General features: G+C 35.9%; 6 protein-coding genes, 1 long non-coding RNA gene and 1 pseudogene across 19 annotated transcripts; 4 read left to right on the top strand and 4 right to left on the bottom strand.

The window, feature by feature from the left end:
- Positions 1 to 29,160: 29,160 nt before the first annotated feature.
- LOC122032812 (30S ribosomal protein S1 homolog) lies at positions 29,161 to 53,770 on the top strand. Its single transcript, XM_042592126.1, has 10 exons — positions 29,161 to 29,477; positions 30,094 to 30,253; positions 30,345 to 30,406; positions 34,473 to 34,632; positions 34,720 to 34,840; positions 51,918 to 51,999; positions 52,080 to 52,183; positions 52,811 to 52,889; positions 52,955 to 53,005; positions 53,537 to 53,770. The coding sequence occupies exons 1-10, from the start codon at positions 29,235 to 29,237 to the stop codon at positions 53,618 to 53,620; spliced, it is 1,146 nt and encodes a 381-aa protein (XP_042448060.1). The 5' UTR covers positions 29,161 to 29,234; the 3' UTR covers positions 53,621 to 53,770.
- LOC122032811 lies at positions 46,248 to 49,199 on the top strand. 2 transcript variants are annotated; one of them, XM_042592125.1, is made up of 4 exons: positions 46,248 to 46,444; positions 46,545 to 48,169; positions 48,256 to 48,652; positions 48,736 to 49,199. In XM_042592125.1, exons 2-4 carry the CDS (start codon positions 46,653 to 46,655, stop codon positions 49,075 to 49,077), a joined length of 2,256 nt encoding a protein of 751 aa, XP_042448059.1. In that variant the 5' UTR covers positions 46,248 to 46,444; positions 46,545 to 46,652; the 3' UTR covers positions 49,078 to 49,199. The 2 variants fall into 2 exon arrangements, with proteins under 2 accessions (XP_042448059.1, XP_042448058.1); XM_042592124.1 differs by having other exon boundaries at positions 46,248 to 48,169.
- Positions 53,771 to 70,417: 16,647 nt separating the features above from the next.
- On the top strand, positions 70,418 to 78,561 carry LOC122031767 (annotated as a pseudogene).
- Positions 78,202 to 112,957, bottom strand: LOC122031766. Of its 5 annotated transcripts, XR_006125855.1 has the most exons (16): positions 112,838 to 112,957; positions 112,690 to 112,766; positions 112,514 to 112,625; positions 103,533 to 103,615; positions 102,511 to 102,576; positions 95,548 to 95,648; positions 93,559 to 93,677; positions 92,610 to 92,650; positions 84,687 to 84,771; positions 83,846 to 84,030; positions 83,622 to 83,738; positions 82,181 to 82,225; positions 80,822 to 80,953; positions 79,692 to 80,018; positions 78,414 to 78,486; positions 78,202 to 78,330 (listed from the first exon to the last, which is right to left on the bottom strand). XR_006125855.1 is itself a non-coding variant. In XM_042590896.1 (14 exons), the coding sequence occupies exons 1-14, from the start codon at positions 112,866 to 112,868 to the stop codon at positions 79,884 to 79,886; spliced, it is 1,329 nt and encodes a 442-aa protein (XP_042446830.1). In that variant the 5' UTR covers positions 112,869 to 112,957; the 3' UTR covers positions 79,613 to 79,883. The 5 variants fall into 5 exon arrangements, 4 of the variants coding, with proteins under 4 accessions (XP_042446830.1, XP_042446832.1, XP_042446831.1 ...); XM_042590896.1 differs by lacking the exons at positions 78,202 to 78,330; positions 78,414 to 78,486 and having other exon boundaries at positions 79,613 to 80,018; positions 83,846 to 84,026; positions 84,683 to 84,771; XM_042590898.1 differs by lacking the exons at positions 78,202 to 78,330; positions 78,414 to 78,486 and having other exon boundaries at positions 79,613 to 80,018; positions 83,846 to 83,924; positions 84,683 to 84,771.
- A 106-nt stretch (positions 112,958 to 113,063) lies between these two features.
- On the top strand, positions 113,064 to 114,955 carry LOC122032672 (succinate dehydrogenase [ubiquinone] iron-sulfur subunit 2, mitochondrial-like). Its single transcript, XM_042591989.1, has 2 exons — positions 113,064 to 113,860; positions 114,865 to 114,955. The coding sequence occupies exons 1-2, from the start codon at positions 113,091 to 113,093 to the stop codon at positions 114,953 to 114,955; spliced, it is 861 nt and encodes a 286-aa protein (XP_042447923.1). The 5' UTR covers positions 113,064 to 113,090.
- A 1,366-nt stretch (positions 114,956 to 116,321) lies between these two features.
- Positions 116,322 to 124,287, bottom strand: LOC122031079. Of its 7 annotated transcripts, none has more exons than XM_042590139.1 (10): positions 124,164 to 124,287; positions 123,535 to 124,008; positions 121,300 to 121,471; positions 121,060 to 121,189; positions 120,844 to 120,920; positions 120,682 to 120,733; positions 119,461 to 120,515; positions 119,063 to 119,100; positions 118,770 to 118,980; positions 116,322 to 116,833 (listed from the first exon to the last, which is right to left on the bottom strand). In XM_042590139.1, the coding sequence occupies exons 3-10, from the start codon at positions 121,432 to 121,434 to the stop codon at positions 116,831 to 116,833; spliced, it is 1,701 nt and encodes a 566-aa protein (XP_042446073.1). In that variant the 5' UTR covers positions 121,435 to 121,471; positions 123,535 to 124,008; positions 124,164 to 124,287; the 3' UTR covers positions 116,322 to 116,830. The 7 variants fall into 7 exon arrangements, 5 of the variants coding, with proteins under 5 accessions (XP_042446073.1, XP_042446072.1, XP_042446074.1 ...); XM_042590138.1 differs by having other exon boundaries at positions 116,322 to 116,788; XM_042590135.1 differs by lacking the exon at positions 116,322 to 116,833 and having other exon boundaries at positions 118,565 to 118,980.
- A 776-nt stretch (positions 124,288 to 125,063) lies between these two features.
- Positions 125,064 to 126,752, bottom strand: LOC122032401 (polygalacturonase-like). The gene is made up of 4 exons (XM_042591691.1): positions 126,258 to 126,752; positions 125,860 to 126,149; positions 125,560 to 125,788; positions 125,064 to 125,473 (listed from the first exon to the last, which is right to left on the bottom strand). Exons 1-4 carry the CDS (start codon positions 126,681 to 126,683, stop codon positions 125,255 to 125,257), a joined length of 1,164 nt encoding a protein of 387 aa, XP_042447625.1. The 5' UTR covers positions 126,684 to 126,752; the 3' UTR covers positions 125,064 to 125,254.
- A 5,290-nt stretch (positions 126,753 to 132,042) lies between these two features.
- On the bottom strand, positions 132,043 to 135,730 carry LOC122032737. 2 transcript variants are annotated; one of them, XR_006126207.1, is made up of 5 exons: positions 135,154 to 135,730; positions 134,899 to 135,069; positions 134,599 to 134,796; positions 133,655 to 133,702; positions 132,043 to 132,360 (listed from the first exon to the last, which is right to left on the bottom strand). It is a non-coding gene; the product is annotated as an uncharacterized LOC122032737 (long non-coding RNA). The 2 variants fall into 2 exon arrangements; XR_006126206.1 differs by having other exon boundaries at positions 133,655 to 134,796.
- Between the last annotated feature and the right edge of the window lie 8,449 nt (positions 135,731 to 144,179).

Raw genomic sequence — 144,179 nt, 5'->3', positions numbered from 1 at the left:
CCATTCGGGATTGACCTCGTTTTTGTTCAGCTCCTTTATTTACTATAAAAGCTGGGCTTCTATGTCTAGAGGTAGATCGTTGAATGGCTCCTAAGTGTAGAAATTGTTGAATATGTGTTTTGCATTCTTCAGTTTCCCAATTTGTGTATCTTAAGTCTTGGGCCTTAATAGTTAGGTCAGGGTTAATGATTGCTAATTTACAATAAATTTTATCTCTTTCCCAGTATTTGGTTGGGTTGTCACCAATAATCTCTAGTTTTTCTAGCTGAGATATAAGAGAGTCTATATCTAGCTGATGGGTGTTAATAGTTTGAAGCAATTATTTAGGGAGAAGTAGATCATTAGGAATATCCCAGGAGGAAAGATCATTTAGAGGGCTTGTCCAGCCAAGTAAGTCTAGTTTTCTTGATATTCAAAAAAGGCAAGGTCACAGGATGACATCTGTTTACATGTCCCTTTTATAGTACACTGGCAAGTATTGTCCTTAGACTGGGTTCAGGTTTCTGTTGAAGCTGTTAAAGGCTTAACTACCGAGGGGTAGTCTGACACAATAGGTGCAACTATTGGATTAGAGAAAAATAGAGCATAATCTTTTGTAAGTAAAAAGACCCTGTCTGGTGATATAAGAAAATTTAGTCTTAGGATAAGGTGGATATTCTGATGTAGTAATGGTTTAACCCGTAATTTGGAGAGAGTTTGGGGAGTACTATAGGTGCCACAGTTATTATAAAATTTTATATGTATGTTTGTGACAAATTGGGCACTAGTAAGTTGATGGCCATCAAATTGTGTACTAATTAAAGGTTGTGATGAAGTTTTAATCAAATTTTTAGGTAAAATAGACAGAAGTGTAGCCTCATCTATAGTTGAATTAGTGGCTCCACTATCTAAGAAAGCTTGTAATGTAAATTCATGGACATGTATATTTACTAAGCATTTTACCCTAACATCAAGAGTTATATTTGTATTACAAATACTAGGGGTTTTTTTAAAAATCATATCAGTGTTTGGTGACTCTGTTATTTGTAAACTTTTACCCTTGTTAGATGGTAACGACTCCTGTGATATTAGTTGTTCTATTTGGTTTGTTATTATATCCACATGAGTTTCTAGTTGGTTTATTCTAGTTTCTAATATTGATACTCTTGTTTCTAAAAGGATATTTCTAGTACTACTTTTAGTGGGTTGTGTTATTGGGATTAGAACATTAAAATAACTCTGAAGACACAAATTACAGGCCTGTTTCTTGCAGGTTATACAGGTACCTCTTTTATCAATAGCTGGATAATAACTACACAAATAGCAGGTATATTATCTGTTCCTGTTTTTAATTTCCAATCATGTGTACAATTAGAGTCACCTAAGTTTGTATTTAGTTGTGTGAGCATTAAGTTGGTATCCATGAAAGGAAAGTCATTCCATAATTTTGGTTCTAAGTTTATTGAATTGTAATCAAAGTCTGTATAGTATGGGTGTTGTAGAAAGGAATTTACTAAGCTATAGTCGGAAGAGGGGGGAATTTCTTCCATATCATCTACAGAAATAATAGAATAGATAGAAGATGTGTCTGAGACATCTGATTGAATTTCTACTAAATCTAAATTTGTGCAGGTAACTAATTTAGTTTCTCTAGTGTATAAGTTTTTCTTATTTGGGCAAGCAGACGACAAATATCCTGGTTCATTACAAGCAAAACAAGTAATAGTATTAGCATATGTTTTCTTTGGTTTATATTTTCTGACATGTTTTTCTTTATTTAAATATGATTTCTTTTCTCTACTTTTCCTAACATAATATGTTTTTCTTGGCCTGACATTTTTAGTTTTAGCAGGTTGTGTAGTTGCTTTAGTATTTCGATAATGCTTTTGTTTTTGTTTAGATGTCATTGAACCATACTGTTGGGGGGTATATATTTGACTACAAAACCCATATTGTTGGTTTTTAAGTTGTTTTTGAATATGGATATAAGTACATTTTTCTTTTAATACAGAAATTATGTGTTGTATACGTATTCCTATATTGTCATATTATGGTGCTACTTTCATGTCTGTCCAGGCCTTGTGTATTTCCTTTCCTAATTCCCCTGGAAGTTTACTAAATAGTCGTTCTCCTAATTCCGGGTTACAGTAATTTCCTGATACTACTGTTAAGGCAAGAAAGTCATTACAAAAAGGTTTAATCCAATTCCAATTAAAAAGTTGTAATTGTTCTAAATCTCTCATAGCCTCTTTTTGTCTAATATCTAATCCTGTATTAACGTCTCTTGCTGTAAAAAGTCTGTGGATAGTATAACAAAAATTAAGTATATTATTACCTTGTGAAGCAATCCTAGCTATTTTTTCAGGGTGAGTAGTTTTATAAGATTCCCATGCTGCTCTAGCTACATCACCTAAATAATTTTCTCCTACTCTTATCATGGCTTCACCAGATTCTATATGTAATTCATGTTTTCCCTGATAGTCTCTTTTAACAGAGACAGTAAAACTGAATTCTTTCCAAAGTATGTAATTTCTGGTGGTCTTCTTTTCCCTATAGTTCTTAACAAAGGATTATTGTTGGTATAAGGGTGAATTTGTGTTCTTGGAGGATGCCCTTCTCCATAATCCATAGTTCTCATAGAACTTTCTGGGTATCTTACCTGTAAAGGTTGTGGTGTATTGGTAGCACTAGATTTTGCAGGATTCATTAAAGTAACGTTGGAAAAGTAGTCTTTCTTTTTAGCTATAATATTATAGTCCTCATCAAAATATAACATCCAATCTTCGTCTAGCTTATGATGTAGTATGTCAAAAGTTTCTAATTCTGTAAGATCTTCTTGTGTAAAATAATTAGCTATTTCAAATGGAAGGTAGACATATTCATTTAAATCATCATAAAATAGGAAGTTATCTTTTTCTTTTTGTGAGTGTGTATTAATCTCTATGTTCATTAGATTTAAAGTAGGTTGGTTATTTTCCTAACTGTCTTCTTGGGAAGTTGAGGTTTTATAATTATGAAATCTTACTATAGATTTACCATGTCTATCTTTATACATTATGGATTCTCTTGGTTGTAGTGTTTATGGGGTAATATTTAGATCTAAGTTAAGATTCCAGTCTAATCCAGCAAGTAAGTCAGATGAAAAGTCTTTGGGGTTTATGAAATAAATTCTCCTTGTCGTGAGAGTTTCTATTATATTATTAATTTGTACTTTAAAACTGTTATTTATGCTAGTCATTGTTTTTCCGAGAAAGATTATGTCTATTTGAATATTATGTTTCTGAAAATCACCATATCCCCTGGCTTGAATAGAAATTTTAATATGGTCAATAAAGTCTGGAATAGTCATATTAAAATTAGGACAAAAATACATAATTCCTAGATTACTATTCATATCTACTTCTATAAGTCCAATAACCGCTTTGTCATTGTCAGAGAACCTTGAGTCATATAGTACTAAGAAAACTTTAGCTCCTATGCTTTTTCGAGTAAGTCCTCTGAGGCCAAACACAATAAGTCCTAGGTGAGTATAGTTATGTTTTCTTTGTAAGAGTAGTCTAGCAGATTCTTCATTCATAAGGTTAAATCTTTCTTCTCCCCCATCGGGTAGGTGTAATGGTTGGGTTCTATGATGTCTATAAAGTGAAGTGGAAAAAGATAACAATCCCTGATGATATAATCGTTTTGGGTTTAGTGTATTTAATTGTTCATTAGAGAAGGTGTCTAAGTTTTGGTCAATATCTATAAGTTCTTCTAATTGATAGGTAGCCTGAGTGTTTGTAGATTTTCTAGATATCATGGAGAGATTCATTTGAGGTCTTAGTGTATGTGAGGTGCCAGAAAAATTTTCAACTTGTGTTTTTGTTTGTAAAGCCATTAGTAGGTGAATCTTGTATTTTTAAGAATTTATATGTGGTAGGTGGGTGTTTAGTAATAGTTTTTCCTAGGGAAAGTTTACTAAGATCTTTATTTATATTTTCTAATGTTTGCTTTAGATCCTGTGTATGAGTGTTTTTATGTATGTGATTTTCTAAAGTAAGAATTTGATTTTCTAAGACTGTAAGTCTGTAATGCAAAGAAGTAAGTAAGGCTAGGATCGTGTTATTCTGTTGTACTAGAATTTGATCTCCTTGGCTTACTAAAGCAGAATTGCTATAGCCTATGTCTTTGGATTTAACAAATTGTTAGGAATAGTCTAAAGCTTCCTCGTAATGAGAATTAGAAAATTGGAGCTTGTTCATAAACTGGTCCGAAGAGGATCTTAAGGCTCTAATACCAAAATTTTTTTTTTTGGATAGTAAACAGTAACAAAAGTAAACAGACAATAGATAGTAAACAGTAACAAAAGTAAACAGTAGATAGTAAACAGTTAATAACAGTAAAAAGTAAACAGTAAACAGTAAATAGTAGATAGTAAACAGTAAATAGTAAAAAGAAAATACAGTAGTAGTGAATTACAGAAATTAAGTAGATCACCACAGTAATGTAATGTTGCAGGTAAATATAATGATGTTGTAATTTTTGTCTGTTTACTTTTGTTACTGTTTACTATCCGAAAAAAAAAATGGTATCAGAGCCTTAAGATTCTCTTCGGACCAGTTTATGAACAAGCTCCAATTTTCTAATTCTCATTACGAGGAAGCTTTAGACTATTCCCAACAATTTGCTAAATCCAAAGACATAGGCTATAGCAATTCTGCTTTAGTAAGCCAAGGAGACCAAATTCTAGTACAACATAATAACACGATCCTAGCCTTACTTACTTCTTTGCATTACAGACTTACAGTCTTAGAAAATCAAATTCTTACTTTGGAAAATCACATACATAAAAACACTCATACACAGGATCTAAAGCAAACATTAGAAAATATAAATAAAGATCTTAGTAAACTTTCCCTAGGAAAAACTATTACTAAACACCCACCTACCACATATAAATTCTTAAAAATACAAGATTCACCTACTAATGGCTTTACAAACAAAAACACAAGTTGAAAATTTTTCTGCCACCTCACATACACTAAGACCTCAAACGAATCTCTCCATGATATCTAGAAAATCTACAAACACTCAGGCTACCTATCAATTAGAAGAACTTATAGATATTGACCAAAACTTAGACACCTTCTCTAATGAACAATTAAATACACTAAACCCAAAACGATTATATCATCAGGGATTGTTATCTTTTTTCACTTCATTTTATAGACATCATAGAACCCAACCATTACACCTACCCGATGGGGGAGAAGAAAGATTTAACCTTATGAATGAAGAATCTGCTAAACTACTCTTACAAAGAAAACATAACTATACTCACCTAGGACTTATTGTGTTTGGCCTCAGAGGACTTACTCGAAAAAGCATAGGAGCTAAAGTTTTCTTAGTACTATATGACTCAAGGTTCTCTGACAATGACAAAGCTGATCAATTGGGCAAGATCCAATCGATCGGCTGATCGATCCAGATCTGCTGGATCGATCGGCTGATCGATCCAGATCTGCTGGATCAATCCGCTGATCAATCCAGATCTGCTGGATCAATTCGCTGATCAATCCAGATCTTGGATTTTGCCCAAAAGCAAGTCCAAAGCCCCCTAAACCAATATCCAGTCAACCATGACTTGTTGGTACATAAAACCTAGCATCCGGACACCCTTGACCAGATAGGACTCTCTCACCAAATGTCTGGTCAATCCCTTTGACCCACTTAGACTTTTCTCCATCGTGCCAAGTATCTGGTCACTCCCTTGACCTACTTGGACTTTTCCTCATCGTGCCAAGTATCGGGTCAATCCCTTTGACCTACTTAGACTTTCACCAGATGTCTGGTCAACCTTGACCCATCTGGATTTCCCCGTGTCTGGCTTCACTCACCAAGACTTCCCTTCTGCCTAGCTTCACTCACTAGGACTTCTCTTCTGCCTGGCTTCACTCACCAGGTCTTTCACCTAGCTTCACTCACTAGGATTTTCACTTCTGCCTGGCTTCACTCACTAGGTCTTTCACCTGGCTTCACTCACCAGGATTTTCCTTCTGCCTAACATCCCAGTTAGGACTTCTCAGTCAAGTATCTAGTCAACCTTGACCTACTTGACTCTTCTTCAATCAACCTGATCAGACCCTGATCAGAGGAAAATTGTACCAAACAATCTCCCCAAATGAACAACTGCACCTGCACTTGTCTATATCATCGAAGTCTTGTATTGTCAAACATTGAAACCCAAACCAAGACTCAAGCTTGGTCAACTAAGTCAACTTTGACCTGAGGGATATTGCACCAACAGACTCTAATTGTACACATGATTGGAAATTAAAAACAAGAACAAATAATATACCCTGCTATTTGTGTAGTTATTATCCAGCTATTGATAAAAGAGGTACCTGTATAACCTGCAAGAAACAGGCCTGTAATTTGTGTCTTTAGAGTTATTTTAATGTTCTAATCTCAATAACACAACCCACTAAAAGTAGTACTAGAAATATCCTTTTAGAAACAAGAGTATCAACATTAGAAACTAGAATAAACCAACTAGAAACTCATGTAGATATAATAACAAACCAAATAGAAGAACTAATATCACAGGAGTCGTTATCATCTAACAAGGGTAAAAGTTTACAAATAACAGAGTCACCAAACACTGATATGGTTTTTATAAAAACCCCTAGTATTTGTAATAGAAATAAAACTCTTGATGTTAGGGTAAAATGCTTAGTAAATATACATGGCCATGAATTTACATTACAAGCTTTCTTAGATAGTGGAGCCACTAATTCAACTATAGATGAGGCTACACTTCTGTCTATTTTACCAAAAAATTTGATTAAAACTTCATCACAACCTTTAATTAGTACACAATTTGATGGTCATCAACTTACTAGTACCCAATTTGTCACAAACATACATATAAAATTTTATAATAACTGTGGCACCTATAGTACTCCCCAAACTCTCTCCAAATTATGGGTTAAACCGTTACTACATCAGAATATCCACCTTATCCTAAGACTAAATTTTCTTATATCACCAGACAGGGCCTTTTTACTTACAAAAGATTATGCTCTATTCTTCTCTAATCCAATAGTTGCACCTATTGTGTCAGACTACCCCTCGGTAGTTAAGCCTTTAACAGCTTCAACAGAAACCTGAACCCAGTCTAAGGACAATACTTGACAGTGTACTATAAAAGGGACATGTAAACAGATGTCATCCTGTGACCTTGCCTTTTCTGAATATCAGGAAAACTAGACTTACTTGGCTGGACAAGCCCTCTAAATGATCTTTCCTCCTGGGATATTCCTAATGATCTACTTCTCCCTAAACAATTGCTTCAAACTATTAACACCCATCAGCCAGATATAGACTCTCTTATATCTCGACTAGAAAAACTAGAGATTATTGGCGACAACCCAATCAAATACTGGGAAAGAGATAAAATTTATTGTAAATTAGCAATCATTAACCCTGACCTAACTATTAAGGTCCAAGACTTAAGATACACAAATTGGGAAACTAAAGAATGCAAAACACATATTCAACAATTACTACACTTATGAGTCATTCAACGATCTACCTCTAGACATAGAAGCCCAGCTTTTATAGTAAATAAAGAAGCTGAAGAAAAACGAGGTCAATCCCGAATGGTATTTAATTACAAAAGGCTAAATGATAACTATTAGGAAGATGGCTACAAAATACCAGATAAAGACCAACTTCTGAATAAAATACAACATTCTAAATGGTACTCAAAGTTCGATATGAAATCAGGTTTCTAGCAGGTACGGATGCACCTAGACTCAATAGAATGGACAGCTTTTTCCTGTCCTGAAGGCCACTTTGAGTGGCTTGTTATGCCTTTTGGTCTTAAAACAGTTCCTCAAATATTTCAACGAAAAATGGATGATATTTTTAGAAATGTTGCTCACTTCACCTGTGTCTACATAGACGATATTTTAGTTTTTTCCAAAACTAAACAAGAATACTATGCTCATTTACACACAATCTTCAATCTATTTGAAAAACATGGTTTGATTATTTCACGAAAAAAAATGAAACTAGCTGTTACACATGTTGAATTCTTAGGGGTTGAAATAGGACAAGGACAAATCACTTTACAACCTCATATTTCAGCTAAGAATCTGGCTTTTCCAAACAAAATGGAAGATACTAAAACTTTAAGAGCTTTTCTAGGTCTTCTAAATTATGCAAGACCCTATCTAAAAGATATAAGAAAAATTAGTGGACCATTATACAATAAGACATCTTTGACAGGACAAAAACATTTTAACCAACAAGATATTGCTTTAGTTCAACAAATCAAACAACTGGTTAAAACTATCCCTAAGTTAACTTTATCTCTTGACTCAGATTATTTAATTATTGAAACAGATGGTTGTGAGACTGGTTGGGGTGGTATCTTATATCGCAAAACTTCCAAATATGAACCTAAATCAACAGAAGCTTTATGTCGTTATGCCTCTGGAAAATACCATGAAAAAGGACACTTAACATCATTAGATTATGAAATTTTAGCTGTTATTTACTGCTTAGAAGCTTTTAGACTATTTATTTGTAACAAACCAAAAATCCTTATTAGAACAGACTGTGAAGCCATAGTCAAATATGGTCAACAAACTAAAACAATCATAAAAGGCCTCAATACAAAGCGTTGGTTAAAATTTACAGATATCATAATTAATAAAGGACTTAAGATACAATGGGAACATATTAAAGGGGTTAATAATTCTTTAGCAGATACATTATCAAGATTGTTACATTAACATTTTTAATCCTTACAGGATGGACAGACCAAGAAAAGTTCGTACTTTTTCCACCAAAACCATGCGTTTTGGCACTCAAGATTTACAACTTTTCACACAACCAGAAGATCATTTTCGCTTTGTTGGCAGAGACAGATTTGACCACATCCAAAATTGTCTTATTGACAATATTTGGCATATCCCTACACTTCCAGGAAGCTTTGGACATAAAATCGCAGTAATAAATGCTCTTTCCAACTACTTTCTTACCACTATCCAGAAACCAGCAGGAAAGAAATTTTCCTATTACGTGGTCTTTTAAGGACCCCAGGCAGGGGTATACTCTACATGAGAAAAAACCAATTTAGCCATTCAAAACCTAGAACATCCATACTTTAAAGGCTACTATTCACTTGATGAGGCTTTTGCAACAGCCAGAGCCCATCTAGGACCACATTTCTTTGTGAGTACAACTCTGCAAACAACACCATACAAGCTACTAGCCCTGATACAAATACTTTTACTTATGCTCAAGTTGTGCAACATACTCCTGAGAATAGCCTGGCAGAACCTTCAACAGAACACACCAATACTCCTATCAGACCAGAGTACCTAACTTTGGCTCAACTTAAAGAACAAAATAAGACTACAGCTTTACAAAGAGCATTTGAGATGCGCCTGGCAGGTTTCCCAAATACTATTTCTGAGGACATTCATACTTATGTTCGTAGTCTGGCTGAAAAATCTACTTTACAAATGTTTATAGAATTATGTGAAGCCCTAAAAGATTTTCACAAAACACCTCCTGAAGGAATGACTATTGTATATGAAGCTGAGTTCAGCCCAAAACTTAAATGCCAGAAGAAAGGACCACCTTGCATAGAATCAGATAAATATGGATGTCAATGCCAGCTTCTCTATGCTTTCAGAAGAGCTAACATGGATTGTGAATCCTACATTACTACGACTTACAAAGGGAGACAAATTACCCCTTTTACTCTTCTTGATTACGACCTCTTACATAAATTATGGATTCATGACCCAGATTCAGTTAAAGATTTCCCAAAGAAACTTGGTACTGTTATTTCTACTGCTTTGGAAGAAGAAGAACCGTTTGTAGTATGCACATTTGACAGTACTCCAGAATGGCTGGATCTCAAGATAGAGCCAGCCTGACATTTAGTAAAAATTGACGTAAATGAAGTTGGCGGTTACCAAGCCGAGTTACATGACTATCCTACAGACCCAGACTGTGATTGGGAAGCTCCTCCCTCCTTTTCAGACCAACTCAAACACTGGAGAGCTTTAGTCCAAGGGACGCATTGGGGCTGGGACAGACTTGAAGATCCTGATACCTATCTCCTGGTTGGCGAATCATTCACTGAAAAAATTTATTGGCCAAAAGATATGGGTACCAGATTTTTCCCTTTTCACTTTACTACACAGCATACCACCCTGTTTCAACATTACCAGAAGAAGACAGAGAGAATGAGTAACAAGAGGTTAGCAAGTTCTGCCCTTTCAGCTAGAGCCTATCGAGCTGCCTTAGCCAGACACAGAGCACCAAATCAAGCTTCCAGCTCACAAGCACCATCTTTAGACTCAACCGGAGAAGACAACATTGATAATATAATGGACAGCTAAGAATGACAACCACCGTACTCAACAGCGCCACCACTACTCAACAGCTATATAATGGACAGCTAAGAATGACAACCACCGTACTCAACAGTGCCACCACTACTCAATAGTGCCACCACTCACCAATGTCTCCACTAAAATCAATACTACTTTCCACCTGTCTCTTTTGCATATGCCTTCCTTTCACCCTAAACAACACCTTCCTTCCACCTGTCTTACTTTCCAAGATGCTTTCCTTCCCTCCTAAGCAAATGTTTCCTTCCTCCCGAAGACATCTCTCTACTCTTGCCTATAAAAGGCCATCTTCCTCTACCTCCCAAGGCATTCCCCCAAGCACAACCTTCTCTCACTCTTTACCTCCTCAAGCTCTTGCAACTCCCTTTCCAGCTCTCTTTTAAAACCCTTCCTTTCTCCCTGTAAGTATGTAAAATATGTCAATTTCAGTATGTAATGTCTTTTAAAAATTTCGGTCTCAGTATGTAAAAACTATATAATTATTAGTTTGCTGAGTGTAATCCCCTGTAAAATTTCTCCACTACATAAATCTATGCTTGTTTTATAATGAATTGAGTTCTGTCTTGGTTCTTTTCCTCAGTCCTTATCTTAGTAACCAACAGGTGAACAGTAACTGTATCAGGAATAACCAAAATCATATAAGACTTGTGCTGGCTAAGTAAGAAGGGTATAATCCCAAAGTCTTACGCATAAGTCGGGGCACTGATTGAAGGTGTGATCCTGAACAGGTGAGACTCACTGGAAAACAAACAAGAAAAAAAAGCAGAGTAAAAATAAATAAATAAAAATTACAACATTATTATATTTACCTGCAACATTATATATATATATATATATATATATATACAGAGTTGTTCCCCTGCTGAACAACTCGTGCGAAACGGTGCGGACCTGCCCCCGTGGCAGGTCCGTGTCAACGTTATTTTTTTCCCGCGTCAGTTTTTATCCTTGCAGCCCTAATTTCTAGCCCACGCACCCGCCGACCCCTTCCTCCTTCCCCCTCCTTCGTCGCGACGTAGCCGCCGACCCCTTCCTCCCCTTCCTCCTTCCTCCTTCCTCCTCCTTCGTCGCGACAGCCGCCGACCCCTTCCTCCTCCCTCCTCCTTCGTTGCGATAGCACCCGCCGACCCGCAGAAGAGGGGAAACATACAGGCGCCTTCCTCCTTCATCATGCCAAAGCTAGGGTTTCCTATCTATTGTTACTTGATCGGCAAGCTGAAGCTTGGGTTTTTCCGCACCACACCACACTTCCCTTCATTTGTTCTCCTCGACGGTACACTCTATTGCTTGGTTTTCTTTTCAAAAATAGCTTTGTGTGTATAATTGCTTTTTTACACAAAGCGTGCAATTCATTTCTTTGAAGTTGAACTATGCTACTGAGCAATGATAGTGGTGCTGCAAGATGCATCCAAGATTATCATAATCAAGATGACTTGTGAACCATTAATATTAGTAAGACATTTACAGAATTGTGATAAGACACTTAATTGAAATTAGTTGTATCATATTAAACATTAAAATGATATATAATTATTGTGTTGTATTTTTGTGCTGTAAGGAGTGACTATAAATGACTATCACATGAACTAAAGATGATTATTTCATTTTCAAATAAGTCCTCTTTAACATAAACAAAAAGTATGTTGTCTTAAAAATGTTTCACTTTTTTGTGAATTGAAGGAAATTTTAGGCCAGATGTGATGTATGAATTGCTTACTTCAATCATGGTGATTTTGTTGGGAATTTATGGCTCATGCATTAACTACTTAATGATGCTACTGTTTAAAAGCTACCACACCATGATTGCCGTGACCTAGATTTTCACTTGATAAAACATCATATAGTTCTTATAGTGGCAACCGTGTGTTTCCAAACCTGCTACTTTTTTGATGACCGTAACATTTATTTTTTAGTTGGATAACATCAGTTGCCTGATTGCTACTTTTTTGATGACCGTAACATTTATTTTTTAGTTGGATAACATCAGTTGCCTGATTGCTACTTTTTTGATGACCGTAACATTTATTTTTTAGTTGGATAACATCAGTTGCCTGATTATTATATAGCATCTATTCATTATCATTTCTTAATCTTCCTGATTGCATTCTTGAAAATGACACTGGTTCATTAATTTTGTCTCACTATAAACACTGATATTTACTTATTACAAAATATGATGTCATAAAATTTAGGTATTTTAATGTAAATTGTGGCTACTTTTAATGCAAATTGGTCGAATTTATCATAAAATTGTGTGATTTCCCATTACTTTAGTAAATTGCTATTGTTTAGCTTAATTTGGTCAAATTTTACTTTTTAGGTTGTGCTTGAATGGCATCATCAAGTAACAGCAGCATCAACCATACTAAATATGAAACTGTGCAATGCAGGGACTGCGGACTGAGAGCATTGGTGCTAGTCTCTAGATCGATCAAGAACCCAAGAAGACTATATTATGGATGTAAGCATCATGGATGGTTAAAGTGGGTGAGGTCTGATACTGGAAATGAAGACACTAATGATATGCATTTTAGGATGTTGCCAAGAGCGGAGTAAAGGGTGGGGAGTGAACACATTGCTTATCCTGGACATAATATGGGAAATTGGAATGTACCATTTATGGTCTAGATATTAGTGATAGTGAACTTAATTCTTTTAGCTATATACTTGTTTTGTTTGTTGGTTGGCCTAGTTAAGTAGTACTAGTGTTGTAATGTGATAAAGAAATGTAATTATGGATGATGTTGACATTTGATTTTTTTTTTTTATTTATGGATGATGTTGACATTTATTTGCCAAAATTTATGTTGTAAACATATCTCTTGAACTTGCATGATTAACAAAACTCGCTTCTGACTGGTGTACCCGCAAGTCGTCTTCCAATGGATGAAATTATCATGATTTAATGATAATGCCGATGATTGATACAGGGGAGGGCAAAAACGACATCATCACCACATTCTGCATCTCTGCTCAACTATATCAGAAGTCTGTCAATGGCTTCTGTTACACCATTGGCTAGTGCATAAGCCTCATTGTCTCTTCCATCTTAGTTTTGGATTGTTTACTAGGCTAAATCTATTCTTTTCTCCTTGGTGAGAACTAGGTCATGTCTATTCTCTAATAACCAATATCTATTGATCATGTACCGTGTAAACTGAAATTAGGATTTTGGTTACTGCCAGCTTGCTGTGTGGGTTTTCTTCAATGTTCGGAATTTTTTAGGTAAAAACTTCCTATTCCTTCTATTCTTTTCTTTTTTTCATAAGGATATATATGTAACTTTGTGAGTGTTGATACAGTCTGACCTGGCTGCTGTTTTGATGTTGACACTGATTTAAGTTTGTATCAGATATTAATTAAACTCAGACTGATTAATGATCAAGGTTGATCATGTGGAGAGGAAAAGTCCAAGTACGGATACTTGGTCGGAGAGGGTCTTAGCTCGCTCTCCGACTAGGTCGACTTCCTACAATCGGCTCGGTAGCTCGGCCGACAAAGGCCGAGGGCTCGGACTAGCCTGCTCGGACTAGTCGGAGAGGGCTCTCGCTCTCTGGGACCGAGAGGGCTTGGTAGCTCGCTCTCTGGACCAGGAAGACGTTAGGGTTTAGGGTCGGGAGGCTCTAAAACTAACACAGGACATTGGATCGATCGGTCGCTGACCGATCGGATATGCGGATCGGCCCGTCGATCATGTTAGTCACCGATCGGTCTCGTGACGATCGCTGACCATGTAAAGTCTCCGGGTTATCTCGATCGGTCGGGCCGATCGAACACCGGGGTTATCTGATCGGTCCTACGATCGATCAAAAAGCGATCGAAAGACGCTAGACTCAAAGCGATAGGGGCCCGGACCGATCCACCCATAGATTGGTTCACAGATCGATTCCGATCATGAGTCCGATCGGTCCAGAGCTATGGATCGATGCTGACCGATCCACAACATGTCGTTTGTTTCTGCGATTTCTGATTCCGATATTTCTGATTCCTTCTGATTCACTTGATCAAATCATCTGCTATCGTGCCATTGGTTAATTTCAAATGAAGCTCCATGAACAAGTGCCCTTTATGCTGTATTTCACTGCAAGTGATACAATTCGAGCTTCAACGTTCACTGGCCGCGATCAGTTGGACCCTTTATGCTTTTGAAGGGTCGTCTTTGGTCTAAGTAATTTGGAAAATAAGTAGACAAGTTGATTAAGTTCTGGAAGTGTAATGTAATTTGTAATGAGAAGTGTTGCAAGTCTCATTGCTTTATCTGCACTTAGACCTGGAACTTGCTGCATAAACGAAATTGATGGCATATTTCTGCTGTTGTTTATACGGTAAATGCAAGGTTCAGAGGAGCATCGGTCAGAAAAAAAAAACAACCATTTCACAAATGATACTCATTTCAGTTACATGGGAAGTAAATGATTCTCATACAGCAAATGCAAGGTTCCAGAGGGAAGTAAAGACAAGGTTCCAGAGGGAAGAAAAAACAATTGCTGAAGCTCAACACTTCAGGGAAGGAAATGAACACCATGGAAGAGCAATGCTCCTGTGCTCAAACCATTTCAGCGTTCCCCAGCTTGCTTTGTTTTTTTTTCTGCTTGCGAAGTATCAGCACTCTTGATTTTTCCTCTCCAATTTTATATCTTCATAGGATATCATAATTTCTTTAAATTTTGCTTCGGCCATCACTGCAATAAGAAGAATGATATGCTTCCCATCATCAAATATATTGTAACCAACAAATTCCAGACACGATATAGATAAGGCAAATTGTGCGGAAAGCAGACTGTAATGCATATACAAGTTCTAACCTGAGACAAGCAAGCACTCCGAGACGCTTAGACCCATGGTTTAAAATTTCATTGTATTCTTTCAGGAGTAATAATTATATTATCCACATAAATAAAAAAAATAACACTCAGCATACTAAGAGATAAAGTGGTTTGAAGCACTTCAAATAACCTAAGATAAAGAAGACTATAGTTGAATTTACAAAATTTCACACCAAAAAATTGTTTCGACCCATACAGAAATTTGGTTTAAACACGAGACCATTTCCCTTTCAACACCACAAGGAGGTTGTACTATGTATGCCTTTATTAAGTCACCTCATGATACCTAGCTAGTAATGGATACCAGTACCTGACAATCAATCAAAAAAAAAAAAAACTAAATTTACACAACTTATTCACTAGAGAAGTGCCACTATAGTCGGGACCATGAACATGAGTGTATCCACTGGCCACCAATTGGGCCTTTAGCCCCTAAACACCCACTTACAATTAACTCTAGATTTATCATAAGAAAGGGCTAGCAGATCTCAAGTATCATAAAAATAGTGATAATTTACTAATCTAACAGCTATCAACAAACAAAATAACATACAACAAGACACTGATGATAGTGTACCATCTGAACAAACAAAATAACTCAATTGCATCTACTAAATCCAAATAAAATACATACTATCAACTAATGCATTATGAAACAGTATGATTTAGAAGTATACATTCTATACTAGACTCTTTAGAAGTATGCATTCAATACAAAAAAAATGCAGTACAGGAAATAGATGAATACATACTAGCCATAGATAATTACGACATCCTAGCGCATGTTACTAGAACCTGTAACAATAAAGATAATTTATTAATCTCATTTTCTCAATAAACAATAAACCACTATAATTTAATAAATTAAATTTTTCATAGTACCCGCGATAGATCCCAAATCAAGTTCATATGTGTCGTCAAGACTGATATGATTATTATCTTCAATCGATCTGATAAGTGACACATTGTCATATAATAAATATAATAAAATAAATTTATTTGTAAGAAACATATAATAAAAATGAAAAAATTAATCGACACAAACCCTTGTTGCAAATTGGGACAGTTACGCTTGTCATGTGATACTCCTCGTTGTCCGCATCCACGACAAAGCCTAGAATTTGATGTAGATTTCTCCTTTGATGATTTTAATCTCTTCCCACATCCCTTTGTTCTTACTGTAGAAGGATCAATAATACCAAGACCCTCATCAATGGATTTTTTTCTTTGACTTCTTTCACTGCATGTTGTACTAATGGACATCTCTTGAATTTTATTGTAGATACAATCGAATTGTTCATCCAAGAAGGTTGTCCTTTCATTACTCAAAGATGCATCATCAACTAACATGGAAGCTTTATAGGATAACCTCGAATGCCTCGACATCAAATACCTTTTTGAATCTAGATCATCAATGACATTTTGCTCCCCTAAAGCATATATTGCTCCAACTTTTGCAAGTCGTGTCCATCGTTTGAGTATATATGTATCAGGCAAATGAAACACTTGGTTGATACGAAAAAAAGCTAACATATGTCTGCATGGAATGCCCTCGAACTCAAATTTTGTGCAGCTATACGATATGTAATCTCTTTGTTTGTCATGCGTGAGCACTCTTAATTTTGAGGAAGAAGAACTTTGAAATTTCATCACGTGGTAAACCGCTGAGGCAACTCCTGTAAATGACTGTTGCACATAATAACTATGACTCTCGGTCATTTCACTTTGAAACTCCAGCCATTTTTTTTTGTGTACAGCTTAACCATTTGAGTTTCCATTGGCCAGGTTGTATTAACCCTAAGTTGCTCATTCATATCAATATGGTCCGCAACTAACTCATTGTGTCTTTGATGCCTCAATGCTCTATTAAAACGTGTGATAAAAAATCTATTAATGAGTTTTTATTTGAGACATATTTCTTGAAAAATGCATGTGAGCCTTCAGATCTTTGGCTACTTGACATTCCTGCAGAAAATACATGACTAAAATATGTTGGCACCCATCTGTGTCTCAATTCATACATCAAGGACAACCAATCATTTTTCTCTAAGTTAGCATCCTTGATAGTCTCTTCCCATGACTTCTCAAAATCATCAGGTGTTGTAGAATTTACAATGACGTTCTTTATGCTGTGATAGTGGTTTCGAAAAGTTAAAGGGTCTAATTTATCTGGGAATTTATTCAATATATGTCACAAACAATATCGATGCACCATTTGAGGGAAAACTTGTGCAATTGCTTTTGTCATAGCAGGATCTTGATCAGTGATGATAATATTTGGTGAACCTTTAGGCATGGCTTTTGAGAACTTTGTAAGCAACCAAATAAAAGACTTAGTTTTCTCATCACTAAGAAACCCACAACCAAAAAAAATTGTCTGATGATGATGATTAACCCCTACAAAGGGTGCCAAAATCAAGCCATATTTGTTGGTGTTATATGTCGTATCAAATACAACTACATCACCAAATACACTGTATGCCCTCCTTGATACATGATCAGCCCAAAAACATGTAACACCCCTAGAAAGCCTAGATAAGAAAGTAAGGATAATGAGAGTTTGAAGGTAGTGAAAAGAAGGTGTAAATATTCTAAGTTGGATATTAAGATGGGAAGGATTTAGATGATTAAAACTTTATGAAAGAAAATAAAGTTGAGAATATAAATCATCTATATTTATAATACATGGAATTAATGTAAACAAAAGGAAGGAATATGAGATAATATATATGTGTATGAAATATTTATGCATAATGCATAATATGGTGATATATGAATTATTATGTACAAAAGAAAATCAATAATATGTTAGAAGAGAAATAGGATTGAACCTTGGACCTCTTGTAAGGAACATGTATAGGATATCAAAGGGGATAGGAGGATTATTGATAAGGAGAGAAAGGACTTTTTACTTAAAAGGAAAAGGAAGTAAAAAGAAGTAAAAATATACATAACCAAGTTTTGATCCTTGGTTCTCTTGTGGATGCATGCATATGTTAACCAAGTGTGATAGGAGAGGATATTGTAAGAGGAGAGATAGGAATTTTAATTAAAGGAAAGAAAAGAGAGAAATTAAAGGAAAGAAAAGAGAGAACTCAAGAAGCATTTCTCTAGAATATTCTTATCATTAAAGAGGAGAAATAAATAAGGAGGATGAATCAAGTCAAGTTTTCCTCCCCTCATTTTAGTATAAATAGGCATGGAGGGGTGACTTCATCCTCAACTCACTCTCCTCCTCTTCCCCTAGAGGTGCCGAGACACTCCCTCTTTTCTTTCTTTCTTTTTGTTGCCGAGCAACACAAGAGGAAGAAGCCTCCTCTTCTTCCTCCTCCTCTCCACCAAAAGACCTAGCCACTTCTTCCTCCATTGGTGCCGAGCAAAGCAAGCAAGGAAGAAAGGTCCACAAGCAAGTTCTCAACTCTAGGAAACTTAAGCAAAGAAGGTAAGCTTCCCCTCACCTGTGGTACAAGGCTTTTATGTGATTTTCGGATTTATAAGGATTAGAAAACCTAGGAAAGAATTTAAGAAAATTGGGCTAAAGAAAAGGTTTTTAAATCTAAGATGATTTAAATAAGACCTCATTTCATGATAAGATTTTCTATGCTATGTAGAAGGATTCTTTTCCATGATTTTATACTGATATGATGTATGATCAGAGGAGTATCTAACCCTAGGATTTAACCAAAAATATTTTAAAGAGGCTAGGAAGATTATTGTCTAACCAAACTAGTGCAAGGTTCCTTCTATGAAATGCTAAGGACCTTTCTATAGTTTTCTTGCTTGGAAATTAATTGGAACCAAAAGAAAACTCACTTGTATGCTTCGGACCAGAAAGGTTAAGGGTTAGAAAGACCTTCAAAAAAAAAAATTTAAATAAACATGCTCCTATGATAGGATATAAAGTTTCTTAAAGGGTGTTCACATTGCTAGAAACTCATGAACTCTTTTTAGGGTTTTTCGGCCATGATAAAAGAGATAGCTTAGATTAGCCTAAACAAAAATATTAATATGCTCAAGACCTCTGCGATATTATGATATGAAAGTTGATTAATGCTCTCATGTTTAATTGGAATGTAGAAAATTAGTTACATGATATAAGACATGTAAGATCACAAGAGTCCTAGCTTGTTTATGATCCAATTGTAACACCCCTAGAAAGCCTAGATAAAGTAAGGGCAATGAGAGTACGAATGTAATGAAAAGAATGTGTAGATAGTCTACGTTGAATGTTACGATGGGAAGGATTTAGATGAAAAAAAACTTTATGAAAGAAAATAAAGTTGAGAATATAAAGTTCTATACATGATTTATAATGCAAGGAATTAATGTAAACAAAAGAGATATGAGATATTATATATGCATGTATGAAATATTTATGCATAATGCATATACATGAATTATTTTGTACAAAAATATGTTAGGAGAAGGATTTGATCCTTGGTTCTCTTGTGGATGCATGCATGTGTTAACCAAGTGTGATAGGAGTGAATATTGTAAAAGGAGAGATGGGAATTATAATTAAAGGAAAGAAAGGAGAGAAATTAAGAGAAAGAAAAGAGAGAAACTCAAGAAGCATTTCTCTAGCATATTCTTTCTCATTAAGAGGAGAAGTAAATGAGGAGGATGAATCAAGTCAAGTTTTCCTCCCCTCACTTTAGTATAAATAGGCATGGAAGGGGGGGGGCTTCATCCTCAACTCACTCTCCTCCTCTCCTCCATTTGTGCCGAGCACTCTTCCTCCTCTTTCCTCTTGTTGCCGAGAGCAACAACTCTCCCCTTCTTTCTTTCTTTTTGTTGCCGAGCAACACAAGAGGAAGAAGCCTCCTCTTCTTCCTCCTCCTCTCCACCAAAAGACCTAGCCACTTCTTCCTCCATTGGTGCCGAGCAAAGCAAGCAAGGAAGAAAGGTCCACAAGCAAGTTCTCAACTCTAGGAAACTTAAGCAAAGAAGGTAAGCTTCCCTCACCTGCGGTACAAGGCTTTCATGTGATTTTCGGATTCTTTTCTATGCCTTGAAAGAAAGTTTTCCCTATGTTTGTATACATATATGATGCATGATCAGAGGTGTATGTAACCCTAGAATTTCAATCAAAATATTGTAAATAGGTTAGGAAAATTATTGTCTAACCAAACTAGTGCAAGTTTTCCCCTATGAAATGCTAAGGACCTTCCTATGGTTTTCTTGCTTGGAAGTTGATTGGAACCAAAAGAACCCCACTCTCATGTTTCGGCCAAGAAAGAATTTAGGGTTAGGAGGACCTTGAATTTAAAATAACTATGCTTATATGACATGATATAAAGTTCTTAAGAGTTGTATACTTGTATGTTGAAAGAAACTCATGAACCTTACTCTTAATATTTCGGCCATGGTAAGGTGATAGTTTAGAGAAGCTTAAACAAAATTCTAATATGCTCAATGACCTCTATGATATTATGTTATGAAAGATGATTAATGCTCTCATGTTTAATTGGAATGTAGAAAATTAGTTACATGATTTATGACATGTAAGATCACAAGAGTCCTAGCTTGTTTATGATCCAACCTTGTGTATGATGTTCTTAGTAAATCTTGCTATGAAATTACTTAGGTTTCCCATGCTTTAGGCCACTTAAAGGAAGTTTATATTCTATGAATTTCGGCCAAGTAAGGTTTAAAGGACCTAGAGGCCTTGGAAATGAAACCTAAGGGGTTAAAAGTACTTCTTATGAAAACTTGATAATGTGTGAATGTGATACATGTTTGTATGACCTAAATGAATCATTATGTGTTCGGCCATGAAGGGATAGATGCCCTAGAAACCCTAGAACAAAAATTAAATATGTCTATGTCATGCTGTATGAAAATGATATGATAATAAGTTAGAATGCATGATTGCTTTAGTTACGAAATGATATGCATAATGAAGTTATATTATGAAATATGCCATGATGTGTTATAGCATAGAAAATGCTATACATAATGAAAAGAAATGAAGTTATGTTATGATATGTGATAGCATAGAAAATGCTATACATAATGAAAAGAAATGAAGTTATGTTATGATATGTGATAGCATAGAAGATGCTATATATAATGAAAAGAAATGAAAAGAATAAATGCATGAAAGATTGTTAAGGACATGATATGATAGTTATGCATGATAAGTTATTTTATGGTTTGTACCAAGGGTGGGCTCCGTAAACGCCCCGGGGTCGATGGAGTAAGACTCGGGCCTCGTCAGTAATGGGCCTTTGAGTGCCCTAGGTCGATGGAGTAAGACTCGGGCCTAGTATGTATGCATGGTAGGGCTCAAGACTTGCTACCTTGGACCTACGCATTATGTATGTGGTACAAACCGGGATCCCAAATGATGATGATATTAATTTCAAGTACTATTAAGTATAAGTTTTCAAATTCACGATGCATTGCCTACATTCATATGTGCTTGAATTATATGATGATATGATATAATGTCATGTGATATTATGATATGAATATGATGCCCTTGTATGTCTCATGCTTGTGATTTATTTGTTTTATGATATGATATTCATGCTTCTATGAAATGATATGTGAATAAGAAATATGCATGATATGTTTGAATAGAATGATATGTTATGTTATGATTAGTTGAGACGATGATATGTTGATCCATTCTTGATATACGATGATTCTCGGTTTTAGTGAGTAGGAAAGGAACTTACTGAGCCATGAGTGCTCATAGCTTACTTTCCTTGTACAACGGAGCAGCAGGAGGAGCAGATAGTGATGTGTGTGGTGGTGGCTCGGCAAGAACGATTCGGACAAATTAATATTTTTTTCAATATATGCACATTTGAACAAATCAGAATATGTGATATTATGCTTAATAAATTAAATTCTTTAAAGTTTTTATTCTTCCGCTGTTATAACTAAAGCATGTACGTAAGTAGTATAAGAACGTAGCGTCGCCTTTGGTTGGGTAAGAAGGGTGGGCGTTGCCAGCTCACTACACACACATCAAGCTCCTTCCTGTTGCTCCAAGTAAGTACAGTTGCTTAATTTATTTATATGCAAAAATTAGTATGATACTCTAGGATACATGAATAATAGCCTAGGAAGGATACCTTAAGCTATACCTTAGAGAAGGGTGCATGATGACAAGTATGTGTTAAAAATAGTATGATACTCTAGGATGCATGAATGGTAGCCTAGGAAGGATACCTTAAGTTATACCCTAGAAAATGGTGCATGATGATAAGTAGGTGATATTCTAGGATGCATGAATGGTAGCCTAGATACAAGAACCTTAGGCTATAACATAAGAAGGAATCTGAGCAGAAATTGTCATTCTAAGTTCGGGGACGAACTTTCAATAAGTAGGGGAGTTTGTAACACCCCTAGAAAGCCTAGATAAAGTAAGGGCAATGAGAGTATGAATGTAATGAAAAGAATGTGTAGATAGTCTACGTTGAATGTTACGATGGGAAGGATTTAGATGAAAAAAAATTTTATGAAAGAAAATAAAGTTGAGAATATAAAGTTCTATACATGATTTATAATGCAAGGAATTAATGTAAACAAAAGAGATATGAGATATTATATATGCATGTATGAAATATTTATGCATAATGCATATACATGAATTATTTTGTACAAAAATATGTTAGGAGAAGGATTTGATCCTTGGTTCTCTTGTGGATGCATGTATGTGTTAACCAAGTGTGATAGGAGTGAATATTGTAAAAGGAGAGATGGGAATTATAATTAAAGGAAAGAAAGGAGAGAAATTAAGAGAAAGAAAAGAGAGAAACTCAAGAAGCATTTCTCTAGCATATTCTTTCTCATTAAGAGGAGAAGTAAATGAGGAGGATGAATCAAGTCAAGTTTTCCTCCCCTCACTTTAGTATAAATAGGCATGGAGGGGGGGGCTTCATCCTCAACTCACTCTCCTCCTCTCCTCCATTTGTGCCGAGCACTCTTCCTCCCTCTTTCCTCTTGTTGCCGAGAGCAACAACTCTCCCCCTTCTTTCTTTCTTTTTGTTGCCGAGCAACACAAGAGGAAGAAGCCTCCTCTTCTTCCTCCTCCTCTCCACCAAAAGACCTAGCCACTTCTTCCTCCATTGGTGCCGAGCAAAGCAAGCAAGGAAGAAAGGTCCACAAGCAAGTTCTCAACTCTAGGAAACTTAAGCAAAGAAGGTAAGCTTCCCTCACCTGGTACAAGGCTTTCATGTGATTTTCGGATTCTTTTTCTATGCCTTGAAAGAAAGTTTTCCCCTATGTTTGTATACATATATGATGCATGATCAGAGGTGTATGTAACCCTAGAATTTCAATCAAAAATATTGTAAATAGGTTAGGAAAATTATTGTCTAACCAAACTAGTGCAAGTTTTCCCCTATGAAATGCTAAGGACCTTCCTATGGTTTTCTTGCTTGGAAGTTGATTGGAACCAAAAGAACTCCACTCTCATGTTTCGGCCAAGAAAGAATTTAGGGTTAGGAGGACCTTGAATTTAAAATAACTATGCTTATATGACATGATATAAAGTTCTTAAGAGTTGTATACTTGTATGTTGAAAGAAACTCATGAACCTTACTCTTAATATTTCGGCCATGGTAAGGTGATAGTTTAGAGAAGCTTAAACAAAATTCTAATATGCTCAATGACCTCTATGATATTATGTTATGAAAGATGATTAATGCTCTCATGTTTAATTGGAATGTAGAAAATTAGTTACATGATTTATGACATGTAAGATCACAAGAGTCCTAGCTTGTTTATGATCCAACCTTGTGTATGATGTTCTTAGTAAATCTTGCTATGAAATTACTTAGGTTTCCCATGCTTTAGGCCACTTAAAGGAAGTTTATATTCTATGAATTTCGGCCAAGTAAGGTTTAAAGGACCTAGAGGCCTTGGAAATGAAACCTAAGGGGTTAAAAGTACTTCTTATGAAAACTTGATAATGTGTGAATGTGATACATGTTTGTATGACCTAAATGAATCATTATGTGTTCGGCCATGAAGGGATAGATGCCCTAGAAACCCTAGCACAAAAATTAAATATGTCTATGCTATACTGTATGAAAATGATATGATAATAAGTTAGAATGCATGATTGCTTTAGTTACGAAATGATATGCATAATGAAGTTATATTATGAAATATGTCATGATGTGTTATAGCATAGAAAATGTTATACATAATGAAAAGAAATGAAGTTATGTTATGATATGTGATAGCATAGAAAATGCTATACATAATGAAAAGAAATGAAGTTATGTTATGATATGTGATAGCATAGAAAATGCTATACATAATGAAAAGAAATGAAGTTATGTTATGATATGTGATAGCATAGAAGATGCTATACATAATGAAAAGAAATGAAAAGAATAAATGCATGAAAGATTGTTAAGGACATGATATGATAGTTATGCATGATAAGTTATTTTATGGTTTGTACCAAGGGTGGGCTCCGTAAACGCCCCGATGGACTCGGGCCTCGTCAAGAATGGGCCTTTGAGTGCCCTAGGTCGATGGAGTAAGACTCGGGCCTAGTATGTATGCATGATAGGGCTCAAGACTTGCTACCTTGGACCTACGCATTATGTATGTGGTACAAACCGGGATCCCAAATGATGATGATATTAATTTCAAGTACTATTAAGTATAAGTTTTCAAATTCACGATGCATTGCCTACATTCATATGTGTTTGAATTATATGATGATATGATATAATGTCATGTGATATTATGATATGAATATGATGCCCTTGTATGTCTCATGCTTGTGATTTATTTGTTTTATGATATGATATTCATGCTTCTATGAAATGATATGTGAATAAGAAATATGCATGATATGTTTGAATAGAATGATATGTTATGTTATGATTAGTTGAGACGATGATATGTTGATCCATTCTTGATATACGATGATTCTCGGTTTTAGTGAGTAGGAAAGGAACTTACTGAGCCATGAGTGCTCATAGCTTACTTTCCTTGTACCGCAGATAAAAGAGAAAGCTGGATGTACAACGGAGCAGCAGGAGGAGCAGATAGTGATGTGTGTGGTGGTGGCTCGGCAAGAACGATTCGGACAAATTAATATTTTTTCAATATATGCACATTTGAACAAATCAGAATATATGATATTATGCTTAATAAATTAAATTCTTTAAAGTTTTTATTCTTCCGCTGTTATAACTAAAGCATGTACGTAAGTAGTATAAGAACATAGCGCCGCCTTTGGTTGGGTAAGAAGGGTGGGCGTTACACCAATTTTGTGTATGATGTTCTTAGTAACTTTTGCCATGATATTTACTTAGGCTTTCCATGCTTTAGGCCACTTAAGAAACCTAGCTTAAGGACTGGTAGGTTTCGGCCATGAAGGAAAATAAAAGAAAAAGGGAAAGAAACCTAGGAAATGCTATACATAATGAGAAGAAATGAAATTATGTTATGTAATATGTCATGATATGTTATAGCATAGGAAATGCTATACATAATGAGAAGAAATGAAATTATGTTATGTAATATGCTATGATATGTTATAGCATAGGAAATGCTATACATAATGAGAAGAAATGAAATTATGTTATGTAATATGCCATGATATGTTATAGCATAGGAAATGCTATACATAATGAAAAGAAATGAAATTATGTTACGTAATATGCCATGATATGTTATAGCATAGGAAATGCTATACATAATGAGAAGAAATGAAATTATGTTACGTAATGATATGTTATAGCATAGGAAATGCTATACATAATGAAAAGAAATGAAAAAGGAAATGCATGAAAGATTGTTAGGGACATGATATGATAGTTATGCATGATAAGTTATTTTTGTATGGTTTGTACCAAGGGTGGGCTCCGTAAACGCCCCGGGGTCGATGGAGTAAGACTCGGGCCTCGTCAGTAATGTGCCTCTGAATGCCCTAGGTCGATGGAGTAAGACTCGGGCCTAGTATGTATGCATGGTAGGGTTCAAGACTTGCTACCTTGGACCTACGCATTATGTATGTGGTACAAACCGGATCCCCCTAATGATGATATTAATTTCAAGTACTTATAAGTATAAGTTTTCAAATTCATGATGCATTGCCTACATATGTGCTTGAATTATCTGATGATTAGATATAATGTCATGTGATATTATGATATGAATATGAATATGATACCCTTGTATGTCGTATGCTTATGATACCTCGCATGATATTGATATGCAATGATATGAATTCGGTTTTAGTGAGTAGGAAAGGAACTTACTGAGCCATGAGTGCTCATAGCTTACTTTCCTTGTACCGCAGATATGGGGGACTGGATGAACGACGGAGCAGCAGGAGGAGCAGATAGTGATGTGTGTGGTGGTGGCTCGGCAAGAACGATTCGGACAAATTAATATTTTTAGTTATATGATCAATATATGCACATTCGAACTAATTAGAATATGTGATATCATGCTTATTTAAATAAAAGGAATGATTTAAAATTTTCCACTGTTATAGTATAACTAAAGCATGTACGTAAGTAGTATAAGATCGTAGCGTCGCCCTTGGGTAAGAAGGGTGGGCGTTTTTACAAAACACCTACTAAATCTGTTATCTGAATCTGTCTCATAATCAAAGAAAAAAGCTGAATTTTTATCTTGCTCAGATGTAAAAAAACTCTATCGGTGATTCAGCATCAATACCCTTTTGTTCATCTCTTAGATTTTTCTCCAAATTTCTAATATCTCTTTCTGTGCAATCGACTCCCTCAGGCCCTCCATACTCTATCTCCAATATTCGCATTTGTTGACAAGTTGGTACATTGGCCTCTGAAAACTGTTTTGTCAATGTTTTCTTTACTGCTGAAATATTACGATGTGAGCGTAGCAAATGCACCTTTGATGGAGTCGAGAGTGGATGATTATGGGCTTCTATGAAGTTACTGACAACCCAATTAGATCCGGCCTGTTTCTTGAGAAATGCAATATTCGACTTACAACCCGTTCTAACTGCGCCACGTGCTCTTTCCCTTAATACATGATCAACTTTTGATTGTTTATTCGACCGCATTAGATCTGTATGACCCTCTTTAAAGCAAACAAATTGTTTCCATGTCACTTTATTTGTTATCTTATTTTTCTTACTTGTGTTTATCATTGAACTAAATCCAGCTTCTCGTGCATATTGATTATAGAATGAATATGCCTCCTCTAGTGATGAGAATTCCATTCCAATTTTTGGCTTTCTATCATCTGCAACTTGGGGAATGAATTCTTGATCATCAACTGTATTTTCTTCCATTTCTGAAGCTCCTCGCATTACATTTGACAATATATAAGTAGATAAATAAATAAAAAATATAAATTATTTTTTATAAAGTCAAATTTGCAAATAATTTAATAGAGAAAACGCCAGATAACAAATCACAGATTATAAGTTATTTGACTTGATGATACAGTGTCAAATAAAAAAAATTAAGTGATGTCGGATAACAAATCACAGATTCATCTACACTGATATTCTTAATTGATGTAACATTGATCATGCACTTATTATAAAATCAAAACTGCAAGTTTCATTCAATTAAATTCTCTTACTTGCGAGGGATGGGAACCCTACAGTCTAAATAATCAGTCTGCAAAACTTTGGAACTTCATCTGAGAGGTCTGTGCATTGCTGAAACTATATGAACCTCATGCATTAATAATGATCTGCTCTAAACATAATGACACTCCTTTTTCCTTCCTAAAATTTAAACCATTTTTTCACAAACTATTTATGGTTTTTATAGCATAGCTAAGAATCCAACGCATTGGTTTTTCACTAGCAACAAATACTTCTAATATGTCATCTGTGGAAATATGTAATCAATTTATGGAGCTAAAATGTTCAAAACTTATAAGCTAAAAAAAAGATAACCTGTTGAGGGACAATCTGAAATCTTCGAAAATAGTTCAAGAACTCTTCCTTTCTCAACTCTTCCTTTCAAGATAACCTGATGGCACCGGTCGCGAGCGGAGTTCTGCTCATGGCGAAAGCGAGAAGATGGAAGCGGAGGGCGCAGGTGCGACGGCGACGAAGGAGGAAGGGGACGAAACCCTAGCTTTGGGCGCGACGAGGTTTCCGCGTCTGTGGAGTTTCCTCGCGGCGGGTGCTGTCGCGACGAAGGAGGAGGGAGGAGGAAGGGGAGTAAGGGGTCGGCGGGTGCTGTCGCAACGAAGGAGGAGGAAGGAGGAAGGGGTCGGCGGCTACGTCGCGACGAAGGAGGGGGAAGGAGGAAGGGGTCGGCGGGTGCGTGGGCTAGAAATTAGGGCTGCAAGGATAAAAACTGACGCGGAAAAAAAATAACGTTGACACGGACCTGCCACGGGGGCAGGTCAGCACCGTTCCGCACGAGTTGTTCCGCAGGGCAACAACTCTGTATATATATATATATATAGAGAGAGAGAGAGAGAGAGTTTTGATCTCCTGCGCGCCTACACTGTGCGCGCGCAGCATATCAATCGGCATTTTTTTATTTTTTTTATTAATTTTTAAATTAAAAAATAATTAAAAAATTTCACATTTCCTTATATAAATTTCTAATACCTTAATATATCCCTTAACATATTACAATACTCAATAAATGCTTAAATTAATTTTTTTTTAATATTTTTAAACCCAAACACTATAATCTAATTGGAAAGCCTAAACCCCAGAGGTAAAATCTAAAAAAAAATAACTTTAACACTATAACCAAAGCCTGAACCCTAAAAATAAAAAAAAATAAAAATCAGTTGTTATCTCGCGCGGCGCGCACAGTCGCATACTGTGGCGTCGCGCAGGATAACAAATCCTTTTATATATATATATATATATATATATATATATATATATATGAGATGGAGGTTCGCAGATGGCGTGCGGGCTTGAGCAGTGCCACGTGGAGCTATCCCGACTCGTTCTTCTCTCGCACACCATCCAAATCCGCTTCGATTTTTTTCAATTTATGGGAACCCTTCTTCCCTCTCGATTCTTCTCCGCACAACTCCGCCTGCCTCCTTGTCCGATAAGATGTACGCCGCGGTCGGCGGCCTCCCGCTTGTTCGCCAGCCCTTCGACGGGCCTTCCCTCTCAGCTGCCGCCCCCAAGACTGTACCTTCGTCCTGCCAGTTGCTACCGCTCCGAATCAAGGCCCGCTCCTTCTTACGAATCGCTTGCGTGGCGAAGCCCGCTGCCTCCGGAGGGAGCGGAGTCGAGAAAGAGGAGGCGCCTCGTGAGGAGAAGTTCGGGGATGTTGACTCTCGCCAAGTCCGGGTACCGTGTTCCTCCCGGTTTATCCGCAGGATTTCTTCTTTTCGTAAAATGTGCCATGGAAGAAGAAAGTTCATATTCCGTAGAGGATAAAATTTTGATGTTTTCTTGATGGCTTGTAAGATAAAAGGACTGTCCTTGATTAGTCACTAAAGGTCGTCCTCGATAAACTAGTTCATCTCTGGATGAGGAATAGCAGGAAAAGAAATTATTGCTGTTTGACGTTATCATATAATCTAGTTATATGTACTGATTGAATGATTAGAAGTATACATTTCATTCTAAATGTTTCTTCAAGTTAAGTTTTTGCATTAGTTTACCAATGTTGCCCTGTTGGTAAAATTCATAAGCATAATAGAAATATGTAGTTACTAGAGTCATTCTGAAATTGAGAATCATTCTTAAGCTAAGTTTAATTTCTGTGTTTTCCCTCACATTCTGAACCCCATCTAAATTCAATCTTTATTATGAGACTGTCAAAACTGCTGTTTTATTGTTCACTAAGTTCGTTGTCCACTATTTTTCTAGTTCACATCATTGCTTGGCACTGGGTATATTTGCATTATGCTACTTGTATGTTTGACTGTTCATCTGATACTGAGTTTATGTGAAGAAATAGAGGTCTGCTGACTGGAGGGCAGCAAGGGCTTATAAAGATAGTGGTGTTCTTTTTGATGGAAAGATTGAAGCCTTCAATAATGGGGGTCTGATTATTCGATTTTATTCACTTACTGGATTTCTTCCATTCCCTCTTCTGTCTCCATACCATTCATGTAAAGGTATAATCCTGTTTCTTGTTTTTTTATAAATTATCTGCTTTTGCTACCCAAAATTTGGAAAACACATTTGGTGATTCTTTTTTCCTTACAGATCCATCAAGAGCCATTCAAGATGTAGCAAAAGATCTAGTAGGCTCAACGATTTATGTGAAGGTAATTAGTTTGACTTTGCATAGTATGCTTCTGAAGCAACTAAGAAAAATGTGGCCGGAACTATGGAAGAATGGCTAGCATGATATGAAAAGTATTCTTCTATTGTAGAATTACAAATTGTGAATTTAGTATCATTTTTCGTATTAGGATCTCTATAATGGTGGTGCATTATAGATTGGAAAATTAAAGTTAGGTGGCGCATCCATATTATGGATGCATTGACAAAGAAATAAATGAGAATTCCTCAAAATGTTTTCAATCTCATTTCAATAAGAGGATTACAATATATAGACATCAAGAATTATCAAATCCCTTAATCCTAGGGTCTAATATAGGAAGAGATACAACCATAATTATAACTTATCAAATGCCTTAATCCTAGAGTCTAATATAGGAAGAAATACAACAATAATTGCAAGGGATATATACAACAATAATGGAAATCTTAGAGAGTTAATCAAGGAATATACAACTATAACAAAGGAAAGAAGAAATATTGACACCCCCTCTCAAATTGATGCGGGTAAGTCTATCAGCATTAATTTTCTACTGAGAAACTTGTGTCATTGCCTTTTCAAAGCTTTTGTAAAAACATTAGTTATTTGAAGATCAGTAGTAAGATGAGGAAGACTGATAACACCTCGAATAAAGACCTCCCTAATGTAATGACAATCCACCTCTATGTGCGTTGTGCATTCATGATATACTAGATTTGCAGCTATTTGAATGACACTAGCATTATCACCATGAAGTGGAGTAGGATTAGGTGGAGGAAATCCAAGTTTGGAAAGAAGACCATGTAACCATACAATTTCAAAACAAGCTACAAACATGGCTTTATACCCAACCTCCATGGAAGATTTAGAGACACAATCCTGCGTCTTACACTTCCAAGAAATCAACGTGCCTCCAATAAAAATGCACCAGTCTGTTGTAGACTTCCTAATATTCGGGCAACCAACCCAATCTACATCACTATGCGTAGTCAAATGAAGAGTAGATTTTGTAGGAAAAAACAATCCACGAGTAGATGACCCAATTATGTATCGAATAATGCAACAAACTATAATAAGATGAAGATGTTGAGGTGATTGCATAAATTTGCTAACTATATGGACAACATATGGATATCGAGCCTTGTGATAGTTAGGTAGATAAGACTACCAACAAATTGCCTATATAAAAAGGGATCATGCAAAAGCTCGCCTTCATCTTTTCGATATTTCACATTTACCTCCATTGACATCCTTTAAACTAGCTAACTCAATGAGATCTTGGATATATTTATGTTGATTTAAGAACCGACCCCAAAAAATACATGAGATACCCAAGATCTTTCATTTTAAATATACTATGCAACATTTTTGAAGGTTAGTGATCAACCTAGTGATGATAATATCATCACCATAGACTAAGAGAAAGACCATACCAGTGGTTGTCTTGTGAAAGAAAAGTGACGAATCGTATTGATTTTGTGTGAAAGAGAAGGTAAGAAGAGTGTTGCGAAACTTCTCAAATCAGGCTCTAGGTGCCTGCTTCAACCTATATAAAGAGCGTCTTAGCTTGTACACTTCATGAGAAGCTAACATACTCGTGGAAGTTTCACGTAAATCCCTTCCTTAAGATCCCTATTCAAGAAGATATTTTTTATATCTATCTGATTTAAAGGCCAAGATATAGAGGATGCAATAGCAAGAATGGTTCTCACCGTGGTCATCTTAGCAACTAGTGCAAATGTTTCTTCATAATTGAGGCCATATTCTTGTTTATTTCCAAGAGCAGCCAATCGACCTTTGTATCTATATGAAGACCCATCAGACTTGAGTTTCGCAATATAGACCCACTTACTACCAATGTGCCTAACATTTGAAAGACAAGAAACAACGTCCTAAGTATGATTTTCCTTAAATGCTTGAAGTTCTATTTCCATTGCTTGTTGCCAACATTCATGTTTGATAGCCTGTTTATAATAAGTGGGAATGGAAATAGAAGACAAAGTAGTAGACATAGCCACAAGGGTTGAAAAACCATACCTTTTTTTTTTGAGGTTTGTGAGATCTAGAACTTCTTCAAAGAGGAGGTGGATCATTGGAAACAAATCAAATGCTACAGGAAGATGTGGAGGAACCTCAATGAGACCTGCACGAGGATCAGATGCGGGAGGAGTGTGTCTATGATAAACTTAACCAAGTTTAAACCTTGGAACTAGTGTTGGTGACTTAGGAAAATGTGGTAAAGGAGATAGAGAAGGGAATTCTGAGGTCTGTTGTGTGCTAAAGAAGGACTGATTTTCAAAAATAATAACATTCCTAGAAACACGAGTTCGACAAGCATGAGGATCATAGTAAAGAAATCCTTTTGGGTTCCAACATATCCTAAGAAGGCACACTTGACAAATTGAGCAGTAAGTTTATCATATGAAGGTGAACAAAATAAACACATCCAAAAATATGAAGATTGGAATAATTTGGTGCATGCCCAAGCAAATAAAAGTAAGGAGAATCATTGTTCAAATTGGGAGATGGTAATCTATTTATCAAATAAACAACAGTAGACAACTTCACATCAAAAATGAGAAGGAATACAAGACTCAAAAATTAGAAGAGTACGAACAACATTAAGAAGATGATGATGCTTTCTTTTAGCCAGACCATTTTGTTGTGGAGTGAAAGGATAATAATGTTGTGATATGATCCCATAACTTTGAATAAAAAATTGAAATTCATTCGACATATATTCACCACCTGAGTCTGATTGCGAGGTTTTGATTTTGGCAGAAAATTGTGTTTTGACTAAAGCATGAAAGACTTTAAACCCAGATAAAACCTCACTTTTAGACCGAAGAAAGTATATCCAAGTAAAGTGAGTGAAATCATTGATAAATGTAATAGAACGTTGTAATGTTCATGAGAGATTATAAGGGCAATACCCCATACATGTACGAGTTCAAAAGGTTTGGTGGTGCGGTTTTTATGCAATGGAAAAGAAAGTGTTTTACTTTTACCAAGTTTGCAAGATGCACAATCAACAAAATCATTATTAGAAGAAGTTGAATTTTTATTTCCAAGTAAACTAGATTTAAGCAAGACTCGAAGTTCATGAGAATTAGGGTGTCCTAAACGTCTATGCCACATCTGATTATCACATTGAACAACATTACAAGCAACATAGTTTGATACCGGAGAGGGAGATAGAAACAAAGGAAAAAGACGTCCCACTTTAGGTCCCTTTGCGATCATCTTCTTGGACACTTGATCTTGCACAAGACAACCATAATTTGAAAATTGAACATTATAATTGTTGTCAACTAATTGTCCGACAGATATAAGATTAGTGGACAGCTTAGGAGACAAAAAAACAGATTTAGTGGACAAATTGTTTTTCATGCATCTTGTTCATGCAAACTACAAGTAACCTGAGCTACTTTTTGTGAGTTTTAAAATGTGTTTTGAATATGAACTAGCATAACTAATGGGTAATTATTCTTTCTTGGAAATCTTGCAATTCAAGTAATTCCTAAGGCCTTTCTATTGTTTCATATTCCTTTCAACTAGTTATATTGTGGAATATCAAGCTTAAAGTACTGTATATCCTGCTTTCTTTTTTTTCTTGGCCAGGTTACTTTGTTGGTTATGGTGATTTTGCTAATGTGATTCAACTAATCGTGTCTACACAGTCATGTTATTTTTTGTTTGGTTCCAATCTGAATATCTTTCTTGCATACTACAAACACAGTGTATTTTGATGTGAAATCACCTTTTCATAGAACAGTACCTACATTGTGATTAAGCTTTTAGTTTTGGGGGTAGCCTCTCTACAGCCCCCTTGAAGCTAACACTGTGTTAATAATCACTGAGACACTTACTGAAGGTCTGAATCTATGAATTTGCCTTGAACTCAACCCTTTTAGCCTACTTTATGCAGCAATATAATGTTAATTATTCTCTGAATTCTTTAACTCCACAAAGCATCCTTTTTTTTGTATGCAATTTTTCAGATATATTGTTTTTGGTTGGATACAATATCTTCAAAAGTAAAAAAGAAAATCCATTACTTATTATAATAGGTTACTGAAGCAATTGAAGAGGAAAAGAAGCTCATCTTTTCTGAGAAGGATGCATCTTGGTCAAAGTATTCTAGTCAAATAAAGGTTGGTGATGTTTTTGATGGAATGGTGGATTCCTTTGAAGATTATGGTGCATTTGTTCACCTACGTTTCCCAGATGGTACATAAGTTTAATTGAAAGATTCATACCAGCCGTATTTGGATAGTTTTAATGTCCTATTAACAACCAAAATACAATTTGGGATAGGTAATTATAATCTCACTGGACTTGTTCATGTCACTGAGGTTTCCTGGGACTTGGTTCAAGATGTGAGAGATTTTCTAAATGAAGGTGATATGGTGAAAGTCAAAATAATACATATTGATAGGTAAGGTTGTATTCCATTCTCAACATAATTATTTGAAATATATGGTATTAACATTTAACACTAGAAAATGTTGTCTTTGTTTAAGTATGCTACACTATATTCTAAATTCTTGTTCGTAATGTCAATTTATTGTGATATGAATATCTACTTATTGTGAACTTGATCGCAATATGTTAGCCAACAGAAGCTAAGTCCAGTTTATTATTTTGTCCAGATAGCTTGCTAATTTCATATTACCTTAATGTTCGTTTAGTTTGTAAATTTTATGTATGTGTGCGCTTCACTCGGCCCAGTGTTGCAAGGTGTTCTTTTTTGCTCTTTAAAATATGAGCTATCCTTTAAACATTGGAAAAAAAAAGATTATAGTTCATATTTGTTTGTGATTATCTTTGCAGGAACATGGGGACAAGGTAATAGAATTAAAAATTACACAAAGACATATGGAAACCCAAGTAGCTCCCCACTACCTTATATATATATTCATGCATCAATTAATGAATAGGAATGTTACAGCCCAGGTGCGTAACTGAGTTGATATCCAAGTGGTAGACTTGCATCAATGGACAAGGGTTCGAGTCGCAGTTACGGCAAATAACCCTCCCACTTAGGGGGTCGCTCAGTATCTGATTTACCTCCCTTTATCTCACTGTGGGGCCAACGATAGAGGGTGCTTGACATGAGCGTTATCACGTTTTGCATCAATGAATAGGAATGTTACAAATGATTCCTATAAGTTCTTAGATATTTACACATGGGCACACTGTCCTTAACAGCCACCCTAAAATTTATTTGAATATATTATGGGGACTCAGCTTGTTGCAAATATGTTTAATTCTTCGACCCAAATGAGCTCACATGTTACTAGGGCCATGGATCTATACTTTGCCTTTATACTTGACTTTGATACTACTATTTGTTTCTTCTCTTCTAGGATATGATGTTACCTTCGAGAAAACATAATATCCTAAAGTAGATTGTCTATCTAAGGGAGTCTATCCAATCTATATCCGAAGTAACCCACTATCTAGTGACGACCTTGATCTTGGAAAAAGGACATTTTTCAAATACTGTAGAATCTTAATAGATGTTGCCTAGTGGTCTTGACATGGATTGTTTAGAAATTTACTGACCAAACTAATTGCAATCGATATGTCAGGTTTTGGTTCCTATGAAATAATTGAGTTTCCTTACCAACCTCTTGTATTTACCAGGGTTCATTAGAGACTAATCTGATGTTAGGATCTATGGGAGTTTTCACTTGTCTTGTCGTTAGCACATCTGCCTCTTCAAACACATCAAGTGCATGCTTGCCTTAAAATATATATCTAAATTTCTAAGTGAGCAACTTCTACAACTAAAATGTATTGAAGCTCATCTAGGTTTTAGTCTGAAAATGCTAATGAAGGTAGACTTTCAAATTTGGGAATCCGGTTGAATCAACTCCCGTAATAATAACATCGTCCAGATAAACAATAAGAAGAATATTGTTGGCACAGCGGGGCTGACAAGAGGGGGGTGAATTGCCTGAAATAGAAAAATAAAACCCTTTCCCGATCCTTGGACTTAGACTAAAAACGCAATTAAAAACAGAATTAACAACTTAAAGAAATAAGTAAAAGACCATTATTTACTTGATTACAACTTAGCTGGTTGTTAATTCAAGGCGATTGAAAAGCTCACTAAAAATCTCCTTCTCTGAAGACGGAGAAGCCTTTTACACACACTGAAAGCTCAGAAATAATTAGGAAAGTGATTACAGAAGTTGTTATATTATTTCCTAGCTCCAGGGACTTTTTTATAGCTCCTAGAAATCCTATTTGTAGCTTGAGGGCGCCTCCAAAGGTCTTGGAGGCACCTCCAGCGAGGCGCCAAGGGATAGAGTTTTATCCCTTGGCAACGGTCAGTTTTCCTGGTCGAAGGTGGCAGAGGCGCATGGGCGCCTTGGAGGTGCCTTCAACTCCTGTTAAGGGCGCCTCCATCTGTTTTCATTAGCTCCTTTCGCTCTTCTGCTGCTCTGATCACCTGAGTAATTGCGGCCAATCGAAATAGGGCTCACCCGAACTCAATTTTCGATATTCTCGAGCAGGCTTCCACTTCTGGTCCCTCGAACGTCGTGTACGCTCTTCTCGTCCATTGGTGTACTCTTCCGCAGCACCTCGCCCCTCGGATGCACCGACCTCGTCGGCTCCCTTCCCGTGTCATCCTTCTTGCTAACTGCGTCTTTCGCTCGACTTTCTATGCTCCTAAGCTCCTGCACACTTAGACACAAAGATCAAACCAAAATAGGACCTAACTTAACTTGGTTGATCACACCAAAACAACCACGGGGTCCAACAATCTCCCCATTTTTTATGTGCATCAACTCAAATTCAAGTTAAGGTAATAACGAACAAGATGCGATAAAAGAATTTGCAAAATAAACATTTTAAGCATAAAGTTGCAAATAAAAGAAATGACAACATATAGAGTTAGTAGAATTAAAAAAATTTTAACTTCCCCTAAACTTAAAAATTCTAAAAATTCTAACTCCTCCTAAACTTTTACTTATTCCTCCCCCTTTTATTACATAAAAGAAAAATAGGGTACAATAAGAAAATAACTTGAATTTAAAACAATTTCTAAGCTATGAAGTTTTCAAATAGTTGACAAAGATTGAAAACATTTCATTAATTTCACAAGCTTATCATTTTGTCAATTAGATATTCAATTCAGTAATTGACTTCTAGGCTGTGGCGAGACACTAGGCCTTCTTGGTTATTGGATCATCAACCACTTCTAGACAAAATCTCTTAAAGAATTTAAACATTTAACTTTTCTAAAAGCCTTGGATTCAAAGAAAAATATTAATCTAAGTATGATTTTGGAACCCAATATAGGTTCCTTCCTACTGGGTTAGCTAAGAATCTAGGGGGTACATATCCTTTGGGAATTCTTCTAAGTTGTCCTTGATATTTTCTAATGTACCACTTCTAGACAAAGTCTCTTAAAGAATTTAAACATTTAACTTTTCTAAAAGCCTTGGATTCAAAGAAAAATATTAATCTAAGTATGATTTTGGAACCCAATATAGGTTCCTTCCTACTGGGTTAGCTAAGAATCTAGGGGGTACATATCCTTTGGGAATTCTTCTAAGTTGTCCTTGATATTTTCTAATGTACCAATTTAACCTTCCATAAATTCTAAGTTTTGATTTTTGAAAGTTATTTGGTTTTAAGTATGCACCTTTTTTCAAACTTTCGATTTGCATTTTCAATTTATCATTTTCTAACTTTAAATTGTTAAATAATTCTAAGGGACATATCTTAGCTAAGTTCAATTTTAACTCAACATTTTTTTTCCAACTTCACTAAATCTTTAGAAAGAATTTTGATAAAGTTAAAAGACTGATTGGGAGATAGAGCACGTACCTTACTTATCTCAATTTCTGATGCTCCCCCTTTATCACTGCTTTCTTCTGATGACCCTCCCCCTTCATCGATGCTCATCTCTGAGCTGGTTTCATCTTCTACTTGATGGTTGGTCATTAGGGCTAGTCCTGAGAAGGCCTCAACCTCGGACTCAGAGGATGATGATTCATCCCATGTAACCTTCAGGTTCTTGTATTTGGAGGATGTTGGTCTTTTGTACTTTTCCTTTTCCTTCTTCTTTAGTTTAGGGCATTCATCCTTGATGTGTCCTTCTTCGTTGCAGTTGTTGCTTCGATAATCCTTATTCGTTTGCGATTTAAATTTATTAGATCAAATAAATTTATTGAACGTTCTTACCATTAAGGCAACTTTGTCTTCATCAATTGATTTTTCGGAGTCGGAATCGTTCGTTCTTGTCTTTAGGACAATGTTCTGGCTCGGTCTCTTTTGTCCTGCACATCGAGATTTCAAAAACGGAAAAGAGATTATCTAGTGTACTTACCTCGAGATCCTTTGAGATATAGTAGGAGTCTACTATAGACGTCCATTTCGGTGTTCTTGGGAACGCATTTAATGCATACCTTTGTGCGCCCCGATTTGTTATCGTTTCTCCAAGGTTTGATAATCCGGTGATTAGCTCCTTGAGTCTTCCGTGTAGTTGTGCTACTGACTCTCCTTCTTCCATCCGGAGGTTCGTCAGTTGATTCCGGAGCACGTTCCGTCTCGCAAGCTTTGTTTCGGAAGTTCCTTCGTGCAGTTTTAGGAACTTCTCCCAAAGTTCCTTTGCTGAGTCGTAATCTTCGATTCGATTTACTTCTAGGGGTGGAAGTACGTTGAGTAGGTGGAACTCAGCTTGTTCGTTTGCCACGAAGTCTGATTTCTCCTTCTTGATCCACTGATATTCTTCTTTTTCTTCTCCTTGGGGGGGTTTTGGAGCTACAAAATCGTATTTAATTATTAGTAAGATTTCAAAATTGGTTTTGAAGAATACCTCCATTCGTTTCTTCCATGATGCAAATTCTCCCTCGAATTTTGGTGGGTAGATTGTCGGTCCGTCCATCGTCTTTGATCTTTGATGCTTTAGTCAGCGGTTAGTGCTTCTGAGGCGGTTGGGCTTTGATACCACTTGTTGGCGCAGTGGGGCAGGCAAGAGGGGGGTGAATTGCCTAAAATAGAAAAATAAAACACCTTCTCGATCCTTGAACTTAGACTAGAAACACAATTAAAAACAGAATTAACAACTTAAAGAAATAAGTAAAAGGCCACTATTTACTTGGTTACAACCTACTTGGTTGTTAATCTCACTAAGAATCTCCTTATCTGAAGGCAGAGAAGCCTTTTACACATGCTGAAAGCTCAGAAATAACTAGGAAAGTGATTACAGAAGTTGCTATATTATTTCCTAGCTCCAAGGGCCTTTTTATAGCTCCTGGAAATTTTATTTGTAGCTTGAGGGCGCCTCCAAAGGGCTTGGAGGCGCCTCCAGCGAGGCGCCAAGGGATAGAGTTTTATCCCTTGTCAACGGTCAATTTTCCTAGTCGAAGGCGCCTTCCATGCTTACGGAGGGCGCCTTCCATGCTCATGGGAGGCGCCTTCCGCCTGAAGGTGGCAGAGGCGCACGGGCGCCTTGGAGGCGCCTTCAACTCCTATTAAGGGCACCTCCAGCAGTTTTCATCGGCTTCTTTCACTCTTCTGCTGCTTCGATCGCCTGAGTGATTGTGGCCAACCGAAATAGGGTTCACTAGAATCCAATTTCCGGCCTTCTCCTCGAGCAGGCTTTCACTTCGGCTTTTCGTCCCTCGAATGTCGCGTACGTTTTTCTCGTTCACCGGTGTATTCTTTCGCAGCACCTCGTCCCTCGAATGCTCTGAGCCCGTCGGCTCCCTTCCCGTGCCATCTTTCTCGCTAGCTGCGTTTTCCGCTTGACTTCCTGTGCTCCTAAGCTCCTGCACACTTAGACACAAGGATCAAACCAAAACAGAACTTAACTTAACTTGGTTGATCATACCAAAACAACCACGGGGTTTAACAAATATGCCCTCCCTTCTTAGAGATCAAGTAGAAGACTGAGTTAGTGCCACTTCTGGGCATGTCGTATTGAAGAAGTGCTAAGCTAAAATTTCCAAACCATGCTCTCATATATTGATTGATCCTATACAGTGATTTCTAGAACTTGCAAACTAGTAGTCTCCACCTAAGCAACAAACTCTAGAGATTGCTTCATAAACCTTCTCCAAAAGATCACCTTGAAGGAACACATACTTGATGTTAAGCTGATAAAGGAGTCATTGAAAGACAACAAGAGAAAGGAGAACACAAACTAAGATAATCTCAGCCATTAGGGAGAAGGTATAAATGTGGTCTACAACATAAGTCTGTTTGCAATCATTGACCGTTAGGTAGGCTTTAAAGCGATCATCAAGTCATCTTGGGAACATTTGATTAAGAAAATCCATTTACAACCTATTGTAGACTTTTTGGAATGAAGAGACTATTTCCCAGGTGTCGTTATAATGTAATGCATCTATCTTTTCTACCGTAGTGTGTGCCCATTGAGGATCCAGAAGTGTAGGATCGAAGTAAGTGCCACGCGGGGGGGGGGGGGGTTTCGGAAAACATGAGAGATAAACGCAGTAGAAATAAAGAGAGAAAAACAACCTAATATGGTTTCGTTTACTTGGTTTACAATCTGACGACTGCTAGTCCAAGGCCCGCACTCGCTGAGTACTTTCGTTGGGTAATTCACTAACAGCTTGATGGTTACAAAACTTTGAATGAATGAACAATAAATAAAAATACTGACAAATTAGAGTAGTAGCCTGTGTCACGCCCTGAGGGTAAGGTTGTCCGACGAAAATCAGCCAACACCTCCCTTGTAGCAATAACAAATGAATCATGAATACAAGACCACACAAGAAATAATCAACAGTCCACACGGCTGGAACATACACAACCACGCAATTATATACTCAACCCACACGGCTGGAACAAAAAGAACATAATTACGCAGTTATATAGCCAGGCCACACAGATGAAACAGAGAATACAGTGAAGGATAATAAAACTACACAACCTTCACGGCTGGTACAAACATAAACTATGTAAGATAAACCAATAACTGCATGTCGGCATGACTTACACCACAATACAAACTCAAAATGAATAAATGGGGCCACAAGGCTAAAATCCAAAAGCGAGTCTAATCACTACACACTAAGTCCGAAAAACAACTCCTCCAACATCTACCTGTTATCTGGCAAAAGAAAAACTAGTATAGGAGGTGGTGAGTGCGGATTACTCAGCGGGTAATAAGAATATGGTAGTGCATGGATAAAAATGTAAGGTGATCAAAGATATACAGTCTCAGTAGGGAAATAAGAGCATAATTATATATGGCATGATAAACTTACATACCCGTACCAGTCTAACACAAACAGTATAATGATTAGTAACTCACTAGGGATCAACAATAAACCTACTCATAATCATGGTTTAAAGTGTCGTGCCGAGACGGTCGAAACGGGCGAAACATCATGCGATCCCCGCGACCTTGGCTGCATGTTGCGCAACCCCGCGGCAGCGCCGAAGTAGCATGGGCTCACGAGTGGTGTCGAATTTCGGATTTTTTTAAATTAAATTTAAATTAATTATTTTAATTAACTCCTAGCTATGATGGAGATAATATAAATAGGTTATATTAAACCCTAATAAAATTATCTAATTAATTTTATATTTCATTTATTTTAATTTAAAAATTATAATAAAATTTTTATTTATTTATTTATCTAATTTCACATCTTTTCTTTTTTTTTAAAGATTATTTGTTATATTTTAAATATTTATGTTAAATATTTTATTTTTTAATTAATATATTTTATATTTAAAAAATATCGAAATTATATCGGCACGATACGATACGGTACTGAAACCGTATTGTTCCGGTCCAGGACCGAAACCTCGACACGGGTCGAAATTTTAAACCTTGCTATATATATATATATATATAATAGTATAACCATGTATGATAAACTGTAATAGATCATCAAATGTGAGAGCATCGCTCCATCACAAGAATACGTTATATGTGGGAGCAACGTTCCATCACAAGTAATCCATCGTATGTGGGAGCAATGCTCTACCACAAGTAATCCATCGTATGTGCAAGCAATCTGCAATATGTGGGAGTAACGCTCCACCATAAGTAATACAACATAAGTGGGAACAACGCTCCACCATAAACAATACAACATATATGGGAGCAACGCTCCACCACAAGCAATACAAATGACCAAGACATCTAGCTATCTAGCTAGGGACTGCACGAGAACACTCTACCACAGATAACCATGGGCAATTCGAAATGTCAGGTCCCTGTCTGCGTGAGAACACTTTACCACAGATAACCCATGGATAAACAAGATGTAGCTATCTAGCTACGGGTTGCGTGAGAACACTTTACCACAGATAGCCCATGGGCAGCTTGAAATGTCAGGTCCCTGTCTGTGCGAGAACACTCTAGCACAGATAACCCATGGGCATGTAGTTATCTAGCTATGGGCTGCGTGAGAACACTCTACCATAGATAACCCGTGGGCAGCCCAAGGTATAACAATCACTATCAACTGACTGTGGCTATGAGGGAGTAATGGTCGTCAAACTAGCTCATACCACATGGGAGCAATGGTCGTCAAACTAGCTCATACCACAAGGGAGCAATGGTCGCCAAACTAGTTCATACCACAAAGAAGCAATGGTCGTCAGCATGCATATAGTGCAATGATGAACATGACATAAATAATCATAATACCGATATAATGATCATCAATGCAACAACTCCCTCAACATAAATACAAGATAATCAACATGATCCTCTAATAGTACACATTAGATATGTGTGCACACATCACACAGGTTTAATCAATAAGATACGTCCAATAGTACACACCTGACACGTGTGCACACACAACATAGGTATAATCAACAAGATACCTTCAATAATACACTAAACACGTGTATACACACCACCACACAGGTTTAATAGACAAGATACCTCCAATAGTACACACCTGACACGTGTGTAGACACAACATGGGTATAATCAACAAGATACCTCCAATAATACACCAGACATTTGTACACACACCACCATAGGTTTAATCGACAAGATACCTCCAATAGTACACACCTGACATGCATGTACACACAACATAGGAATATCTAAAAACATGATCCATCAATCACATATACCTGTATGCATGGAAAGATCTAACATGCGACTACCAACAAGATATACAATAAGTAACAACACCTATACACATGGGCACACTAACATATGCATAATCAGCATGATAACTCCTACAGTACACACCATACACGTGTGTACACTACAGACTAGAAATATCAAATAGCGAGACTAGATTATATAGATAATAAAGCGATCATCTCAAAGATCAAACATATAAGTATCAAGCACAAATAAAATACAAGTAGAGTCAAGGTAAAACAACCTAATCCATCAAATAATTTATGCACTAAGTTCAAAGAACTATAGAGGCCAAGAAAGAAGTGCTCGCCTTAAATGTAAGTTGCGCTGAATGTCTTCAAGTCCAATAAGCCGCTTCAAATCAAATCAAAACCATGCAACATAGAATACAAATCAATCCAATCTACTATAGTTTGAATAACCAACTCAATCCCAATTAGGGTTAGAAAACTCTAATTAAATTAACCTAATCATCCCACATACTCACCAAATCTGTGGTGGCTAATGGTGGCTCACGACCGGAGGGGCTCATGGCTGGAAGATGGCTGGAACTGTGGATCGCCGGTGACTGGCTGAAGCTACAAAGACCAGCCAAGTCTCAAATCTCCACATCCCACTTTGTTTTAAAATCATGCATAAATCAACCCAAACTCACCCAAATCCTTAGCATAGCCAGTTGACCCGTTGTCGGAGGAGGTTGCTGTCGAAAGAGTAGCCAAAGCAAAGTGGAGTTGCTGATCTCCATATAAGTACCTTAAAACATAGCCAACCTTAGGATCTGATCATTATTCCCAAATCTTAATATACCACCATAAACTAAACAATCTACCTTCAATTAATCCTTGATTGCGAGCCGAAGCTAAAATGTTTGGGAGGTTTAATCCAGAACCTTCTCGCCCAACCAGGAGATGAGGCCCAGTGCTGGCCCTGGAGGTAGATGGGTGGCCGAAGGGGAGAAATCAACCCGTCAGAGTCGTGACACTCAGGTATGGCGACGAGAATCAAAACTAGGACTCGGAACCCCTTCCTCTTGGTCGATGGTGGATCAATGATGCAGTAGGGCCGACGATCGGAGCGATCAAGCCCAACGCGCGTATAAGCTTTGAGAGAGGCACTCGGGTAGTGCTCGGGCATCAACGATGGGCCTCTGATAGCTGGCGATGACGACGATGATGGATCGCGCTAGATTGTGTCGCACGGGGGAGGGGTGGCACCTCCTTGCTCTTGGCCAAAGACATCCCACGAAGAGAAGGGTGGCTCAGGAAGGACGGCAGCGGATCGGACGATGATCGGAAGAGGGGATGTGGATCGGGGACGGCGAAGGTCGCGTGAGAAAGAAGGCGGCGACTTCTTCGACAGTGTCTCACACGGTCAAGCGGTGGCCCAACTTCGACTACCCGCGAGTAGGAGCTCCGGACCGGAACCCTCAGCGAGTAGGACATGCGACGGTGGCTTCGACAACACGAGAGGGAGAGAGCAGTGCGAGATCGAGGGAAGAGTCGTGGATCTGATGCGGAGGAGAGGAGAAATGTAGATAAATAAAAACTAGGTTTTAATTGGAAATTTAGGTTTATTAATCCAATCAACTCCCTACTTAATTGAGTATCCAAATAGGCTTTCTCCAAGACTAATAAATCTACTCCTTAAAATGCCTCCTCCAAACTCGAATTAAATCAAGAAAAATTTCTAAAAATCTCTAAAAATTCTAATAAGATTATTTCTCAAATAACCTTATTGTTTAATTATTATTTGGATGTCGTATTTTACTGCCTGAGCGTTATTGTCGGAGTAGCATTTCGGCATCATAGAGCAGTTTTCGGAACAACACGCAAACATGGAATTCGTAGAGTCAGGTGTAATTAGCTGCTGGTCGAAGCCTTTTTTATAAGGCATTTCGGGCTCTTGGATCCCTTTCGAGTACCTAGATCCCTTTCGAGCGCTTGGACCGCTGACGTGGTTGCACCTCGGCGAAACTTTATCTAAGTCACCTCTATCCCTTCCCAGGCACCCGCATCTCTTCTAGGTGCCTGGAGTGTGACATGTGTCAGCCAACCAGGGTGAGCCAGCTCTATTAGATGTGTGGCGATTCGGGGTATTCCAAGCTCCAGGTTCCTTTCTGGTCGCTCGGACGTCTGGGTGTCTGGAATCTCCTCAGTCTAGCTTCCTACCTGCATCACAAGGTTAGCACATGAAACATAATAATAATATTTAGCACAAAAGAATCAGTCCAATTTGGACTGTCTGGTCTTAACTTTTGAGTTTTCAGAGAAACCCTAGATTAGACCGACACCTACTGGTTCTTAATGGGGAATGTGTCTTCACCAATGTTGTCAAAATCGCGAGTCGGAACGTAGAATCGCACGATTCTACGCATTTCTGGTGGCCTTCCGCGTTGCGTGCCCAGGCGGAAGCGGAATCTGGTGGAATCGTGCAGAATCGCGTGGAAGCGTAGCGGAAATCGTAGACTCGTAAGAGTCCAGCGATTTTCCAAGACCAGAAGGTCGATCGCAGCGATCGATCAAACACGGGTCCAAGAAACCTCGCTCCAAATAACACGTGTGTTTCTCCTTCAGAAAAATAGGGAGATCGGTCTGTGGACCGATCCACCTATGGCCTGATCGGTCCACAGACCGATCTGCAAGGGCCGATCGGCCCTTGCAGAGCCCTGATTTCCGCCTTCGTCACGTGTTTCTCACGAGTCGGTTGTCGTTTTCTGCGTGGGACGAGGGACGAGGGACAGGGAGAGTTTCGGGACAGAAGATTTGATCTCAAGAAACCCTAACTTTCCTAAGTCGCGTCGCGAGCCATTGTCGCCGCAACTGCTGTGCTTCGTTCTTCTTCAGCAACCATCGTCTCCTTCACGTACGCGTCTGTCTCCTCCTCCCTGTGCGTCCGGTGTGCGTCGACCGGCACTGTGACTGACTTCAATTAAAGGTACGCCATCATCCGCCTCTGTCCCTTCTCCATCTATCTCATCTGTGGGTCTCTGTTCTTTACTTCTTTGGCCGTCTCTGTCCCGTCTGCATCTCTGAAGGCTGTTGGCCACGTCTGTGGTTCGCGAGCTGCTGTTGCAGAGTTGCAGTGTCGTTGGTGAAGCTGAAGCTGCGTGGTGGTGTTCTTGTTCTTCTTTAATTTCACAAAAATGAGTAGAGAAGCTAGTGTTGGTGGGTCTGGTGAAGCAAGCTCCAATAGTGGTGCAGCCATTCCAAGCGTAGCTTCCACAACTAGTGGAACTTCAGATTCCAAAAGATTGGCAGTGAATGCTCCTGGAAATAGATCTGATCCAGGTTGGAAACATGGAATTGCAGTTGATGAAAATCCAAAGAAAGTGCAATGCAAATACTGTCAAAAGGTGATAAATGGAGGGATTTATAGACTCAAGCATCATTTGGCAGGAACACAAAAGGATGTTGGAGCATGCAAGGCTGTTAGTGATGATGTAAGGAAGGAAATGTGGAAAATTGTATCCTCATTGCAAGAAAATTTAATAAAGAGGGCAAAGGAGATTGAAGGAAGATCAAGTGATTCAAGTCCTCTTGGCCAATATGAAGATGAGGAGGTGGAGGGTGCAAAAAGACAAAGGCGAGAAATTGCAAAGAATCCTGCTGATCTATTCAAGAAAAGGGGTGTGAGTAGTCAAACTACCATCAATGGCATTTTCAAGAAGAATTTGAGGGAGGAAGCTTGCCAAGGGATTGCCTCTTTTTTCTACAATAATGCTATACCTTTTCATGTGGCAAAAAGTGATGAATTCAAGAAGATGCTAGACTTGGTTGCAAGACATGGTATTGGCTTTAAGCCTCCATCCTACCATGAGATTAGAGTCAAGTATTTGAAACAACAAGTTGATTGCACCAAAGAAGTTATAGAGCAGCACAAAGCATTTTGGAAGAAAATGGGATGCACAATTATGACTGATGGGTGGACAGATAAGAGGAGGAGGACTATATTAAACTTCTTGGTTAATAGTCCTATGGGAACCATTTTTTTGAAGTCAATTGATGCATCTGATATATCTAAAACAGCTGACAAGATTTTCAAGTTGATGGATGAAATTGTTGAAGAAGTTGGTGAAGAGAATGTAGTGCAAATTGTCACAGACAATGCAGCAAACTACAAAGCAGCCGGGGAGATGTTGATGGGGAAGAGAAAGAGGCTATATTGGACGCCTTGTGCAGCTCATTGCATCGATTTAATGTTGGAGGATTTTGAAAAAAAGATACCAATACATAAAGAGACAATTGCACGAGGTAAAAAGATCACAACTTACATCTATTCAAGGACTGCGCTTATTTCTCTATTGCATCATTTTACCAAAGAAAAGGATTTGATTAGACCAGCCACTACTCGTTTTGCCACATCTTACTTGACTTTGGGTTGCTTGAATGACAATAAGGGAGCATTGATTAGAATGTTTACATCCAAAGAATGGAAATCTAGTCAATTTGCAAAGACTAAAGATGGAAAGGTTATTGAAAATGTGGTAATGGATAAGGACTTCTGGAAAAGCATTATTACATGCTTGAGGAGTGCTTATCCTTTGATCAAAGTCCTTCGTTTGGTAGACTCAGATGAGAAGCCTGCCATGGGGTTCATTTATGAGGAAATGGACAGGGCCAAAGAAAAGATACAAGCTGCCTTTAATGGTATTAAGAAAAGGTAACTTAATTTATTACTAATTATTAAATACTCGTATAAATTTATAATTTCTTGGAAACTAATTCAAATTTTTTCTCACTCTTTAGTTACTTGCCTCTATGGGAAATTATAGATGCAAGATGGGATAATCAACTACATCGGCCTTTGCATGCTGCGGGCTATTACCTTAACCCTCAATTTCATTACAGTCCTAATTTTAAAGCTGACTTTGAAGTGAAAAGAGGACTATATGATTGTCTACAAAGGATGGTTGAAAGTATGGAAGAAGTAAAGAAGATTGATGCTCAACTGGAAGACTTCAAATATCGAAAGAAATTCTTTGGTAGTGCAGTAGCCACTTGTGGAATTGAAACCAAAACTCCAGCACAATGGTGGGAATCATATGGTTATGAACATCCTGAGTTGCAAAAGTTTGCTATTCGTGTTTTGAGCTTGACATGCAGCTCATCTGGCTGTGAGAGGAATTGGAGTGCATTTGAGATGGTATTGCATTTCATTCTTGAATGAAATTACCTAGTTGTATGTGATTATATGAGTATGTGTTAATTGATTTTGTTATTATTTAGGTCCACACTAAGAGAAGAAATCGTTTGAAGGCAAAAACGATGAATGATGTAGTCTTTGTGATGGCTAATTCAAAATTAGCCAAGAAGAAGGAATTGAGGAAAGTCAATGACTATAGCATTGATGACCTAGCTTCTGATGATGATTGGATTGTGGATGATAGTGAAAATTTAGATTTGGATGCTTCAAATGAAGATTTGGTTCCAGTTGAAGAAGGACCTAGTAGTGGAGCACCTCATGATGATTTGGAGCTGCCTAATTATGATGATGATGAAGTTGAAGAAGGTGGAGATGCTGGAGATGAAGAACACATGGAGGATGATTATGAATTCATGAATTTATGAAGTTTAGACTTTAGAACTTGACTATTATTTTTCATGTTGTAGACTTATATGTTATCTAAAATTTGTGACTTATGACTTATTTTATGTGTGGATTGTAGAAGACCTTATAAATGTTTAGTTTAATCAAATGTTTAATGTGGTTTTGAGGTTATTAATCTTATGTATGTTATTTTCTATGAGTATATATATGTTTATATATAATTTTACATTTTGGTAGAAACTTACGATTCGTGTTACGATACTACGAGTTTACGATTCTACAACTCCCTTCCGTTTCAACGTAGAATCTCGATTTTGACAACCTTGGTCTTCACGCACTCCTCTTTACCTATTGCCAAACATCCGATCTTCTGACCTGTTTAAACTTTTGCTCAGCATCTGATCTTAACCTTCGGGACTTCCCACTAAACATCCAATCCTCAACCTGCCTAGACTTCTGCCTCGTGTCCGTGACCCTAGGGCTTCCCGCCTAGTGTCCTCGACCTAGGATTTTTGCCTGATATCCTCAATCTGCTAAGACTTCTACCCTGTCGACTTAACCAGAACTTCTTGCCCAATCCACTTGACTAGGACTTTTTGCCCCATCCACTTGACCCGGACTTTCCTGCACACTTAGTTAAGCTTGATAAATCATAATAACCCTTAACTTTGAATCTTTGCTAATATTAAAATACAGGTTCAATTAGCTAGTGCTTCCAGCACTAACAAGAAGTGCCGGTGTGACATCTTACGAAGAAGCATAAAAGCATAGTGGTATAGAGATAAACTATGTATAAGATATAAAACAAGAAAATAAGTGGGTGGTGAAACACTTATGAGTTCCCTTGCAACAAGCAATGGGAACATTCAAATCATTTGGTGGATTTAGAATAACTAGATAGGTGGCTGGAGAGCAAGAGAATCTTGAGGATGTGTTATTGTGCTATCATGTTGTGGAGGGTGGAAGGTCAAGAGTCATGGATGTAGAAAGCAAATGATGGTCCACAGTCGAAGTGGGGAAGTTGGTGATGTAAGAGCAGGAAGGACCTCCTCGAGAGCCTTTTAGACAGGGATAGAGTAGATGAGTGAAATGCAGTGGACTTAAAGGTCACATTAGTAGATTTGGGACTTAAGAGTGTGAATAATTGAGGAGGATACACTTGAGAGACTGCAGAGATAACTTATCATGGTCAAAGGAAAATGGATGAACAAAGCATGTATAATTAACGACCTATGGTGGAAGAAAATTTATAGCATCTTGGGGAAATTGAACACTAAAAGTGACTTGATCCTCAATGGTGGAGGATGACATGCGATTGATAATCTAGCACACAGTAAGAATGACATCTCAACATGCATATACAAGAGAAGAGTTCAAATTGTGTCCAACATATGTTGATTCTTTTGTTCAGTCAGACCATTCTACTGAGATGTGTGAGGACATTAAGAGTGATGGACAATGCCATGGTGAGGTAGAACCAAATGTAGCATCAAAGATGGCATAACAATTCAACAATTTAGCAAGACGACTAATAAACAATAGGCTTAATAAAAATTTAGGAATGTAACACCAGATTACAAATTAAGAGGGAAAGTGGAAATCACCAATGCCTTAACCAATGAGTGAGACCCACCAACTATTATGACATTAGAGGGAGATGTGAGTGAGGTGAGTGTAGAAAAAAGAGATGTGCCAGAAATTTGCTCGAGACTCTTGAGTCTACAATTCAAGGTGATGACCTAGCAATATGTGATAGACAGGCAATACAGGGACCTTCATCAGCAAGCAAGGTAACCAGCTAACCAGCTGAGATGATGCATTGGTATTTGTTTGCACTTGAAAGATCTAAGAGTACTCCTATGCAGGAGTTGTTATAGTGGAACCTGCTGAACCGACATAGGATAATCAAATTAGGCAACATGAGAATAGGAGATGAATGATGGGTAGGAAATCCATAGAAAATATAGCAAGTATCCCTAATATGCTCAAGTCTTTTAGTGAGTGCACTTGGGTCTGTTCTCTTTGCCACAATCCCTTCTACCATGTTGTTGACCTTTGTGACTGCTCCATTAAATTTCAGTAGGAGAATCGATTACTAAACTGGAATGATGACTGAAGGATTGGATGAAATCAGAGTGGAAGTCAATGCATGGAACATTGTGTACACATAAGGTAAAGAAGGAATGAAAAAGTCATCTATGATTTGTGATTTCACTAACTCAGAACTTAGCTTGGATTGTGTGGAGGAAGATGATGCATCTCATGAACATCAGTAGCGACTAAAAGAATATCATGAAACCCGTGATACTTATAAACTTACGACATGTGTGGTCATCCCTGTGTGGAGGTATTGCAAGGGGCATTGGAGGGTGTTGCGATTGATGTTTGAGGGCTTGAGGCAATGCTAGATAAAACGTCACGTTACATGATCCAAAATGAAGAACATCCTGGATGAGGAGGCATCACATGGAACTGTTTGTGTGGCACAAAGAGAGAAACTGAGATACGTCATGCATGAATTGCGAGATGTGCAGTAAATAATGTTGGCTCCAATACTATGTAGGGGGAATTATTCCCTATGTGAAGCCTAGTAACCCCCACTATCTTTATATATAGGAATGTTACAAATGCCCCTTATAATTCTTATTTATGCATGGACATTTAGTTATATTGCAATACTGATTAATTTAACAGCTAGTTAAAACATCTAAACTTCATAGAAGCAGGAAGCACAGGGAGCATTTGATCTCATCATGCAGTGTCAATCTGTAATTGGGTGGTCATTTTTTTATATTTGTTTCTTTTCTTCCTCTGAAAGCTGAAAATTGACTCCTTTTTTGTTGTTTGTTGCTATAATCAGAGAGAAATCAAGGATTAGTCTTTCAATTAAGCAGCTGGAGGATGATCCTCTTATGGAGACATTGGACAAAGTAAATTTTCAAGTAAGTTGTGAGTATTAGTTCTGACAAGTTATTATTTTTCCCAACAGAAACACACTGACTAGCTCAACAAATCTTCTCAGGATGGTGAACTTGTATCTGATAGGCTTAACATGTCCTTGACCACGAACATTGAGCCACTTCCTGGACTTGAGAGCATTTGTAAAGAGCTACTACAGGAGGATGGGTATCAATCTTTTACAATTTCACCATGCTAAGCCTTCTCTTTTGTTCAAAATTGGTGTATAGTTTCTACAATGTAAATTGCTTGAAAAAATTGTATGAGCTATTCATCATAGGCTCTTAGCAGAGTTAACCTGTTTATAGGAGCATCCTAAGTGAAACTTAAGTTAATCCTCCTTTTTGGGCTGAGAAGCATCCCAAGTGAAACTCAAGTAAGTTAATCTTCCTTTTTGGGTCTCGAAACTCTTAACAGAACAAAATATGTAATTTTTCTTGGGCAAAAGGGAAGGCATAGGGCATAGGAAAATATATAACGCAAGTTGGTTTTTCTATGAAAAAGCCATTTAAAAGATAAAGCACACAACCATGTCGTGAAAAATGGCTTCTCCATACCTATATGGTGTTCGATGTTCTTAAATCCTAATAGTCTATTTGTACAGCTAAATCATTTTATAATTCAAAATTTTGTTCTTGATGACCTTGTAGTTGTTGAACATAAGAGAAAGGGGAATGGTCGAATGAGTTAATGTCTTTGATCCAAGTTCTTATTAGCTCAAGTAGGATGAAAGAATAAATAGTACGTGACAATGACCTTTTAAATTGTTTATGCCGATTTATAAATAATATGCAGCATAACTGAGGTACGATTAGGGCGTCAAGGACTGGAGAAGCGCGTTGTCTCACAAGACTTGCAGCTTTGGCTTTCAAATGTAAGACGTCACTTAGTAAGAGTAATAATTGCTTTAGCGTTATCAATGACAGTTGTTCTTTCCAGGCACCAGCAAAAGACAAGCACTTTACACTCCTTGCTAGAGCTGGAAGACAGGTTAGATTCTCTTCCTATGGAATTTTATTCTCTTCCAATGACATCTGCAAGCATCTCATCATCAGGTCATGTTCATCTTGACTATTTGGTTTTTTAAATGGCTCAAAGTGATATCTAAGGATCATTCTTTGTCGTTGGCATAATCAAACATGATTAAATGGTTAGAAAAAAAAAAGATGCACCTCTTTTATATATACCCTATCTTTTTCACTATCCACAAATCCCTCATTGTTTGATGTAGTATATCTTCACACAATTCAATTTATTCATATATGGGCCCAGCATGTTCAACTGAGATCCTTTTTAGTTCTGAACTTAAAAATTAGTGTTTTGAAAACCAGATCAGATAGATAAGTTCAACCAGGAACTAGTTGTCACTCCGGTCCAGTTGAAACAATAAAAGCATCCTGGTTGAACTGATCTTTAGGAGGGCTCGACCGGATCCTCTTGATTTGAAAACCCTGCTTAAGATCTTCACAACTGGTTTGAAAACTGGAACATATCGAGTGTAATCCGATTACTGAATGACAGGTCCAAGAGGTGTATTTGACAACCACACTGGATCAAGATGGCATAAAGAAGGCCGTACAGCGAGTGCTGGGTAGAGTTCCTTGAGGTTAAGTTGATACGAAAGTTGGTGCTATAATTCACGATTACTGGGTATTTGACAATCCTATGAAATAGGTTCAATGTACACGAACAAATGGAGGCATCAGTTATTTTGCCCTTTTCTTTAATTTCGAATCTATGTGAATTCATTCGTCATTGTCTTCTTAATTCATTGCTCATATTTATTTATTTATCATTAACTAATAACTAAACCTTTAATCAAGTGGGGTGATAAAATGTTTAGTTCTTCGAGTCAAACTATTTAGTGAAATAACATGAGTAATTAAAAAGATTAAAATGAGAGGCTAGTGTCTTTGAAATTTATTTAATTCAGTTTGAAAAACTGTATAGTGAAACAGTCGCTGATTTAAATGATTTTTTTTTCTATGAAAAATCCCTATGTTAGTTTAATTGATATTTAAGTATTAAAAAAATAATTTTTTTTTTTCTAATTTCAACTATGTGATAGAATAAATTTGATTAATTCTGTCCATTAATTTAAAACGTTTGTTTGCAAATTGAATTGACAATTGTTTTTTCTAAAAAAAATTAATGGATGTTTATTAAGGATAAAAAGAAAATTTAATTTAGCTAATATTTCATTTTGTTTATCGAGGAGTTAAATGACTAAATTAATTTATGCTATATATTAGCCTGTGAAATACATATCATACTCCATAAGAGAACGAGTCCATTGTGGTTGTGGCAATACAAATCTTATCACATCTTGGCAAAAACTGTCTCTAATGCTATGTTTACCTCCAGGTGCGTATTGACGAAGGAAAGTATTCTCTATCGAAGATAAATCCTTTGAGCAGGGCAGAAAAGAAAAGGGAAAGAAGAGAAGAGAAAATAATCAACAGAATCCGCAGGGGAGAAAGATGGAAAGGGATTTGCAGACGCTGAGCGGAAGAAGAGAAAAGAAAAGGGAAAGAAGAGAAGAGAAGAGAATAATCCGCTGGGGAGAAAGTGGGAAAGGGGCTTGTAGACGCTCGAAAATAAAAAATCACCCTCCTCTCGCCACACCTTGGGCCACGAGGGACTTGTAGACGCTCAGGATCGTGTGACTGGGAGCCTTGACTCCCTCTCGCGCGAGCTTCGCCTCGGTGAGATTCACGATCGTCATCACCACTGAACCCCGCATCTTCATCACTGAAGGCAGAATGGCAGTACCTCGAGTCGATAGGGTTCTCAGGGTTAGGATTTAGGGAGACAAAGAGACACTTGCTTCGTACAGGTTGACTGTTCCTCCTTCAAGAAAGTGGTCCAGACGCTCATCGGCGGTACCTCCTCTGGAGCCGCGCCTCCCACCAATGCGCCACTACTGCCGCCTCCGAGTAAGGTTCCAGGTATCAGGCCCAAAAGGAGATATTTCAAGTTATATGATCAGCGAGAGAGCCTCAAGAACTTCATAATGACTTAGCACAAGGTGACCGTCTCGCGGTTGCCACAAAGGAAAATCGTCTCTGATTTCGCTGGACTTTCCTGACCTATTTCTGAGTCCCATCACGCCGCTGGTTGTCGACCCCTTCTGCCCTCGTTGGATTTTAGACGCAGCGAGGACATCAGTAGAGCAGGAGCGCGACATCGTCGAGAGAGGGTTATCAATCGGTGTCGCCTGGCATAGCCGCGCCATGCCTCAGGGAACAAAGTCACTCCGCTCGATAATTTTTCTTTTATATAGTCATCCTCATAATTTATTTTAAAAGAGAATTTTAAAATTTTAAAATTTTTCCTTTTATAACTATTTACAAAAAATTAAAAAGAAATTTTAATTTTGTTAAAATCTTTCCTTATTTGTAGTTATCTATAATGTTTAAAAAAGATATTTTAATTTTTAATAAAACTTTTCTTTTTTGTAACCATGTTTTAAAGAGAAGTTTAAATTTTTTTTTTTTTAGTTGTCTACATATTTTAAAAGAGAGAGATTAATTTTAAAACTTTCTTTTATTATCATGTACAATAGGAAAATTAAAAAAGAGAGATTTTAATTGTTATTAAAATTTCTTTTTTTGCCAATACCAAGGATTATAAAAGAGAGGTAAAGGGTGCCTTATGAAACTAACCTAGTCTTGCCTCCTCTTCTAATTTCCTTGTGGCTGAAACTCTCTCTTATGGCCTGCTCATCTTCTCTTTTGGTGGTCGGCCCTTGCTTCTCCCTTTCTCCTTGTTTTCTTTCTCTCAAGGCCGGTGGCACATCATAGAAGCTCCATCTCCTTGGTGGTCGGCTACTTGGAGGAGAAGAAGAGAATGAGTTTCCTATTTTGGCATCCCTTGTTGGTTTGAGAGTCTTGGAGGAGAAGAAGTGGTTCAAGTGGATTCCATCTTGGTAGATCGTTGCCCACATAACGTCTAAGAGGAGGTGAGGAATACAACAGAAGATCAAGAGGTCTTTAGCTACAAAGAAATGTATAACTAGTTGTCTTATTCCGCATCATACTAGTTTTCTTTGTATGGATTTTTGAAATACCAAACACAAGAGGCTAACGATTCTAGGTTTCGAATTTATGATTCGATTTTTTGTTTCTTTTGTTTTTTCGATCTTGTGATTCGATTGTTCTTAGTGGTTAAACCTAGAGTTACTATAAGGAGATTAAATATTGAATTTCATTGAAAGTCTTTGTTTAGGAAGTGGTGGATGATCTCATACCCAAGAAGGCCTAGTGTCTCGTCATATTTAACCTGGAAGTCGATCCTTGAAATAAATATTTAATCAACTTTGTAACATGGGTGGATTTGGATTAATAATGTTAAGCATCGTTTGCGATCCAAGTCTAAACCTCTAACAGCAGATAAGTTGAATTTGGAATCAATAATGTTAAGTTCTGTTTGTGATTCCAAATTTAATTTCTAAAGAATACAATAGGTTGTTAGGAAAGGTTCGGGACTTGTACAAAATTTTTATACAAGGGAACCAGTACAATATTCCGAGTAGAAACCAACAGTTCGGAGATTAGAGCTCATACTTTATGACTATTCTTAAGGTGGACGATCCCTATCCGTCGGTGGATTAGTCCTTGAAAACATTAGCTAGCACAATCCTCCTTGTCGGTGGAGAAACCTCACCACAACTCGACCAAGAACACATGGATTGCAACGTAGGCTTGGAGACTCTAATTAGACTTTAACCAAGTCCAATTTCATCAACTTTGGCCAGCCATCCCAAGCTCCATTATATAGAGCTTGGAAGAAATAGCAAGGTTGTTTTACCGTTACCAGTCGACTGGTCCTTGCACCAGTTGACTGGTGCCTGACCAATGGCTCTCAAACGGCTCTTTAAGAGTCGACTGGTGTCAACACCAGTCGACTGTTCCTTGTCGTTCGGGCACAGAACCTCTCTGTGTTCATCCCCAGTCGATTGTTCCCAATACTAGTCGCTTGGCACAACCCTAAACCTAAGATTTCCCTTCCCGATTGCATTTCTCTTGCACTCATACCCTCACGACTCACTTGACTCTTCTTTGTAGCTTTGACCTCTTGCCTTCAAGCCTACTTCCTTTGGCTCTCGTCCCTCAGATGCATTCAAGCTCGCAGCTCATCCCCAATATCATCCTTCACGTATACTTCGAAGTTGCTTTCCTCGGCCCTTGTCCTTGCTGCATTGTCCATGGTCTCTCAGATGCTCCATCCTTCACCGGACCTGAAACCATCAAGCTAAGTCATATGTGTATCTTGCAAACATGCACACTCATATACGCATATCAAATACAAGGATGAACCTAACTTAAACTCTTTGCACAAACACCAAAACACATGGTCGCACGGACTATTGGGATTGCTCCAACAATCTTCCCCTTTTTGATGTTTGACAATACATTTAAGTTAGAAAAAACATAATAGCAAATAAACATGCTAAAACAAATGGACTTATGTTGCCAAGGTTACACACTTGGACTTACACCGTTGAATGGACTTACGTTGCCAAAGCTACACACTTGAACTTATACAGCCGAATGGACTTACGTTGCCAAGGCTACACACTTGGACTTACACCGCCGAATGGACTTACATTGCCAAGGCTACACACTTGGACTTACACCGCCGAGTCAAAAATGCAAACATGCATTAGAACCTATCACAAAGCTCCCCCTACACTTAAGCTCCCCATTGAGCTAGGATTTTACCACAGGGATATTTAAGAACATATCACAAGGCTCCCCCTATGCAAAGACATTTAAGGTTTTTCCAACTAAACCTTACTTCTCCCCCTTTGCCTAACATTAAAAAGCTTCCAATAATATCCCAATTGTCGAAAACTTGATCATCAACCTGACTCTAAACTCGTGTATTATCTCCCATGGATCTCATACACCTATACAAGTTGTCTCGATTAAAATCAGTGCTGAAAAATAATTTTAGACTGGTATCAGCCGACTGCCTCCAACATCAGTCGACTGTCCTCTTTGACACAACCTCACAAAAGCATACTGTGGTTGAAAAATACTGTTACCAGTCGATTAATAACTGCATCAGTCGACTGGTACCCTTTTCCTGCCCATTTCAACATTTCTGACCAAATTTCAGAAATGCATAACAAATTCCACGGATATCCAAAAATCTCCAAATTTTGTGAAGTGGTCTATTTTACTCATGTCTACTTGGGAAAATACATTTAAAAATGTATATATCTTAGATCCCAAGATTGACATGAAACTCAAAACTAGCTAAATGGTTCAACTGAATCTTAACCTAAAGTCCTAGTTTTGACTTCCTTTTGATTATTTGTCCATACTAAACCACAATGCATCGTTAGCATTGGTTTATATAGTATCTATACATCTAAAGTCAATTATCATGCAATATGACTCCAATGTCATATTTTCAAGCATGAAACACAATCCAATTGTGCCAAATCCTTAGGTTTGAGACTTAAGTCTGTCTCCAAAATCCCTTTGTACATTCCATGACCCATCTAGAATCTCAAGTAATACTCACTTGAGATTCATTTGTCATGGATCCCAAATTGACTATTTGAGCTCCCCCTAGAGCTCTTAACCTTAGTCACCTCCCTAGATGACTCATTTACAATTGCTAGGCCACATCAGTACATCTAGGGTGACACTTAGCCTACAAACTTAACCTTTTTAATCTTAGACACCTTGTCCTTGATTAGCTTCTCCTTACCTTTAAATGATTTTCCCTTGTCATTTCTTGACTTCTCCTTGATATAGTCATATGCAACTCTAGCATAAGACTTTCCCTTAGCATTAGAGATATTAGATCGGTATCCTAAACCCGATCTATCATTGTTTGGTCTTTAACTACCCAACATCATATCTAACCCTTTAGATCCAACATTGAATCTCTCTAGGAGTTTCTCTAATTGATCAAACTTTGTCTTCAAAGCTTGATTTTTTCCTTTCTAGATTCCTAAACCTAGAGTCAATATGTCCACCTTGGATATTCCTAGACCTATCATTCCTAGGAATGTGTCTCCCCTTCTTGGAATTAATGCCTTGGTTTTCCATTACCTTCTTCTCCTTAGGTAATGAGAATTTAATATGTCTAGGTTTATCATAATTGGTCTCCTAAGGTTATCATCTACATTTACCCTATTTCTATCATGATATTTAAAATCAAAATTTTTCATTGCTTCATAATAATAATCATTATTTATCCTAGTATCATGGGAGCATAAGAATTTGAATTATATTTCAAATTAGGATATGCCTCCTTTATCCTTGAAGTTCCCCCTTGACTCGAGCTCCTCTTCTTCTTCTCCCATTTCTTCAATTGCGCAAACTTTTTGATCTCTCGCTTCTTGGGCCATTTTGTATGGTAGTGGCCCTTCTCCCCACATGTGAAGCATATAATACGTAATCTCCTTCCTTGGGTTTCTTAATTGCTATAACCCTTGTTAGTATTTAAATTAACTTGAATGAGTTTAGGAGTTACCTTCTTCTTACCCAACAGACACCTACTCTTGTAGTGTCTCTTCTCATTACACCCAAAGTAAGTTTGACTTCACTTCGGTGGAGATGCTCATTAGTTTGATTTCCAAGACTTCTTCTTCTTTTTCACTTGTCTTGGATTCTTCTTCAACCTTTAAGGATGTCTCCTCATCCACACTTGTGGATGACATTTCCTCATCCTCCTTTTTCTCGGAAGTTGAACACACGACACCTCCCGGTTTCTCCTCCTCTACTTGAGCCACTTCATCCTTTTCTTCAAATTTTTCTTCCTCTTGTGTAGGCAAAGCTTCTCATGGAACCTTCTTTATCTTACTCCACAAATCGTGGGCATTCTTATATTCACCTACAGGACTCATCATGTTATAAGGTAAAATATCTATTAAGATTGATATTACCTTTGAGTTTTCCTCCAATCGTAAGGTTTGCTCCTCCATCCAATAATATGGTCGGAGTTTCTTCCCTTTCTTATCTCTTGGGACTTCGACTGGCTCCTTGACCACCATCATGGCGCCCCAATCTATATTGAAGAAGACCACCATCTTCATCATCCAATACATGATGCCCCATAAGCCTCCTCCTTCAAACTTCGGAGGTGCTATCAAGTCGGTCATCTTCTTGTAGCTGCTCTTCTCGGCGGTTAGTCCGGTGAAGTGCGACCTTGGCTCCGATACCAATTATTGGGGATCTTATGGTTGGCTAGAAGAGGGGTTGCATAGACGTTGCCCCTAATTGTTCGCTTCTTTCTACAATGTTAGTGTGCAAGTGGAAATACAAACAAAGCAAGTAGAAAGTAAAAGTAAAGAAAATCCCTCGAACATATAATCAAGTAGCAGATGAGTTAGTCAAATTAGCTTCTGCCATTATGCCTTGGAATTTGGATAAACCAGTGGAACAAACATTATTAGTATCTTGTGTCGAGCAACAGGCTAATCTGGAAATTCAAGGTGATTGGAGAACATCAATCATTCTACTTTAAGACAAGGAATTTTATCCATTGATACAGAGCAAGCTAGGGTATTCAAGAAAAGGGGAAGCCAATATACTATGATCGGAGATCACTTATATAAAAGGGTCTTCTCTAGTCCTCTACTAAATGTATTAGATCAGATGACATACAATATATTTTACAAGAAGTGCATCAAGGTTCTTGTGGTAGTCATATGGGAAGTAGGTATTTCGCTAGGAAAATATTATTAGATGGATATTTTTGGCCTACTTTACAAGCAAATGCTGCTCAACTTGTGAGAACTTATTTGTCTTGTCAGAAACATCAGAATACTCCTCATCACCCTACTGAATTATTGAAGACTTCTATAGTATCTTATCATTTTGATCAATGGGGCATGGATATAGTAGGGTCTTTTCCTCTGATGCCTACTTAAAGGAAGTTCTTGTTAATAGCAGTGGATTATTTCTCTAAATGGGTAGAAGCGCAAGCATTGGCCAGAATTACTGAACATGCAGTTATCAAATTTCTATAGTAGCATATTGTTTGCAGATTTAGTATTCCACATAAAATAGTTTCTGATAATGGAAGACAATTTCAAGGGAGGAAAATTATAAAATGGTGTTCTGATTATGACATCACACAAGCTTTCACCTCTGTGGCATATCCACAGAGTAATGGACAAGCTGAAGTAACCAATAGAAAAATTATTAGAGGACTTGAAACCAAATTAGATCATGTTGGTGGCAGTTGGGTAGATGAATTACCCAGTGTATTATGGGAATATTGTACTACTTATCGAGAAGCTACAGGAATTACTCCTTTTCATCTGGTTTATAGTGGTGAAGTAGTGATTCCAATTGAAGTTGGAGTGGAGTTCGATCGAAGAAGGCTTTATGATGACAACAATACGGATCGACGTCTTATGGAACTTGATTTAATAGAGGAAGCGCGGGACAAAGCGGCAGCCCGACTTATTTCTTATGGGCAACGAATGAGATAGAATTATAACAAAAGAGTTATTCCAAGGTTCTTTCAGGTAGGTGATCTAATATGGAATCGCATCAAGCCCGTAGGAGATGTTAACAAGCTAGAACCTCAATGGGGAGGACCTTACAAAATTATATAGAAACATGTATCGAGCGCCTATTACCTTCAGGATGTAGAAGGGAGAAAACTCGAGCGACCTTGGAGTGCTAATCATTTGCAACCATATAGAACTTAACAAACATGCCTGTAAGTCATTTATGTATTTTGTTCAAACATTTTTTAATACAAATGACAGATGAAATGCAGGCAATATTATTTGGGAGAGATACATACTCTTCTTTAAATCTCCCTAACAGTCGATCGGGGACCCTAAGGACAGACCAGCCTGACTTCCTTAGGGGGAACCGGAGACTTTAAACCTCTATAGCAATTGATCAGGGACCTTAAGGAGTGACCGACCTGGCTTTCTTAGGGGGAACCGGAGACTTTAAACCTCCATAACAATCGATCAAGGATCCTAAGGAGTGATCGGCCTGGCTTCCTTAGGGGGAATCGGAAACTTTAAACCTCCATATCAGTCGATCAGGGATACTTAACGAGTGACTGACCTGGCTTCCTTAGGGGGAACCAAAGACTTTAAACCTCCATAGCAGTCGATCGGGGGCCCTAAGGAGTAACTGACCTAGCTTTTTTAAGGGGAACCGAAGACTTTAAACCTCTATAGCAGTCGATCGGGGACCCTAAGGAGTGACTGGTCTGGCTTCCTTAGGGGGAACCGGAGACTTTAAACCTCCATAATAGTCGATCAGGGACCCTAAGGAGTGGCCGACTTGGCTTCCTTAGGGGGAACCGGAGACTTTAAACTTCCATAACAGTTAATCGGAGACCCTATGGAGTGACCAGCCTGGCTTCCTTAGGGGGAGCCGGAGACTTTAAACCTTTCCTAAAGATCAACCTTGGGTTATGACATTAGCATACCTGTTGAGCAAATATTCAACTTTGCTCGGGCCTACAAATCCGACCAATCTTCTATGCAGTCGAGAAAGCTCAAAGGAATATTTATATAGCATATATTCAACTTCGCTCGGGCATACAAATCCAACCGGTTCTCTATACGGTCGGGAAAGCTCGAAAGAACATTTACATAGCAAATATTCAATTTCGTCCGGATATATAAATCCGATTAGTCCATGAGATAAGTTAGAAATTCTTCATATATGAGCAAGACGCTTAAGTTATCATACAAACCTGGAGAACAGCAGAAAGGAAGCTTATTCATTATTACATACCACTCAGAGGATAATTATGAAGATCTACTTCTGTTGATTACAATTCTTCCATAGGGTTTCTCTACATATGGTCGACATATTGAAAAAGTTGTTTATACAAACGCTTGGATGGTTCTGAAGAAAAGCAAATTACACAAGGGAAAGCAAGTAAGTATGAACTTTCATTAACATTTTATACATCAGTTAGAAATTGTTATCAAATGTAAGTATAAAACTCCAAGCTTACTAAATTCGCTCAAAAGGTCTTGGGGGAGTTCACGGTTGAGTCGCCGATGATCTATGAACAAGGGAGGAGGGGTTTCAGATAGACAACCTGCCTCTTTCACTTGTTGGATTACTCCGTCAACTGAGTAAGTGAGAGTTCCTACAATTCATTTAGCATACTCTTCACCAAATTCAGGAGAATTTAAATAGGCTCTGCACCTCCTTTGCTAGCGATCCTCCTCGCCTGCTTAGTATGCTTGAAATTTAGATTGTAGGCTATTTTTCTCCCCTTATAAAGTAGTCTTCTCTGCCCTAGCTTCCGGTAGTTCTTGTAGAAGCGAAATTATTTGCAAATCTTGGGCTCTCAATTTTTCTTGTTATTGGAACAAGGCAAATTCTTTGGAGGCCAATTCTGGGGCTAACTCAGGAGATCCCGAACGATATGATATTCCAGCTGGTTTAGAAGAGTGATTTTATGAGTAACATCCGAGGGGGCTTTATCTTTTAAAGCCCTTTCAACACTAAGTGTAGAATTAAGCCCCTCTAGCTGTAATTCTAAATTTTTTTTCCTCCTCTCGAGATTGTAGCATCTGGCGGGTGTCTTATAGAGTCTTTTCTAAATTAGCAAGAAACTCAGCTTGTGACTTCACCCTATCTCATAGCCGAAGGAGTTCATTGTTGGGGAGGTTGGAGGCAGCTTGTAATTCTTCCACCTTGTCTTTCAGAGTTTGATTGGTCCTCTCCAAATCTACAATTAGCTTGCCTAAATGTAGGCTCGAAGTATATAATTGGATAAAATGATAGTAGGGTTATATTTTGTAGGTACAAAAGGACGAATTGTGGTTAAAAAACTTACTGCAGTGGCTTGATGATTGTGGTCGTCGGCAAGCTCAGTGAAGGTGCTTCTCCTCATATGCGCCTGAGACTGCATCCAAGACTCAGCTAGTGCCCCCTTTAGTTGTAACAATCCATATGGAGTAGGGGTAGGAGTTTGACCGAGCAGAGATGGTAAATTATGGGCTTGTTGAAATAAAATGGAAGGACCAGGAGAACTTGTAAATGGTAAAAAAGAGGAAGGAGGATGTTCAAAGGCTAGTGAAGAGGGATTAGGAGAGGGGAGGCTCACTAATGGAGGATCCTATTCCACGAGTGCAGTGATAGATCTAGAAGTAACTGATCTCCTACAAGGAGTTCATTTAGCACGAGGCCTGGTGGAAGAGGAAGGCAAAGCTGGGAGTAAAGGTAATGTATCCTTAGGAGCAATGCGTACCTCCGTTGATAAAGAAACAACTGGACGAATAACAAGAGAGGTAGGAATGAGGAGTCTTAGTCTCATCATAAGTAATGCAAAATTTGAATAAACATGGGTAGGGGGGAGCAAGTTCTTTACCTTTAGAATGGGAGATTTCAGCAGGAACAATAGGAACTTATTCAAAATCAGCTATGGTATATGAAAGGGGACGAGTAAGCCACTCATTATCACATTCTGTGGGATGGAAAAAAAACTTTACCCGGTGTTGTTGCCGATAGGAAAATCTGTCATCCAACGGGATCTAACTTTTATTTGGGTAGTCGTGTTGGGACAGAGGAGGTGTTTGTCTTGCCTTCTTATCTCACTCTCTGGAACTACCAGATTGTTCTTCCCGCCCAAGTGCGGACGTGTAGTAGAATTACAACCTAGAAAAAGAGGAGAAGTTCATCCTGTCCTCTTGCGCTTATGGGATTCACCCTCTGATGTTTGTGTCTGAGAAGCTATCTCTGATCTAATCTGATTTAACTCAGCTTGCAAAAATTCATCTTAGCTTTTTGTTGGTCTAAATCTTGTTGTTGTTGCGATATTAGTAAATTGTCTACACGAACTTTCCTAGTTAAAACAGTTATCTCTGAAGTGTGTTGAGCTTTTAAATCATCTAACTCCTCAGTCTTTTGCTTTAAATCCAAATAAGCTTTGCCCCTCAAAGCCACTTCCGATCGAACTTGAGATTGAGCGGCTAGCAAACGTACCTCTAGCTCTCTTTGATGTAAATGTTGTAGATCTAAGGCTTGCATAGCTTTAGCCAAAGACTTTTCCTTTTCGAATAATAGTTGATCCCAAATGGGAAGATCCGAAGCCATAACTTTCAATAATATCCTTAGAAAGTGAGGCAAGGAAGAGTAAAGGTTGAGTAGAAGTTATGATTGCACCTCTATTTAACTTGGTTGCAAAATATGGATCAGGGGTGTCACGGGATCACTGTAAAGGGTGTCACGAGATCACTATAAAGGGTGTCATGGGAACACTGTAGTAAAGGTTAAAAGGGTATAAATAGACTTAGGTCTAGTCAGTCCGCTATACCTCCTTCGACTAGACTTGAAGGGGAGGCTAGTGATACGGGTTATAATATATTGGCTAAGAAAATGAAGGAGGGGTTTAAGTCCAGAAAGATAGGAAAGGTATATCGCCGGTCGAATAAAGGCCGAGCGAGCGCCTCCGCGGGCATATATGCTCGGCAGGGCAAAGCTCGCCCGAGCATAAGGGCATTTAGCCTTATATATAATTCTCAGCATATAACCGGCCGACTGCAGGCCGAGCAAGCACCCAGGTGCTCATATATACTCGGTCGGGCGAAGTTCGCCCGAGCATAAGGGTATTTAGCCTTATATATAACTCTCAGCATATAACTGGTCGACCGTAGACCGAGTAAGCAACCACGTGCTCATATATGCTCGGTCGGGCGAAGCCCGTGCGAGTATAAAGGAATTTAGCCTTATATATAATACTCTCAGCCTATAACTGGTCGATCGTAGGCCGAGCAAGCACCCACGTGCTCATATATGCTAGGTCGGGCGAAGCCCGCCTGAGCATAAGGGCATTTAGCCTTATATATAATAGAAAAGTAAAGAAAAATTTAGTCTAACTCAAATGATTATCTCTAATGTTATAGACGCAGTCCCCAACAACGGTGCCAAAAACTTGTTATGCAACCTCAAGTGCACGGTTTCATCGTCAATAATAAAAAGATATCGATCCTACAAGGACTGGTTATAAGCACAAGAGATGTCTCACGTAGAATTAGCTAAACAATCAACAAGGTAAGGAATGAACTAAGTAGCAACTAGAAATAGAACTAGGAAAGTAAATGAAGTATATGGGTTGGTGAGTATTTTAGGAATTTGGTTTCATTATGATATTCATTGATGTAGCATTGTTCTCCAATTTATATCCTCAATTGACATGCATTTGTAGGAACTTGCTGGTTTTCTCCTGTAGAAGAAAACTAGCAAGGGACTTCGATCTACACTTCTAGTGGTTAAATGGTTATGATCCCTATGAAGTCTATTAGCGGAGCAGCCTGTCACCAACGCCCCTCGGTCATACTACATAGAAACACAACACCACTCAATTCACATAAAAGTGCAAGAACTAAATGCATTCAACTATCCCACCTCCTTATAGAGACTAGCTTCACCTTTTAAAGTGATCTCCTAGACATCTGTTGGCGGGGCAACCTGTCACAAACGCCCCTCGATCATATAATCTAGGGTATCCCTTTACGGGATCCAAAAACCTCACAAACATTCAATCAAATATGGTAATAAGATCCAAACACAAACATCCATACAAGATCAAATAGATACAAAACACATCAACATCATCTAAATAGGAAATTGACATATCCATGATATTCATATATCAAATCACATCACAATTACTCCCTTAATCCTAGAATAATGAATCTACTTCATAATATAAAGATAGAGATCCAAAGACAAAGAGATTATAAACATTCAAATCCCTAACCAGAAGAGAGAATAGAAATGCTTATCTAGAGACGATGAGTGATCTTCGGAACCAAACCTTAGCTTTTGGAGTCGATGCGGAGGTGGAGATGGTTTAGGATTGCTGGAACAAAGCTAGAGAGACTGAAGAATAGCCCCAAGTTGAATCTCCCCAAAAGGGAGAGCCTCCTCCCTTTGAAAGGGGAAGAAACCCCCTTATATAAAGCAGGGCACGGGCACCACACGGCCTGTGCCATGGCCGTGTGGCTTTCACATGGCCTCACAAGTCTTGCTCTGGGCCAAAGTGACATGACCGTGTAGATCTACATGGGCGTGTGCTGCTGCAACCCTGGATGGCTTACACGATCTTGTGGCTCACACGGCCAGGTCATTCTTGGCTTCTGGAAACCTTGCACGGTTGTGTGGCACACACGGCCTGAGCTTGCTTTCACTCTAGAGTCACTACATGGCCGTGTAGATCTACACGGTCATGTGCTGGGAAAGCTGCTGGGATGGCACGGCCGTGTAGATCCACACGGCCATGTCATCCTCCTCCTCTGGTGAAGCTACACGGCATGTCTGCACCACACAACCAAGGTCATTTTCTTCCTTGCTTCTTTGGCATGGATGTGTGGCTCACATGGCCAGTGTTGTCTTCTTTCCTTTGTTGACAAGATTGACCATGAACATTGTTTCCTCTCCACATTCGATTTCTGTAAGTAGAAAATACACATGAGTAAATCTCTGAATAAAGAAGAGTAATTATGCTGAAAATAAGACTAAGAGGATGAAGATACGTAGACAAAGCATGCATAAAATATATGAATATGCGTCAAAACATACTAAATAAATGTATATAATCTACGCACATCAACCACCCATGGTAGTGTGCCTCATCATCCCCTCAGCACCCCCAACTAGCAACACCTTTTCCTGTAACCTCAAGTTTGTAATCATGAAAGTATTTTGTAGTTTGTAATTTCCTAGTTTACGGTTTACAATTTCCTAATATGTAATTTCCTAATTTGTAAGTTCCTTGTAAGAATGAAAGTTTAATCTACTTTCTAGGCTTAAGGAAATGCTCTGCCTTTTGTTTGATTTGTCTTCAAGAATCCTCCTTCTTTATCCAACTATACACTTAGTAGAACAGAAACTATTTAAGGGAGGTGATGGAGCATCCTAGTTTTTCAAAGTTCATAAAATTTGTGCCGCTAAGTAAGGTGGCAAGTGTTGGTATAAGAAGCACTAGATGATCGAACCTAAGTTTTGATTATGGCAAAGGATTTAAAATTAAGATTACTTATTGTTCTAAGAAGTTGAACTAAATGTGCAGGAAAGTCCTAAGTAATCTTAAGCAAAGTGAAAGTTCTAGTTGAGGCTAGGCAAAAGGTGGAAAGTCTTAGTTGCGGTTAGGCAATGAAGTCCTAGTCTGAGGGACTGGACAAAGTCTCGACGAGTTGAGGACATTGGGTGAAATCCTAGGGTCAAGGATGTTAGGTGAAAGTCCTGGGGGTCACAGACATCAGGCGGAAGACTGGACGGGTCGGGGATAGGATGCCCAGCATTAAGTCCTGATGTCTCGGATATTGAGCAAAAGTCCAAACGGTCTAGAGCATTGGTTTGGAAAAAAGTAAATTCTCCTGAGAAGAGTAGGTGAGGACGCATTTCCCTAAAAGAGAACAGTAAGTGTCGGTCCGACCTAGAATTTCAACGAAATTTAAAATCAGGACTGGACAGTCCGGAGGCTGTCAAGTATTATTTTTGTTTTATATATTATTATTTGGACTAACTCTATTTTGCAGAAAGAAGGATCTGGAAAAAGTTGGTCCAGGCGCTAGAACAAGCGCCTGGGCAAACTTCAACAAAGGAGCACTCTCGAGCAGGTACCTGGTCAGGCACTCGGGCGGTCCAGGCACTCGGAGTTGCTCCAGGTGCCCGGACAGCTAAAAACTCATCATCGCGTTGAGCTGGAGTGTGACGACTTGCCGATCTACATCAGCGGTCCAATCGCCCGGAGGAGGTCCGGGCGTCCGGACGTGGATATAATTTGAGGATGAAGTTTCGATGAGAGTTCGCCACGTCAACACAGTCCAAGTGTCCGGGAGGGAATCCAAGCACCTGGATGGAGCTATAAAAGGAGTGTTCGACCAGCAGGTTCAGTATATCATTCCAAACATCTTCCGCTTCTGCGTGCTGCTTTGAAAAAGTCTCTATAATGACCGAAAGCTACTCCGATGACGACTACGTTCAAGATCCACTTTTAAGTCGTTGGTATTGTTTAATTTTAAAGTTACTTGTACTTAAATTATAAATTTGCTTTTGTAACTTTCCGATTAATTAGTGAATGTCCAACAAAAGCACTTTCACATATAAATTTTTGAGTAGAAATCAATCACAGGTTCCGAACCAAATAAAACTTGGATTTATTAACGTTGTCTGTTTCTCTTTTCTTTATTCCGCTGCTATTTATCTCTTCGAAGTTTTAAATGATCGTAAAAATCACAAGCGCTAAGAGTTATTGAAAGCTTATAGTAAAATATGAAGAAGTTAAGGTTGAGTATAGACAATCAAATATACGATTCTGGTTGCTCCTTAATATGTGAAGTTCCTTCTTCCTAAGTGCCTAGACTCATTTACATCTCCAAAATCATCAAAAATAGAGGAAGAGTGCCTAGACTCATTTACATCTCCAAAATCATCAAAAATAGAGATATCCTTCTTCCTAAGTGCCTAGACTCATTCTGGTTATGGACTATTTGTTATGATACTAATTTTTAATGTTTTTAACCAAATCGGTCGATTGTTTGCAAATTGAATTGACAATTATGGAATATATTAATTTAAAACGTAATAGGTCTCCTTTACTATTTATTCCCGTGTCAATTATGAAATATATAATTTAAATAAAACATAGTTTACGCTAAATTATTTTTGATATACATCTGTGTATCTGTATCATGATTAATCTATTTTAATTAAAAATAAATGAACACGACCAAAGAAAAATATCTACTCACTTATCTAATAATATAACAAAGATACATGCATTGAGTTAAAAATTTAATAAAAAATACTAAGATTAAGATTTATTTAGCACTAACGTGAAAATATTGTACTGTCCATCAAAGCTGCCAAAAATGGAGCACTTAAATTATTAGTGGATTGCAATAACAACTTTAAATTTTTTACCTAAGCTCTATAGTACGTGGCCCAAATGGTAATATATAATTCCTTTCCATCCCTAAGAATGGAATACTTAGGCTATGTTTACTTGGGAGAGTGAAAAGCAAAATTAAGGAAAAATTTCCACAGTGGAAAAGTTTCCGTCGTTTACTTCATTAAAATTTTCCGAAGGAAAAGTAACGCAATCCATCCGCGGATAATTTTTGAACCAAAATCGATCACCTCAAAATCGGACGGAAAGCAGCGGATGGAAAAAAAAATGACGCATGTACCCCTTTTGCATTCACAAAATTATACCATATACCAAAAAAAAATGACGCATGTAGCCTTTTTAACTCATAAAATTACACTATGTATCAAAAAAATGACGCATGTACCCTTTTTTATTTACAAAATTACATCATAAGTATTCACCTTTCTCTATCAAGGTAAACAAGTGTGCAAAGGAAAAGATTTCTTCACCATTTCTTTTCTCTTCCTCCAAAAATAACTTTCCATAGTTGATTCTTTTCCTTTCCTCATCCACACCATTGAGTAAACATAGCCTTAAGGCTAAAAAGGGCGGCTCATTCAATTCCATTCCATCGCCTTCTCTTGTTCGCTCCGCTCGTCGATCGAAGTCGCCTCGAGTTATTCCGTCGTGGTTTATGAGGTAATATTTGTGATTTAAGCTTTGTTCTCCCCTTTCCAGTTCGGATTTGTTGTTTTTCGAGGGTCGTTTTATTGATTTCTGTTTTAGATCACGATAGTGTGGTGGATCGCCTGCTTTCCTGTTCGGATTTGGCTTTCTATCTTGGTCTTAGGGGCTGTTATCGATCTGTTAAACACCCGATCTTCTTGTGCTATTAGATTCATGACGTTATGGCTGATATTCTCGTGTTCATTGACTGCGAACTTTCTCGGGTTGCCTTTTTCCCTTTGTTGCTGTGCATCCTACGAATTTTTGGCTCTCAAAGTTGCTTATATTTTTCGGAGCTTTTGTTGTAGAAATTCTTGTTGATGTTCTGTTAGTCTGCAATATCTAATCTGTTTCTGTTTGGATAATTTTGCAGCTCGAAGGAGAAACCCACTCTAGGGTATGCTAATCTGTTTTCCTTCCTTTAATTTTGTTTGCATTATTGTTTTAGGATCAAGTTTTTTTTTTTTTTGCTGGGATTGACGTTGGAGGATCATATTACGATTTGATTTTGATGGATGGTCTAAGTTATGCCACTTAAGTCATATTTATCATAGTATCAGGGGATTGCTGTTGTTAGGAGTTAGTTAATGTAGCATTTGGTACGGAAGACTTGATAACTTAATTTTAAAAATAGTTGTAGTACTATGAAAAAAAATTGTCATAAAATGGTTCCATAGACTTTGTGCAACTCATTGATGTTGTGAATTTTACTACAATTGTTTTAGTTATTTGGTAGTAAATATTTCTGGAATTTTATATGGTATCTTAAACTGGAAAGAACTTGCTTCTTACTGATGATCAATTTGAGAACTTATTTACCATTTGTTTTTAAGAATATGCGTAGCAAACTTTGGCAAAACACTACTAGTGGCACATAAATCCTCCTATGCATCATTTCCCCATATGTTGAATGAGTAAATAATCTTGAATGATAGTTGCAACCATGGTTTGCAAAATTGTAATCCGGATTGTAAGATCGTATGATACAGAAGTACCAAAATGATCCGGGAGCGTTTAGAATTGTGTTTTGTAGTGAAGTCGGAGTAGGGTCGTTAGGATCGGTAGAATCATAATTCTACACATTAAGAGCTCATAACTTTTGACTCGAGTTGAATCACAGAGTTCATAATATATTAAACCAAAGCTCGTCATAGATCGATATTTGTTATGGAGTTACACCCCATAACGACCAGTCTTGGACCAAAAAAACGTTGTTTAAAGCCTTTTTGGAGGCTCATACATTATATTTGAGATTATTTTATGTAGAGTTAGGTTTTTGAGACTATTTAAAATATTTGTTTAGATACCTATTTCCTTGTATTTTGTTGAATCAATAGGTCTTTAGAAGATTGTTTTTAACATTCGTGTTCGAATAAATGGAATCAATAGTTTTTGTTACATTAGTTGACTTGGGCCATCTTGTAGCCCCATTTTTTTTTGCCCAAAGGCTCCAGACCCTAAAAATCCGATCCTAACCGATCTGATCCTGCCGATCATTTTATCACTCGTAATTGATAAAGATTAGATCGGTCAAGATCGGATAGGTGGGATTGGATATTGATTCTATTGATTCAAACATAAATGCCAGAAACAATCTTCTCAAGACTTGCATAATTTTGGGGAAAATAATGAAAGAAAATATTTGTGTGGATCAAAAATATCAGCAAAATAAATGTTTTAAATAGTCTCAAAATCCTTACTATGCAAAAGACAAAAATAACCCTAATACAATGACAAAAATTGTTAGGAGCCTCCGAAAAGGTTTTAAACGATGTTTTTTGCGCTTAAGACTAGGCAGTTACAGATTACACCTGGTAATAAATGTAGATCTATGAACAAGCTTTGATTTGATATATTGTGTGTCCCGTGGTTCAACCCGAGTCAAAAATTATGACCTCTCAATGTATAGAATCGTAGGATCATAGAATCATACCATTCCCACCTATCATGTACGATCCTGCTAGATTCCACTACAAAAACTGATCCTAATTGATCCCGAATCGATTTAGTGCTTCCAGGTCCTACCATCCGGATCACGATTTTGCAAACCATGGTCGCAACAATGATTAATTGTATAGTCCAATATGAGGATAAAGCGCTTATGCAAAAACACAGATGAAGGTGGTTATGTTTTGCAGGATTCAGACCTTTTGTATAGACACTAGAAAAACACAAACAAACAAAAAAAAAAATTGTAGTAGCCTCATATTTGAGACTATTATGAACGTGTATGATGTATTTTCCTACTGTTATGACTTTGCATTCTTGCACTCATTTTGTTATGATAATCATACAATCTGAAAGTTTCTGTATCCACTATTACCATTTTGTTTAACCTGATTTCCAAGGATGGTAAATCATGATTGTTTCAATATACAGTGTCACGCGGATAAAGACCCGCAAACGAAATATAGCTGCTCCTCTGGACCCTGCAGCTTTTGCAGATGCAGTGGTCCAGATATATCTGGAGAATGCTGGTGATCTGGTACGTTATTTATAGCAACATAGAGGAGTCAGGATTTCCTTTTTCTGTTAGGAGTCATGTTTACACAGTTTTGTACTCAACTTTCTCAATTTGTGATGCTAAACACTTGGCTATTGAAAATAACTCCCTGATTCTTTTTTATGGCTTCATTTTTTCGCATATTTATGATGTCAATGTATGTTATTTTTGGAGTTATTCTTGGATGTATCTAGGAATTATGATTTTGACTTGTGTCTGATTCTCCATTTAATTATTTTAGTTAGTGGTTTCAAACTTTGTAGAATCAGTTTTGATCTGGAACTTTCTTTTCTCTACTTTTTCCCTTTTGTTATATTTGGATTTATATTTCGAATTCTTCTGCAGGAACTTGTTGCAAAGAACGTTGAATCTTCAGATCTGAATTTTTCAAGATACGGTGACACTTTTTTTGAGGCAATCTCCTATCATTTAATTTTTTGTGTCTGATAACTGACGATTTAAGTTTTGCATGTTGGTTCTTGTTTGTAGGTGTATCCTTGTTTTTTTTTTTTTTTTGACAATTGTGGTTTCTTGGAATTAATCATTTCCCACTAAAATTAATATTAGGCATAGAGGTGTAATTAAACCAAGCTGCTCATGAGCTATTCGAAGCTCAATTCGATAAAAGCTCATTTGAGCTTGTTTAATGAGGCTTGTTAGATAGACAAATCAATCTCAAGCTTCACAATACTCGGTTCGTTAGTTGGTGAATATGTTCGTTAGTAAGCTCATAAATCAACTGTTAAATAAAAAAAATAATAGTTTTGATATTGAATTTATATATTTTACACTCTACTTGTGAATATATTAAATTTATTTATTAGAATAAAATTGTAAATTTTAATAAAAATATTATAATTTTTCTAAATATATATTTAGTTTTTAATGAATATTTAAATTTATAATTTATATTTATTAAGCTCGTTTAGGCTCGATAAAAACTCGAATAAGCTCGTGAGTCATGAATATATTCGTTAAATAAAGCTCGAGTTCGGCTCGATTATGAGCGAGCCAAACTCAAACATTCAAGAGTTCGACTCGGCTCGGCTTGGTTACAACCCTAATTAGGCAAAATATCTTACTGCATAAGAAATAATTTGTACTTAAAGGTCATCAATATCTAAAGGTAGCATGTTTGCAAAATATAACACTATGGGAAATGTTAACTGTCCTTAGTATTTTGGTTATTATGAGATAATATAATTTGAGAATTCATAACCAGCTTTTTGCATATATATTTGATAATGCTGCGGAATTGAGGCAACCATTTTCAATTTGCTGTCCTTTCTCTGTACTTGTTATTTTGCTGCTTTGGCACTCAAAAATTCAATTCACTGTTATTGTAGGTCGTCTTCACTGGTGGCCGAACTCAACCTGGTACAATAAAATCTGATGAAGGGGAGAGACATCCCTACTCAGTCTTGGATTGCCAGCCTAAACGGGAAACTATCTTACCTTCCGTTCTCTACATACAGAAAATTTTGCGGCGAAGGCCCTTTTTGATTAAGAACCTTGAAAATGTTATGCGAAAATTCCTTCAGTCCTTGGAGCTCTTTGAGGAGAATGAGAGGCAGAAGCTTGCTCTCTTTACAGCCCTTACATTCTCTCAGAAGCTGTCAGGCCTTCCTCCTGAGACAGTTTTCCAGCCATTGTTTAAGGACAATCTTGTGGCCAAGGGGCTAGTTCTTCCATTTATTACTATATTCTTTCGGGAATATTTGGTCGATAACAGCTTAGATGATCTTATAGCACTTTTGAAGCGTGGTAAAATGGAGGACAATCTCCTTGATTTTTTCCCTCCTGGACGGCATAATGATGAATGTCTTTCTGAGCATTTCAAGTCACTTCTGCCTTGAGTGGTTAATATATTTTAGCTGTACTCTGGTAAAGTTGCTTATATTTTTGGGCTTATGTTTTTAGTGAATCTCAAATAAATCAAATCAAATCAATTCAAGTTCTTATTTTATAGTTTGCAAAGAATTCACATATGAATTGACTGATCTAGTATAATCATACAGAAAATATTAACTGTAGAATTCTGTTGAGATCCTCTATTATAATATTGGTCACAGGTGGATCATTGATGAAAATAATTCTAACATGTTAAACATTTATTCCTATTAAATAATGTTTTCCTTTTCTTAAAAAGAACGTTTTTCCCAGGAGAGAAGGATTGCCAGCTCTGGTTCAGTATCATGAGAAGAAAATATTTGAGGTGAAGCTGAAGGAAATGAAAACAGCCCTAACAACTCAGATTGCAGAAGAAACTGATGTATCTGAAGTAATAGAAACTGCAAAACATCATGTAAGTTGCTAACTTGCCAGATGTTGAAGTTGTTCGCATTTTATGGGATGTGATAATGGACGCTGTTCAGTGGTCTGGTAAAAACCAGCAACAAAATGCAAATGTTGCCCTTCGCCAAGTAATTCTCTATTATTTCATCCCTTTGAAGTTTGCAAACCTATATATAGATTCTTGGGTGCTACTTATGTTAAACTGTTCACTTATTTGTTTGATAGTTTTTTTATGAAGCTTACTTACCTCAAGTTGGTGGTACTTGTAATAGTAGGATATAGCTTGCATGATAAACTAAGGTTATATTTGGTAGGAGAAAATGGAATTTAATGAGAATGCAAATAGGTTTGGGCTGAATGTAATGATAAGTGGAATAATCCGTTCCAATTCTTTGTTTGGTTGCATATTAATGGAATGGCTTGACAAGTGACATGATTGATGCTAATGCTACGTTTGGTTTATTAGGCAAATTTGATATCTCGATCTGTCCTAATCTACTAACAAGGGTGTAATGTTCAAACTTTCCAAGCCACCGAGTTCACCCTTTTTTTAATCCACTAGGCTCATCCAGTCAGCTTGGTTTATCTGGCATGCCAGATTGGCAACATCTGCTCCTGCAGTCTGTGTTACCTGGTTTCCTGAACTGTCTAGCTCATCAATTCACCTTAGCCACCCAGTTACCTGGTCGTTCGACCATGTGATGCAGCTTAAAAAATTGTACTGTGGAAAAAAAATTCAAATTCTCGATTCATTGAAGAGAAATGTTACTAAACATGGATCCCAAAGACCCGAAATAATATTAGGTCATTTTGAGAAGCCTAATTTATCTCTAAATACTATAACCAACTCGTAGAATGTTTATCTCTAAAAATGTAACAAACTTTTAAAAAATCAAAAATCAAAGAATTCATAAAAAAAAAAAAAGCAGCCCGGTGCACGAAGCTCCCACCATGTGGGGTCTCAGGGAAGGATTCATTGTACGCAGCCTTACCCTACTTTTTTTTGCAAGAGACTGTTTCCAGGATTCGAACCCATGTGACCAAAAGGTCACACGGCAACAATTTTACCATTGCGCCAAGGCTCCCCTTCTAAAAAAAAAAATCAAAGATTTCATAAAATTGTAAAATTTTAATAGAAATTTATGAATTGGTTCTCAATTTTTGGATCGTCATTATGTCTGATCCACCCTGTACATTGAGCAACTTGGTTTGCTTGGCCTACCAAAACCAGTTTGGTCAGTCTATTTTATTTATCTTTATTTTTGTATTTAAGATGATAAATAGCAGGGAATGATCATTTCACCTAACTATGTAATGAGTGGAATAAAATAGTGTGTCCCTTGGAATGTTAATTTCACCTCAAATAGTTCATACAAACATTGGAAAATAATCATGGAGGGAATGAACCAATGTCATTCCATTCCATTCAACCTCCTAACATTCTACCTCAATGATTAGTGTCATCTATGTCGTAGAAAAGCATGAAATGTCATAAGATACAATATTGTGTTTTGCCACGTGTCAAAATTGCTAAACTAGTGTAAAGTTCCTTATGGTCTCACTGGTTTGCAGATAGAGACGAAATTGATTCACCAGAATTTGTCACCTTGCAGACTAATATGGGAATGGAAAAGGGTGTATCCTATTTGTTCTCGGTGGTTGTTTATTGTCAAGTTGAGAGTTTCTGGAACATGTGAATGTTTCTCTAATTACATTGATCTTCTGAGTATTAATTTTTTGCTTCTCATTTTCACAATTACTTCAATTTGAAGATCTTTTAGTCTCGCATGAGCACAGAATATAGCAACTAGTCACTGCAATAGGGTGCATGTTTTGGGCCAGCTAAGACATTAGCCTGTTTAATCGTGGAAGAATCGCTAAGAGGAAAAAGCAGCATGGGAGTCAAACCAATGACTACAACATTAATTAGGAATCTGATGCTCTTAAACTTCCTGGCTCATTTAAGATTAAATGATATAACTGTCTGTTTTCAACCACTTAAGGTATGAGTACCGGCTGCCCAAACATGTGATATTAAGTATTCTAACATGTATGATGCATGCTGAAATCCTGATTTATATGGGCTATTCACAATTTATAATCTTCTTGTAATTTGGATAGACCTGTGAGTGCCAATTTACATATCACAATTATATGGGTCATTCAATTCTGCAACATGTGCAGGTGAAAACTTGGGCAGGGCTTCTGAATGTTTTTTGTACCAGTGGGAAATTGGAATTGGAACTAATGTACAAGGTTCAAATCCAATGCTACGAGGATACCAAATTGATGAAACTTTTTCCAGAAATTATAAGATCTCTCTATGAGCAAGATGTACTTGCAGAGGATAGTATTCTTCATTGGTTTCGTAAAGGTGCAAACCCAAAGGGCATGTGCAGGACTCTTCTTTTTCCCTCTTTTTATCTCTTTGGTTAAAATTATGTTTGTTAAAAATGCTAAAATGAGACCCTTGATTATTTCCTATCTATTGCTTATTTTAATGATAAATTACTTAATATTTGATAGTAATTAGGTGTACTTGTTAATGATATATTAAGATATTTGAGTGCAATAAGTGATCTCTAGAAAATTTTAATTGATAGTTACTTGAGATGGTATGAGTACGACGATTAATGAATTTTATTGTTAAAAGCGTGAATTTACTAAGATAGAGAGTGACAAAAAAAGGAAGAGAAGATTCATATAGTTTCATGCAGTTGGAACATTATCTATCTGTATGTACTTAGTTATCATCAGACATCACTTGTAAAGGTTGTATCGTTTCCAGAAAAACAAAATTGCAAAATTTGTCATATAATAAAAATGACTTTGACTTAGCTGATGATGTACTTCAGGAATAATTGAACTTTACAATAATTATTATCACTTTTTACAAACTTGGGCAGGCAAACCTTTGTGAAAGCCCTGGAGTCATTCGTCAACTGGCTTGAGGAAGCTGAAGAAGAAGAATAAATTAATGCAACAAACTAGGAATTTATATATAGTACTGCCTTTTATTACTTGGTTGTGCGAACATACTAGTCTATTGGCTGCAGTTTTTAATATCATCACAGGAGTCGTTGCTATTATCACTGCCATTGTATCAGCCTGCCTGTTTATCAGGATGAATGCTAGCTAGTAAGAATGATTTCTTAATAATGAGATAAAAATGTTAGGAGGATAAAAATTGCATCACAAGATTTGCCTGATTTATCTACGTTTTATAATTTTGATCTTTTTTTTACCACATCCAGCCTCATTTATTGCCTCAGTAGTTTTGGCACAAATAGTTTTTATAATTAAGATGTCTAAATTTATTTAATTTGAAGATAGATGTTTTTTTTCTCTGATAATAATAGAAATAAATATAGATAATCTTAAAGCATCTACATTTGTGTTAAACTTGAATGTTAATACCAACGGGAACACCTTTTTATTATACTATAATATTAATGCATTCAAATTTTTGAACACGGTAATGTCTACATATTTCAAAAAACATAAAAAAATAAACATTAACGGGTTCACACTTTAAAAGCATTGTGGATGCACTTAGAAATAGATCCAAAACATAACATAAAAAAAAAAACTTTTAAAAACAATACTTTTAAATATAGATAATCTTAAAGTATCTACATTTGTGTTAAACTTGAATGTTAATACCGACGGAAACACCTTTTTATTATACTATAATATTAATGCGTTCAAATCTTTGAACACGATAATGTCTACATATTTCAAAAAAAATAAAAAAATAAACATTAACGGGTTCACACTTTAAAAGCATTATGGATGCACTTAGAAATATATCCAAAACATAACATAAAAAAAAACTTTTAAAAACAATACTTTTACTTCCACCGCTGTGGAGAGAGGGAGACGTATGGAGACACCTCATCAGATTTAAAAAAACGAGAACAACAGTGAGGGCAAATCGTTTGTAGAGCAGCACACTTTCACTCGTCAGTCATACAAAAGAGAACTATAGCTTTAAAGCCAATTTATTCCTGGACAGCATTTTAACCTACACCCATCACTACTACAAAAGAGAACTATAGCTTTAAAGCCAATTTATTCCTGGACAGCATTTTAACCTACACCCATCACTACTACAAAAGAGAACTATAGTTTTAAAATCAGTGTTTGATTACTGGACAGCATTTTTTCCCGAACTGTGATAACTTTAAAATAAGAATCAGTAACAAGTCTAGGACGGCAATTCGAAAAAAGAATGGAAATAATAAACAGCAGAGGTATCAGAAGACTAATACTTCCAATCATTTCTAATGTAGAAAAGGTATGATGCAAGAAACTTACCAGCTGCTGAAAAAGAATTACAGTTACTCCATGTGGCTAGTAAGTATATAACAGTATGAGAATGAACGCAACCGAGGAGCATATCTTTATCTTATTTGTTTGAGCAGCGGAAGAAAATTATGCTGTGGGACACATTAAATGTGGTGCCCTGACATATGTACATTGTCCAGCTGCTTGTCCTCTGAGCAATGATTATGCGATGTTATGTGTTGGCACACTAATGTAAAATTTAGTGTTCTTAAAGTCATCGAGCAATGGATTGTATCCATCTTTTGTCTTCGTCTTTGATGGCAAACCAAATTCATCCATGAAAGCGGATGTATCAAGCTACAAGAAAGTGCAATGATCAAGCGTTTAGATATTTACTAATATGAAGCAAAAAATGGCAAGTGATAATTGTTCTAAGAAGCTGCTAAAGGGTTACTGGGGAAAAGAAACTAGAACAGCTAAAGAAACTCTCATTAAGCAATTAAACACATTTGAAAATGGTAAAACATTTTCAAGTAATTATGATTCGTGAAAGTGAAATAAAAAATATAACCTGCTAAAGAAGAAAATTAATCATGAATGGGCAAGAATCAAGTGGGTCAGCATAGTCTATAAACTGTTTAAACATGCACACCAGCTATAAATCAAGTGTGTCATACAGGAAATCCAATTTTTCATTCAGGCAATATGAAAACCTGACTTGATCTATGTGATATTAATTATATTCTATTTATGTTTCACTTCCTCAACCTCTCCATAACACAGAATTAACCAGTGGGAGTAGCTCAAAACATGTACCTGATATTCCTGACCATTTTTAGCTTCCCGTTTTTCTATTAATTTAGCAACTCAACTCCGGGTTGTGCAAACTATCTTACATCAATGCCTTAGCTGAACTTATATCTAGAACCAAAGGGCCAACAAACTGAACTTATTGTGTTGAATCAAATGAGGTTATACAGTGATTGCCACACCAAACTAATGCAACCGAAAGTTTACAAGAAAATAAAAACTCGACAGTATAATAATCAATTATTTCCTCCACATAAATATGATGCAACAAAAAGTTGAACAAAACAACAAAAGGGACCAAAAGCAGAATAAGCTATGCTCTAATGAAAACAAGCTAAGGCAGAACTCACAATGATTGTTCTCCTCTTTTTTAATGGCTTTTGAGGAGTGGAAACCTTTTGCTCAGATGACCAGACAGAGGTGTAATGGTCAATTCTCTCTAGCAGCCAGAAATCTGTTGGGAAGAAGATATCGGCATTTCCCTGATGAGATAACATTTGTATTAGGCTTTATGACTAAGCAATTTCTGATGCCTTAAATAAAAAACATCAGAATGCTGATACAAAAATTACTTAAAGCTTACAGGTTGGTTTCTTCATTGTCCGAAATACAAAAAGGGAACAGTGAAATATACCCTCATCCATGTAAATAATAGAAACCATTTTTTACTTCATGCTTATAGTTTTGCATCAAGTTTAATGGCATGATAAGAATTATGCAACTAATCTCACAGAGTTGGGCTAACATGATGTGCATCAGTTCAACTTCACGCATAAAAATGGATGCATGTAATGTCCATGAAACATATGAATCAAGGTTTGAAATCTTGTATTGTGTTAGGTGGCACAGTCAAAATGTATGGTTATGATAAATTACCTAAACTCGATATGGCTTGGCACAAAATATTTATCCTACGTCAACCATGTCAACGAGTTTGGTATCATATTAGCATTCGACACCCATTAATATCAAGATGAACTGAAACGATATTTGTTATTTGTTTAACATGTGTTCCTACAATAGAATGTCAAAATTTTATCATTCTAAATGGGACATGAAGGATGAACTTTGATATATAGTTATGCTCTATTTTTTCTACTTTTTCATCACATTTCTCTTTCCTCTTCCGCTTCCAATTCTCCATTGGTACTATAAGTTGAAACATCAACACAATACCAAAATAGTATCATTCCAGTCAAAGTCTTAGAAAATTATGATTGTTGGACTGTGATAGAGATCCCTTGACCAAACTAACTCTATATGGCTCCTGCTCTATTTGAAATATGTTGGCTGCATATATTCAAACAATAAAAGTACACATAACTAGAATAACATGGGATAAAACAAACCTTGTAAGATAGAGGATTATCATATACTTGTTACTTGGCATACATATTTGGTAAAATTGATTCTGTAATTGCTACATAAAAGAACTTGATTCCAGAAGCCAGCTGATTCAACTGTTTCATGGAATCTACAATCATTGTGATTCATCTTTTTTCAAAGAAAAGTTGGAATTAAAATAGGCAGAAATTTTCATGAGATGATACTTGTGTTAATTGTTTAATTGTACATTCTGTGGAAGTTTTTATTTACGAAAACCATTGACAAGTAGTCAGATTTGATGGAAACCAACTAGCTGTAAGGGTTATAGCACTTGAGAAGAATCAAATCATCTTCTGAAAAAACATGTTTAGAAACTTTTATACCTTCGCATCAAGGTAGCTATCATAATCCGTAGTCCTTCCACCCTTCTGCAGAACTAACTTTGGTCAGTGCTCAAGATTTTATCTAGTAATAAGATGCCTTAACACATACAAGGTTCAAGAATGCATTGTACAATGAACAAATTCTACATGAGATAACATTTTTGTGGTAGCACATTCCTTGAAGACCTCTCTAAAGTAAATCCTAGCTTTGAGAATCATAAAATTTCTATACTATATTTATTATGTCCAAGAAAATGTATAAATAAGTGCTAGTCCAAGTACCAGACCAAGGTTTAGAGTTTGGAGCAATATTAGTACCAGAACCATGCCTGTTCATCAGTTTATATAAGTTAACAAAAAGGTTACTGCAGAAGAAATAAACAGTCGGAATTGTTCCACTTTGCTATAAGGGACATGTTCAAAGTTTCAAGGATGTAAGGTTATGGCATGCATGCCTGGCAAGCATAGTTAATTCTTGGCTAAAAACAACTAACAACCAAAAAGGTAGTATACATGAAGGCCACTGCACAAAGGTAGCCAACAGTATAAGATAAACTGATGAATCCATCATCCTAGCATTCGATCAAAAATCCAAATTTAGAAGCTTTGGATGTCAGATTAAAACTTGACATCAACATAAAAAATGAACTTTTTGTGAATTGTTTACAAACTCATATGTGAATATAGTTAATCAATCAATCGTCCAAATTCAAAACTAGATCGACAAGAGCAAAAATTACCAGTTTGTCAATGATACGTTACACTAATCATGTATTGCCTCAAGTAATAATGGCATTTGTTTCAAACCACATTGAGTGAAACAAATTCCAATGGCACAAGGATAAGATACAAAATTTTCTTCCTCTTTTTACTTTTCCTATTCTTCTTCTTCTTATTTACTTCCTCTGATTCTCATTGTCCACACACAATGTATCATTGCTCCTCATCAGATCTTCCTTTGTGATCCACAGTGTCACCCTTGTGATTACTCTCTCTCTCTCTCTCTCTCTCTCTCTCTCTCTCACACACACACACACACTAGATGTTATGCAAAAGTGAAGGGAGGAAGGAGCCGGTAATTGATATATTTCTTATTTTCACAAGTTATTAGACTATTTGCAAGGAAATCAGAGAGGTGAAGCTAACCAAACTACAAAATGTGATGCAACACTGAATCACCCCATATTGTGGATTGATTTGGGTCGATAATAATACCTAACTTTTACAGCTATAGATGAAACCAACCTGAAATTAAAACTTTTAAACTTAAAAAGGATTAACTTGATTACTATGATACAGAAAAGGTAAAACAAAATGGCAGGATACTAATAAATTAATAATTAATTTCAGCATCTTTGGAGGGCATGTATTGATCAATTATTATATGAAAAAACTAAAACTGACAAAGGATCCAGTAGTTGATCACTAATGAAAGAGGTACCATGGAGGAAACTAAAGGAGCTCTATCACCAGGTATCCTAACTTCTGGAAGATAGCTGAAATCAGAAGCAATAAGGGACATCTTTGGCAGAGCCGAATGTAGAACCTCCATTAGTTTCTGAAAGTTAAAACTCATATGTTAGTATTACAAAGCATGCATGTCGTCCTGACCAGAAAACAGAAAGTTAATATATAAGGCATAAATTAGTACGAGATTTGTCCTACCAAGCAACCAGTTGGCATCCAAGATCTTCGGGGCCTTGGAAAAGCTTTTGACCAAATACGCCTACTTGCAGAAACTAACCTGTTTGTACCAGAAGCATGATCTTCATCCAAGCCAATAATCTTGATGCATTTGGCAATCAACAAATCTTGTATTGGCTTATAGACTTCTGAAATTTGCAAGCTTTCTTGCAGAGAACAACCACGTAAGAATTGACAAAACCCAAATTGCAGTAGAACAGATACTCATACTTCAGCAAATATACCAATGGGCATACAAGCTGGCTTCTCCAATGTAAATTAGGGCATAACAAAAGGAATTGGATGTTACGAAGAACACAAAATACTCTTTTGGGTCAACAGAAAACAGATGAAAGATACTTACAAATTAACAAGAAATAGAACCCAGAAGAAAATCTATTTATTCATTCTTTGGAGTGCATGCAAATATTAAACCCAATATACACTTTCACTCTCTCAGCAATAACCTCTTTTGTGACTTTTAACTTTCCATAGAAGAAAGCATTTTAACATGAAGAATGTCCACACCACTGCTACATATTGACATAGTAAATCCAAGACATGAATTGCAATTTAGCACAGAAATCAAAGGACTGTAACATCCTGAATTTGATGGATTAGATCACAAATATGATTTAAATGAATTATTTACATATTAAATAATGTCAAGAAAATTGGAAAGGTATCACCTGTTAAAATATCTAAAAGTAAATAAAACAAAAAAGGTTTTAATAATTGAGAAACTAATAAGAACTCAACTGCAATAGTAGTACAATTGGCAATAATTTTGTCTTTCCTATAGAATTCAAAATTACATACCTACCTTTTGCCTTCTCCAACCAAACTTCCATCCATGGAGACACCTGATTTGGGGAATAGAGTAGATCATGTGGAAGATTGTCAAGTACCTATAATTAGAAAAACAAAATTTTACATCAACTAAACAATCACTAGAATGTTTTTACAAAGTTATAAAAATGGGTAGATGACTGGTGAAAATTGGTTAGACAAGGAGGCCATGCCAACTGATTCAGAATGAAAATCATTTGATGTAAATGGGATCTCTGCAAATGATGATGGTGGATAACATATTGCAATCTAGATCTGCACAACCCCACTTGCCTGATGCTCAATAAATGCTTATTTTAAATTATATAATGCCACAATGTTTATCTAAGAGAAGATTCCCTTTCTAATTATCAAAGCAAAGATTCCATATCTCAAGTAGTTTGTTAACAAAATAAAAATGAAGCATATTCTTTAGCATGATATATTCTAAATTAGGAGTTCATTTGCAAAGAAGCCGAAAACTAAAACAATATTTACAACACGATATAACTCCAATTTAAATAACCGGGTAGGAGTCTGTATGTTCAATAACTAAAAACTCAAACAGACTTTTACAACATAATCTAGTTCAAGTTTAACTGTCCAATAAACATTTTGTCATTTTGGTAATACGCACTGAAAAAATTAACTCAATGTTACCTAGAGTTAGCTGAAAAATTTACAACTTTATATCATTTCAGTGCGAAACTCACTTGACACCTTTTTCAAACTAGCATTGCACAGTGTTTCCAAACTGATACAAGCAAAAAACCAAAGCATGTCATTCTTGTGGTTAACTTTCCTTTGTTAGTACTTAAAGAAATTTTATTTCATTTATTTTGTAGATCAAGTAAATTGGTTTTTTTGAAGAGCAAGTAATAAGCTATAAGTTAATTATGCTGCTATTTGAAGAAATCACTTTTTTTTTAAATTTATTTTGGAAACCGAGTTATAAGTTGTAATTTGTGTTGTTGATTGTTCACTAACCATGGTACACCTTAGCAGCAGATATTATTGTCGCGAACTATTCCGATACCTTTGTAGAAAAGTAAATGAGGATCTGATTTTTTTTGTCATTTTGAAACTTATGTTCATGGTCTCTTTTATCCCCCTGAATTGGCCATGTGAAAAGAAAGAAGAGAAATTGAGTCTGTTTCCTGAGAAAGAGCTTTTCATTAGCTGCTGCTTTTTCTTTTAATTATTGCAGCTATGACGCTCTGAACTATTTTCTGGGCTCAACTCAAGATTCATATCATGAATTCTCCTGAATAGGAATCAAACCATGAATCGTGTACTGAAAATTACAGGTAAATATGTAAAAATATTATGAAAAATATTTTTCTTTGGTTGGAATAATTTTAGCCACAAATGTATTAAAATTATGTAAAATGATAGATAAAATGAGTATGGTTGTTACTTGTCAAGAAGATAAGTTTTTCTTTTCCAAGGTTTAAAATCTTGAGCTAGGTCGGACCTACTCCTTGGAGTTCAAAACAAGAGAAGATGCACAGAAGGAGAAGCTCAACATAGTCTCACTGAACCCTACTTTTTCCATTGCTCGCCGCACAATCTCTCTCGGTCTCTTATGACCTCATGAAAGTCAGAGTTAAAGAAGCCTAGCAAACATTGTAGACCTCTCGTGCAACCTCGATACTGCAAAAATCCTCAACGACCTTTGCAATCACTATAAATTGCATATCAACGTTGTTTCATACTTTCATGTGTCAATCGGGTGAATTCTGTCCGTGCCAAGCAGCATGGTCAACATTTAAAGCCTTGCTCTTTTGTATTATCTTCTCACTTTCCCACTATTTTCTCATTTTTCATTGATTTTGAATTATAATTATCTTACTAGGTTCAACGTAATGCATAACTAGAAAATTTCATAGTCGGAATATTTTAGACACTAAGCTCATATTTTGTTGGTTGAATTTCAGAAATCATTTGGTCCAACTTCATGATCTTTTAAGATTAAATACTCATTATGAATGTCCACATCATTTTATGTAACTTGAGAATATAAGTGATATTTTGTTTTTTTCTCTTTTATGATATTGTTTCAATTCAAGTGTTAATTTTCTTTTGTTTGAGATAGAGATAATTGCATCATGACCAGAAATCATTTGGTCCAACTTCATGATCTTTTAAGATTAAATACTCATTATGAATGTCCACATCATTTTATGTAACTTGAGAATATAAGTGATATTTTGTTTTTTTCTCTTTTATGATATTGTTTCAATTCAAGTGTTAATTTTCTTTTGTTTGAGATAGAGATAATTGCATCATGACAACAAAGAATATGCACATGTTAGCATCCTCTTGTACCATTTAAGTGATTGATACTAAAACTCCAACCAATGCATTCTTGTGGCAAAAGGTGATGTGCTCACCCCCAGGCATCCCTCCATGTCCACCCCAAGGCATTTCGAAGGAGGTAAATCACAGTGACCAAGTGATGTCTCTTTAGGTGGAGGGATTTTATTCCCCAAGGAATTGTTCCCCGAGAATTCAATCCCTCTCTTATTGGCAATCTACCATCTGATTACCAACTTAGCTATGCCCGTGGGGGCCAACCAATGCATTCTTGGACATCCATGTGGAAGACAAAGATACATGGCTTCAATAATCCACTCATCCTTGGACTTTGTATCAAATAAATATATGTATCTCAACTCAAGATAAAAATTGTATTTGATAAGTGGAGGGCATTCAATCTGTGTTCTTCCAAACAATTGCTTCTTTTAAAGTTCACATGTTCAAAAGTACTTCAATTTCTTACACACTGCACCATAAGTTAAGCTTAAAATACAAATGACAAGCTTTTAAAATCATGACACTTTTCACCATAATTTTCCTACCACAGAGCTATATAAAACAAAAAATTTAAAAACTCACAATGATCTTTGTTAAGTGAAGAAAATGTTCTTAAGGTTCAATCAAGAATTTGAATGATAAGATAGGTGAAGAAAATGTTGTTCAGGTTGTAACAAATGGAGGATCTAATTATGTAGTAGTTAAGAGATTGTTGGAAGAAAAAAGGGGGGAAATATTTTGGTCTCACACAGTTTAGATTTGAGTTTTGCATATATCAGTGAAACTTCTATCTTCTTTGATACTATTTCAAAGGCTAAGAGAATCACTGGGTTCATTTACCATCACACATTGGTAAAATTCCCAGAAGATTTAATAAGGTGAGCTAGCAAGAATTATTGTGACTGGGCATGCCAAATCATACCCACATTAAAGAAGATGCCAAGAAGGAAAATGGCTTAGGTCAATTTGTGCATCTGAAACATCAACCAAAACTTATTTTACAAACTTGATTGGAAGGATCGAGAGTACAAGATATTGTATCAACTGATTTGAGAGTTTTGAAACTAATGTTCTATTTGCAGTGTGAGATGCGGCTTGTAAAAGTCCTTCAACTTGTGGTAGTTATGCAAAACAAGACTAGGATACATCTATAAAGAAATGAAATAAAACCGAATAGCAAATTACACAATATTTTAGATGCATTGAGGTTCAATATCAATGTAATTGGGAGATCATTAATAAGCGTTAGGATTTACAACTATATAGACTTGCATGCTCCAGCATACTATCTTAATCCTAGGTATGAGTTAATATTTAATTTTACTTTTGATTTATCATATTCATTTATAACTCATGAATCTTGTAACACCATGACATTTAAATTTCTAAGTTTCAACACAATCAAAACTTTAACCATGATGTAAAGGTTTTCACAAGACTATTGAGAAGATATATCCTGATGTACAGACAAGGATAAAAGTATATGAGCAACTTGAAAATTTTAATAGAAGCAAAGAATTGTTTAACATGAGCATAGCAATAACAATCAGAGATAGAAAACATTTAGGTAAATTAAGTAATTACAAGTACATTCATTTTTATTTTGAATGTTAGTAAAGATTTTTGTGGGGTTGTTGCTTTTTATTTTGTTCTATGGTAGAAAAGTTATGAAAAAAGTTGCTCTAATTTCAAAGCCTTGTTTTTGCATTTTAAGCTTACCTTGTGATAGAAAATTGAAGTACTTTAGAACAAGGTTTAAAATTTCGACCCGTGCCGAGGTTTCGGTCTCAGACCGAAACGATACGGTTTCGGTATCGTATCATGTCGTGCCGATACAGTTTCAGTATTTTTTATTTATCTATAGTAATTATAAGATAAATATGTTTATTATGTATATAAAAATAAGTTGTATATTGATTTATTATAAGTTCTCAATTATTGAAAAATTTAATATTGTTAGAAAAAATAATTAAAAATAATTTTATTTAAATAGAATTGATATATTAAAATTCAAATTAAAATAGAAGTATGTATAATAATAATAATAATAATAATAATAATATAAATTAATACAAGATATTACTTTATATTAATAATAATTATATAAATTAACTATTTATTCATTTAATTAATTATTAATTAAATAATATATATTTTAAATAGTAAAAAATATCAAGTAAAAAAATTTTAAAAAAATCAGAATATAAATATAATTTATTAGAATTTTTTTAAAAAAAATTTAGAATTTTTTTAAAAATTTAAATGAAATTTAAAATAATAAAAAATATATTAGAATATAAATAAGAATTATTATATACTTTTTTAAAATTTTTAAATGAAATTTAAAATATTATTTTTTTCAGAATAATAATTAATAAAATTTATTTAATTTGTTTTAATTTTAAATATATTTTTTATATATTTTATTAGGATAATTTAATTAGGGTTTATAAAAGCCTCTTCGAACTATCACACATCCTTGGGAATTCTTTAAATTAATTAAATAAAAAAAAATTATTAAAACAGAAAAAAAAATCGCTGCGGCAGAACGCGAGATCACGCTGCGATGATCGCGGGCGATCCCACGAGGGGCGTCCAGCGACCCTACTGGACGCTTCTGGCACCGCAGAAGCCGTCGCGCACGACGCCTTCGGCGCCGAAGGTGTCGCGGGACGCCGCCGGAGGCATCCCGCATCTCCTCCGACGCCGACGGAGGCGTACCGCGTCTCCTCCGGCGCCGCCGAGACGGGGACGCCTCCCGTGTCGATTTCGGCCGCCCGGCAGAACTGTAAAAATCGTTCGTGCCGGGCGGCACGAAACAGCATTTCAAACACTGCTTTAGAACATATACACTATAGAAGAAGAAAGCATACAGAGATTGAACTCCCTAGTCATTGTCAAACATAATCTTCAACTTGAATTGAGACAAAAAGTTTGACAAGAGAAAGGAGACTCATATAATCTATATAGTTGTCAGAGATCAAGTCTGATCATGGATGGATCATGAATCCAATAATCATTAACATACAACAACAACAACAACCAAGCCAATGATCATTCACACACGCCCAAGAATATTTTAACATTGAGGGTAGGACATATAAAGAAAGGAAAAGTAGGTAAATGAATACAATGAATATATGTATATGTATTGTGGATAGCTAAGAAGTTTAAATTTTTTATGAGAATGACCCCTTTTTTTAGTTTCAGAAACTTGAATATGAAAGTGGACGAAAAAGTATAAGGAACAGATAAAATTATTAAAGAAGAGATTGAAAATGATGAGCATGACGAGGAATATGAGATTATAATGTTAGGTAATGATGAGGATGAAGAAATACAGATTGCAAGAGAATTTCTATTGTCGAGACTATGATAGATTTACTTTAGGATTTAAAAGCGCATGAAAGTTTTTATTTTATTGATAATTTGATTATTTTGAAGATATCAGACTGCCCCTTTTGTTAGACTTGTTGTTAGTTGTCAATGCTTTATTTTTATGCATTGGTTGGAGTTTTATCATATGTTGTGTTTTTCACAAGAAGCCTTTGACACAAGAGGATGCCAATTTAAGATATCTATTTTTCTTCATAATGCAAGAGGATATCAATTTAGCAACAAATTTATATTGCAATTTCTATACTTGAAAGAAAATTAATTAAACACTTAAACTAATAAATTATCATAAATAAAAAACATGTGCATATAATCTCATATAGTTTCTCTCATGTCACATCAAATAATGTGAAAATTCATAAAGAATACAAGTAATTTTAAAAGATCAACTAGGAAGTTGGACCTAATGATCCCATAGAACCCCACCTTCAAAACATGAGCTTGTTGTCTAAAATTTTTAGCCATAAAATTTTTTATTTGTACACCACACTATTAACTGTTAAATCTAATGATAAAGTTAACAAAAAAGTAAGAAAATAGTAAAACAGAGACAATCAGCAACCTATGTGACTTGGCATATAATAACCATATACTCATTCTATGAATCATTTTATTTGCATTATTCAGTACATTTAAGGCTAAAAAGTACTTGAATGCATATTTACAAGCACTTCACAATTTGATACAATTCATGATTCAATTTTTATTCAAATTATTTATAAAACAACCTTCAATTTGATAACCTTGCTCATTATATACATAAAATGGCATCTATTCATCATCCTAATAATGGATAGGAAGACACATTTACTAATCTAGATTTATAGATATATATCCACTTGGAAGGATTAATGAAATAACAAAAGTAAATTTGCTGAAACACAAAAGTAGCCAATTTCGCAACGAGTGCACCTAATTTTGAAATTTCTCAAAGGATGTACTCTCTCTCACTTTTTCTTTTTAGATACCCAAATTATCCTCGCTAAAATTTCTAGCTCATGTATAGGAGCCATGAAGATAATTTGGGCAAATCACCTTCCTTGTTTCAAAAGGTGGCCACCTAGGTAATTTTGCCAATGGGCCACCTTGTCTTGTATTTAGGACGCCCTTTTAAAAAGTGGCATAGGCAGCCTACACAGTTCAAGGGGTCTCCTAAGTGCCTATGTAGCCCAAGCGGCTTATCCAGGTAGCTTAGGCAATTGGTACATGGGGTCTAAAGTTAAAAAAATGATTTTTGTATAAGCTCTTGATTCACTTGGCATTAGTTGTCTTACCTATGTTTAGTATTGAAGTATATTATTAATTATAAGTTAGCTATGTGTTTGTTATACTTGGAACTTATGTCTATAAATTATTGAATTTTGTATTATGTTAGTGATTTTTGTTTTCTTGGTTGCAATGTGAAATATGAAATATCTTGTTCTTGTTATGATTTGTTTGATTGTAAATTTTTTACATTTAATGTACTTCTCTTCCCTATTTTAACATTACTTTAAGCCTAACTGCCTAGGTCTTCCCTACCACCTAGGTGCCATGTAGTAGATCGACCACCTACCGCCTAGGCTCTATGCAATAGCTTGATTGCTTGTCACCTGGAACCGCTTCTTGATACCTTAATCACATTGAACCTAAAGGTTTCCGAATCCAACACTATATTTGGAATCAATGTCATCTCAAGAACAATAGAGCATTTCATGCTCTTACTTTTATATTTCATGCACAGGAAGCGCATCTAGCTATTTGGTCAAATTACTAACACATGTCAAAATTCAAAAGGAAAATCATACTCAAAATCAACATTGTCCAAGGCCACGTTCATGCCCTTATTTTTGTATTTCAAGCATGAAAAAGTGATCTTTCTCTCACAAATCCAATGTTACCCTTACTTGTACAAACTAATAATAAGCCTTCAAAAAAAACTAAAAAACAAAAAAATATTAAAGTTTATACCATTACAAGTATTTTGGATCTTTAAAAGAGAAAAGGTAAAAGAGTTTGTCTTTAGGGATTTTCAAAACAAGGCACCCTTTGAGAATGTCCAATTTTTAGGAGTGCCCTTTGGGTAGTTTGCTAAAAGTACATGCATGGTTATGGTAAAGAAGAAAGTGAAATAAGTATAAAGCATTATAAAGCTTGAATGATAACAAAAAAATTCAAAAGAAATATAGCTAATACAACTTAATGCGTAAATAATAGAAATACATACCTCAAGCATGATCACCCAGCATGGTTCAGGAAATCCATCGCCTGAAAAAGAAAAAAAAATGAATAAAACATTACTTTTTTCTAGTGGATATAAAATAGTGTAATGAATCAAACGGATTATAGCTTGGTAAGAAAATAGAATGCATGTGACTGATGTCAGAGATATATTGGTCAAGCAAACATCTCAGTTTTCAGCTTCTACATTAATCCAAATTGAATACATTAATATAAATCAAAACTGACCAAGACTGAGATTTCATGTACTCTTTCCAGACCGTAGTACTGGTAAATTTGATTCTTTGAGTTAATGTTCTTCCTGAAGGCTGTTTGATGGCTAAGCTAGCATTGGGTCTGTTGTCTTTTGATTATGCAAAAAAGTCAGTTGCTAACATTCATGATTGCAGGGAATATCTCAAAAACTTGTGCATTTACTCAACAAGATGTGAAAGAGAATCTCCTCCATACCACTGCATCTCCCATATGGCATATTCCATGATGCAGGGAATACATGGCTGAGGGAAAGTGTGAGAGAAAACAGAGTTAGAGACAAGAGAGGCAGTGTGCAAAGAGTTAGTGAGAGATAAAGAGGGAAGAGAATTGATTTATTCACATCATGGTCTATTAGACAACTAAAATACCATAATCTTGACAAGAAATTGACTTTGAAACACAATAGTAAGTTAAAAAAATAGCCATATATTGCCCACTGCAGAAAGATTCCACTCTTTTTTTGCCTTGTGATTTAAGTAAATCCAAATCAAATAAACTATAGTCACAAATTTGATGGGTAAATTGGTCAATACAAGAACCAATGAGAGAATAATAAAGTTAGTTCAGACTGCCAACCCATTATAGCTTACCAAGACATGTTTAACAAGCAAATGGTTCAAAGTAGGATATGGCAACTGACCAAGAATGATAAGCAATAAAAGAAGAGTATCTCATCTTACCCCATCCAATTCTGTCAGTCGCATCACGTTGTTCAACCCTGAATTTTGATAAATGACTACGAACCTCTCCAACCATTTGCATCTGTTTCTCAGCAAGTGACTGACTAATCTCAACTGAGCTACAAAAGGAATATTGCAAGAATTTATACTCAACAGCATTCCCAATCTCAGTTAAATCAGTTATGTTAAAATTAGTAAGCAAAAAAGTGGGAAAATTTGCTGCATCAATTAGTGTAGATATGATCAACTAGGTAATCTCCACATCATCCACAAAAGATTAAAAAAGTGCTGTTGTTATTGTGTGCCAAATTAGAGGGAAAAAGTCATTAAGGTTTCAATTTATTCACTTCCTACACAAATGACATGCACTGGCTAGTGATTGGGTGAATAATAATGTGTCACTGCAAATAAGGTAGTTAATATTAACGGAAGGGAATGAAAAATTGAAATAAATTATGAAGTACATGTATAAAAATACAGCAAACAGAAAAAATTAAAATATAATTAAATAGAACTGAACATTAAATCATAGTATAGGCCTTTGAAGCAATGCTTTTCAAATGAAACAAATCAGCAAATTCAACAAGCTAACCCCAGAACTGGAGGTTCATTAACCTCATTTAACAGACTTATCCTCATTAATGGTTTGAAATCCTTATAACATATCAAGCAGCATATGTGTAAGCATGGGTAACCTTTGCTATCTCATTATGTGTCTATCATGCTAATTAGTATCATGTCCTACTAATACTTAACATGCTTTGGAACGCTTCTGCAAGTATTTAAGTGAATTCAAGTAATGTTTATTTTTTATTGTTTTCTCAAAAGTCTAATTTAATTTATTATCTAATTTATATAGTTTTATTTTTATAAGCAACCAAGTAAAAGAATATTATATGTGTAAAAAATTTAATGAGTTCATCTCAACATGCTTCAAAGTAAAATATGAAAAATCATTTTCATTTCAATTACTAATTGATAATTGATATGGCATTATAAAAAGTAGAATCTAAGTGAATGACCATAATGAGTAATCAGAATCCATTTTGGCATGCTTTAACAAATGGTGAAATATGTTGGCTATCACTACGGTATCACATCATAAACTTTAATTGCATTGACTATTTAATTGTTATAGCCTTATTTTTATAAGCAAACCAAGTGAAAGTGCATTAACAGAATAAAAATTATCCCGACTTATCTTGCATACTTCAATGCATACCAAAGTACGTTGAGTGTCAGAGCAACATGATGTCAAAACTGAAATATCTCAACGAGGGACCGAAATTTTAGTATAGAATGATCCATAAAACCTAGCACCTAGGTATTTAGTAGTCTACTATTTTTTTGTTTTCAACTCCTTCCTCTCTTCAACTACAATTCGCCAGCATCAAGCATTGGTACATTGGCCCGGTGCCGAACCAGTCTCATTGGGTCGACCATCAAATCAGTCTCATTTCAATCAACTACTGAAACTGACTCGAAACCTTGTCCCCATTAAACCAGAGTTTGGCCTAGTTCAACCGAAAACATTGAGAACCTGAAGGGTGACTGGATCATCCACCTGTTCAGTTTTAAAAACATTGCTTCGGAGTGGGATGCAGGTAAAATACAGATAAAAGGTAAGATGGTACAGACTAGTTTCTTGCAAATTTGGTTTTGCAAGAGGAAATAAAATTGAAAATTCCGAGACAATATATTATTGACTGGACAACTTTACTAAACTCTGCCTCATGAAAATCTGCTAGATATTTTATCCTATAGGCTTATTATTTTTTTGGGCTTTCAAAGTGCCAAGAATTGATTCGTGAGCGCATTATAAACAATGTAACAAAGTAACAAACATAGAATATAGGGCACGACTGTTATGGAAGAAATAAACAGAACAAAGAAATACATGCACCAAGATAAAGTGAATATCTTAACAGTATTCTAATTGAACTGGTATCTCAAATTGGTTTGATACATTAAAACAAGTAGAAGACGTACACATATGTCATGTTGTCATAAACTTTCTTTGGTGCATTCAACATCATGTAATCCAAAATACACTTCGCACATGTTCCTGAACCACCTCCAATCTCATATATCTGATTCCAAAAATGCCAATAATCAATTGAATGGTAGCTGAAATTTCAAAAAACTTACTAAAAGAAATAAAGTAGATAAGCATAGTCCATTCCTCCAAAAGTTAAAAAAAAATCAAGAACTATAAGGAATAAATCTGAAGTTTGTAGGAAGCATTATGGAAACTCAGATGTTTGTGAACATCCTTGGTACTTGACTTGATAAAACCTTATTCATTAGTTCAAGGGCCTTTGTTCGATAGCATAAAATATAAAAAATAAACAAGGCACTAGTGACTTGGCTTGTTAATATTCAAGAACAAAGCTTGAATTATGAACAAACCTTTATTTAGCTGATCTAAATCTAAATTATGAACATATATTTTATTTTTATTAAATACATAAAAAATTAATACTCTATTTTTTTGTTATTTTAAAATTATCTAATAATATGTTAAAAATGAGAAACTATTATAAATTTTATTTATTAGATCAATGTTCTAACAAATTATAAGAACAACAATGTCCCTAGTTGAATTTGATAAAAAGCTCGAGTTAGCTTGAGCTACACATGATTTTTAATAGACAAGTTCGATAAGAAAATGAACAACCTTGAATACAATCAAGCTAAACTCAGTTTGGCTTGTTTGCACCCTTAGAAACAACACAACAGTAGAAACAAGTACTCAAAGACAAATTGTTATGAGATAGAAATTCTAACATAAAAACCCTAATGGTTGCCTTAGAAAAATTCTAGAACCACAATTGTACTTCATATTATTATATCATATTCTTCCCAATTTAAATTGTATATATGATTAATCAGTTAACTATAATTGTGCTCAAGTAATCCACCCACATGCAGTTACAGTAACAACATGCAGTAGCATAGTTACAGTAACTACATGAACTAGAGTAAGTACATGGGAAAAAAACAATTTTTTTAATCAACTTCACGTCATGAATCCCATATATTAATCAATCCATCTCTTTCCTATCAGCAATAGAACCAAGCTATACGTCTCAGATTCTCATTGTTTTTGTATTTCGTTAATAATTTTCTCAAGTTCTCTGATCATTATTTAGTTTTTATGTTGGATACAATTGAAAGACCATTTTTCATGGGAAGGGATCACATGAAGTTGCAGCAGCAAATTGAGATTAGAAGTGGTATACATGAACTCTTCCAATCTGAAGTTTTGGCTGAGAAACTCTCCCGCTCAGAAGCTGAAAATTTGTCTTTTATTTTCCTAATATTCCTTCTTTTTTCCCAACAAATGAATTTAAGTATTGATATTTTTTCCCAATATTTTTCTCTTTTATTAAATAATAAACTTTGTGAACTTTTGCCTAACTTGACAAATAAAATTTACAAACTTTGACACGGATTGTGAAATATTATAACTAAAATTGCAATTTTATTTTTCAAAATTTTCCTATTCAATATAGATTTGAAATTTTGAAAGCTATTTCTACATAAATGTGTTGAAAATAAAATATTAAGTGCAAGCATGCTTCCCCATTTCCCCTTGATGTCTTTTGGGCTTCCCTAGCTTCGTTTAATATCTCCTTGGAAATATGTATTTCATTTACTTTTCTCTTGCTTTACATTGTATTTATAGAATCTCTCTTGAACATTTGCTGTATCAAGAAATAAAGAATCAATCATTCACCTGCAATCCAACAACCTCCATCGAGTCAACTACCAAATAACACTGCAGGGTATCCTACCCAAGGAACTGTTGCATCTGGATATGTCATTCCTCCAACATCGCAGCAGGCGTATGGGAGCTAGCCCTCTGCCTCAACTGCCACCTATTTATGTACAGCCTCCCCGGGTCCAGAAGCCGTGGCTTCTATGGACAAGATCAACAAGCTTGTATATTCCCGATATTTGAAAAAAAAAAACAAAGTCATTTGGGTGATGGATTATCGATTCAGGAGCATCGGAACATATGACTGGTGATATATCTTTACTCCATAACTTTGTGCCACGACAAGATGAGTCAAAAATCCATGTTGCTAACGGAGCAATGGCTAAAATCACCGGTGTTGGTTCAGCTAAAATAACACCAAACATATTTGAAAAACGTTCTTTATGCTCCCACACTAGATTGCAATATATTATCCATCCGTAAATTGACTCATGATTTAAAATGTCATGTTAAATTCTCCCTGCATCATTGTAAATTTCAGCATACTGAGACGGGGAAGACAATTGGTTGAGTTGTGTTCAGGACTCTTCATTATTCACTAGATTCCACCTCTACCTCGTTGTCATCTGACTTCTGGCACTAGCGGTTAGGTCATCCAAATTTCGCTTATCTTGCCAAGTTGTTTCCAAATATATTCCTTAATTAAAAGGTATGTTCTTTTCAAATGTGAGATTTGCCAACTTTATAGCATACACGGCCCCTTTCCATCTAGACTTTTCACACTCATACACATCGACATTTGGGTTCATCCTGAACCAAAACACTCACAGGAATTGTTGGTTCATAACCTTTGTCGATGATCATACACGACTCACCTGGTTGTTTCTAATGAAAGAAAAAATTTGAGGTCAGCCACATATTTGAAAAATTCTTTGCCATGATCCAAACACAGTTCCATACATCCATCCAAGTACTCAAAACCAATAATGCAAAAGAGTACTTCACCTCAAACCTAGGAGTGTTTCTTAACTCCAAAGGTATCATTCATCTCAGTTCTTGCGTCGACACTCCACAACAAAATCGAGTTGCCGAACAAAAAAACAGACACCTCCTGAAAGTAACTCGTTCTCTAATGTTTTGCTCCAACATACCCAAAATCTTCTAGGGTGATGTCATCTCTACAGCCACATACCTCATCAACAGTATGCCATCACGCATCATCAAATTTCAAAGCCCAGTTCAACGTCTTCTCCAATCTTTCCCACACACCAAACTTCTTCAATCACTCCCGCACACTAAAATCTTTAGATGCACATCCTTAGTCCACATCCACAAACATCATCAAAGCAAACTTGACCCTCGCTCCACCAAATGCATTTTTCTTGGATATTCATCCCTTCAAAAGGGCTACAAATGCTACTCGCCTACCACCAAGAAAACTTACATCTCCATGGATGTCACATTCTTTGAAAAACAATCATACTACCCCAAGTCCGATATAAGGGGAGAACTTGAGAAAATATCATCCTAAAGAGCCTGAAATAATCCCTGCAACAAACATTGTGCCTAAGCCTACTCATGACACAAACATTGTGCCTAAGCCTACTCCCAACATAAACGCAACCCCTACCGAACCTAATCCACCAGAAGAAGTTCGTGTATATACTAGACGAAAAACACACTCGACCAAAAGTTGGAACCAGATCCTACTGACACAAGTACGACCTTAAATCATGAATCTAATTTACCCACAGCAGATGATTTGGAGATAACAATTGCTTTAAGGAAAGGGGGCAGATCATGCACAATACACCGCATTTCCAATTACATCTCTTATGAAAGGCTATCCTCGAAATACCGAGAATGTATAGCCTCCTTTGACAACATTCAGATCCCATCCAACATTATGAAGCTCTAAAATCAAACAGAATGGAAAGAGGTAGTAAATGAGGAAATAAGAGCATTGCAGAAAAATGACACTTGGTCCATCTACGAACCACCAAAAGGGAAAAAGACAATTGGGTGCAAGTGGATATTCAAAGTCAAACACAAGGCGAACAGACAGTTGGACGGAACTGTTGAAAGATTGAAGGCACGACAGGTCGCAAAGGGTTTCTCACAGTCTTATGGAATAGATTATCAAGAGACCTTCACCGGTCGCATAACTTAACACAATCAGGATCCTCCTTTCCTTGGTCGCTAACAAGAACTGGCAGCTCCACCAATTGGACGTCAAAAATGTCTTTCTAAATGGAGACTTGGATGAAGAAGTCCATATGGAAGTTCCATCTGAAATCGAATCATACCCCAACAGAGTATGAAGATTACACAAATCCTTGTCTGACCTCACACAATCCCCTAGAGAGTGGTTTGACAAGTTTGCCACATCTGTAACCAAACATGGTACAAAAGACCATATTCTGTTTGTAAAAATCTCGACTAACAACAAAATCTCCATTCTTATTGTTTATGTCGACGACATCATTGTCATGAGGACAACAAGAAAAAAATAGCTCTATTGAAGGATCTCCTCACAAGAGAATTTGAAATCAAAGCTCTCGAAGATCCAAGATCGAGACAAGGTATTTTTCTTTCACAATGAAAATACACAATGGACTACTAAGGAAACTAGAATGCTCCCTAATAGATGGATCAAATAAAATTGATTCTAAAAAAGACCGGGGGAGATACCAACAACTTGTCGAACTACTCTACCTATCACACACTCGACCCGACATCAAATTTCTGTAAATGTTGTAAGTCAATTCATGAATCATCCCACAAACGAACACATGAAAGTCATTTACAAGATTCTCAAATATCTTAAAAGTTATTCCGGGCAACGGGCTACTATTTTGAAAAATAAAGGCACAAGAATACACGTTTACACAGATGGTTGGAAACGTTAATGACAGACGATCAACCTCTAGCTACTACACATATGTAATGGGAAATCTGGTAACTTGGAGGAGCAAAAAGCAGTCCATAGTAGCTAGAAGCAGTGTTGAAGTTGAATACAAGGCTCTTGCTCTTGGAATATGTGAAGGAATATGGATCCGAAGAATTATGAATGACCTCAGAGTTTCCTAAGAAAAGACAGTTAAACTGTGGTGCGATAATCAAGCAGCTATAGTATCGCCAAAAATCCAGTTCACCACGATAGAATGAAGCATATTGAAATTGACCGATATTTCATTTCAGAGAATGTGACGAACGAAAACATAGAACTCTCAAACAATTCATCTTGACATCAAATAGCTAACATTCCCATAAAGGCTCTCCCATGCAACAACTTTGAAGAGCTACGTGGCAAAGGGCATGCACAACATCTACAACCCAACTTGAGGGGGAGTGTTGAAAATAAAATATTAATTGCAAGCATGCTTCCCCATTTCCCCTTGATATCATTTGGGCTTCCCTAGCTTCCTTTAATGTCTTATATGTATTTCATTTAATTTTCTCTTGTTTTACATTGTATTTATAGAATCTCTTTTAAACATTTGCTCTATCAAGAAATAAAGACTCAATAGGACAAATAGTCCTATTATTTTCATCTTTTGGCTGTCTTCAAAATGTATAAACTATCAATCCACTGCAACAATTGCATATATATAATTTTAATATTTATGTAGACAAAAGATCTTTTATTACAAATGTAAGTAACATAAAGACTTAATGTTTCTAATTGTAAATTTATCATAACAAAATTTATTATGTTGAACCACCAAAATTGGAAAATAGAATTTTATTTTAATTCACAAATATTGCTTCAAAATAAGTAATTCTTATTTAATTTCGTTATTAATATATTTAAACAAAACATCAATTATAATGCTATAAATAGTTTCAACAAACATTTATTTTCAACAAATTTTATATTAAAAAATGACCTTTTTATTTTATAATTTTTAAAATACAATAATATTTAAATGGAAATAAAAGGCCATTTTAAATTTGAATAAAATTTAATTTATTGTTTTTAAACATAATTTTAGAAAAACTTAAGAAATTAAAACTTAAATGGTTAATATATTTACAAATATGAATAAATTGAATTAAAATTAATTTATAAGAGTCCAATGCATCAAACAGGCTAAAAGCTAGTAGGTAATAAAACAAAAGAAAATAATCTAATATACTAAAAATTTAAACAATCTAAAATACAAAATAATCCAAAATTTATAATAATAATTCACTATCTTAAATTATAACATAACTAGTACTTAAGTTAAAATTTTATTTTGTATTTAATTTATTGAATCAGGTTGATATATTCTGAATTTCTTACAGTAAGAAAATATGTCAATGTCACATTCCTAGTAGGGGTGTAATCAAGCCGAGCCGAGCCGAACTCTTGGATGTTTGAGTTTGGCTCATTTATAATCGAACCGAGCTCGAGTTTTATTTAATGAATATATTCATAGCTCACGAGCTTATTCGAGCTTTTATCGAGCCTAAATGAGCTTAATAAATATAAATTATAAATTTAAATATTCATTAAAAACTAAATTATATATTTTAAAAAAATTATAATATTCTTGTTAAAATTTATAATTTTATTCTAATAAATAAATTTAATATATTTGTCTATGTTTTTCATAAGTAGAGTATAAAATCTATAAATTCAATATCAAAACTATTATTTTTTTTATTTAAAAGTTGATTTATGAGCTTAACGAACATGTTCACGAGCTAACAAGCCGAACATTGTGAAACTTGAGTTTGATTTGTTTATCTTAACGAGCCTCATTAAACGAACTCAAACGAGTTTTATCGAATCGAGCTTTGAATAGCTCACGAGCGGCTTGGCTCATTTACACCCCTAATTCCTAGCAATTTGATTGATGAGATAATATGGCTAGAATGTGAGAATATGACATTTGATGAACCAAAAACAATTGATACACAAAACTTTGCTAAGTTGCTATATATTCCCCACCCTAACAGCATTTATGAATGATGTGAGTTACGATTTTGAATATGTTAATCGCCTAAGGTTCTCAGGACAGTTTTATAACTATGAAAATACATTTTGTATGGAAACAAATGTCAGCATCCAGTGCAGTAGCCTTATGTTGCTTAAAGAGGGTGTTTCTTCTCTCTGTTATATCCTTTTTGAATAAATAGGAAGGTCAATAAGCTACATCAAGAATGTTTCTTCATAAATCAAATAAAAGAGAAATATATTTTGAGACTTGAGAGCACATGTAAAAGTGTGCATTGACAGATACCTTAAGTGGGATTGACAGGTCAGCTGTCCGCATTATTGCTCCAGCAATACCATATGCATACCATGGCTGCATATTCAGCAGAAGCAAAAGGAAATAATAAGAAAAAGTTATCATATTGGATGTAATATAGTCAAAAATAAAAATCATATTATCAATCAAATGAAATACAATCCCAATAACAAAGCACCTCATGATTATGACCGAAAAAGGATCCTTTACCAAATTTTAGTAATCTATCACAAGATTTAAAGTTTGGTACCAATACTAATCTCAGTCACAGGCCAAGAAGGCAAGGTAGCATTGCAAATCCATATTAAAACACACAGCATGTCACATTAGATCTGACTCTGCAAACCTGAAGCATTTATTTTTTTGAATGAATATACCCTTTTTCTCTTCAGAGGCAGCACGTGCATGTAATGTCTCTTCAGTTTACTTTGTGTTCTGCTATTTCAACCTTCAATTACAGGGAACTCAAGTAACATAGTGTGTATCTTCTTTCATGCCAACCTAGAGATTTATCCAACTAGGTAAGATCCCAACTGAAATTTAAACAGAATAATATTACTTCTTCATACTTTGGTATTTTCACCAGTCATTAAACCTACTTTAGGATTCAGACAGCTACTAGTTTATGGAATCAATTCTCTGGTAAGGGTCCAGATGGATGCATGCATCATCTGTATGAGCAATACAAGATTGGCATTAGGTGAGAGATGAGATAGGTATATTTCACCAATGTTGACTTGATTTTACCATAGACTATTTATCAGAACACTAAGCATTATCTGTATGAGCAATACAAGATTGGCATTAGGTGAGAGATACCTGAAGGTAGTTCACAATCTAAGGATATTTGTATAACTACAGTCAATTTTCATTCAGAGAACTCCCAAAAAACAGTAGAACATTCATGAGCATAATTTGATTCTCAGAAATCAAAATAACAGTATTCAAGATTCAAACATGCAGAGACATGAAGCTGATGCGCATCAAAACTGTTTGCCAAAAAGAAGATTTACCCTGAACAGCTCCACAGGAGTAAACCATGAAATATCGTGTTCTTTGTACAGTCTGCTGAGATGTTTCAGATAAGCAACCCTACCTATAGGAACAAACTGTTCATAGTAACAGATAATTGGAAAAATAGAAGTGCGTAGTGTAATAATTATGAACTACGTATGCTTTTGGTCTGAAAAAATTGGAAGTCAAAGCACAGGCACTTGAAACTCAAACAATAAACTAGGAAATAAAAAAAACATAAAATAAAAATTAGGTAACCTTGAATATGTTCTCCTTACTCAAAGGACACAAATAAAAAGTATAAATGTTTACAAAAGAGTAATCACACATATACAAGCAAGCATTATTTGTAAGAAAGGAATATAGATTACCATAAAACAAACCAAAATCTCAATATGGGACGCATTGAATTTGTAAGATTGGTAGGATCAGAATCACAAAAAAAATATATCAAAAATACAAAATCTATAAAATAAGAAAATAAATAAATCCTTTAATCTAGAAGATAACAAAACATGAAATAAAATAGCAAAGCTAAGAATGGAGTGTTAGTTCATCAGATTATATAATTAATATAATATCATTTTGCTACTGTGCAATTCCAATGGATAATAATAATCTTACTTGAAATGGATTATACAAATCCACAAAAGGCACTTGTTAGGAGAAACAAACAATCCCAACTGTTGCCAGGAGTAGCTTAATGAAGAGTGAATAAATATGACATCTGATGGATGAAAAAAAATATAAATCTCACTTTATGGTGATGATGTAACCTAGCTGGCAGGTAAGATAAGCAGTTGATGATTGTTGATGACATTGGTTCCAATGGCAGAAAGTAAGACATACAAACGTTCATCATGGTTTTTTTTTTCAAAGTTCAGATTATTGCTAATCTGTGATTAAAGTTACTATCAACCTCATTCATGATGAGGTACACGTCTCTATCCAGAAACCTCATGGGGAGAAGTTAAGAGTAACTGTATAGTAAAAAAAAATACAAATTGTGCAATAATAGGAAGTGGAGGGATAAAATCTTACAAATATAGTGGCAAAAAATAGGTTTTTAATTCAAAATGCAACTAAAGGAAAGCATGATTAATACTAGTATGAGACTGAATTACCTAATGATTTTCCATCATTACCAATAGAAATATGCGGTATCTCCATATCATGTTTATTTCCTAGGTATTCGAACACAAAGGCATATAGGAAAGAAAAATCGGGAAAATTATCTTTTTCCCTTTTTTGAGAAAAAATATTTGGGTTTGCACAAAAATCAAAATACGATCAAGAAATGAAACAAGCAAAATGAGGATGGTGCACTATTGAACAATAAATTAAACTAGTTAAAGATGCTCAACACTTGTATGGAATTATTATTTTTCGGTATTTCAGTATATACCGAAATACCTAATATATTCTCTTATAAATAATTTATTATTCTAATTGGGTCTAAAAGTTGTATTGGGCCAAGATAAGAGACAGTAGTCCAAGCCAACTTCGTTCTCCCCTTAAGGAATTGATATAAGATATAAATTATTTACTATTCTAATTAGGCCTAAAAGTTGTATTTGTCTAAAACGATTAAATCAACTATTAAGATAAAAGTTCCTCCTTTCAAACTTTGTTCTCCATCATTGCCCACTCCGACAGCAAACCAAGCCATTCCCCTTCCCCCACCTCGAGCTTGTCAGCATCCCCTCCATGGTCGACTCCCCTCCTTGATCTCTTTCTCCTTTCCTCTTCTCAAAAACTCAGGATAGAGCAAAAGAAACAATTCTGACAATGAAACAAGGCCAGCATTGGGTTATATTTATGAAGCTATGGATAGAGCAAAAGAAACAATTCTGAAGTCCTTTGATAACAATAGAGAGAAATGTAAAAATGTGTTGGACATTATTGATAGTAGATGGGATCGTCAGCTTCATCATCCTTTGCATGCAGTGGGATACTACTTAAACCCGTATTTTTACTATCACAATCCGAAAGTTGAGACGGATACAGAAGTAACAAATGGATTGTTTGCATGCATACAAAGATTGATTCCAAGCCCTGAACTGAGGGATAAGATTATTATGGAGGAGTTGCCGGTATATAAGAACTCAGAGTCATTGTTCGACAATGAATTTGTCATTAGAGCAAGGAATAATAAAGACCAACCAATGACACCTGGTATGTATTTTGTTTCCAAAAAGTTAAATAGTTAAACTTAAATATCAAATGAAAATAGTGAAATACATTGTTTTTTCAGCGAACTGGTGGAAAATGTTTGGCAATGGTACTCCGAATTTGAAAGAATTTGCTATCAAAGTTCTTAGCCTCACATGTAATGCTTCGGGTTGTGAAAGGAATTGGAGCATATTTGAGCATGTGAGTAAATGCCAGTACATGACTACTTTCACTTTTCTTTTCAATTTATAGTTTGCTTACTCACTCTAAAAGTATGATGGTTCCGTCATATGTGGCACAGATACATTCAAAGAAAAGGAATAGACTCGATCACAAGAAACTACAAGATTTGGTGTACATGAAGTACAATCAAACACTTAAGGCTCGTGCGGTTAAGAAGGATAAAGGAGATCCTATAGTTTTGAGGAATATTGATGATTGCAATAATGAGTGGTTGACTGGAATGATGGAAGCTGGTGAGGAACCTATTTTTGATGACGATGATGACACTTTAACATGGAACGTTGTAGCAGAGGCTACTGGAGTAGAAGAAGTGACAAGACATACTAGGCAACAACAGACCTCAAACCCTATTTATAGGGGAGCTTCAACTTCAACTTCTAGAGGCAAAGGTAGGGGAGGACGAAGAGGCAAGGCAACAAGCCAAACTACTCGTACTCTACAATCACTAGCGGATGAAGATGAAGAATCTACTGACGAGGGAGAGTTTGATGATGACGTGTTAAAAGATTATTATTCGGACATTGATGAAAACGTGGAGGATGGTGATGGGGATGAAATGATTGAATTGGAAAATGATTGATCTGAGTCTAGTTTGTTTTGGAAAAATAAAATTGTCTAGCATAAGATTTAGATGTGTTGTTTTATTGACAATATTGAGCTGTTTTTATTTTTATTTTTGCTTGAAACTTTATTGTTTTAGATGTTTATATAGTTTATTATTGTTAATAGTTGATTTTTAGAAGAATATAAATATCTAATATATTTTCTATGTATTATCACCTCGTGGCCAGGCGATCGCTTTTTGTCGCCTAGGCGTTCAGGCGCTAGGCACCGACTTGTCGCCTTGGCCTCGCCTAGCGCTTTGACAACTTTGCCTAGTCCTCTTAAAAACCCTAACCCAAAACCATCTTCTCATTGCTCTTCATTCTTATTTCTCTTCATGAAGTCTTTGCCCTAACCCAAACTCGTATAAACTCCTCGATTTACTTGAAGTATTTGTTGAAGTATTCATTGTCTCCACCAAGTCTGTTCTCAGATTTCGACAAGAAAGCTAAAGGTTTGATTTTCCAACTTTTTCCTCTCTTTTTTGGATTTAGCATTGTATTTAATGGTTATGTTTCAGATCATAAATTCTTTGTTTACATGTACAATGAATCATATGAATTACTACCTTTTCCAAGATGGAGTCTAATATGCTGTCAAGTTCATCCCAAACATCAAACACAAAATCTGAAATACATAAGTCTACGGATCGAAAAGGATTAATAAAATATTCAGAATCAAAGTTTTCTATAACTCCTAAACAATCCAGGAGTATACTTTGGGACCATTGTAAAAAGGGAAAAAGGAAGTCATGTGATAGGAGCGAACAACAAATAGGGATATGCAAATATTGCAATGTTAAGATCCCAGCATTTCACGGAAGTACAAGTGAGTTAGAAAATCACTTAGTAAAGATGTGTAAGTCAAGTCCGCTCTATGAAGCGAGTAAGAATTAGAAAAGTCAACCTACATTGATGAATGAGACTATGGGATAAGAAAGTACCTTGGTTCCTCATACTTATAATCAGAAAAGATGTGAATTGAAATTGACAAGGTATGTGATTGTCGATGAAGTGTCTTTTAGGGCTATCAAAGGGTGTTGAGTTATTGCATGAATTACAACCAAGATTCAAAATTCCTAATCAAAAGAAAGTTGTAAGTATCGTTTATGATCTATTCTTAGTTGAGAAAGCTAAGATACAAAATGTGATTGGTGACCAAAGAGTAATTATTACAACTGATACATGGATATCCATTCAAAATATAAATTATATGGTAGTGATAACTTATTATTTGAATAGTGATTGGAAGTTACATAAAGAATAATTAACAACACAAAAATCACTTGTCATGTAGGGGAAGAAATTGGCAAGATGGTTGAGGTTTGTCTGCGAGAGGGATAGAAAGTCTTTTCAATTGTAGTCGGCAATGCTTCCTCTAGTGGCATTGCAATTGATTACCTAAAAAGAAGAATGAAAAGTAAAAAATTCATTGTTATTCGAAGGGAAATACTTGCACTTGAGGTGTGTATCATATACTTAAACTTAATTGTTAAGGATGGCTTGAAGGAGATTAATGTTTCAATTAAAGCTATAAGGAATGCAGTTGTTTTTATTCATTCTTCTCCATCAAGGTTCAATAAATTTAGGGAGTTTGTCATGCTAGCCAAGTTTTCTAGTACGTCAATAGTACCTATGGATGTCAAAACAAGGTGGATTGCAATGGTTGCCTTTTATGAATTATTTTCATGAAAAAGATGAAAAGGGTAAAGAAAGGATGGGGCCTCCAATTGCTAATGGTTGGGAGAAAGCAAAGGCTTTTGTACACTTTCTGAAAAAAGTTTTATGATGGAACTAAGTGCATCAAAAAGTCCTACATTCCAATTGATTTATCAGTCAATGATTGCATTACAAATTGAGATTGAGAGAAAGAGAATTGATGATTCGGATCCAACTCTTCAAAAGGTAGCATGTGCAATGAAGTTAAAGTTTGACAAGTATTGGGGAAATTGGTATAATATAAACCCTTTGATATTTATTGGGAATATTTTGGACCCGAGGAACCAGCTTCAGATGATCAAAGTCGGTGTCAAAAAATTTGGAGCTACTCCTACAAGGATCCAAGGGTTCGTTGATAAGGTCAAATAAAACTTGGTAACTTTATGGACAAAGTACAAGGGAATAAATGATATATTGAATCTTGAGAGTCAAAGTATGCAAATAGAGTGTGATGGTGAAGACGATGGTACTAGTGGCGGTGGTCTTTGTGATGAACTATTTGATGATGTGGAAGCACAAAACAAAGAATAACTTCAAGAGATATCCAATGAAGTGGATAAGTACCTAGTTGATCAAATTGAAAAACGATCTAAGCAGTCTTTTGGAGTGGTGGAGAGGAAGTAAAACTAGGTACCCAATCCTTGCAACTATTGCGAAGGATATTTTTGCAATTCCATACTCAACCATTGATAGTGAGTTCGCTTCTAGCTTGGGCAAAAGGGTTGTGGATCCTTTTAGAAGCAGTTTAAGTACTAAAATGGTAGAAGCATTAATGTGCACTAGTGATTGGCTAAGAGCGGAGTTCAGTTTTTTTTGGGAAAAATCCAACGAATGCTGACCTTAAATTATATAAGGAAATTGAAAAAATTGAAAAGAGTAAGAGTTTTTTGTTTAATTAAATTTAAATTTAAATAATAGCTATCATTGTTAATCTAATATAAAATATAATGCTTCTTTTTTACTACCGCAAATTCCATTCAAGATTGTGCCAGAGCTACTTGTTCTACATCCAAGGTTTAAAATTTCGACCCGTGCCGAGGTTTCGGTCTCAGACCGGAACGATACGGTTTCGGTATCGTATCGTACCGTGCCGATATAGTTTCGGTATTTTTTTATTTATCTATAGTAATTATAAGATAAATGTATTTATGGTGTATATAAAAATAAATTGTATATTGATTTATTATAAGTTCTCAATTATTGAATAATTTAATATTGTTAGAAAAAATAATTTAAAATAGTTTTATTTAAATAGAATTGATATATCAATAATTTAAATTAAAATGGAAGTATCTATTATAATAATAATAATAATAATAATAATAATAAATATATAAATTAATACAAGATATTACTTTATATTAATAATAATTATATAAATTAATTATTTATTCATTTAATTAATTATTAATTAAATAATATATATTTTAAATAGCAAAAAAATATCAAGTAAAAAAATTTAAAAAAATATCAGAATATAAATATAATTTATTAGAATTCTTTTAAAAAAAAATTAGAATTTTTAATTTTTTTTAGAATTTTTATTTTTTTTTAAATTTAAATGAAATTTAAAATAATAAAGAAAATATTAGAATATAAATAAGAATTATTATATTTTTTAAAAAATTTAAATTAAATTTACAATATTAATTTTTTCAGAATATTAATTAATAAAATTTATTAAATTTATTTTAATTTTAAATATATTTTTTATATATTTTATTAGGGTTTATAAAAGCCTCTTCTAAATAACCCACGTCCTCCTTAGGAATTGTTTAATTTAATTAATTAAATAAAATAAATAAATATTAAAAAAAAGAAAAAAAAATCGCGCTTACGCGAACGCCTTTGGTGCCGAAGGTGTCGCGGGACGCCACCTGAGGCGTCCCGCGTCTCCTCCGGCACGGACGGAGGCGTCCCGCGTCTCCTCCGGCGCCGCCGAGACGGGGACGCCTCCCGTGCCGGTTTCGGCCGCCCGGCGGAACGGTAAATACCGCCCGTGCCGGGCGGCACGGAACGGCATTTTACACCCTGTCTACATCCACCTCCTCTTTGGTCTAACTTGAAGAGTAAGATTATATTTATATCGCTAGTTGGATGTCCATTGAGATCAAATTATTTTTTACTTTTGTACTACGGAATAAATATGGATAACGGCTAAAAGGAACAATTCATTTTGAACAATACATATCTTTCACATACAATGATAAGAATAAGTAACCCTTTTTTTTGAATGACAATCCCCAAAAAATGTACTTCTATGTCAAAAAAAAACGTATTTGTAAAAATATTTGGAAGAAAAAAGGAAATTAAAGGCTTTTTCTTTAGCAAAATCAGTTTCTATCGGACGTTCAAAAAAAAAATTTTGTACAACAAACAAATAATAAAGTCACTAGGAGAGATAGACTAAGATGAGAGTACGTTGAAAAAATAAATCAGAGTTAAAGAGATGCAAAGAAAACATATAAAATATTATTAACCAAAAGTGATCTAAATTACTTAAGCATTATTAATGGTATGTCTTATGTGACAATCAATGACTAAGTGGTGCAATAAAACCCATATGCCTACCTTTAAAGACATAATCATGTAATCAAGCTCAATTGCCCTTAATTTGTTCGAATTGCTTATTCATGGTTATATGATAGTTCCATATAAAACAATATGTATATTTATACAAAAAAGAATTATAAGAATAGTGAAAGGGTCACTCCATCCTGAAATGGAACCACTATATTTTCATTGAAAGGGTCACTCAGTTTACATGGCAAGATTGCGTATAAAATGTAAGATTATGTATAATAACTCTCTCTTTCTATCCATATATTATTTTTTAAAATGGAACCACTATCATTATCTTGACATCAAGTTTTTACACACAATGCTTTCTATAGGATCGTGCTTATTTTGGCACAATATGTTTTCTTTGTTTCTATGTTTTCTTTGTTTCTATGTTTTTTGTTTTTGGCTAACTTTGGATTCTTAAATTGTTTTTAGCTAGACATTGTTTATTGTCAAACATTTTGTGGTGATAGTGTTTTCTTCAGCTATTATATGTATTCATGAAAATATGTTTCTGCAAGAACCATGTTTTAACTTCGTTTTTTGATATAATGCTTTGCTTATCATTTATTGTTGTCAATTATCAGATTACTAGAATCACGCTAGATAGAAGATGTCTCAAAAAGGAGGGAAACACTCACAAAGTCAATTTCCCTCATTTCTCTCATATCTTCCATATTAGTAATCAAACGTTGAAGTACTTGGTGAACACTTTTGATGATGTGAAGTTTGCATGCAGTAAGCTTTTTTGAGACCATACAACAACAAGAGTTATTAGAAAATTGAAATACTTATGCAATGATATCTAATATGATGATCTCACCATATTGATTTCAAGCAGCTTTTGTTTTGTTCACTGATGCATTTAATGTAAAATGGTTTTGACTTTTAACATTTTGATATTAACATCTTATGCATGCTCTACCTCATGTATTCTTAACAGTCAAATGCTTGATGCTCATTTTTTATTTTTGATACTGGAGGACATGGACATGCAAGTTAAGTCCTCTCCACCATCCACTCAGTCAACTACCATAAACAATGATACTGCTATAATTCATTTAGGAAGATGATCTACATATTCATAATTGTTGACTTTATAAGTTCTCATTGATGGATATCTTATCTTAAAATTATTAAAAGTCACATTATCCTCATCCTTAGCCAACCCCACCTAGTGGGATAAGGCTTGGTTGTTGTTGTATATTATCCTCATCTTGCTTCTACTTCTATAAGTGTACCTATTGTTTCCTTTTGTAATCAATACTTTAGTTCTTCCTTTTGTAATCAATACGTTAGTTGTTATTAGTCATTGTTTGTGTTTTTCTAGATCTTATTGTTTTTTTGTTGTCCGTTTGTTCATGCCTTGTTATTATGAACAGGGAGTATTGCATGTGGCTTCTGGATTGATTGTATCTGGTTCTTGGTATCAAAGAGATTTTCGGTATAGACAATATTGTAAAACAATATCGTACTGAAAATTTCGGTATCCATATGAAGAGTATGGAATTCATATCATATCGAAAATATGGTATACAGAAGTTTCGGTATATCATAGCGAACTAGCCTAAGCCGGCCCACACCAAAATAACAAACCATCCTTAGGCAACTTGAATTGAAAACGCCTGAAATAACCCGTGGATGATATTTGCTGCCAAACCCTTGGAATTAAGAATCCGTACCTTCAAGCTGATTGAACCGAATGCTTTTATCGAGCTGCCCAACTGATCCCGACAATTTGGAGAAGTAGCCATATTTTGGATCATATAATGCAGACCGAATGAAGTCGCGGACCTGCGGGAGGATGTAAAAGATCCGCCAAAAAGAGAATCGAAGAAGGAAGCAAAGAAGCACTCACAAGAATGGGCTTATCGCCGACGATACTGGTGGAGAAGAAAGACTCCGATCGCCAGAGAAGCTGCCTCTTGACAACAACTGCGAGTAATGAAGGAGTAGTGGTGTTAGAATCTAAAAAGAGATGCGAGGAGGAGATGCAGAGGCGGTACTTTCGGCCGCTCGTAGCTTGGAGAATGCCATCGGCCGAGCGAGCGGAACGGCGAAGGTGGCCGCGTCGAAGATCTAAAGAAGGTTTACTTGAGGGTTTTTCGGGTTTTTCAAAATCCATCGTCGGGTGATGGCAACGTGGGCCGAGATCAGGAAACGCCCTTTTAACAGATTGGCTTTAGCAAGGCCCATAGTTGGACTTAAAAAGTTATCTCAACGCGCACTGTGAGCAGATTTTAGGAGAATATTCAAGTGATGTCTATGATTTGCCTCAAAACTCTTTTTTTTTTTTTTGGGCCTTTTTCTTTTTCGATTTGCCGTGTCGCAACCATGGCCACCGTGAGGGTTCTCCTACGCCGAGGCTCTGCCGCCGGACGCGGTTTTCTCCCCACCTATGCGCCACCGCCCACCGCTGCGTACCCCACGGCAACGCGTCTCCTCCAGGCGCAGGCCCACTCCTCCCAGTCTGATTCCGCGGCGGCCAAGCCCGGGCGCACCAAGACCTTCGCCATCTACCGATGGAATCCTGATCATCCCGAGAAACCTCAGCTCCAGCAATACGAGATCGACCTCGGCGGGTGCGGCCCCATGGTCCTTGATGCCCTGATCAAGATAAAAAATGAGATCGACCCTTCCCTCACCTTCCGTCGCTCCTGCCGCGAGGGCATCTGCGGGTCCTGCGCAATGAACATCGACGGGGACAATGGGCTTGCCTGCCTCACCAAGATCTCGTCCTCTGCCGGTGCCAGCACGATCACGCCGCTGCCGCACATGTACGTTATCAAGGATCTTGTGGTGGACATGACGAACTTCTACAGCCAGTACAAGAGCGTGGAGCCATGGCTTAAGAGGAAAGACCAGCCTTCTACCCCAGGGAAGGAGATCCTGCAGAGCAAAAAGGATCGCGCCAAGCTGGATGGTATGTACGAGTGTATCCTTTGCGCCTGCTGCAGCACCTCCTGCCCTAGCTATTGGTGGAATCCTGAGACCTATCTCGGACCGGCTGCTCTCCTCCATGCCAACAGGTATGACAACTTGTTTCATTTGATTCCTTAAATCTTTCCGCTGCCTTATATTTATTTATTTATTTATAATTTTCAAGTTGCTAAAAGATTGAATCTTGTAACGAGTAACTTAAACACCATGTTTTCTTAATGGCTGATCTATGCAAATGGTATGGATGAATTTCTATATTTTAGATCATGTTGTTTTCAGGTATGTTAATGATATCAATAAATCAACTGTAGGTTTGAATATCTGATGATCATTTAGAAATTCATGGTTTGCCTTCTCAAGGAATTGTTGGAAATAACCAATAGGTGGAATAGAGATATCTAGTGGATGAGAAATTAATATCTTAAACTATTTGAGTGGTAGAGAAAATTGTGATATTCATCAGTTTGAACTAACTTGATTGGACGAGGGAATGAGTTTATTCCTCATCGACATTGTGCGCCAATGTTAGTTTGCATTAGACTAAAGTCAAGGGGCTTCTAAGACATGCGCGTTAACTGTGCATAAAAGAATGATAGTGTCATTCAACACTACTTGAAGCAGTGTTGTTCAGCATTTGCTTGCACGAGGTTGAACGACATCATGGGAATAGTCTGTCCAAATTGGCTCCTTTTGGTTGAGAAAAAAGAAGAAAATAAAAGTTGTATTTCACTCATTAATGGAAATATTGCATTCACAATGGTTCATACTACATGTTCATTGTATATATAAATGATCCAATACCATTCTCTCAAATCGCTCAATTCTTAAGTTGTATTTTGTCCTCTCAAGCTCCTATCCTCCACTTCTCCTCTCTAAAGGGTTCGAAGGCTTTCAAAGTTCACTAGGGCTCAATTAAATATAGGCTTTCAAAGTTTACTAGGAACCTACACTCAACCATAGTGAACTTAACAATAATAGTTGAAACAATAGAAAACTTGTTATCACATTTTGAACTCGTATATTTTGTTGTTTTGTTTCTTTTGAGACCATCCAGATCAACATTCATCAAGACCAACGTTTGTTATATTTGTAGGTGGATACAGGACAGCCGAGATCAGTACACGAAGGAGCGACTGGATGCTGTAAATGATGAGAAATGCTCATATTCCACACACTCATGGTAACTGTACTGCCTGCAAGGACTGAATCCTGCAAAGCAAATTGAATCAATCAAGAAGCTTCAGCTTCAGTGAACTGCGCCGCCTGCCTACTCCAAGAGATCAAATTTTGCAAAACAAATTCAATCCATGAAGAAACTTCAGCTGCAATTTTTTCCCACTGAGATGCCATTTGTTCCTTCTTGTGATTCAAAATAAAAGCCCATCATTGGCATATGATGTTTTGCAGGACGTCACAACTGTTTCAACATTTGTTAATTGCATGCCTTGTTATGGGCTCTATTTATCAATGACACTGCATTTGATTTGCGTAACATCAAGTCCAATGTTATTTTGAAGTGTAGGATATATTGCATTTGCATTCAGTAGTATAATTTATGCTTTTATTAATTTGTTATCATTCATAAGCTAGTTCGAGGAAACTATTATCCATTAGAAAAATGCAAGTGTTTGAAACTAATAATACTTCGGATTCAAATCCGAACTGTCACATGTTATTTTTTGTCAGTTCACCTGACTATTTGCAGTGCCCAAAATCTAGTTGCAATTGTAGTTTTTTTTTTTTTTTTTGAAGATAGAAATTAAAGAAGCCTTAAGTTTTTTTTAATTGACACCATATAACCAATTTATATCGATTAAAGTGATGAGATCAACCTCGTTGAAAATTTCTCATTGATGATCATTTATCAGTTCAGTATTTTTAATCAACTGTCCATTAAAAAAATCTCTTAACCATTGAAGTTTAGAAATGGGTTTAATATTCATGTGGCTGGGGTTAAGAGGACACATTTGCGTCTTTCTTATTATTGTTACCTTAAAAACCATAAATTGTTCATTATTATGGAAACAAATCGGGGTACAAAGATACTTTTCACACTTCTTTTTACCGGTCGATACAACTTTGGTGTTTTCACCTAGGATCATTCTTGTCTATATTACGGAAATCATATACTTAATAACTATCTGGAAGTAGCACCTGTAGCAGACATTCTCAAGAAGGTGGTGTGTTTTATGTCCTTATTTTTAAAGCTATATATATTCTCTGATTCAGCTGCAATCTCAAGTTTTCTCTTATAGCTTAATATGATCCCTGGTTCCAGTGCAATCTCAAGTTTTCACTGATCTTATAACTTCACATGATCTCTGATTCCACTGCAATCTCAAGTTTTCTCTTAATCTTGTTTTCTCTTCCAACTGATAAATTATTCCTAGCCTTTGACAAATCCATCTATTTTTTTTTTATATGCCACTCCTTCCTGCTTTCTTTATTATATAAATCCCCTACAAGGTCCCTAGCAAAAGCAAAACGGATAATAGGCGTCTACCAACAGGCTGGTAGATCGAAATCCAGCTAACTGTAAGAATGAACATCTACAAAGAATGAAACAACTGACGGCTGTAATTTAAAAAGAGAGTGCGCGCAACACTACAAGCAATGAACGTAAAAGCAACAAGGCTGCCCATTGTTGATGAAGTATATGATCCATATGTATGAATGTTGAGCACAATGATACAGGGACTTTCGCCATCAGAAGAATCTGAGATTTCAAAGAATGCGACGTTGATTTCAGCAGATGTTTCTTTTGGCATTCGAAGGTACAGAGTCTTCAAAGGCTAAAATGGATATCCAATTTCAGATGCCACGACTCAACGAACTTAAGATTACAATGTTGCAGCTTGTTGGCACTTGAGTTTTATTTCTAAACTATACAACACAACATCCTGGCCTAAAATCATTTTGATGATAGGGGCAAGTGCTGTATAAATCATTCAGTGTTGCTTTCTTCGGTTCTTAAATAGAAAGCAAGTCCATCAGAGCAAGGATGAATGGCGTGTTATCTGGCAAAGTACAGGTACAATGTTTTTGATACAGAAAGCTGGTTACTGCAAACATACCAAAGTAACATATTGTTGACAATTTATAGCTCATGCAGCCAAAAAAAAAAGGATGCATAAGCAAGATAACCTTTTAAAATAAATTAAAGTAAAACAATGGTAGTTTCCACTATTGGTAGTGACCTTAAAGCTCCAAATGACATTAGTTTATGCACAAAAAGGTCATTCAAATTTAATTTGTAATTTGTACAAAGAAAATCACTTTGTAAAAAAAATAATAAATCAATACGATCACTGCAATTTAATTGAAGATAGCTCTAACAGTGCACAAAACCAATTATGCAATAAGTTCACTAGATCCATAAGATTCTACAATAAACACCACCTTTATCTAGACACCCAAGTACTTCAATGTGACAACCTCCTATAATAATCTACATAAAATTGTATAATAGCAAACTAAAATTAGCTAAATCATATAAATCCCAATGTTCGACCTATAACACAAAAAATAAATACATCTAAATTATCCTAATGATTTGTCACGCAGTAAATATTGTGTAAATGAATGCATAAGAATTAGCAAAAGAAACTAGTAGTAGTTACAAAGTGTTTTTGTGCAAAGATAGAATTCAAGGCATTACATGTAATTGAGTTGCATAGTGAATAAAGAGTAGCATCAATCTACAGGTGTTGAGTCTCATATAGAATCAAGAGTAGCATCAAAACGATTGACATATTAGAGTTTCAGTAGGCAATTTTTGTACGTCTATGTAGTAAATTTCTTGACTATGATGAGAAAATTATCAAGGATGAGAAAACTATCTGAAGTTGCATATTTTTTAGAGTGTTAATAACTCAAGTTTTGACAAGCAATAACCATTGTGGAAACCTAGTTTTGATTAATACACTGAAGTTTTTACTGAAGGCAGAGAAGATAATTAGTACAGCAATAAATGGAAAGACAATAATTCACTATTTATAGATGAGTTCATGCTTAGAAGAAAAATGGGCTTTGGAATCCTTTTTGAAAGAAGGTTTTATTCAGGATAATGCATTAATGGAGCAATACATAAAGATGGGTTTTCAGCACGAGTTAGTATTCTCATTCCAAGAAAGTCAAGGGTATAGCCAATTAGCGATTACACTGTGGAACCAACAATTGTGGAAAGTGCTCAGCAATTTTTTCAAGTAAATAATAATAATAATTTCTAAATGAAAGAAACACGAGCGCCCTTTAATGATTTGATTAAGGTATGCTGGATAAAAGTGTTTTCCTACAAGAGAGGAGAAGAACAAGGAGAGAAGAAAGCATAACAAAGATGACTGTGTTAATCATCTTCAGTGTGGATTATCTATCAGTGTTACATCATCATTTGTCCTGAAACACATATGAGGAACTATTTTTTAGGAAAGATTATTTCTGCACAAGAGAAACACAAAAGTAAATGAAGAATAGAAGCTATGATGGAAATATATGGTCAAACCAAAGGGCACAAACATCTCTATAACAAGATGGGAAAACAGAAGCAAAGATGGGTAAAAGAATCAGAAAAGGATGAAACTGAACCATGAAATGAAGCTTAATCACCATGAGTAAACAAAATGATAGAGAAAACTGAAAAGAAACCCATCTACAATAACAGTCCAGTGATAAGTTTGCCGCTCAGTGATTACACCCTTTGTTCTAGACAACAACATGTAGACTTATACTGAAAGAATTCTTGTAGAGTATTAAAAACCAAAGAAGTTCAACATTCCCAACATCTGTTCACAAGATTCAACATTGAATGACACCTGGATGCTTTATGAACAAGGCATTATGAAGACAATAAGTCTTGGATCAGAGAAGGTCCCAACTAGAATAAGAGCACATAGCTAACACCACAGATCGAAGACACAAAATTCTAGTTGTTTGTCATGTTGAACTTTTCAATGAACGATTATGTGTAGCAGTGGACAAAAGTAAAGGAGCAGAATAAACCTTAGAAACAAGCCTCATGGAACGCCTAGGCAGAACAATAGCACCAGACAACATTTTCTTTGCTGAACTTCTACTGTTTCTCAATTTTGTGACTGTCTCCTCACTCATGATTTCACTACAAACATGGTGCCTCTTAACATGGGGCTCCTTGGGATTCTCTAAGTTGTTAGATCTCTTAGTGTTGGCTGAGGTTGATAGGATTCTAGAGCATCTGCATGTTAAACCTCATTTTAATTGACTAGACGTTATGTGGAATATATATACAAATTGAGCTTTAATGAAGCAGAAGTTACTCTGAAGCATCCTTTTCCCCCATTGGTGTGCTATGACCCTGCTTCAAAAGGCACAATTTAGCTTACAGACATGGAAACAGCCACTATCTTCTTCTGTGTACAAAATATAAAATATAGTAGCATGTTTTGCAATTCACTCCAGTATTAATGTTATACAATGAAGAATTCTTTTTACAGTTGTACTGGCTAGTAAGAGTGCATCTTAATCCTTCGTACCATTGTCTGAAATGAATTTGCAGATATTTTTTTTATGAAAAGCTAATCTAGGATCATTACTCATAATACTCCACTAAATTCTAAAGCTTTTATGTGATATGGATTTACAGATTTCTTCTGAAATCCTATAGACCTAAAAGGTATAAAAAGTAGTGTATTTATTGTAAGAAAATACCAATTACCGATTCATCTTGAGACATTGATATCGGTTCCTCAGGAACCAAAGTTTCACAATTACTGCATGATTGCCGACAGAAAGGAAGATCTGCTGTCCCCACTTCCGATTGTGCATCAGCCATTGGACTATCTAGTATCATCTGTCCACTATGTTGACAAGAATTTGACAATCTCCCATGAAAAATTGTGTTGTCTGGCTGCTCATTTTTAAAACCTGTAAAGGACTCACTTGCTCCCCCATGATTTTTTTGATGGACATAGTCAAGTGTGTCTATATTATCTGATATTTCTTTCCTTGTTGTAAGGTTATCTTTGTCAGCAACATCAGATACTGTATCATATAGAGTTTCAACTTCGACGCCAACTGTAACAGGATTATTGACCCCATTGTCCATGTTAGAAACTGATTGAAGAGGCATGACAGGTAGTGATGCATTACTCCTGACCATTGCAAATGAAACAATAGCAGTCTCTTGCCCTTCAGGGGGGCATGATGCCATGTGGGATGCCAAGTGGTTTTGCACCGTGTATGCTGCACAGGAAGATGAAACTACCTGATTTTCCTCCAAAAATCCCAATGACCCAACCGGGACAGTGTTTGATACTAAAAAAAAAGATCCAGATGTCGCTGCAGTGGTATCTGGTGGATAAGCCTCAGAATTGCTGTTCTCGCTGACAACAGAACTCAATGATGAATTTGTACAACCAGTGTTCTTCTCAACTTCAATGCCATTAAGGTTCATCCCAGTGTCAACTGATGGTGTAATTTTCATATGTTCATCAACTTCTGGTGAATTACTGATATATTCAGGAGGAGCCATTGACTCATGATATTGTGTATTCTGATGAACACAGACATTTTCTTTTAAGCTATTGATCAATTCCAGTGGGCTAGAATTCAAGTCAACAAATAAATCTATTCCACCTTCTGACATCACAAAAAATTGAAATGGAGGACTTCTGGTAGAAATTTCATTGCCAGAAACAAGTGCACTTTCCATTGAGTACTCATGAGGTCTACTATGTCCACATGGAACAGCACCCTGAATACACTTCTGCTCTGCATTACCAGGAAACAACTACATGTTAGATTCAATTCTAATACCACATCTTTGCACCTCAATCAAGAAGTTGGTTCATTCTAATTTCTTGGGTTTCAGTAACAATATGAGATCTCATCCCCATGTTACACTATTGGGAAGTAGAACAACTAAAAGTTTCCGTACCTTTACTATTGACAGGCCATAATGGGCATAACACTTTTGTTACAGTTTCTGGCTGCATGAAAACAGAAGCCTTCATGTAAAGTGAACAAAGATAAAGCCCTAAATGAATCACACAAGAAAAGGTCACATGGAAAGTATAACAATCAGAAAGCTAATATGTACCTTCTCATTCATAATACTGTCTGTGGGACCGTTAATTTCACTCTTACTACCAAGCTGACAGAATAGTCGCCTGTTACCTGGAATTTCAATAGCATCAATAGACCACGGATGCATACCAACCTTAGAATAATTCATCTTCCACATACTTCAAGTATGGTAATATTGATAAATAATGATACCTATTCACCGTATATTTCAAAGCTTGTTGGTTTTTACCTGTGGTTAATTCATCAGGGCAAGGAACTGTTTTTTTAGTGATTGGTTCAGATGCAAATAGCTTCTTAGAAGATCCATCCATAAAATTAACTGATTTCTCCAGTGAATCTGCCAAAACAGCATTTCTTTTCTGCAAAAAGAAAAAATTAGAACAGCTATTGTACCTCATTCACTGTACAAATAGACTGCAACCAAGTTGAGAAATTATGGATAAATGTACTTCACTCACTCAGATTCTACCTGAAAGTGTGAAGCCAAAGAGTTGGCCAATATAGCATGACTCGTATTTGCAGGAAGATCATGTTGTTTACACAATTGTTGAAGCTCCTTTCGTGACATTTTGAGATAGAAGTCTAAATTCTCTCGGAATCCCATGATCTCAAAGCTTACAATTCAAAAGTCTCCAAAAATCCTGTTTTTTTTTTAATGTCAAACAGAAATAAACAACAAAATCACAATGTGTATAGGAAAAAAGGCATACACAAAAAATAAAGACAAAGCAATAAGTTGATAAATGATTCCATAATCATACCAAGGAAAAAGGCAAAAGCACAAGAAATGACGTTCAGCTATCGGGCATGAGAAAATAAGATCAATGTACTACCATATATTGGTCATAGCGTAACATAAATGAGCACAAATATCACCAACATAAGTACAATAATTGTTTTTGTGTGATGAAATCGACAGACGAATAACAACAAATTATCAACATAGTATACGTTATATACAATATTAGATGTAACAAGTTAAGCATATTAGAGCATATACAATCGTTGGAGCTCTTAGAGAGCTCCTTCGTTGCCACAACCCCACCACGTCAAAAGTAAAAAACCCCACACATCTCTCCACTATCAAAAAAAACCTCTCAACAACTCCTTCATGGGTCCCACACTTTTCATTATATATATTTCTCATCTCTCCTTCATATTTTACATTATATATAATTAAATTTTTATTAAATTTAAATCCATAAATTACTAACATGAAATAACATTAATAATTAAAAAATAATTTAATACTAAAAATAAATTATTAAAAAAATATTTTTAAAAAAATATTTTTAAAAAAATATTTTTAAAAAAATACTTCAATATTAAAAAAAAATTGAAGAAGCGGCTCCATAAATATGGAGCCGCTTCTTCAAAAAACACTAAGGAGCTCCCTCCCATAGTGGGAGGGAACACCCTCCGCGTTGCCACATCACAATGGGATCTCCGATGCCCTTAGTGTTATGCCTAAATTTTACATAAAACTAATTAAGGGCAATAGCATACATGAGTTGTGTCTTTGTAGATCAATAATACAAGATTCCATTCTTAACAAAGCATCTCTACATCCATATCTAGACTGGACCCAATAAAAGGAGCGCACATTTTTTAATAATAAATATTAACAGAATTACAGAAAAGAAAGTCAAATAAAAAAGGAAAAAGAGTGACAAAGAAAGAGAGAAAAGAAGCCAAAAAAAATACTTTCAAGTTTCCCCTATCCTCCCTTCTCTATCTCAAGCGTTATTAGTATTCAAATTTCATCAACTTTTATTTCTTTTTATTTTCACCCATTTGTGTGGATGTTGTAAATGAGATTAGGTATACTTTATCTAAATTCCAACATCCATTCTTCATGTAATAAAAATTACAATTGCCTGTCATTTCCCCTAGGTTAAAGTGGATGTTTAGAACTCTAATCTCACTTAGTTTTGTAAAACATTTCTTAATCCATTGCAACTCCGAAGAGATAGATTTTTAGTCTTTGTTCCTTTTAAGTATTCTCTTTCTCATGAGTGATGCTATATCTTTAATTAATCGCTCTATCTAGTTCCTTGTTTTTTATAAAATACAAGTCTTTACTCAATCTTCAACCAATATTAACTCAATCTTCAATTGCAAAAACATCATATGCATAATCATTATTATCCACTTGAACCTTAGGAACACGCATAACCATCTCAAAGGCAACACATGCACTACATTGGTTGAACATCCCATTCAACCTTAGGCATCACATGATTACAACCTATGTGGAACCAAGACATCACCATTAGAGGCACAATAACTCTTCTCTTTGATTGGAGCCCTCATCAACCAAGGCCTTGGTTTGATCCAGAACTTAGCTGAACATACTCCTCCTGCATAAGGGCAGTGGATCCAATCTCAATTAAACAAAGGTCACTCTCCACAACATTAAAATCCTGCTCCAATCAAAAGGGGGAGGGAATGAGGAAATCAAATGTGGGAGATGGATATAATTTGGCATTACACCCTAATGGGGATCTTCTATTCTACCTTTCTCACTTTCTGCTCGATACAGAATACCAGAGATGACAACATCACCTTCTGCTCACTGCCTAAATTAGATGATATCGTGGAGCTTCAACAACCCCACAAAAACCTCTGTAATCAACGAACAAGAGGATGAGACCAGATTCTCAAATACAGGACAAAAACACATCAGGAGTTTTTCTCGACTTACCAAACTATTGCTCAGTGAGGGTGTTGAAACATGAAAGGTTACTGCTTGAGCGCATAAGTACTCTCACACTGCGCTCTATTTTTCTCACTCTCGGTTGACGGAAACGAAGCTGCAACCTCGGCACTTGACGAAGAACAGAAGAGAAGCCGGACAAAAGGAGTTCGGTTCGAAGGGCGGAGGCGATGCTACTCGAGGATAGGGGAGAAGAGGATATCGACTCGAGGGATCGCCGCTTCGCTCCACTGGACTCTGCTCGGAATGGGAAGAGGAAGCGGAAGGTGGAATCAGCAAAGAGCCGTTTCTGCTTAAGAAGGGAGAAAGGCGACCGACGTCTGATTTTCCAGAGGGGTAAATAATCGCCGTTCTCTCGACCGCCCGGAGAAGAAGCGAGAGTGAAGGATCTGCTCGGGAAGTCTGGCCAGCGACGCATAGACCGCTTATCGAGGATCACAAGGACAGCAACAAAAGCAAAACCTAGAGAAAAACCACACGAATCAGAGCTAAGTCAGCTCAGAGCTGCTCATCTCAATCGACCCGAAGCAATCGCCAAACCCGAACACACAAAGATCCCACGGAAAGATGAATAACGAGAAGGAGGAGAAAGGCGACGAAGCTTGGAAGAACAGTACCTCGTCGACGCTGTGAGCCACCGGAGCTCCGTTCCTCAGCCGACAGAGACTGCAAGGCGAGAACGAGTGATTCGTTTCGTTTTGCTTTCCCCCAATCGGGGTTCGAGAGAATCCAAACCCGCAGAAAACCGATCGGATCTTGTTTACAGTACAGGCCCATTTAAACTATTACAACGGCCCACAAAGGCAATTGACAGTTCACCGGCTGTGCCTGTGATGCGACTTAAAGCGGCAGGGACGATTGAGATTCAACGACCTATGCCCTCCATTCCTTCCGAACTAAGTAAATTTCGATATTACCCATATAACATATCAAATTTGGTAATGTCCAAATTATACTGAACTTAGAGAATTCCAAATAATTCTAAATTAATCTAATTCTGAAAAAAAAAATGTATTTATGTCTTGGATCTCAATTTGATAACGTAAATTAAAAAAAATAATTAAATTGAGACTACATCTTTTAATTTTACTCTAAAAACTAAAAAATTCACATTGAGAACTTAGATTTAAGGGTATAAATGAATCTACACTTGAAAATTTAAGTGTAATTTTTTTAAAAACAGGAAAGTTCTAAGAACTCTGTACTAGTTAATAAGTATCATTATCTTATATCTTATTATAAGGAGTTTGTGATAAATTTAATTAATCAAGTCTTACAAATTTAAAAATTCATTACTCTCAATTTATATTATTAAATTTAAATATAATAGTATAAATACATCTAGGAGATTTTCTAAAAGTACTTTTTAAGTCCATTAATTAGTTGAATCTATATAGAGAGGTGTTTTGAAAATATAGTTCATGATTTGAATATTATAAAAAAATGACTACGGGATTTAGATAATATCAAAATTTATTTACGAGATTCAGTAAAATACGCATTTTTGTTATCACGAGCATAATATAGGCCATAGAAAAAAACTAGATCATGAAAAACTTTTAACACATTTAGCTATTTAATTATATATCTCCTCAGCAGTAATCCTATTAATTAGATTGCCCCAAGTGATACCCTATTAGATTGAGTAGTCTACGCGACTACGTGTATGCCATAGCGGTATCCTATTCGTAGTTTCATTATCGTTCCCTCAGAGACAACTGGGCGGCACGACGAAGCCGGAAGCAGATCCATCGGCGTGCTCGCAGGACGACTCCGCTGGCGTGTTCCCATACGTGAGCTTGATGTCCTGCAACCAGATTCCGGTGCACGGATTGCTCGGGCTGCACTCGAACTTAACCGCCACCTGCGACGCCGACGACCCATGGATGTCGTTGTACGTCACCTCGCTTATCTTCACCCCCGAACTCTGCACATGTATCCATCCATGTGGTCCATGGCAATTTCATTTTCGTAACAATTACTTTAAGCTGAAATGAATAATTGATTTATTACTTGGTCAGGGCATCCTTTGTCGTCGGGGCAGTAGTTCTGGTCGATGATGATCGGGTTCTGCACGTCCTGCATCACGGAGTGCTCGAACACCACCCCCCTCACGAACCCCTCGCTCGGCCGCCCCCACGTCTTTATTCTCAGCCCGTTCGTCGTTCCGGCGAACACTGACGTCTTCACCGTCACGTTCTCCACTCCGGCCTCATCGTACCCCTTCCCCAAACTCCCAATACTGCACCGATCGAATCCATCCAATTAATTAATATACTTCAATTAATTGACTGAATTATAGTGCGTGCATGCCTTATGCCGTGTCCGGGGCCGCAGTTGACCTGCTCGATCCAGAGGTCGGTGGTGCCGGGCCCGATGGAGATGCAATCGTCTCCGGTTTTGATGCCGGCGCCGGTGATGGTCACGTGGCTCGACCCCTGCACGTGGATTCCGTCGGTGTTGGGGCTGCTCCCCGGAGCCGTTATCCTCACGCCCTGCATTGTCACTCCCTCGCAGTTGTCGATCACCATGTGGTACAGCTCGCTGTTCACCGACGTCAGTCCGCTGACGGTGATGCCCTTCGAGTTCCTAAACACCAACGACTGCACCCACATCTCGCTCCGTTGGCAATCGATCGAGAAACAAAATAAGAATTAATGTTATAATTTATGAGAAAATGAGATCGATCGATCGATCGATCGAGCTCTTACGGAGACGCCTGCGGGGCAACCGTGGCTGCCGGCCTTGCACGCCCACAAGGACGAGCCGCGGCCGTCGATGGTGCCGCCGTAGACCTCCACGCCCTCCACGTGGTCGAACAGGAGCCACTCTCCGGCGGTGCCATAGCCCGACGGCGCGACGAGGGTGCCGTCTATCTGGAACGTGATCTTGCTGCTCTCGCAGGGCCCGCTGAATTCCCCTCGCCGGACTAAGAATGAGCCAGCCGGCACGTAGACCGTGGCCGCGCCGGTCGAGCGGCAGGCGGCCTGCCACGCGCTGAGCAAAGCGCCGGCGGAGTCCGTTTGACCGTCGGACTTGGCGCCGTAGTCGGCGATGTTGAAAACGGCTTCAACAGGCCGAGAACAGAGGACGAGTGCGAGGAGTAGAACAATGGTAATCACCTTGAGCTCAGCCATGAAAGCTAAGGAATTAGAATTGGACCAGTGTACTCAAAAACGAAGGCCTTGAATAATCTTGTGCTGCGCATGTCTAGATCTCAGGTGGTACGATTGGTATTTATAGATCGATCCATGTGAGGCTTCAGAAAAGATGCGAAGCAAATTCTGCCGAGATTTATGATATCTGAAGTCAGATATCACCTACCTTTTCTGCGATTGTTGTTCCGATTGCAGGCACTAGGATGGTGGGTATGCGATAAGTAGGCTATTGAAAAAAATGGTTATCGATTGATTGTCTCGTTGTATAAGAAATTAAATCATGCAAATGAAATGCGCATTATTTTATAGTGGGCTCGCGCCGTGTTTCCTTTTTCTGTGATTATGGTTGAGTGCTGCTTCTTCCCTGCTTTTTATCTGTGTTCTGTTCGTGATTGAATTCAGTGTTCATGCTTTTTCTTTTTCAGTGAGAAAGATCAACGATACAAACTCTAGTGAATTTGATCAGAGACCGTGAACGAGCCAAGCTTCTTGTTGTTCAAGTTTGCTAGATAAGCTAAGAGTCAAGACAAATAGAGTCTGAAAATAACCAAGTCATGAAAATTGTTATTCTAGCTTGATTTTTTTTAATTATCAGCTTGAGTTTAGTTTTGAATTTGGTTCATTTATTTAGATGAGATATTATCTAGCTCTACTAGCTTGTCTGATTAGCGGTTTGATGGTTTAAAATTTTATATTTTAAAATTTATTTATGGGTTATTGAACTTTTAATTTTTTTTATTTATTTACAAATTTCGTATTAGTAAACAATTCATAATTAAATATTAACAATATAGAGAGAGAGAATTACTATGTTGTCGCGATGTCTAGGATAAGATTTTAGGATTAGAAGTTAGTTATAATGAGTTTAAGTCAATAAAATTTGTCCTTTAAGGTTCAAGCTTCCCTCTTAAGTTATATTGTTTAAAATTAAAAATTTTATATACTCACATAATATATTATATGTATTTAGGATTTAAGATTTTAAAATTTAAGTGTTGTATTATAATAGGTTTAAGCTAATAAGATTTTCTCTTTAGGGTTCAGGTTTTTCTTTTGGGTTATAGTGTTCAAGATAAAAAATTTTAGATATTCACGGAGTATAGTATATTTATCTTTAAAGAAATGTTAATTTTAAAAAAATTGAATTTAGGCGCTTGGATCGTTATGGTGCATACAAGCGCACGACATTTCATCCGCAGTAGATCACAACTCTCTCTATATATAATAGTATTATGTAAAAAAAAATAAAATTAAAAATTTACATTACGTGTTCACAGAGTGCACAACATAATATTGCTATAAATATATTATGTGAGAGTCGCGGATAGGAGTTGGGTACTATATATATATATATATATATATATATATATATATATATATATATATATATATATATATATATATATATATACACACACAAATTTACTATACTACAGACTCGTTACCGCGTGACTGTGCGGACTCAGGGTGCCTCGATTAAATCCAAGCGCCTTGGGTTGCACCTGGATTAAATCCAAGCACCTTGGGTTGAATCCATGCATGTGCCCTGGATTCAATTAGAATGCTTTTTTATGCTTTTTGTTTATTTTATAGGATATATTATATATATTTAGAGTTTAATATTTTAGGATTTAGAAGTTGAGTTATAATGTGTTTGAGTCAATAAAATTTTTTCGATAGGGTTCAAGCTTCCCTTTTGAGTTGCAGTGTCTCAGATTATAAATTTTAAATATTTATCGGGTATACTATATATATTTAGGATTTAAGATTTTTGGATTTAGATGAGAGTTATAATGGGTTTAAGCTAATAAGATTTTTCCTCTAAAATTTAGGTTTTCCTTTTAGGTTATAACATTCAAAATAAAATATTTTAGATGCTTACGGACATAGTGTTCTTGGAGGAGATGTTAATTTAGAAAGGAAATTCAAGTGCCTGGATCACTATAACATACATAGGACATATCTTTTAATATTAATCATTGCAGCAAAAGGCGAAGCCCTCGCCCCCTTTTTTTATTAATCAGGAATATAGTGTTGGAGGTTTTATTATTAAAAAAATTTCTCACTAGTAAAAAATAGAGATAATACTTAAAAATTTAAAAATATTCCTTGTATTATCCCATCGAAAATATTTAGGGGTTGTTTGTTTGAGAGTTTGGAATGAAAATGGAATGAAACTTAGTGTTTGGTTTGGGGAAATGATGATGCATGGGACCCATGAATTTATTCCTCTAAATATAAATACTGAGTAATATGTGGAATATGAAAATCATTCTCATTTCATTAATATTTATAATTATTTTTATTTTTATTTTCATTTTCTTATCCGAACCAAGTGCCCTCTTAATGTGTTTTCATTAAATATGAATATTTGATTTATTTATAAGCTTAAATTTGGTGTAAATAATTAGTTAATCTGGTATGTGTCTTGTCGCAGAAAATTTATAGATTAACTGACGGCAGATAGAAAAAGTCTTTGAATGGAGTAAAAAGCGCGGAGGAGAAAGCGGCAGAAATTTGAGTTTTTGTCTGAATCTTTTCAGTCAAAAAACGTAAACTCATATTTAGGTAATTTCTAGATTTATTGGTAATTTTTAGATTGTAATAATTTTTATAAACTCATCAATCAAGAATTAAAGTTTAAAGTTCAGCTGAGCCCTATATTATTAAAAAAGAATTCATTAATCAATGATCTGCTCGACATTTAACTATGATGTATTATTAAATATTTTTTTATTAATTAATCAAAGTTTTAAAGTTCAGAATCTTAACTATGATATATTATTAAGAATTATTTTCATTAGTCAATTAAAAATTTAGAGTTCTCTTTATTTTACAATTTAAAATTGACAATACGAACAAAAAAACTCTTTTATAAATATCTTAGAAAAAAATATTTTTCTCGACCTTTTGTGTTAAGATTAAATATGATATTAAATTAACTTTTTATAAAGGAGAATTTATTATACTAATTTACTATTGAGATTCTCAAACGTGCATTATCATGTGTTAAAGTAACTTACTCAATTTATAAATTGTGTTTATATATGATATAAAAAATTAAATTAATTTTTATGAAAAGGTTATCCCACCACTTAATTTTTTTTATATATTTTGAATTTAATTAGCTGTTCAAAATTATTGAGAATAACATAAATACGTTTTTCATTAAATATGAATACTTGATTTATTTATTATCTTAAATTTGGTGTAAAGAATTAGTTAATCTGGTATGTGTCTTGTCGCAGGAAGTTAATCTGGTATGTGAACGGCAGATAGAAATCGGTAGAAATTTGAGTTTTTGTCTGAATCTTTCAGTCAAAAAGGTAATCTGATATTAAGGTAAAAGATTGACCTTCTGGTTCAAACAGACAAAATTAATTGACCAAAGCACGAGTATAAAGGTTAACATTATCTTCCTTGATTGACGATATATAGACTATCAAGGAAGCTTGTTTCATGGCCTTTGTCCAATGTAATTATGTAACATGCTCATGCTCGATGTATATATATATACTACAACTAATGTTGAAATATAGCAGATCGGTGTTTTCTAATAATTTGATTAGGTGTGCCCCGTTAATCTGGGACGCTAAACACGGACTCTATTTGCTTACAACCTCTTTGCTTCTACGTAACATTTGGTCATCTTCTCGTAATTTAATTAGGTTTAACGCTTTCACATGCAAAATCCATTCCACCTCCTTTTCCTAAATCCGTCTTGCTCCGGGCATGTTGCTATAGCAAGAAATTTGACCAGTCTGTCAGAAACAATCAACTTAATTTGAAGGGAAATTCAACCAGGGTTTATGATAAAATTAAATAACATAGATATATACCCTTTGAGTGGTTGGATAAGATTTCTCATGATCATGCTTTTGTAAACTCATCTAAGAGGGGAAGTAGCGGTTGATCAATAAGCTCTTTATTCGTAGAGATGATTGATGTGGTGGAATTCTATAGCTTCCACATGTTTAGCTCGTGTGGTAAAAATCATGCTAAGTTATCAGTCAAAATCAAGTTAAGATGAATCAAACTTGATCCAAAGGAAATTGGACTCAGCTCAGATGAGATAAAAAAGTTAATTGATCGAGCCTACTCAATGTACTCATATGAAGGAATAGAATTTGTTGGAGACAAAACAACTACTAAGACTTAACTTCATACGCCAACATGGCCCCTATCTCGGTCTTAGTTACTGACAATCTCCATGTTTCAATCTTAGATCCTGACACTCTCCATGCCTTAGCTCGTTGTTGACATCGCCCCTATCTATGGCCTCAGTTGTCAACATCCTCCATGTCTTAACTTTAGATTTTGACACCTTCTATATCTCACTCTCAATCACTGACATTGCCCTTGTCTTGGCCTCCGTTGTTGATATTCTCCATATCTCTCAAATCTCGACATTATGTCTCGATCTCAGTTGTTGACATCTTCTATGTCTCAGTCTCAAATCCTAACATCCTCCAAGTCTTAGTATCAAATCCTGGCATCACACCTGGCTCAGCATCAGCCGCTGACATTGTCACAGTCTCAGCCTTAGCCACCGACACCATCCTGAACTCAGCCTCAGATGCTGGCACCATTCCGAACTTGGTCTCAGCCACTGACTCCATCCAAGATTCAACCTCATATCCCGATATCTTCCTTATCTCAGCCTTAGTCGTCGACTTCGTTTGTCCTCAAGGTGACTTAACATCAACTTCATTTCCTGATCCACAGATCAGACACACACCTTACATTGGCTCACTAACAACTATTGGAATAGTTAGCACAAATGATCAAATATGAATTTTGATGAATAACAAGTGGATTAAAATTAAATGTGTTTGTGATCTAACCTTGTTACCAAGTGTGCAGAATTGACTAACTTGACGATCAAAAGGACTAGACATCAGACAGGAAGTCCAGTCGGGATGTGCAATTTCCAATCACTACAAGAAAAAAAGTCAAAAAACAACGTTTTTTACGTATTGTCTACGTACCTAAAAAAATATTATTAAAACATTGTTATTAAAAGTCCTTTTGCTGACAACGCTTAAAAAACATTGTCATTTTTTTTACAAAGACAACTCTTTTAAAACGCTTAAAAAGCTATGTCTTTTTTTTTTTTGCAAAGATAAATCTTTTGCAACGTTTAAAAAATATTATCGTTTTATCACAAAAATAATGTTTTTGTAATGCTTAAAAAGTATGATCATTTTTTACAAAAAAATAATATTTTTTTAATAAATAGAAAAGCATTATCTTTTTTAAAATATAACTTTTTAACAAAAGATAAATTTATTTACAGCAGAAAATATGAGGATCTACCGTCTTTTTTTAAATACAACTATTTAGCAAAACATATGACTTTATACAATTCAAACAAAAAATATATATACATAATTCATAAATTAACTTTGTACCCCTGTTAAGTCTATACAAAAGCAAAAAATCTTTAAAATCTTTCTTGGATTGTATGATGGAAAATAAACTCACAAAAGTACCTATTTTGTCCTTCATAATAAGATCATCATCTACTAAGCTTAGCAAAACATTCCTTCACTGACTGACTTATAACACCTTTATTTGAGCCCAACTTCTCAAGCTCTTTAGCACTACCAATAGTTACAAGCTTTCTTGAACGTACCTCCCAATAGTTGCTTTAATACTGCATCAAAATTAAAGTTTGGCGTTAGAGATTCTCTTGTGATAAAACTCAGAAGTTCAAGTTCACATAAAAAACTAGGAAGCAAAGAATTAAGTTTAACAAAATATTTCTGAAGAACTTTCACTTGAGCAACCTTACAAGAACTACATAGAACTAAATGTTCATAGTTATTTTGTAGCTAAACAATTAGACATAGATAAGTAGACTCCAATATGATAAGCCAATCATGTTTTTGATGTTTGAAATGTGATCAATGATTTATCAATGTTTTCTGAAATTCAAGTTGAACTTAATATAATATAACTTATTGTTATTAATTTAACTCTTATACGAATTAACATTGAACATATATATTAAAACTCTACTGATCAAGAAAGCCACCATACTCACAATAAGCAAGTATACTAATGGTCATGTAGATTACAATACATATCCCCTCGGATGGATCTAATAGCTAGTGCATAAGATGTTATCATCATAAGATCTGGGTTCGAATCCCGACAAAACCAAAATAAATACTTTCCTTATATATTAATCACTATTTCAAAGAATAATATTCACTTTTTATCATCATGTAGACTACTATAAACTTTAACTTTCAGTGTTATGAAGCATATTAACAGAGCAAATCAAAATACTATCACATGCAATGACAAGATGTCAGTTGACTATATACAGTTTAATATCTCATGTGCAACAAGCTGAATCACATAAAAGGTCGAAAGTGGAGGTCATAGACAAGGATGTCAACTCTGGATTTTCAAATATCTTGTCAAGGAAGCAAAGGGCTGTGAACAAGTTTAATTAACTAACAACACATCAAAATTTGACTCATGGTCTATCTTTTTGATCAGAAAGTGATAAAAAATTAAAGTATTGGATATAATGATCATTTTATTTTTACAATCATGTATATCACTTCCTATATTTTTTTAAGCAAACTGAATGTGTAATAAAAAACAAATGATACATTGACGTGTATAAAGCATTTGTATTACAAATCTCATTTGCTATAGATAAATGTATTAAAAAAAATAAGAAAAAAGGCTGAGCTTTTTTGTACCATTTGATTAATTTAGTAGGCAATCAAGTAATATATATATATATATATATATAGGATAAGAAGAAGAACAAGCGTGAAAGAAAAAAAAAAAATGAAAACTACCTCTTCATACAGATCCTTAAAAACACCAAATTTAAGCATTTTCGATAAGAAAATAGATAGGGGGGGGCCCAATGAGGGCTCCTTTTCTATGAACTAAAAAGAACAGGAGGATTAATGGAATAAAACTACCTTTAGTAAAGGAACCTCCTATTTGCTAGCCTTTTCCTCCCATTGGCCCTAAAACAAGAAATCAAGTAACACATAAACAAGAATACTAGAGGAACAAAAATGATATAGTAGAATAATAATGTTCATTTTGAAAGCAGTTATGATGGCTTAAATTATAATACTTGGGCACCATGCCCTATATATGCCTCAATTAGAGTTGCACTACTACACAAGCTGGCAAGTATCAGATTAAAAACTTTAACTTGCAATTGGGGATGAAAGGAAGATTGTGCATTCAGCCTCTCTTTTGCTCCACATAAAATTAAATCTAAAATTAATATCTTAAAATGCATCAATAAATGTTTATTGTTCTAATATAATATACAACCCCAACCCTACGCCTCTCTCCATCATGCTCAATGGGTGAGAATGGCCATAGTTACACAAACTTTATTATAAAGTGCGAAGTGGAATGAAAATTAAATCACGATTTCACAAAAGTACATGGTGGAAGGAATATAAATTCCACTATCTTCAAGTAGATAATAGACGGGGAAAGTCAATATTTTCTATAAATAATTCAATTATCATTTCATTAAAAAAAATAGAAACTAAAAATTTAAAACAAAAGCAACGTAAAATAAGCAAAGCATTTAACGAAAGCATTAAAGAAACATTTAATCTAACCTAATTGTATTTAAATGACGACATGAACATACGAGAAACATGAAGCATTCAATTAACAAACCATTGCAAGAATCTAAGCTAAAGAAAATGCAAAACTAAAGTAGGACAAATAGTTGGGATATTTCATCAAACATTTGGCGAGCTTGAATTGAATTAAGCAAAGTATGTGCAATCATGACATAGAAGGATAATTCAATACAATCAATCAAACCATCAACACATAACAAAATAAGCAACAACTGACAAGCATAACTCAATCTAACACAAGTAGAAACAACCCAATTATATCGTAGACGCAAATGAAGCTTCGATTGTGGATGGATCTTCGGATGTAGCCGCAGTCTGGAAATGACCCCTTCCCCTCTTCTAACCCGAAGAGGGAAGATGGAGGGCTGCCGGAGTGGAGCAAGCTGCCCGGAGACGATGAAGGGTCGCCTGAGTGGAGGAAATGGTCTCCCCACTTCATGGATTTTAACCTTCCATTGAATTTTATGCAATAATACGTCTTTAAAATAAATATACAGATAAATCACTTTTAATTAAACTCAATAGATTTTTTGGCGTCCAGTTATTCTTACCCCTTCAAATTGCAGGTCTTGCCTCCAGCTATCAATACTAAGTAGCAAGTAAAGCCTACCGATAACTTGGACCAATCGGTACATGTCTTGCCATTGTCCCAACCCAGAAATCCTTATTCTTACAAAGGATCCAATTGCTTTCTCCTCAAATTCATCATCGTCAATCAAGCCCTCCATTAAATTACGACGCAGATACATTAAGCAAATGTTGTGAACATCTATTGCTGCATAATCATCAAGATTGTTTAGAAGTACCTTATCCTCCACCTTTTTCTGAGCCTTGCATCTCTTATCAAGAGTTAACTTTGTGGATGGATCATTGTTTGCTTTAGCATTTGTTAGGTCAGAGTCAGGATCTACTACACCTCCTTCCTTGTCTTCACTCGTTACCTCTTTTATGAGAAAATGTGACTCAAGGAGCTTTAGCCGCGACGGAAGTGGCCGACGGAAGGAGGCTTGGAAGCAGAGAGGATCCCGAGCGAGTGCGGCGTTGAGACGCGAATCTCAGAGAAACCGACGGAGATTAGCGCTACAGAAAGGGATCGCATGGCAAGGACGAGGTAGGAGATGAGATTACGGTCAAGGGTTGCGAGGACCTCGTTACCTAGGAGACGAGGGAGATGTTGGAGGCGGGGTAAAAGGGAGCGAGGTTGGAGGCGGCATAGGCTGCTGGAAAAAGTTCGGATGATGTCGGGGTTGGCGTCGGAGAGCTTGACGTGATCGATAAAGGTGTTGTCTTTGAGAAATGCAGCGATTTCGGCAGGGGGCGCGGATGATGCGGGGTTATCTTTGAGAAATGCCGACGTTGTTTTCGCGAAGGGATGTTTCGGCGGAGGAAGTTAAAAAATCGCTATTGTAGATATTTTTAAAAAAATTGATAGATAACATGAAAAATATTATCTTTGATTAAAAAAATAATATCAATAGATAACGTTTATTTAAGAAAATATTATCTTTAATAAAAAATATAAAGTATAGATAACTCTTTTAATTAAAAGCATATTAAAAAATAAAAATAATATTTTTTTTAAAAAAATTGTCTTTTAAGTATTATAAAATCTAAATTTTTTTATAATGAATTGGTGAAGTCCAGGTGTGGGATTCAGATAAGAGATTGGGAAGTTTGATTCCCAATAGGTTGAAGTCCGGATGCGTGATTCCGGCAGGAAGACATGATGGGTCAGCTTGAACGTCGAGGAGATAACTCGATACTTGGTAAGTGAAGCTAAATCACTGGAGGAGAGTGACTCATTGAGGATGCATCCCGGTTGAGGGAACAGTAGGTGTCAGTCCAATTTAGATCCATTTCGAAATTCTAAATTGAGACAATGACTAGATTATAGTCTCGGGGAGACAAAATTTAATTATTATTTAATACTATGTTTATTGTGCTAATTTTGTTTTGCATGTTAGATAGTTTTGTGTTGGACTAACACATTTTGCAAGGTAAAAAGAGCACAAAGTACCTCGGGTGAACAGTACTCAAAGCGCCTTCAAACCGATGGAAGGCCCCTTGTGTCTTCGGGAGTTTGGAAGACACCTTCACTTGGATAACTCAGAAGACCTCGGTGACGATAAGGCACTAGCTTTGCGGGATAAGTTTTTGCCTATGGAAGGCGTCTTCTGTTAGTACCCCTAAGGTAATTTTGATGTGATCAACCAAGTTAGGTTAGGTCCTATTGGTTTTTAACTCCTGTGTCTAAGTGTATAGGAACTTAGGAGCACAGGAAGTCGAGTGAAAGATGTAGTTAGCGAGAAGGACGACACGGGAGAGATCTGACGGGCTCAGTGCGTCTGAGGAACAAGGTGCTGCGGAAGAGTATGCGAGCGGACGAGAAAGAGGCGTGTAACGTTTCCGAGGGACGAGAAGTCAGAGCGAAGGTTACTCGAGAAGGCCAAAAAATGGATTCGGGTGAGCCTATTTCGGATGGCCGAAATCATCCAAACGAGCGAAGCCGGAGCGGAAGACCCGGACCAATGCGAGTGGAACTGGAGTAGAAGACCCGAACCGAAAAGTCAACCAAGGGTTGACTTTTGGTTCCGGGCGTCCAAACTAGAAAAATCATCATTTCGTGACGTGGTGCGATTCTTTACAACGAGGATAAAATTCTATCCCCTTCCAAGTGCTTGGACCCCATCTAGGCGTCTCGATCAGGGCTATTATAAATACAACCCCGATTCCATAAGCTAAAAACAACACTTGTAATCATTTCTAATTCAGTGTAGCTTCATAGTTGTAAGATTTGACTGCTGTAAGAGACTTCTCCGCCCAGAGGAGATTTTAGTGAGCTTTCAACTTCCTTGGATTAGTAATCCCCTGATTACAAATCAAGTAAACCTTTTTGTGCCTCTTCTTTTTAATTAGTTTCTTATTTCTTTTATGCAAGTGTCTATTCTAATCAAGCTATAAAGAACGAGAAATGTGTTTTATTTTTGTAGAGTTATTCACCTCCCTCTAACCGACCATTAAGGGACCAACAAGTGGTATCAGAGCCCAACAACTTCAGGAGGACTAACCGCTGAACGAAGTACAAGAGATGGCCGGATCGAGCATCTACCCACCGAAGTTTGAGGGGAATTCGTGAATTAGAAGAAAAAGATGGAGGTATTCTTTAAGACAGATTTCGATTTACTATTAATCATGAAATTTAGTTTTGTAGCACCAGAAGGCAAATAAGAATACCAATGGATGAAGGAGCAAGTCAACTTCGTGGCAAACGACAAAGTAGAGTTTCATTTGCTTAGCATTTTATCATCTTAAGAAGTCAACTAGATCAGAGCATACAAGTTAGCAAAGGAGCTCTGGGAGAAATTTTTAGAATTACACAAAGGGACCTCGAAGGTAAAACTCGCGAAACAGGATCTGCTCAGGAACCAGATCAGCAACATCAAATTAAAGGAAGGCGAAACCGTTGCACACCTTCACTCAAGAATAAAGGAACTCATCAACAGACTTACGAATCTCGGAGAAAAGGTAACCAACCGAGATTTACTAAGGTACACGCTTAACGCATTTCCTAGGACTACTGAATGAGCATCATTTGTAGATGCTTATTATATCTCTAAGAATCCAAAAGTAAGTACTTTAGAAGAGTTATTTTCAATATTTGAAGTTCATGAAACAAGATGTGTAGATCTGAAGAAGGAGCCAAAGCACAATATTGTCCTAAAAACATAAGTGGATGAACTTGACTCTGAATCTTCACTCGATGATAACAAAACAACGTTCATGGTAAGGAGATTTAAAAAGTTATTGAAAACTAATAAATTTAATTAAGTGCAGGATAAAAGAAGAAGAAGAAAGATAAGATACTACCACTGCAATGAAGAAGGGCATGTAAAAGATAACTGCCCTAAATTGAAGAGCAAGGACAAGAACAAGGATAAGGAGAAGAACAAGAAGTTAACCCATACCAAGTGTAATCTAAAGGCGACATGGGACGAAACGTCGTCCGAATCTGAGATCAAAACTCTCATCGGACTTACGCTAGTGGCAAGTCACCAAGAAGATGAAGACAAAGCAAGCTCATCCAAAATGAACATCGATGAAGGGGGAGCGACATCAGAAGGAAGCATCACTTCAGGGGGAGCTTCGGATAATGAGATCGACAAGATAAGTTAGGTACAGTCTCTACCTCCTGATAAATTATTTCAATTTATAAAAATATTGTCGAAGAGTTCTTACAAATTATAAATAGAAAATAAAAAATTAATAAAAGAAAATAAAGAATTAAAAGTAACCTTAGCAGCATCTTATCGACTAGAGGATTTCGACAAGATAAAAATGAAAAATAAAAAATTGAAAGAAGAAATTAAAAATAATGCATACTCACAAGTTAAAAAGTATAATGGACTAAATTGGTATTTTAGATATCATAAGGGCCAAATTAGAAAAATATTATGGAAATATGTTCCTAAGAAATTTTTTATTAATCCTGTAGGAAAGAATCTATTTTGGGTTCCAAAATCATATTTAGGTTAATTTTTTTTTCTTACATGCCCTGTGTTTTTTCTATTAAATTCTTTTAAAGTTAGACCAAGGGCTTTCAGAAAGAAAATTAAATGTTTAATTTCTTTAAAAGACTTTGTTTATAAGTGGTTGTTGTTCCAATAACCAAGAAGGTCTAGTGTCTCGCTATAGTTTGGAAGCCAATTACTGAAATAAATATTTAATTGACTAACTATTAAGTATTTAATTAAAAAAATTATCTAATACTTTCAAACAAATTGTTTGTCAAAATTTCTATTAGAAATTATTTAGAAGATAATTTTTTCGATAAAGAAAATTTCATCACTTAGTTGTACAAAAATTTTAAAATATTTTTTGTTAATTTTTTTTGCAAAGTTGTTTCCAAACTTCATTTTTTTTGTAAAAAATTATCATCTTTCTAGAAAAGATTTTTTTTTATGAAAAATTTTATGTTTGCTTAACCCTTAGTAATTTTTTTTACTTAAATATTTTTCAAAATTAATTATAAGATTTCAGATTTTTCAAAATTCTTCATAATTTTATGAAAATGGTGTTTTCCTTTAAACTATTTTTTAGATATTTTAAAAAATATTTTAGAAAAGTATCTCATTTTTAATATGATCAAAGGGGGAGAAGTAAAGATTAAGTCTAGGGGAAGAGTACCATTAATTTTTACACATTATTATTTTCAAAATTTACCTTGTTATTTTTGGGTTATGTTTTTTTCTAACTTAACTTGGGTTGTTCACATCAAAAAGGGGGAGATTGTTAGTACCCCAAGGTAGTTTTGATGTGTTCAACCAAGTCAGGTTAGGTCCTGTTCGTGTTTAACCCCTGTGTCTAAGTGTGCAGGAACTTAGAAGCACAGGAAGTCGAGCAAAAGATGCAGCTAGCAAGAAGGATAGCACAGGAGAGAGCCGATGGACTCGGTGCGTCCGAGGAATGAGGTGCTGCAGAAGAGTACGCGTGCGGATGAGAAGGAGGCGCGTGACATTTCTGAGGGACGAGAAGCCGCAGCGGAAGGTTGCTCGAGAATGCCGGAAAATGGGTTTGGGTGAGTCTTATTTTGGATGACTGAAATCATCCAAGCGAGAGGAGCTGAAGCGGAAGACCCAACCAAAAAGTCAACTTGGAGTTGACTTTTGGTTCTAGGTGCCTAGACCAAGTCTAGACACCCGGACCTGGCCCGAGATCCCGGATCACCTAGGCGCCCCTGGGCGCCTCGCCCAAGGGAAGCCTTATTTGCATGGTCCGGGCACCCAGACCAGAAAAGTCATCATTTCGTGACGTGGCATGATTCGTTATGATAGGGATAAAATTCTATTCCCCTTTAGGGACTTAGACCTCTTCCAGGTGCCCCGATCAAGACTATAAATACATCCCTGATCCTAAAAGCTAAAAATAATACTTGTAATAATTTCTAATTCAGTTTAGCTTCATAGTTGTGAGATTTGACTGTTGTAAGAGGCTTCTTCGCCCAGAGGAGATTTTAGTTAGCTTTCAACTTACTTGGATTACCAATCCCCTGATTGCAAACTAAGTAAACATTTTTGTGTCTCTTCTTTTTAATCATTTTCTTGTTTCTTTTATGCAAGTGTCTATTCTAATCAAGCTGTAAAGAATAAGAAATGTGTTTTATTTTTGCAGGACTATTCACCCCCCCCCCCTCTAGCTGACCTCCAAGGGACCAACACCTTCAATGCTATAGAAGGTGCCTTCAACCCTCTTTAAAAGGGTGTATCAACTAATGCTTGAGAACAAAAAATATACACTTCATTTATAAGCTTCTACGCATTTGTTTGACATTCTGACTGCTTCAACTTTGCGCCGCTACTCTGCTACACCCGACTACTATTGAGGAGTCTTCCAACACCGAGCTCGAGCAGACTGTTTATAAAGAGTGTTAGGTAACGAAGTTTGATTTCTGTACTTAAATTTACATAAAGGAAAGTATAACTTGTTATATTTTTCTTATTCTTTCTTTTGTACTCGACCCCCTCTTCCAGCGGTTCTGGAAGAGGGTATTAGTGGATTACCTATTGATAGGTCTGCGAGACCTGGGTCTTGGAGTAGGAGTCGCTGAAGGCTCCGAACCAAGTAAAACCGTTTGTGTTCTTGTACTTTCTTGTTTTCGCTTTTTCTGCTCTACATACTTACTTTGTTTTTAAAAGAAAAAGAAAAGGTTTTTAAAAACTACGTGATTGACCCCCCCTCCCCCACATCTTGATCAAACAAGTGGTACCAAAGCCAAGTTCTGCTCTAAATTGGTGCAATCACCGATCAAGCCGGGGGAACTGCTTTATTTCTTTTCGGATTTCAGTTTTTTGTATTTTATTTGAATTGGTAAAGTTTACTTCTTTAGATAATTATTTCTCATTCGGTTTTAACTCGAAATTGATACAACACCACTCAAATATTCGATATTTCTTTTTACCTCAAACTTTGCTAATCCAAGACCTAATCTTGGGACATTTCTTCCTTTTTATTTTTTTTTACAAGATAATTCAAATGGCCCAACTTAAAGGATACAACATCGGTGGTCCTCCTCTCTTCAACTGAAATGATTTTCTATATTAGAAGAAGAGAATGGAGGTCTACTTGAAGACGGATATCAAGTAGTGGTTCACCATTCAACGAGGATACAGGGCGCCTGTAGATGAATCAACTAGAGTACCCCTTGACCCATAAAGATGGAATCTAGAAGATAAGAAGAAGGCCTAGATCGACTTGAAGGCGTTGAACATGATCTAATATGGACTCACAAAATAAGAACTCAACCAAGTTGGCCCTCACGAGAACACAAAGGAGCTATGGGACAAGCTCATTAAATTACACGAAGGAACCAACGATACTAAGGTAACTAAACGAGCCTTGCTTCTAAATTCTTTATTTAATATCAAAATACAGGATGGAGAAACCGCAAGCTAATTATACGTGAGGATTAAGGATATCCTTAATGGCCCGCACATGATTGGACATTAACTCGAGAACCATGACATTATCAGGTATGCTCTGAACTCGTTTCCTTAAACCACACTATGGGCATAGATCATAGATGCCTATAAGGTTTCAAGAAGCCTTTCAAAGTTGAAATTAGACGAGTTATTTTGTGAATTAGAGCTTCATGAACAGACTAACTCCACAAAGGTTGAGAAAGGAATTGCATTTCTTACAGGTACTTCGAAGGAAGCCAAAGTACGAATCCAAGCCAAACCCGAGGCAAAAATTGAGTCTGACTCAGAATCAGATGAAGAAGAGCAGCTAGTGAACATGATAAGAAAAATGTTCATTAGACGCAAGAGAAATTTCTCCAAACGTGACATGAAGAAGATGACCAAGTCAACATCCAACAACTCAAAGGCGAACATCATGTGCTACGACTGCAACAAGAAAGGACTCTTCAAACACGAATGCCTAATAAAGATAAGACGAGGAAGACAAAGTAGAAGAAGGCACTCGAGGTGACTTGGGACGAGTCTTCCTCGGATGGATCGGAAGTAGACGAACCAAAGAAAGCAAGTTACCTCACGCTGATGGTAATCGAAAGTGAATTAAATCAAGAAGACGAGTCCGAATACGAGTCAAGCAACAAATCTGCATTCGGTTCAGATGACCCAACTGGGGTAAATTTTAATTATACGGTAAAATTTTTTAAAATAATTTCTTGCTTAAATAAAAATTAACAAAAACTGAGGAATACGCTAAACTCCTCCTTAAGGAAAATAACATCCTTAAGGAACAACTGAGTTTGACCTCCTTAACTGACCAAGTTTAAGATAGAAATTCAACTCAAGTTACAAACCTTGAGAAAGGAGATTCTATCCTAAAAAGTCAAATTAAAGAATTAAAAGAACAGTTGAAAAAGTTTACCTTAGGATCCAAGTATCTGAACATGATACTTGGATCTTAAATAGTTGTGTATAATAAATCCGGACTTGGATACAAGTCTAACTCTACCATTAAATCATTTCTAACTCAAACTAAAAATAAATATCTCACTAAACCTTGGGTTTCGAAAGCTTGTCTAACCAAGCAAGTATGACTCAATCAATATTATGTACCTAAAATTAAAATACACTACCTAAAACTAAATCAAAATGAATCAAATAACTCAACCTTAATCTCAAAAATTAAACCTTCTAAACTAAAATCAAAGCTAATTAAAAAAATTAAATTAAATTAAAAACTAAACTTAAATTAAATAAATACGAAATTAATCAAAACTAAAACTATAATCAAGTTTATTATAACTATAAAATAAATCGACACAAATCTAAACTTAAAAGGTAAATCTATGATTCAGGGGGAGACTCCAAATTAGTTGACACCTCAAAAATATAAAGTTTACCTGACAGGGTAATTAGAACTAGAATAATTAGGGATAAATTTAATTTGACAAACAATACTAGAGAAGTTTTAGATTATAGTAGGTTAGGGAAGCTATGTCTATACATATCTAGGAAGATATGACTTCAACCTGGTGGATGTGGTTTAGTGGGACTAACTCAAGCTACCCCTTACTAATTCTAGCTGGTTAGACCAATGTTTTGTACTAAATTCAGTAGGTAAGACTATTCAAAAATTTTTGAAGCACATGGTTACTCTAATGATGTCAAAGTGACTCACCACAGCCTAGAGGTTTATCCAAAGAATGTTTACTTATTGGACTCAAAGCTAAACTTGAATCTAACATAAGTTAAACGACTAAACCCTAAAATTCAACTTACAAAACTGTAGGATTCCCTTATTAAAAATATAAATCGGGTGAGAAGAATAAGGTTTAAAAATTAAAATAAATTAAATTTAAAATAAAATAAAATAAAATATTAAATTAAAATTAAAATTTGTTTTAAAGAAATTCTCTAAAAATCATTTAAATTTTTTAAAAAAATTATTAAAAAATCTTTTTAAAATCATTTAAAAAATCTTTTAAAAATCATTTTAAAAAATCTTTTAAAAAACATTTTAAAAAATCTTTTAAAAAACATTTTCAAAAATATTTTAAAAAATATTTTTAAAATTATTTTAAAAACATTTAAAAATTATTTAAAAATCTTTTAAAAATTATTTTAAAAATCTTTTAAAATTTACAATTAAAGATTACTTAAATTAATTAATTAATTTAAACCTAAAAATATTAATTAACCAAATAATTAAATCAACTTAAAATTAAAACTAAATTACATAATTAATATGTCAACAATTAAAACTTAATTGATCTAACCTTAATTTAGGATAACATTCTTTGAAAACTTAATTTCATTAATACATCAATTTAATTTATCCTTATTAAAACCTTAAACTAATTTAA

The sequence above is a fragment of the Zingiber officinale genome, chromosome 11A (assembly GCF_018446385.1).
Source record: "Zingiber officinale cultivar Zhangliang chromosome 11A, Zo_v1.1, whole genome shotgun sequence".
Lineage (NCBI taxonomy): Eukaryota > Viridiplantae > Streptophyta > Magnoliopsida > Zingiberales > Zingiberaceae > Zingiber > Zingiber officinale.
The sequence above is the reverse complement of the archived record's forward strand: the minus strand, read 5'-3'. Positions and strand labels throughout refer to the sequence as shown.

Bases quoted from the DNA above. Each gene is read 5' to 3' on its own strand.
- LOC122032812 (XM_042592126.1), top strand. From the start codon at position 29,235: ATGTACGCCGCGGTCGGCGGCCTCCCGCTTGTTCGCCAGCCCTTCGAC. The intron at 34,841-51,917 runs GTAAGGTTGTAT...TGCTATAATCAG, and splicing joins AAAATAATACATATTGATAG to AGAGAAATCAAGGATTAGTC. The intron at 52,184-52,810 runs GTATCAATCTTT...AATAATATGCAG, and splicing joins GAGCTACTACAGGAGGATGG to CATAACTGAGGTACGATTAG.
- LOC122032401 (XM_042591691.1), bottom strand. From the start codon at position 126,683: ATGGCTGAGCTCAAGGTGATTACCATTGTTCTACTCCTCGCACTCGTC. The intron at 125,789-125,859 runs GCATGCACGCAC...CGATCGGTGCAG, and splicing joins GGCCCCGGACACGGCATAAG to TATTGGGAGTTTGGGGAAGG. The intron at 125,474-125,559 runs GTAATAAATCAA...ATACATGTGCAG, and splicing joins ACAAAGGATGCCCTGACCAA to AGTTCGGGGGTGAAGATAAG.
- LOC122031079 (XM_042590135.1), bottom strand. From the start codon at position 121,434: ATGGGATTCCGAGAGAATTTAGACTTCTATCTCAAAATGTCACGAAAG. The intron at 121,190-121,299 runs GTAGAATCTGAG...TTCTTTTTGCAG, and splicing joins CTTTGGCTTCACACTTTCAG to AAAAGAAATGCTGTTTTGGC. The intron at 120,734-120,843 runs GTACATATTAGC...GTTTTCATGCAG, and splicing joins ACAGTATTATGAATGAGAAG to CCAGAAACTGTAACAAAAGT.
- LOC122031766 (XM_042590896.1), bottom strand. From the start codon at position 112,868: ATGGCATTCTCCAAGCTACGAGCGGCCGAAA. The intron at 93,678-95,547 runs GTACGTCTTCTA...TTCCTTTTGTAG, and splicing joins TATGACAACATGACATATGT to CTCAGTTGAGATTAGTCAGT. The intron at 84,772-92,609 runs GTATGTATTTCT...TTCTAATTATAG, and splicing joins GCTGGGTGATCATGCTTGAG to GTACTTGACAATCTTCCACA.
- LOC122032811 (XM_042592125.1), top strand. From the start codon at position 46,653: ATGAGTAGAGAAGCTAGTGTTGGTGGGTCTGGTGAAGCAAGCTCCAAT. The intron at 48,170-48,255 runs GTAACTTAATTT...CTCACTCTTTAG, and splicing joins TTTAATGGTATTAAGAAAAG to TTACTTGCCTCTATGGGAAA. The intron at 48,653-48,735 runs GTATTGCATTTC...GTTATTATTTAG, and splicing joins ATTGGAGTGCATTTGAGATG to GTCCACACTAAGAGAAGAAA.
- LOC122032672 (XM_042591989.1), top strand. From the start codon at position 113,091: ATGTCTATGATTTGCCTCAAAACTCTTTTTTTTTTTTTTGGGCCTTTT. The intron at 113,861-114,864 runs GTATGACAACTT...TTATATTTGTAG, and splicing joins GCTCTCCTCCATGCCAACAG to GTGGATACAGGACAGCCGAG.